Source organism: Natator depressus, chromosome 1 (assembly GCF_965152275.1).
Source record: "Natator depressus isolate rNatDep1 chromosome 1, rNatDep2.hap1, whole genome shotgun sequence".
Taxonomy (NCBI): domain Eukaryota; kingdom Metazoa; phylum Chordata; order Testudines; family Cheloniidae; genus Natator; species Natator depressus.
Window position 1 is genome coordinate 301,148,027 of NC_134234.1, and position 121,896 is coordinate 301,269,922.

The 121,896-nt window shown below is 42.5% G+C and overlaps 2 protein-coding genes across 5 annotated transcripts; both read left to right on the forward strand.

The window, feature by feature from the left end:
* Nucleotides 1–68,075: 68,075 nt before the first annotated feature.
* CAV2 (caveolin 2) lies at nt 68,076–76,765 on the forward strand. The gene is made up of 3 exons (XM_074942290.1): nt 68,076–68,313; nt 68,842–69,029; nt 73,843–76,765. The coding sequence occupies exons 1-3, from the start codon at nt 68,164–68,166 to the stop codon at nt 73,991–73,993; spliced, it is 489 nt and encodes a 162-aa protein (XP_074798391.1). The 5' UTR covers nt 68,076–68,163; the 3' UTR covers nt 73,994–76,765.
* Nucleotides 76,766–89,189: 12,424 nt separating this feature from the next.
* CAV1 (caveolin 1) lies at nt 89,190–118,044 on the forward strand. Of its 4 annotated transcripts, none has more exons than XM_074942291.1 (3): nt 89,190–89,435; nt 90,688–90,852; nt 115,905–118,044. In XM_074942291.1, the coding sequence occupies exons 1-3, from the start codon at nt 89,406–89,408 to the stop codon at nt 116,244–116,246; spliced, it is 537 nt and encodes a 178-aa protein (XP_074798392.1). In that variant the 5' UTR covers nt 89,190–89,405; the 3' UTR covers nt 116,247–118,044. The 4 variants fall into 4 exon arrangements, with proteins under 4 accessions (XP_074798392.1, XP_074798395.1, XP_074798394.1 ...); XM_074942294.1 differs by lacking the exon at nt 89,190–89,435 and adding an exon at nt 89,821–89,962; XM_074942293.1 differs by lacking the exon at nt 89,190–89,435 and adding an exon at nt 90,008–90,077.
* The last annotated feature ends 3,852 nt before the right edge of the window (nt 118,045–121,896 follow it).

Sequence of the window (121,896 nt, forward strand, 5' to 3'; positions counted from 1 at the left end):
CCAATGGAGGATGTATATGCTTTTCTTGCTGCCTAGTTCTTTTTGTTTATTTTATTCCATTTTTGTCCTGTCTCCTTTATCTTAGTTTCATCAGGTTCAGATAAGCTAAACTGGGAGATCATCCTAGATATAGCCTGCTGATGTAAGCATCTGGCAGCAATGCTAATACGGGAACTTGTAGGAGCACATTCTCTCAATTGATGGCGGGTTAAACTCTCTTTTCCCCCCAAGAGTGTTTTTCTCTTTTCTCTGTGTGTGGTTTGCGTGGGTGTGAGCAAGCCTGATGGGAGACACCTGCGGACGGATTTGATCATCTTTCCCAGGTGAGATGGGAATCTCTGGGAGGCAGGCTAAAAGCGTGAGGAATGTGACTGGCGAAGGGAGGTGTGGGAGAATTAGATGGCTCATTAAAGCTGGCCCTCTTTAGACATCATATGGGGTCTGATAGGGAAAATTTAGGGATGGAAGCTTTGTTATGCAGCTGAAAACTCTTTGAGAGCGAAGATGTACAGAGTCTGTCCGTTTCCCCTTTAGTTGCAGTGGATAGCTTTCTATTTTAAAGGGGATTCTGGCCCAGGAGTTCCATTTGATTCTACTTCTGGGGTGCTCTGCTGTGTGCATACTTCAGATTCTTATTCCCCCCACCAACAACAAATCATTGCTGATAATTTAATGCAATCTCTTGGAGGCTTGTCCCCTGTCCAGTTCTCATATGGGTAACCTGCCAGCACCACTTTGAAAAGCAGTATTATGTTTTTAATGCCTTCTGCACATACAACACCTAGCACACACAATTGGATAGTGTTGGCTGACAGGCCCTTGCTTTAGACTAGTCCCTCTTTTTTCCCCTTCCTCCTTTGGCAGTGAGAAAAAACCCAAAGAACAATCTTCTTCGCCCTTTTTTAAGATAGGACTACTCAGCATGTGCAGTGAACTTTTCCTCTTACTTAATGGTGTTCTGCCTCTAAGGATAACCAGCTGTAATTGCCTTCTCTCAGGCAAGAAAAGAGAATGAGATGAGGCAATTGGTGTTTGTACCAAGGAGAGAGAATATGATTAAGATTCTTACACCATGTTGGGGGTCTCTTTTTGGACAATCACTTGTCTTTAAAACCTTGTTACATTATCTTGGCTGTCTGACCTTTAAAACCCATTTAAGAATTAGATATAATTGTTACTTCAGTTTAACATAACCCAAACAAACACAGTTCTGAAGAGCTTATTATACTTTTGCTAGCATGGGTCTTCAGAAGCTTAAACCCCTATTTATAGTAGTCATGATTTTCCTAATGGTTCTCCTTAGCCATGCTTCAGGGGTCTGGGAGTCTCAGAGAGAGAGAGAATGGCTTCTTTCCCTTCTCCTTTGGAGCAGAGAGTTCCATTTTTATGCAGGAACTTACTCACAATCTATTTAAACAAGCCAGGGGAACAACTGTAGCAGCTAGGGAGGAATTCACCCAGCTATAAATGACAGCAAAAGCTAAAGATAGTAAAAATATCAGTGAGAATGACAAGGAATGTTGAAAATACATCAGGCCAGTCTGGCAATCAAGTGGTAGCAGAATGTGCTGCCATACTGGGGGATGGGAGGACCCAAGCTTGGATTCTGAGTTTGCTACCAAGCTTCCTAGGGTGGCAAGGAATGGGAATCCTGAGGAGGGACTATTATATCCTCAATGCTTGGGGAAAAGGAGCTCTTTGTGTTGTTCTCGAGCAACTGCTTCTAGCTGGTAGTGAAAGAAGTTGATTTAAGTGCTCAAACATGACAATAAATTGACACTATAAAAACCCCTAAACGTAAAGAAAGCACTTCACAGCCCCTTGCTCCCCCAAATGACCAGTAGAAAGCTACATGCTCGAACGATTTCCAGTACTTTTCAGCAAGTGAGTGATGTTGAAATCCCTGACTCTTGCAGGGATAGGACTAGTCTTCCATTTGTCTTCATTTAAACAGCAAATAGTTGACCAAAAATTGCTTATTCCCTACTCTGAACACTCCCAAAACTTTTGGAAAGCTTGGATCCAAGTCCAAGCTTCATGTTAGTCCCCATATTTATAATGGGCCAGGCACAGGCATTGACTTTTGTTTTTGTTGGTGGATACTCCTCTCTGCCTCGTTCCCCCTTGTGTGAGCGGCGGGCAGGGCCTCATGGGAAGAGGCCAAGTGGGGTTGGAACCTCGGGGCAGAGCAGCAGGCGGAGCAGGGGGCGGGGCCACAATCTGGGCACCGGGGCCCACCAGAGATTAATCCAGCCCTCTGGCTGCTGAGCACACCCGATTTTTTTCAGTAGGTGCTTCAGCCCTGAAGCACCCATGGAGTTGGCACCTATGGAGCCATGTCTTGAATCCTCATTGGGACCTTGGGAAAAGTTCAGTTCCAGATCCAAAAGTTGCAGCTCATGCTCTTCTCTAGTTCTTATATCATGATAACTCTTTTAATGGAATAGCTTTTGCTTACAGTGAGAAGTTAGTAAATGAGTACAGAACAGTGAACAAGGGGCAGTGGAGGAGACTGTGGACTTCACAATGATCAGTGTGAACTTTGCAGGCTGATATTGTAGATGACTCTAGATTTCTGCAATCGATATGGTACCTGAAGTAAAATCACTAATAAAGCCTCCAAAGTTGTCAATGTCCTTGTTACCCATATAATCACAAAGGAATATTGACAAAAAAAACCAACCCAACAACTCACGGATTCACATTCTGAATGAAATAACATTTGCCGAGTCTATAGGATTTTCTCAGGAGGTCTGTGTTTAATTGTATGCATGTGTTTAGAATGCATAATTCAAGGTCTTTATTCATGTGACATTACTAGTTACAGAAGTTTAGTATCCTCAAATCAGTATCTTTTTAATAAATTTCATGTTCTCATGTGACACAGTTGTTTGTAAAACATGATTAAAGATGAGTAATGAACGGAAAATGTAATACTCCACAGAAGTGCATCTGTTTCACATGCCGCATGTCCTTATGACATATCCTTTATGAGATGTCTTTAAAGGGAGTGATGTGAAGAAGTGTTTCAAAACTGTAATACAGTTTCCTAAACTATAGAACAGTGTTTGCTTCATGTAGTGTATGAACACGTACATGCATTGAACACATGAAGCAGCACTCCTCTAGAGTCTAGCTCTAATTTTTTCCATCCTTCCTAATTTCTGAGTACAAAAGTGGAAAATCTCTGATCCACACCATCTGTTTGCCTCATATTGCTGCACATTCCAATCTCTACGAAGCAGAGAGCTGGCGATGGCCCACCAATAAAACTGGGGATCATCTGAGGCTAAGGGATGCTTGCTGAAAAGATTAAGAGAATCTCTCAGATTTTCATTTAACCCCTTTTCCCCAAAAATAAATTCTCTGTGGCTACAACAAAGTTAAAAGGAAATACAAAACAAAGAAATCATTCATTTAATTGTGGCTCCTGCTGGCAGTGAGTGATGTTGAAATCCCTGACTCATTCAGGGATAGGACTAGTCTTCCATTTCATAGAATCATAGAATCATAGAATATCAGGGTTGAAAGGGACCTCAGAAGGTCATCTAGTCCAACCCCCTGCTCAAAGCAGGACCAACCCCAACTAAATCATCCCAGCCAGGGCTTTGTCAAGCCTGACCATAAAAACCACAAAGGAAGGAGATTCCACCACCTCCCTAGGTAACGCATTCCAGTGCTTCACCACCCTCCTAGTGAAAAAGTTTTTCCTAATATCCAACCTAAATCTCCCCCACTGCAACTTGAGACCATTACTCCTCGTTCTGTCATCGGCTACCACTGAGAACAGTCTAGATCCATCCTCTTTGGAACCCCGTTTCAGGTAGTTGAAAGCAGCTATCAAATCCCCCCTCATTCTTCTCTTCCGCAGACTAAACAGTCCCAGTTCCCTCAGCCTCTCCTCATAAGTCATGTGTTCCAGGCCCCTCATCATTTTTGTTGCTCTCCGCTGGACTCTTTCCAATTTTTACACATCCTTCTTGTAGTGTGGGGCCCAAAACTGGACACAGTACTCCAGATGAGGCCTCACCAATGTCGAATAGAGGGGAACGACCACGTCCCTTGATCCGTTGGCAATGCCCCTACTTATACAGCCCAAAATGGCGTTAGCCTTCTTGGCAACAAGGGCACACTGTTGACTCATATCCAGCTTCTCGTCCACTGTAACCCCTAGGTCCTTTTCTGCAGAACTGCTGTCTAGCCATTCGGTCCCTAGTCTATAGCAGTGCATGGGATCCTTCTGTCCTAAGTGCAGGACTCTGCACTTGTCCTTGTTGAAACTCATCAGATTTCTTTTGGCCCAATCCTCCAATTTGTCTAGGTCCCTCTGTATCCTATCCCTACCCTCCAGCATATCTACCTCTCCTCCCAGTTTAGTGTCATCTGCAAACTTGCTGAGGGTGCAGTCAATGCCATTCTCTACATCATTAAATGAAGATATTGAACAAAACCGGCCCCAGGACTGACCCTTGGGGCACTCCGCTTGATACCGGCTGCCAACTAGACATGGAGCCATTGATCACTACCCGTTGAGCCCGACGATCTAGCCAGCTTTCTATCCACCTTATTGTCCATTCATCCAGCCCATACTTCTTTAACTTGCTGGCAAGAATACTGTGGGAGACTGTGTCAAAAGCTTTGCTAAAGTCAAGGAACAACACGTCCACTGCTTTCCCCTCATCCACAGAGCCAGTTATCTCATCATAGAAGGCAATTAGATTAGTCAGGCATGACTTGCCCTTGGTGAATCCATGCTGACTGTTCCTGATCACTTTCCTCTCCTCTAAGTGCTTCAGAATTGATTCCTTGAGGACCTGCTCAATGATTTGCCTTCATCTGCCTTCATTTAAACAGCAAATGGTTGATCACAAACAGCTTATGATTTATGATGTTCCCCGAAGAACCTAGGTCACGAAAACATCCTCTTCAACGTAGCTGTCCCCCATGCCTAAAGTCACAGTAGCCATGTATTTCAGACAAGAAAATATAGTCTCTTGTTTACAATGCCTCTCCTGAAGCATCACTTTTAAAACCTGTTGTGCTTCATTCAGCAGTCTGCAGGACAGCCCTGGTGCCTTTCCAGTATCCCTCTGCAGAGCAGAGAATGGAAGATGTTAACCACCTGGCAAAATAAATGTATTGCTAAACGATAGGCAGGAACATTTCTTTCCTTTTTTTTTAATTCAGAAATATTTGGGAAATTGTCTTGGGAAATATATTTTTTTAAAAAATCTGTATGCAAAAGAATAGCTGCCCCTACCCCACATAGAAAATTTAAAATGAAAGCCTTCCTTGCATCCACGTTGATAAAAGGATTACACCCCCAAACTGACGGTTTCATCATTTTCCAAGCTGTCAGTGCACCACTGTGAAATATAGCCAGATCCTGTGGTACAATCAGGGAATGTCAATATCAGCTAGAACTTGAGCACATCAAGATAGGGCCATACGCCAAGCCACAGTGGCTTGTTTGGGTCAGACACATATAATCTACACCAGGATTACTCTGAACTGATGTTTTAGTCAGTGACAGCACTCAAGAGTGAATAACTTGAATGTCATTAAAAATGTCAGCAAACAAATATAATGCCGGAAAAGTTCTGCACATTTTTGTATCTATTTGGACTGCCAGCATCAAATAGACTGAAGATTTTCATGTATTTTTATTAATTTTTGCTCATCTTATTGTGGTATTTTTGGAGTCAAGCTACGATGGCGATTAGCACAGTGAGTACCTAAGAAAGACAGATCTTATTTGTGAAATGCTACTTGATATAATTTTTGAGACATATATTTTTATATATTTAAATGGTAATGAAAAGGCTAGTAATCCCAATCTCCCTTAGGGGAAAAGAAATCTTCCCATTTGCTCACATGGGAGTGTCTAAAAATGTGTGATTCAAGTTAAGACTCAATGTTCCAAGCTCAGCTCTCCCTGCTATGAAAGCTATGAAACCATGCTACTGTGACAGTGAATCATACCAGCCAAGGAGCAATTTAAAAGTACACATGTGTACTCACGCACATATGTCCTGCTGGAGCAAAGACACTAGTACTGGAACAAAGAGTACATTGTTAGAACAATTGTAAAGGCTTCTGAGAAACCCTTCCCTTTGAAGAAAAATACAGCTCAGATCTCACCAACTATTAAACCCAGGTGAGGAAACCCTGACCATACTTTCCAAGTGAGTGCAGCATGAAAGAAACTGTGCCCACAAAAGAAAATATAGGGGGATGTGTTTAAACTGCTCTCCATTCATTACTGGACTAAATAATATTGACATACTTTTTTTGACCAGTTGCACTGTTTGAAAATGTTCACTCCCCATGCTTGCATGCGGATTAAAACATGATATTTAATATTTAAAAATAACTTTGGGTTCCCTCCTCATTTGATTGAAATTTGTAGAGCTCAGCAGGAGACAAAATGCTCATCCATAACAGCTTTTTTACATTATTTTGAATTATATAACTATGTCATTTTACATTTGTAATGGACATGCCTGTAAAGTGGCATAAAAAGGCATAATCCCTGATTAGCATAGGTATAGACATGGATTAGGGTTCTTGTTGCAGGTTATGAACTTGATTCTGATCTAATTTACACCCATTTTAACTGCATTGGACCACATCCTCGGCTGGTGTAAATCAGCATATCTCCACTGAATTTGGCCCCTTGACTCTCCTGGAATTAGTCCTGATTTAGTAATAGTTAATAGTTACTGATTAACATAGACTCGGACTCTATACATTTATTTTATAGGGAAGGGGCCCTGCTTAACACACACCCATATTCTGCTTGCATCTCTGCCTGGGAGCTGGTCATGAAACCTGATGGCAGCTAGCCATTCTTCGGTTTTGGAATGTCTTCTCTTTTCTCAGCACTGATCTGCTGGGTTTCTTTGCCTGAAGTTCTTTTTGTTTGTTCTTTTTGTTTGAAGTTCATTGGTGATATGACACCTAAATAAAAACCTCCTAAGAAATCCATCCAGAGAGAGCCTGAAGTCCAGGCCTAACGAACAGCGGGAGGCAGCTGTAAGTAGCAAGACTCCCACAACAGCTGTGCATTTTCTTTGTGCTCTGAAATAACCTCAGAGGAGTCAGGTGCCTGTAGCATTTTCTGAAGAAGTCTCATTAAAAACAATTTTACTGGCCATAACTGCTATGGAAAAAAAGCTGAAGGCCAATTTTGATGCCTACAAGCAGCCAGGTTTTGAAACTGGAGACATCCACGCACTCAGTAGAGGAGAATTTCTAACCTGTGAGTAATTCACAAGAGGAATTAAAAGCTGAAATGGTTGCTTTCACACTGATTTAATCTACATTAACACACTGTTATCTAGGAAACTGGAGACTTCAGAGAATAGTTTACAATAAACTTCAGTAACTGGGCATTAAAGAAATAAATCCCGTACTAGAACCTATGGACAGTTGTGATGGGGTGTATAGACCCCCATGGATGAGGAAGTGCCAGACCCTTCCGGCCCTGTCAATCATGTATGATGAAGGAGGCCTTTAAAAGGGAGGAAGCTATAGTCGGTGCAGACGAGCAGGATTGTCCTAAGAAGCAGACTGCAGGAGTGACTCCTGAAGCTGTGGAGGGAACTCCCAGCCAGGACTTTCACCCCAATCCTGAGGAGAGTACAGCTGACTCCCAGGGTAAGAGGGACAGACAGAGCCTGACTCACTATGCTGACACTAGACTATTGGCATCCTGTAGACTCATCGCCTCCTCCCCTTTCAGGGGCCACAGGGAGGGAATGTTCTCAAACGCATTGGGGTTTGTGACTTTCATTTTAAATCCCAATCCAGAGAGATTTAAGAAGGCCCACAAAGTGCAGGGCCTCCTTGCAAGTAGTAAGGAAGTGGGGCCTGTGCTGGAACCCTCCAGTGTCAATAATTGGGCATGGTCAGGTTCTCCCACCCTTTGAGGGAGGAACCGCAGGGGACTCTGTTACCGCAGTATTTTCAAATTATTATTAGAAATCAAAGTTTGATTCACCTCTGCAGCTATACAGTATATCCTCCCTCCCCAGGACACTTTCACTGATGCTGTTGCAACTGCTTCTTGAGAGTGTTTTCCATGCTCTTAATTATGCTTCTCATGAACGTGCTGTTTCATGATGTCTACCAGAGAGTACTTCTGCTGGGAGTCAGAACAGGGTCCAGATTCAGTGGTGAATGTAATAACAATGGAAGAGCAGTCTGTGGAGAGAAATGGCAGGTAGAATGGTGCTGTTGGCCACAGTGATCAAGAAGGGAGGTGTGAGGAATGTTTGGAAGAAAGACTAAGAGCCATGTTTTAGCCACATTGAACTTGAACCCAACAGCTAAACATCCATAAGGAGATGTCAGAGAGACCGGCTGAGATTTTAGTTTGGGCAGAAGGAGACAGAGTAAGAAGAAGAGAAGAGGACCAGTGACACAAGTCTGTGGAATACCCACAAAAAGCTGGAGGGGGGAACAGAAGGATCCTCAGAAGGACACGCTAAAGGAGTGATTAGCGAGATAGGACAACCAGGGGAGGACAGAGTCACAGAAGGCAAGGTGAGGAAAAGATTTCAAGAAGAGGCGCATGGTCAGCTGTGACAAAGACAGTTAACAAGTAAAGGAGGATGAGGATGGATTACTTGTTCTGAGATTTGGGTAAGAAGTAGTCATTGGAGATTTTGGCAAGAGTGTTTTCAGATGAATGCAAGGGGCAGAAGTCAATAGAAGAGGGTCTAAGATGGAACTGGAGGAGAGGAACTCTAGACAGTGATTGTAAAAGTCATGTTCAATTAACTTAGACTCAGAGATTAAAGGGAAATTTATTGAATTGGAGAAGGAACTCATCATAAAAGTATTCCCCTGTCTGAATGGAAGAAAATGTTTTGGTTTTCAAATGCACTTCTAACTTAGGCTATGTCTACACTGGAGACCTTACAGTCGGAAAGAGCTCTCACATTGACATAATTAAACCACCCCCAACAAGCGGTAGTACCTATGTCGGTGGGAGATGCTCTCCTGAAGAGAAAGCACTGTGCACACTACCACTTATCCTGGAGAAACTTATGTCACCCAGGGGTGTGGTTTTTTCACATCCCTGGGAGACGTAAGTTTTTCAGACATAAGTGGTAGTGTAGACATGGCATTAGATACCCAAGTCACCAGAGAGGTGTCTGCAGTTGTACAAAATTTGAAGCCTCTTGACTATCACTCTAATATGGACCATTCTATGAAGTCAATAAGTTTAGAGAAAGCTAAATTGTTATTTAGTTCCTGTGAGGAATGCTTGTAATGCTGCCACTAAGCAATCAGCACCTACTGTATAATAAAAATGCCTTTCCAACCAGTTACTAGGCTAAATAACAGAAGTATTAGGAATAGACTTCAGTGTAAAAGGAACTAAACTTATAATTTGAACAAGTTATTTATCAGGACATTTTTGAAAGAAAAGGTTTTACTCATCTCTTTAATGAGGAGCATTTGCTCTGTCGGAAAGACTCAGGTGTTTCAGAGGTGTTAAGGCCAGACGGAACCACCAGGATAACCTAGCCTGACCTCCTGCATAACACAGGCCATAGAATTTCATCCATAATTCCCACACTGAATCCATCAATTTGTGGTTGAACTGGGCATATGTTTCAAAAAGACGAGTCTTGATTTAAAGACTTCCAAGTGATAAAAAAATTGACCACATCTCTGTGTAAATTGTGCCAATGGTTAATTAGCCCCACTGTTTTATTTCTGTGAATGGTTTTCCCCTAACTGTGGGCTTCCAGGTCTGTAGGTTGGCATTGCAGATGTATGCACAGTATATGGGATAAAAACTGGGCTGGGCAAATATTGGGAATATTCATATTTAAGAGGATGATTATTCTACTCTTGCCAGGAATCACAGCCTGCAGCAAAGCTAGTCTCATCAGTACAGCTGGCCTGCAACAGCTGCTTGATTAGCCACACAACCTGCTTGGCTGCTGAGGCAAGCAGGCTGGCTCTTAAGCCAGCAACAGCAGCAGCAAGTTGGCTTCTCAATGCTCATGCCCACCACTGTGCCTGCTCCTGCATTACCTTGTTCCTGCTGCTCCTGCCTTGCACCCAGTCGTGCCTCTGTCTGTTTCCTGCCTTGAGCTCCTCTTTCCCTGATATCCTGCTCACTCAAGTTCCTGACCTCTGGCTTTGACCTGTGGCTCTGGCTTTGGCTCCTGACTACAAACTCTGGCTCGACTGCCTGGCTCTAGTATCCAGTTCCTGACCTCCAGTTTTGACCCCTGGCTTTGGCAACTGACTACAGCTCTGACTCCGGCCATTAGGCCTGCTGCCCACTCCAGCCACTAGGCTAGATCGCCCTCATCCCGGTCGTCTGACAGCTATGGTGCTTGAGGATGTTACTTAGTTAAACAGGGATAATGGTCTCCAAGAACATTTTGTCAGAATTAAGGCAGAGGACAGATTATGGGGCAGATCCCCACCAAGTGTAAATCTGCATAGCTCCATTCATTTCTGTTCACCTACATCAGCTAACATTATGGCCCTATGCGTATAAATGTTTTTCATATTTTACAATACAAAATCAGGAATTGGAGCCTGTCTACAATGTCAGAAACAATAAATCAGGAACTTTTGAGTAGGCAAAACACGTTAACATTTTTCCTTCTGTTTTGTCAAATTGGCTAGATGGGTCTACTTATCAGGGTTCTAAATTCAATTATATGTTGCATTTCATTACCAGATAAACACACTATCTTGGAATATTGCTGGTTTTGAGTTTTCTTTCTGAAGTCTTATGCCATAGACTTAGTCCTGAAAACTTGGATGATGTGATTACACATAGTAACTCAACTATTAAAAATAAATTTAAATGTGGGCCCTCAGGAAAAGGAAATAGCCATCTGTTGTGTATTGATTTGGATCTATATGTTAAGATGATTTCAGATACCCTAATATACGTTATGAGCCAAAAATCCAAATAGTGGACTTATATATTTTTGTTAATGCTAAAGCTGAAAGAAGAAAGTTGTCCCACATTTTATCTCACTTAGAAGTGGCTCAAGTTCATAATAATTTTCTGGTCTGTGAGATTCTGATTACCACAACAAGAAAAGAGATGACCAAGTCTGAGGACAGTCAAGGACTTTTTTGGACTGATACAACTTCTTCTTCTTTTCCTTCTTCTCAAAGCATCTTTACAGACATGGGGAGAAATGCAGCATCACCATTTATTCCATGGCTTGTCCATGGGTTGTTCGTCCATTAAACCCAGCCTGGTCATGTTCCAGCATACACTGTCCCGCCATCCAGTTTGTGGTCAGCTTCTACGTCCGACTGACCTTCCTTCTGTTTGCATTATTTTCTTTGGCAACCTATCATCTGTCTTCTAGAGTGTCCCCACCATTGTAATATTTCGATTGCAGCCAATCCATACCCTGACTTTGCATACTACTCTCCTTCTAATTTCTTCATTTGTCTTAAAATCATTCTGCTTTACATCTGCTGTCTTCTGAAGAACTCTCATCTCTACTGCTTCCAGCCTTCTCATGTCAATTTCATTTGATACAGCTGTTTCCAGACCATAGAGTAATACTGTTAGTACACTGGTTTGATAAATTTTCACATTGGCACCAAACATAATGTTTTTAATCAGCCCATAATTTCATTCGACAATTGACCACATCCACTCAGTTCGGCAGCTCATGGAAAAATGCAAGGAATACAAAGTACTATTGTGTATTTCATTTGTTGACTACAAAAAAGGCATTCAACTTGGTGGAGATTAATGCTGTACTCCATGCACTCAACAAAATCAGAATTGACCCGAGGTACGCTGACCTGCTGGAAGAAATTAACTGCAATTGTTCAACAGAGATAACATTATTCAATGTCCTGTGCATTAATACTATACATAGAGGAGTCAGACAAGGCGGCACAATCTCACTGAAGCTGTTTGCAGCAGTACTGGAGTCACTGTTTTCAAGAAATTGAACTGGGAAGAGGGAATCAGAATTTGCGGAGAACAGTTAATGCATATTCTCTTCGCTGATGACTGTGTAATATTGGCAAAGGACATAGCAGAACTGGAGAACAAATTGCAGAAACTGCAAACACTTTTGCATAATATCGGGTTGGAAGTGAACATGTTGAAGACTAAGTGGATGCGGAATGAGCATTGTGCAGCAGAAATCATCACTGTAAATGTGAAAGTAATCAAGGAGGTTGACAAATATATTTATTTGGGTCAGCAGCTGAACAGAGACAACTTATTTGAAGGGGAATGCAGTAGGAGGAGAAAGGCAGGGTGGGCAAGTTTCAGCAAAATAAAGACATCTCTAATGGATGATGAACTGCCCATGAAGAAAAGGAAAGAACTTTTTAACTCCACTGTTCCGCCAGAAATGATATATGGAGTGGAAAGCTGGTCAACAATGAAAGTGGAAGAAGAAAAATTCACTGTCACCCAGAGAGCAATGGAAAGGTGAATGTGCAAGATATCACCCAGTGATCATATACTGAATGAGAATATCAGAAGGCATACAGAGGTGACAGATGTAGTGCAGGCAATGTACGACGCAGAGATGGGCAGGCCATCTAGTCCGCAGGCAAGAAAATAGGTGGACAACCCGCATCAGTGACTGGATCCCCAGAGACCACAAGCGACCGCTGGGCAGACCGAAAATGCAATGGGCTGATCCCATGACAAAACTCTTTGGACAGAAATGGAAAGAACATGCTTCCAACAAAACAGAATGGTGGGCATCAACTTGCGTTCATGGAGGGATGGACAAGGACAAGCCGGAAAAAGGTGATAATTTCAGTGCAACACTCGTAGCTAAAGTACAGCTCCTTTTAACCTTATCCTTGATGGAACCATCAATCTTCCTACGTACACATAAGATTTTACTTCTTCTACAAGTTCACCATTGTTGCATTTCAACACTTTATCTGTTGTCCCTTTTCAAAGATGCAACCACTTTGTCTTCTTGACATTTATTGTAAGTTCAAGTCGACTACACCAATTTTCCAAGATCATGAAGAGTACCATCATTAATTCAAACTTGTCTGCCAGTTGTACAATGCCATCTACATCAGCTAAAGAGCTTAACTTTAGATCACCCAATGTCACACTCTCCAACTCAATCTACCATTCTTAAAGTCCAATTTAAAAACATGATGAAAAGCTATGGTGATTCCATGCCCCTTTGTCTTACACCAGATTTTGACTTGAACCAGTTGCTTAATTTTCCACCAATTTTTACGGCACTCCAGGAGTCTTTTTAAATAAGTTTTATTATTGCAGTTATCTGGAACTCCATAGGATTTTATTACTTTCCATAATGCTTCCCTCCAAACTGAATCAAATGCCTTCATGAAGTTGATGAAAACAGCAAACATATTTAATCCCGATTCTTGCTTTTTTCTTTCAGCTGTTGGAGGTGAATATCTAACCAGTGCAACTTTGGCCTGGTCTGAAGCCGCACTTTCCCTCACCCACTACTTCCTCTAAATCTGTTGACAATTACTTTCATCATGATTTTTCCCCAGTACTGATAACACGCTATATCTCTATAATTATTCAGATTGGCAAAATCTCCTTTCTTCAGGATTGGTACAACTGTTGCCTTTAGCCAATCATCTTGTACCTCATCTTGACCCCATATCTTCTTATATATCTTTCCTAATGCTATGATAACACTTACCTTGCCAGCTTTTCGCAGCTCAGCTGTTATATATTGTCTGTTCCTGCAGCTTTCCCATTTTAACTGCTTCACCACTCTTTCTATTTCTTCTTCTGATGGTGGTTCAGCGCTGATACCTCATTCTGCCTTACAGGCTGCCCTGGCCATCTGCACATTTAGAGTGTTTGCATTTGGATAAACTACAGGTTCCAGCATTTTGTCAAAATGCTCTTTTCATACTTACAGCCCTTCTTTGGCATTTGTTGCTGGTTAATCTGTAGCCTTTCTTGCTGCTTACATTGTTATTCTGAATGTGCCATACAACTTAATCTTTTTGTGTTTTGTTTTAATATCTTGTTTTCTTGATGCCTCTTCTAGTTGTTCAACCTCTTCTATCCAGAACTTTTTCTTGGCCAATCTTTGTGATCTCTTCAGTGCTTTGTGCAATACTTTTACTTTTTCAGCTTTCCCAGCAGTCTTGGCTTGTTTACACTTTACAAGAAAAGTTCTTGTTTCTTTCTTTGTCCAGCTTTTCCTTGTTTGCTTATGCCTTCCAATAACTTTCTTCACTGTATTTTGTATTATTACTTTGAATATTTCTCAGCCAGTCTGTATTGAGATTTCTTCATCATTGCAAATTAATGGCCTGAAATGCCTGCCGAGAATCACTTTGTATTCCTCCATCACAGAGCTATCCTTTACCGAGATGAAATTGGGCTCCAGTTGCACCCATCTTTGTCATGGACCTTAACTTAATCTTAATCTTCCCGATTAGTAGTTCATGACCAATGCCACACACGGCACTTCTATAGACTTGAACATCCAACAGTGACCTTCTGTGCCTTTTACTGATAATAATATGGTGAATCTGGTCTTTGGTTTGACACACTGGTGAACTTCAAGTAACTTTATGCATATCTTTGTGAGGAAACCAAGTACCACCAATAATCAGATTGTACATCTCACAGCAAGTTCTTAACTTTACCTCATTGTCGTTTGCTGCCCCAGAACAGTGTGGTCCAGCTCTATTCATTTGCCTACCATATCCGCTACCCACCTTTGCATTCATATTTCCAATTATCAAAATCATATCATGATAAGGAACTCTGTCTACAATGCTATCCAGCTCTTGATAAAATTCATCCTTCTCTTCCTCTTTTGCTGCTTCTGTTGGTACATAATAGCAGATCACAGCTATGCATAATTTATTATAGGCAGTAGTAAATCTTGCTATGACAATCTGCTCAGACATTGGCTTCAAGCTCTTCATTGAAATAACTGTTCTTTTGTCCACAGCTAGAGCAACCCCATCTCTATGCCTCACTTGTCCATTTTAATATCTGGAATGAAGGAAAGTATAATTTTCAACTGTGAACTCTTCTATACTCAGCCAATGTGTCTCCTGTATAGCAGCAAAGGAAACTTGTAATTTCCTTAACTCCTCCGCTACTAGCTCAGTCTGACCTGGAGTAAATAGACTTTACACGTATTGCAGCTCGCAACACGTGTAATATGTTCAGCCGTTATCTGAAAAGCATGACCAATTCCATTTGCTAGGCTTGATAGGGCTAAATCCACATAAGTCAGTCTGGTTTGCTGTATTGTTTCTATATCAAGTTTTGGATATAATGACTCATTAGGCCAATCTACCCAATGCAGCTCATAACATACTAGGCTGCTAGGAACAGGTATCAGCAGTTCCACCCTAGTCCACTTGCCTTCTAAGACAAATGAGTTTGCACTGGTTGGACTTGAAATGAGTGTTTTCTTTCTCCTAAACAGACTTGCCTAAAGAGGCTAAGTGAGCCCTGTCTGCCCTGGCTTGAAATCTGAGTTTCCCTTCTAGATTCAGTTAGTTCATAGCATCTTATTCCATAATATTCAGTGCAACCCTTCTGGGATTCTTCAAGACAGAATACTCTCATCAACCACACAGGAGATTTGCCCCTACAGTGTTGTATCCCACTGATACATCTACTATTTTTTAATTGATCTAGGTTGTTGCAATCGTGAAGTGTGCACTCTCTAAGAGTCCTGAATGTTAAAACTGCCACTGACCAATGTGTTGACTACATTTTTCATTCTTTTGGACAAAATATTATTGATCATATCATAATTTAGCCACGGAATGGAGAGCGACAAAGTTCCAATAGTAACTTGTAGAACATTTAGTAAACAGCTGGTAAACAAAGCCCTGAAGCAGAATGTAGCTTCATGAGAAAGACCAATGCAAGATAATATAGAATCTAAAATGGGTGATCACAATAAAAAAGACTTCCAGCATCCTGATCTCTTGAAAGTTAGGCCAGAAATATTAAATACTTCAGGTCAAGTTAATTCCTGATGAAGCTCCACTGACTTCAGATTAAAGTTCTTTGTTATTCTAAGGGTCTGAATTTATCCTGTTGCTTCTTTGAGTACAACTTGAAAAAAATTAGTAGTTATAAATAGTTGAGAGCACAGCTTTCTAAGTCCAGCTCTTGGCAAAATCACAAAGATCAGAGTAAAGATAAAACTATGCAATCTGTAGGAGGAGCTTGAAGACTCTGTTACAAATAAGGGCACAAGCCTTTAAATGAGCCTTATTTGTTTTTCAAGGTCAAGCTGATTTCACAATCGTCATCTACAAAGCTAGGTTCTTGGCCACAAGTATTTGCTCGCTGTTCACTTCAGTTCAAAATAGAGTCCTGGCCAGAACTCTAGGATTACCTCTTTCTACAACTAGAGCATTACTCAGACAGGGAACAAATTAAAAATATCAGCTTTGTTTAGCCTTTGTTCATTAAGATATTGGATAATATGCCTGAAGATATGCTGTCAGTAAAACATTATCAAGAAAAACGTGTTATAGTTAAAACCTATAAATCGCTCATTATTCTGATTTGATCTTAGGCAAATTTGGGAAGAACCTTTTTTTTAACAGTGTCAGTATCTAGGTCAAATCATTACCAAAACGTTCAGATATTTTGACAGACAAGAGGATTAAGCTAGGATTGGAGCATCCTTTTCTGTCCCTTATTTTCTATTTTCTTCCATCTAGAGAAAGCAATGAGTCAAATTCTATGATGTTTCAATTCCACTGAAGTGAAGGGATTGCAGAGGGGTATAAAAAGTGCAGGTTGGTCTGTTAATTAAATGGCAGCAAGAGCAGAGCTCCTGTGGATTTCTTGCTGAATTTATTGGGGAGGCAGGAGGTTTGCACCCATTTTGTCTGATATTTAATGATCTATCTTAATTTTGCATCTATTACTGTAAATTGATATACAGTTATAACAAATGCAGGGGATGTTGCGAAGGCCAAAAGTATAACTGGGTTAAAAAAAGAATTAGAAAAGTTCATGGAGGATAGGTCCAGGATTGGCTATTAACCAAGATGGTCAAGGATGTAACCCCCATGCTCTGCGGGTCCCTAAGCCTCTGACTTCCAGAAGCTGAGACTGGACATCGGGGATGGATCACTCAATAATTGCCCTATTATGTTCATTCCTTCTGAAGCATCTGGCACCAGCCATTGTTGTAAGACAGGATGCTGGGCTAGATGGACCATTGGTCTGACCCAGTATGGCCATTCTTATGTTCTTATGATTACTTACGGTTATTTATGAAGTCAGTTAACAGGTACAACAACATTTGACCGAATGACTGAAAAGGTATCACAACTCCTGCTGCACAAACTTTTTACCTTCTTTTACTGCAGAGAAAACACTGCAATCTAAAGACTGGATTCAAATCCCACTGAAGTCTATGGAAGTCTTTCCCTTGACTTGAGTGGACTTTGGATTAGGCCCAAATATGGAAGAACAAATTCGACATACATTTATACTGCCAAATTTAGATATCTTTAGTCACAATGAAGACAATCCCATGGAGAGTTTTCTGAGTAGAGACTGAGTAAAAAAAGAAGACCTTATATTTTGGCCCATTGAGGCTTTCAAGTTGTTCTAAAATAGTTTAATAAAATGAGGTAGAAGCAAATGATGCGAAGTTGGGGTTCTCAGGTACACAATATTCCCAGTTGCCACTAAAGCCGCAGGCAGAGGTTTGGTTCTTTAAAACACTACTTTCCTGAATAGGCACTGAGATCTAATGCTTTATATTGACACACTGCAGTGCATGGATGGTATTTCTTGATGGAGTTTAATATTTGTACCTTTGCCTTAATGATGATAAAAAAAATAAAATCAGAAGACAAATTGGCTGGCAGCAGATGAAATTAAGAGAAAACCGATTATTATGAAGACTGGGTTGTTAAAAACTATTTTTTGCCTAATTTTTATATTTGAATGTCTCTCTCCAATTATTGTTACAGCCTGCATTGGTAATGGCAGTACTCAGCTTTGCTCAAGTTAATGTAATCGTTCTAGAATGACAGAAATATGGACAATGTGAGATACAGGGTCATAGTCCACTCCAAATTATTTCCTTTGCCTGGTGAATGTAAAAGTCTGCAAGCTGTTGCAAGGGACAAAAAAATGCATTAAAAATAAAAGTTCAGACTGTAAACAACCACCCGAGAGACTCAAGCCCAGAATACAGAAGGCAGTGGGTGGAGGCAAGTGGAGCAGTCTACTACCAAATATAGGCAAAGGGAGGGTACTGAGAAAGTCACAAAATGGCTTGAATTAGAGTGGTCCAAGTAAACCTGGACAGGGGGAGAACAATCAAATATCAGTATCCAGGCTGCAGCAGCTGTGAACCTATGGCCATGATTTGTGGACAGACTTTCTGCTAGTCCAGTGAGCAATGGTGCATCACAAGAATAGAGAAGAAGCCACAGTACAAATGCATTTTCATATAACTAGTCCCACAGTTACAGTTGAAGATGAAACCCAGGGAACACTGCCCTTCTGATTTAAGGTCCTTCTGATTTATTGCGAGCACCACACAGTAACTAGAAAGAGAAAGAGAGGGTGGCATTAAAAGTGATGTTAGATATAAAAGAAGGAAGGAACTTTGTAGGCAGATGTTGGTGTGGTGAGTTCACCCTCACTGATCATACACACAACAGAAAGCTGGAATACTTACACAAACCCAGACTGAAACCAGCATTCAGTTACAGACTCACGCACCACTGAACCCACAAAGAAACTGCAGAATCCCTAGTGTAACAGAGACCTGGACCAGCCATGTTGAAAGGACTCTCCACACAATCGAGGGTTAAGTGGATGAGAAGTGGTGGAATTTCATTTCAAAGATCGTATTTCCGCTTCTGTTTTTTTAGCATAAATAACCAAAGGTTCTCTTGATTAAGTCTCCACGCTCTAGTGAGACATCAGGTAGCCATATTTTAGATTTTAGCTAATGCATGCTCTCCTTCGTAAGTCGTAGAAAACTGGCCTAAGAGAGATTTAAAATAAGTTTAAGCATTGATTTTGATATTCTAAACTTGTCCCTTTGGGACCAATCCATTCAAGTAGCAGGGATAACACTCTTAAAAGTGCCTTAAGGGCAAGTGCATCCTTTCAAGTGTGATAAATATATTAGATACTAAAGAATTGAGTCTCTCAGTCTCTGCCTGTGGCACATAATAGTCTAGTCTCCTGCGGGCTGTAATACTTTAGTCTGATTTCAGTTGTTGGGTTTAGTGTGCAAGTGCTGAATGGTGTTGGAGGCGTGTGATATGGAGGAGGTCAGACCTGATGATCTGGTGGTTCCATTCTGGCCTTATCACTAAGGTTTTATGGCTCTCTGACCATGAAGCTTCCAGACACAGTCACTACACACATATGTGCATTCACTGATACAGCAGTAATGGGAACACGTACAAAACACCATGTGCGAGCAAGAGGAAAATACATTAGCCCTGCTACCATGCTGAGGAAGACAGGACAATAAAAAGTTGGGAAATACCTTCTCTTTCTACTTCCCCTGGTAAATGCAACTATGTGACACAGTCAATATGTACACAATCACTGCAGTCTTCTCCAGACGTAGAGAGGTTCAAAAACACCAGCTGCCAAGGCAGTGTGTGTTGTACAAGTGATCATCACAGAATGCCCAGCCAACTACCCAACTGTGGTGCATGCATAGAAATACCCATCTAATTACTACTACCAGATACAGTCCTATACAAATGCCGACCAGCAGGGTAGACACAACACCAGCCTATTTAGAAGGAACTGACCTCAGAGAAAAATCATTCAGTGAGCTGTGCTGCTCATCATCAGGCCCAAATAAATTTGCTGGCTCTTCATAGCCATCCAGAGGTTAGGGTGCCCTTAACAGCAATGCCTCCTGTAGTGGAATGTTGCATAGCACTGCAACATTTTGTGTAATTCCAACAGTGAGAGCACACAGTAGAACAATTAATAAGCATGGGGGGGGGAATCTAAAATTGAGGGAGGTGAGTTTGCCACAAGAAGAGAAGATTAATTGACTCAGTAAATAACATTGCCATGGGAAGGGATCCCATCTGTAAATAGTTTAGAAGGCACAGTGCCTGTGATAGAGCTTTGTTCATTTTTAAAGCACAATAAGATCAATAGAATTTTTCGCTAATGTCTATCAACATAAGAGCCTGGCCGTTCTTCAAATTCTTACTCTTCCCTGTCGTTCTGTGTGGCCTATTTTGCATCTTTGTTCTACAGTGCTTGTTATACAATCAGTGTCTGCCATTGATCCTCGTATTGTGTAACACATAGTTGCTGCAATCATCACGGTATTTCTGTTAAACCCCAGATAATATGTATTTTCAAATCATTCATGTCCATAGCAAAGCAATTTTATTCATTTAGCAGAGGGGATAGACCTTCACTTGAAAGCAGCTCTTAATGTGGGCTGAGAATGGGAAGGTTAATATTTATTTACACAGATTTTTTTCCCCATACTCTTTAAAGACATTGATGTTATTGCTAAGCTTTTCATTTAGAATGAGTCATGGCTGTGGCTTGATATTACAGAAGGGATTCCTATCTGGACTCCTTACAAAGCAAACATTTTTTATTTATATTTGAATCAGATGCAGGAAGAGCTTAGCAACTTCATTTCATTAACTGTAAACAACCCAGCTCCTCCCAACCTGAAATTTAGTACAGATTTACAAATAACATTCTGTGGTTTGTTCAAAAGAATAAGGTATCTATTCCTGAAAAACAAACTGTTGATTCAGCACAGGGGACTATTACTGCAAAAGTCAAGAGGAAATCCCAGAAATGAGAATGAAACTGTAATGACATGAAATAGGTCAAACAGGCAAAAGGTGCTGGGTGTGTTTAATTTTTCTTCTTTGGATACAAAGAAACAAATGTAAAGTCAACAGTACAGGCTTTGACTGGAATGAGCATCCCATTAAAAATAACATTTTGTAAAAATATTACCCTTTAAACTCTGTTCACTGCGGTCATACTTATAATAATCTGGAATAACACAGGTCAACAGAATGTTAATTGAATTTGCAGATGATACTAAACTGGGTGTGCTATGAGCACAGGGACCTAGAAAGGAAAGTGGGCAGGAAATGATTCAGTGTGGAATAATATAAACTAGTATAATGAGGGTGAAATTATCCAAGGGAGGAGAAATGTTTGGAAAGTAGAAGAGCTGAAAAAGACAAGGGGCTTGATCTTCTAATCTGGCTGAATGGCACTCGGCACAATACCTGGTTTTGGGAGCAAAGGTGGCTTTAAACCTCTTTTATGCTTATCTGATCATGGGACCAGCCGGTACCAATTTGATGTCCAGCATAATGTTGAGCAGCCTAACAGTCAACGACAGTTTTGGATGCCCAAGCCATGTAGAACAAGGCCCTTGTTAGGTGAGCCCCACTATTAAAAAGTGATCTTCTGAAACAGATGAGTGTTGTTGCTTGCATAGATGTTTTACTTAATGAAATGTTCACTTTAAATATGAACATCTAGTGTTGTACAGATATTAAAGTAAAATCACAGATGCTTTGATCCTTTTTCCCTCTTAGTAAATCTCACAAAATACTGTAGTTATTCAAGGCCTGATTTTGATCTCACTGACAATGATGTAAATCAGCAGTGACTCCACTAAAGTCAACACCAATGTAAAACTTCTATAAATAAGATTAGAATAAATCTGTTATAAGTTGTTCTCTGTAAAATATGTGTTTATCTGTGACAGCCAAGCAAGCATTGCTCATGAAACCAGTGAAGAGGAAAAAGAGGTCTTCCAAAACAATTTTATTTGAAAAGGCTCCAAGTTATACATTCCAACAGTTTAAACAAGGGTCCCTTAACCGGAATGGATTTATATGCCTCTGCATGATGGGCTCAACATTCAATTTCACTGAGTTTACCATTCAATCCTTCCTACTCCTTATGAACTTTTTTGTAAGCATCAATATTTACAATGCAGATATTGGGTTCATTTGATGTAGTGAAGGACTGGAACTAAAATAATGAAGGCCTTATTCAGCAAGTTGGGGAGGGTCATAGTGTGAAGACATTTGACAGGGATAATTCTCTAAATACACTTGGGGTTGAGGGCTGCCAGAAGGTCAAGTTTTCATTCTGGAGAATTTTAGATTATTTCCATCTTAGAAGAAAAAGGGGTAAGGAAGGACGAGCTATTAATTAAGGGACTGGACTGGGGTTAAGGAAATCAGGGTCCAGTTCCTTGTTCTTCTGGAGACTTGTGTGACATATGGCATGTCTCTTAATTTCTCTGTGCCTCCATTCTCCCTCTGGGATATTTCCCTGCCTCATAGGGGTGTTACGTTAAAGCTGGTGATGACCTCAGATACTGTGGTGAGGAAGATCAGAGAATTCCCAAATAGAAAATAACCTAAAATGTGTGCAGTATGTAGAAGTACCTCCAGTGGCCTTTGAGACTGTCTGAGGTCACTGGAAAAAATCATCCTTTGAAAAGTGTTGTTCCCGGAATCCCCTTCTGCCTCAGGGCTTTCCCTATCCCTATAGGCTTCCCCATCTCTTCCTCCTCATTACTGCTTCTGCTTCCTTCTCTCTCCCACTCAAAGCTGCTTCCCCTTCCTGTCCCCTTTTCTTCCTCCCATCAGGACTACTTCACTCCTTGCTTCTTCTCAGGGACTGACCTCTCTATCCCATGCAGCTCCCTATAACAGAGACACTCCAATTTCATTCTTCTAGCTGTGCACAGCTGCAAGGAGGCTGCAAGAGGCTGGAGCTGGCTGCTGCTTTGAAGAAAGAGGTGAGGCTTTAGAAGGCAAGGGAGGAAAGGACCGCTGGCAGGGTATGGAGCACCTCAGTTTTGAAAAGCTCTCTCTGATTTTCTTCTTTAAAATGTATTATTTCCTTGAAGGTGTTGGTTGGAACATTCAGAATTAAGTAGCAAACTTTAGTGTTACAAAGCAGAAAGCATTGAGTCCTCAGATCTTCAAGGAGTTCTTACTCCTCATGTCTGCAAGGTAGAGCCACATGTCAGAAGCTCAGACAGTTCCAACATCCCAGCGATTTTAGCTTCACATTGACCAAGTCCGTAGATCTGCACCTCCAGATGATACTGAAAGTGATTGCAGATGGGGTTATGTTGTTATCTCTAACCTTCAACATTTGCCCTGAGCTTCTCCAGCTGAACTGCCATTTTTTGCTCAGGCAATGGTTGAAACTTTAACTGAAGTGCTATGCTGCCTGGCTGCTTCATTTTTATAATTGGTACGGCCAATACTCTGAATATAATGTCTCAGAATATGGGAGGCATACAGACTATATACTCGGGAAACAAATAATGCTAATTTATACATTCACATATAAATCTCTTGTTTGCAGGAGGCATGTATCAACAGCCGAGAGAACTGGAAGTTCAAACATGATTGACTCAACTGCATTTTTTGTCTTTTTTAATTTAGGAGTGATCCTGCACTATTAAAGTCAAGGAGAGTTTTGCTATTGACCTCAATGAGAAGAGGTGTGAGCCCTTATCTCTCAGCTACAGTACCAATTTCTGTACACAAAGATCTTCCCTTTCATACTTACACCTTCTGTTTCTGACACTGATGTTTTGGTTATTCTTCACTGGAAATCACAAACCATAGTCTCAGATTTTAAGTGAGCAAGATTTGCCTTATTGTCTTTTTTACATGAATTTTGCTTTGGTTTCAGGAGGCTAATTTTTGTGCTACAATGAGGCGGTTTTAATTTTGTTTTTGCTCTGGATTCAAGTGAGTCTGGGAAGTCATTATAGCAGTTGCAGTATTGTGTTCTAAATAGCCATTGCCCATGACTACCATGCCCATCTGAAAAGGACATATTTATCTAACATTCATCATACTTGTTTACATACTTACTCTGATTTTACAGTACCAGTTCAGTGTTTTTACTGTAAATATTTGGGTTATTCTGTTTAAAGAATATTTTGCGAAGTTCTATGTGTTTTATAGGTACCTTTGCTGACGCCGGATTCTTCCCCACCTTGCTGTGCACCCTGTTGTTTCAGAATAGCCTATTTAAGGACACCCACATGAGTAGCAGAAATAGGTTTTAGATTCTGTTAATTATCTTGGTGTAAACATGGTGTTCTCTTGGGAGACGGCTAAACTTTTTCATGTTCAGATGGCTCAAAGAATGCCAGACCTCCATTCCACCTGTACCGTCCTTTCCCCGCCTCCTTCTGGGAGGCAGATTTTGTTTGTTTTTTATGGTTTTGTTCAACAAACAGAAAAAGGTTGATGGTAGAGTCCAGCCCAACTGGAACTTGAGCGGGAATAGATACTTGAAGACATCTCTGAAACAAAATGTTCAAAATTCTGCCATGCAAATGGAAGCTGACAAATCTGCCTACATTAATCGTATTCATCAATGAGTTGCTTGTGTGCACTATACTCATATTTGGAATATATAAGCTTCTCATTGCTATGTTTATACTAGAGACCTTACAGGAGCACAGCCGTTGTAAGATCTCCTGTGTGGCCGCTCTATGCCAACGGGAGAGAGCTCTCCTGCCAGCATAATTAAACCATCCCCAACAAGTGGCTGTAGCTATGTCAGTGAGAGAGCATCTCCTGCGACATAGCGCTGTCCACACCGGCCCTTCTGTCAGAGTAACTTATGTTGCTCAAGGGTGTGGGTTTTTTCACACCTCTGAGCAACATAAATTGTACAGACAAAAGTGCCAGTGTAGACATAGCCTAAAGCAAAATTCCGCTAATTAAACCAAATGCAGAAGATGTTCCTTGCTCTACTGGTTGAGGAGTAAAGGGGGCATCTCACACAACCAACTTCTCTTTGACTATTTTAAACATATAATTTATATTTTAGAAGCTATTACAAGAATGATTCATTATTGATAAATAATTGGCAAAATACAAGTATGACTGAAAAATAAGATCAAAATAAAGGTAACATATACATTTGGATAAATAATGTTGAGAGGGCTCAAAGGATGCCAGATCTCCATTCCATTTACTCCTTCCTCTTTTTCCCTCCCTTCTGGTCTCTTGCTTCCCTCCTCTCCCTATTCATGTATGTCTTCTCCTATTTTATTGCTGGTTTCAGAGTAGCAGCCATGTTAGTCTGTATCCGCAAAAAGAACAGGTGTACTTGTGGCACCTTAGAGACTAGCACATTTATTGAGCATAAGCTTTCGTGAGCTACAGCCCACTTCATCCGATGCATAAAATGGAACATATGGTAAGAAAATATATATACACATACAGAGAAGGTGGAAGTTGCCATACAAACTGTAAGAGGCTAATTAATTAAGATGAGCTATTATCAGCAGGAGAAAAAAACTTTTGTAGTGATAATCAAGATGGCCCATTTAGACAGTTGACAAGAAGGTGTGAGGATACTTAACTTAGGGAAATAGATTCAATATGTGTAATGACCCAGCCACTCCCAGTCTCTGTTCAGACCCAAGTTAATGGTAACTAGTTTGCATATTAATTCAAGCTCAGCAGTTTCCCATTGGAGTCTGTTTTTGAAGCTTTTCTGTTGCGAAATTTCCACCCTTAAATCTTTTACTGAGTGGCCAGAGAGGTTGAAGTGTTCTCCTACTGGTTTTTTAATGTTATGATTCCTTATGTCAGATTTGTGTCCATTTATTCTTTTGCGTAGAGACTGTCCAGTTTGGCCAGTGTACATGTCAGAGGGACATTGCTGCACATGATGGCATTTATCACATTGGTAGATGTGCAGGTGAATGAGCCCTTGATGGCGTGGCTGATGTGATTAGGTCCCATGATGGTGTCACTTGAATAAATATGTGGACAGAGTTGGCATTGGGCTTTATTGCAAGGATAGGTTCCTGGGTTACTGTTTTTGTTGTGTGGTGTGTGGTTGCTGGAGAGTATTTGCTTCAGGTTGGGGGGCTGTCTGTAAGTGAGGACTGGTCTATCTCCCAAGATCTGTGAGAGTGAGGGATCATTTTTCAGGATAGGTTGCAAATCTGTGATGATGCACTAATATGTTATGTCTGCGTAGCATTGGCTGGTCTTGTAACTTTGACAAGGTATAAAATTACCTAGTTGCATAGGAAACTGAAGTGTTTTAAGAATTCTACAAAAAATGTCAATAAAAAGGCAACTATGGGCATGATTTTGCAAATGTTTAATCATATGTTTAACCATGTCCATAGTATTCATCCCAGTGAATGAAATTTGAACTATTCACACGCATATAGTTAAGCATGTGCAGAATTAGGGCCTAAAAATGCATTCACACCACATTAACATATATTGTTTCATTGGTTAATAGGAGTAATACTGGAACCCATCCCCCATGAGTTTGTGCAGATTTTACTCTCGGTTCTGTCTTTTTATTTACTTATTAGTATCATTATTATTGTTGGGTTTTTTTCTATTATTTTCTATGGAATCTGGACCTTGACCTTGACCAAGAAATTTGACAAAAAATAATGATTATCCCTGTCCTGGATCTTTTCAATCCAGGAAGGCACCTTGGGACACAATCTCCCATCTCATGCACTAGTTTTAGGATGGTGTAACTTTTAAATTACACCTGTGTAAAACCAGTGCGAAGGAGTTAAGACTCAAGTGCTTTATTTACTGATAATCACTTAAATTCTGACCTCCCCATAGATTTTTTTTTATCTGACTAAAAGTAGGTGGGGAGTTTAGCATGGAGTTTAACCTGGAGTTTACCAACATTCTAGATTAAAGACTACTCTTAGTTGCATAAGAACAAAAAAGATCATCGGGCAAGACATTCAAAAGCTAATTGGCCTTTAATGGTTATTGCCTTTTTTTAAAAGTAGTATTAAATCTCATTTGATATTAAATTTACAAGGTCAGTGAAAATGAAATAATTATTACCAGTAGTTTCCGTTTCCAGTGTTTATAACCTAGAAGCATGCAAACTCTTCTAAAGATTGTTATCATAGAATCATAGAATATCAGGGTTGGAAGGGACCTCAGGGGGTCATCTAGTCCAACCCCCTGCTCAAAGCAGGACCAATCCCCAACTAAATCATGCCAGCCAGGGCTTTCTCAAGCCTGACCTTAAAAATATATATCTTATATCTTATTGCGCTGGGCTTTACAGATTGCCATATTTCATAACAAGCAAGTGATTAGACGTGTAGAGCACTGACTCACTGTTGCTGGTCCCCACTGTAATGTAATAAAACATGTCTTAATGTGTTAGGACAGGGAATTTCTGAGAGAATGTGCTAGAAGCAAAGGACTTAATCCTGCACCAATGAAGTTGTTCGGTGTTTTGCTACTGATTTCACTGAGAGCAGGACAGGGATCAAGTTGGGTACGTTGGAACCTACATCTGTGAAATCCATTTGTTCATGCTCTGAAGCCATATAGCTCCCAGTAAGACTTTTTGTCCTTTATCCTTACCATAAAGTTTTGTTTAAGTCAATGGCCTTTACTGATTTAGTGACGAGGCATGAATTGTGTACAGAACATTGAATTTTTAATAAATAAAACAGAATGAATTGTTCCCAATGAGTGATCTCTGATAAAATGTCTGCATGCTAGGGGCACTTTTATATTTGTGATTGGAAAGTATTCCTCTTTTCACAGCTGTTACCTTGCTAAAAAGCAATACATTAGCACAGCCAAGAAGTGGGAGTTGAAAGGAGCTATTAATTTCCTTCGTATGAGACAAGGTGTTTTCAGGATTATGGACTATAAAGTTTCCTGTTTTTCAGACAGTTCTCAAAAGCAGACCTTGGGTGACCAAATTCAGCTTTCAGTTACACTGAACTGGGAATAACTCCCAATGAAGTTACTCCTGATTTACACCAATGTGACTCAGAGTCCTTTGTATTTTATGGATATATCTTGTTTTATGGATATATCTTCCTTAAATCTGAGCAAAAATCACTCATCTGTACTTCATTCTCTCCATGTTCTATTAATTAAATTAAATTAGTAATTATTAGTAATTATTATTTATTTATACTTCAGTAGCAATTTGGAGCCCAGTCATGGCCAGGACCCCATTGTGTTAGGCACTGTCTGAACAATTAATCAACAGATGGTCCGTGCCCCAAAAAGTATATTGGGGCATGACACTGTATATTTCTTATTCCAGCACTCCGAATATTGAGAAAATGGAGACTCATTGGTTGCTGGAGTTGTTTATTTCATATAATAATCTAATCAAAACCTGCTGTTTTGGAAGGTAAATTTTAAATTTATATAGTGTGGGTTCTGCCCAAATATTCATTAGCTTCAGATCTTCCAAAATTCATTGGAACCACAAACAACAGCAGTGTCTTGCTACCATTTACTACCCCTTCCACACTTTCAAAATTGCAGTAAACAGTGAAGCAGGTTAAATTAAACAATAAAAGATTAATAATGGTAAGTCAGATTCTAGTCTCATCAAACCTGGATAAGTCTCTTTCCTGTGAGCCTTACCGGTAGCTTTGTTTGGTTGTTTTGTTTGGAACATTGACAGTTGCCTTTTGTCTAAAAACCATTCAAAACAGTTTGTCTATGAAATAGGTTAACATTTGCCCTGGAATGTAGATCAATTACGGCCAAATAGAGTGCTCTATTAGTAGGTAATATTTTTAAAGAGAGAATGCAAATTAAAGATGATCAGGAAAGAAGAATGGGGTTGCTATTTTTTATTCTGGAAACCAGAAAAAAATAATTATTTGTTTCTGTATTAGATATTCAGGTTTTATCTACCCTGGAAGACCCTATGGTGACTGGAGAACTAGTAAAATTATGAGATGGCAAAAATCCAAAGAATAAAAGTAGACCAATTGACAGAGGAATAGATTTATAATCAGTCTGTTTAAAATGCTTTGGTTTTTTTGCTTGTTTTTATTGATACCTGTTTAACTTCAATATTCAATGAACATTTTGGGCAAATGATGTCTCTGTGAAAGGTTCACTTCTCCTACCTCATCAATTTAAAGAGCGGAAGTACACAATACACATCTCTGAGAACCCAATTATCAGAAGCAATGGCAGCCCAAGCTACATTCATGGCATAATGTATTTCTATAAGGAAATCGAATTATTTTAATGGAATCAGGTCAACAGTTGTTTTATTTTCATATTACTATATCAAAGCTACAGTGAAAAATGACTCTACATTACATACACTGAGGAAATGATAGCACTTCCTGTTCTCTTACATCTGGAACATTAGCCATCTGAACCTCCAAAAAATGAAGCTAAATAATTTACCACACTGTTTATTTCAAAGAGCTCCTTCCAGAATCAAAGGAAATCTACGTGCTTGTTTCTAAAGGCATTGTTCCTTCAGCCTGTGATTTTCATCATTATGTTTTGCTGCTTTTGTAACCTAAATATAGTTCAGTGGTTCAGAATTCCATGGTTATCCCAGTTGATTCCTTTCCTGTTGTGTAAGGATGAACAATAGGAAGCAAAGAATAACTAATGAACATAAGGTGTTGGAAACAGGTACAAATTTCTACATTCATATTTGCTTCTCTTTTGGAATCCAGTAAATCCCTGTGATTAGATTGATTCTATATCTATAATGACTGGATATATATCATGCTTTTTACATTGATCACATCCACATTTTTCTTTGTCTTGCCAATCTGTTATAGGATACCCTGTTGAAAGAATGTAAGGGAAGAAATAACCAACCAAAAATGGCAACAGAAGATTGAATGCAAAGGAAACCCCAAAAGACCCTGTGCCAAAGAATAAATTGTAATATATCACCATAATCTATTGAAATTCAGTTAAACCTGAGAGAATTCTGCAGTACACTTAGAATTTCAGTGAAATAAGCATTTAACAGATTCCATTATATAAACACTCCCTGTCAAAGGTGTCCCAGTTCAGGGCAACTGCAACAGTATTCTCCCTCTGGGGTCCACCCACTCTAGGCTTCTGGCTCTTCGGTCATCATATGTCTCTCTCCCTCTTGACTGGGGTGTTTCCAAGCTCAGACTGCTCCATTCCCTTCCTATACTTTGAATTCCTCAGACTGCCTCAGCTGGCCTGCTTTGCCTTCTTAGAGGCTATAAACAACGTAACAAGTTACCACACAGCTCTTTCTAAGCCAGCAGATTTATTCTTAAGACAAAAGCATAACAGAAAAAACATATTAAAAACAATAAAAGAACATACACACATGCTAATAAACTTACCAGAGATCACCCCAATTCCAACAAGGGCTCTCGTAGGAGTCAGTCCTTCAAATCCCACCTATGCGTTCATAACAGCAGTTAGTTCCAAACAAACATCCCCATGAATGTTCAAGTCACTCCTTTATACAGTTTGGATCTCTGATCGTGTCCTCTTGTAACAGGTGACCAGCAGACAAAGCTTCAAAAAGCTGAGTCCTTGCATACCTTAAGGAGGTGCAATGGTTCAAATAGTCCTTTGAAGCTCAAAACACCAGAATTTACATAAGTCATGTTCTCCCCCTCCCTGAGACATTACATACAATCTCACAATAATACAAACACATTTGCATTTGTACTACAATGATATTTAAACTTAATTCAAATAAGGTTTAACTTAATTGAATGAGATTTGTCCAGGATATTGCAGGAAATTGCCATATCTGTCATAAAAGGTTTATATAGCTAAAATTTAAAGCCTAGGAAGGTCTGTCTACAGGGCTTCAAAGTTGCCTCGTAGTGACCACATGGAGCTCTGGTGAAGTAATTGGTGCTCTGTGAAAAATCACATGGATCACCAGTGAGAGCTTTGCTACCAAATTTAGTGGGACCAGGTTTTCACTCTATCAGCTATTTCTAAATATATGTAACCATTGGAATTGTTTTGCCCCCAAGGACCTCATCACCTCTGAAAATCAGATTTAGGAGATCTATAAGATCTTGACTTGTCACTGTTTTGTGCACCCTGAGAACTGCTGCCCAGAAGACAGTGTCTTTATCCAGAGACATGTCAGTGGAATCCACCTCAGAGACACATCACTCAATATTTGTCTCTAATGAGATTTTTTATTCCAATATCCCCACTCAAAATGATAGAAATGAAATGTAGTGGTCATTTGGTCTATAGTGCTCGAATAAGATGGAAATTCTGAGTTGCTGAATTATAACCTGCTCTTGATTACTGTCATGATAATAAAAAGAAAAGGAGTACTTGTGGCACCTTAGAGACTAACAAATTTATTTGAGCATAAGCTTTCGTGAGCTACGGCTCACTTCGTCGGATGCTTATGCTCAAATAAATTGGTTAGTCTCTAAGGTGCCACAAGTACTCCTTTTCTTTTTGCGAATACAGACTAACATGGCTGCTACTCTGAAACCTGTCATGATAATGAAAATGAGTATATGTGTATTAGCAGGGGAGGGTGAAGATATTTAGGGAAAGTTTGGAAGATAGACGGGCAATTCTGAATTAGATTTAGGGCTGGCCAGAAGGCCAATGAAAGTGACTGAGGATGAGAGTGGGAAGTTTCCATTTCCTTGAGTAGGAAAGTGATTTAGCCCGTGTACTTTGGACACTTAAAAGCTGAGAGAGTAGGGCTTTAGGGGGATCATAAAAGAGGGAATTGGAACAGTCAAGCTGGGATATGACCAAGTATGAATAATGTAAGGCTGGAAAGTGCTTAAATATAGCACTGGGAAATAAAGATTACATTGTAAGTATCAAAGTGTCATATCTTTTTGCTACTGACTGAATTGGGCCCAGGGAAGTGTGTTCAGAAATGCACAATTACTGAAAATGAAATATTTGTCTTAACTAGTGGATAATGTTTGAGTATGGTAATACTGCCTTATGCACCCCCTTGTGAATGCATAAGTGGTATAGGCAATCTTATGCAGCCATGCGTCAATATCAGATACTTTACATAATCATATTAATTTATGCAAACAGATTTTCCCACTGCACAGTAGAGCTGTTGCCTAGGTGATGCATAAAAACCATGAGACACCACAGGGTCTTAGCAACATCACTTGAGATCAAAGAAATACATCAAAATTTTGCTGGCAGGACAGCAATACAAAATATATATATGCCCAAGAGGAACTTTCTCAAGACTTTGTGCAATCCAAAACTTTGAGACACTTTTTGATTAGAGACTGAGCAATCTGTTGACCAACTGTCTTTCAAGGACATGCTGTTAGTAAATAAATCTGTACCAAAGGTACTGCAGATGTTCAGCAATGAAGCAAGTCAATTTCTGTCGCTCACTGAGGCAAAGGAGAAATTCCAGATGAAAGCAGAATTTAAGACTGGGCTTTCGAAAGAGCCTAAGGAAGTTAAACACCCAACTCCCACTGAATTTCCCAGCCTAAAACTATTTCTGACAAGCCATTACAAAAATTATCATAGATACATATTTATTAATAATGCTAAAATACTGTCAGCACTCAATAATTAATATTTTTCTAGTTAAAAGACTGAGATAAAGATATGATTGTAGGGGACATAAGTGAGGTGGTCCCTTCCACCATTCTCCAGAAGTCTGCAAAAACTTGTGTTTCACTCACCCACACAAAATTCAAAACACCAAATAAATCACTTCCATTTTATCACAGTAACTTCATTTGGTGCAGCTCATCATGCTCTGCTCTGGTGCCCATCAGTTCAATATTTCAACACCAAAGCCTGTCACTTAACTGTATATCTTGGTTCACTCAGGGCTCTTCCAGAAGGATTGTTGGTGGCTGTATTTAGCTATTTAGTCTTCTAAAGATCTGATACAATACTCTCTCTACCAGCAAGCTCCCCATTGTGAAAATGGAGAACATGCTCAGGAAAGATGATCTTTAAATGTATTAGATTAATGTGTCTGTGCATTGACCTGCCTGTACCAAACTCCATCTTGTGAGGACATCCTGGTCTTGGCTTTAACTTTAGCTTCACAAGTAGTATTACTTGACAGCAAATCTATCTTTCATAGAAACAGTCTCTTCCAGCTAACTCCTAAGTTCAACACTGGCACTTTCTTCTCTGCTAGCGGCAGATGGGGCAAGATCAGAGTTCATGTTTCTCCAGACCTGAATAGGGCTAGACTGTACCATTTAGGCATAGCAAGCGATGCAGAGACACCCCACCCAAGCAGCCACCTATGGTCTGCCTTTGCCTATTTTGAGGGGTCATGATGAGCGTCCAGTGAAATAGCTAGGGAGCAGTCCTTGTGCTCATCTGAGCGCGAGGAATGTAATTCAACCCAGCCATTATGCAGACTGCACAAGGTGGCAGGGGAGCCGCCTTAGTTTCTCTCCCAACTATACACACCCAATAAGGTCCAGGCTGCATCTGGCTCATAAGGAATATGGGACTGGGCTTTTCTGTTCTGCTCCTGCTGTCACTGACCTGAATGGCAAAACTCCCCATGACTTCAGTGGTGCAGGATCTGGACCACAGTGGCTGGAGAAAAAAGAAAACCTGGATCAAAACATACTTTGCCATAAATCATTAAACATTCTCACATCACGCTCATGTTTGTCTGAGTGAGAATTAAGGAGGGTCAAGTGACCTAAGCACAAATAACTATATGGTTGCTTGCTACATTCATGCATTGATTTTAACTGATAGGTGCATTTTGTTCAAAGGTGAAGTTGTTAGTTTAATACTGTACTGTTGACAGAACTCTTAACCTGAATAAACAGGAATTTATGTTTAGATGATACAGGGACTTGTTGCAGAGAATTCTTATATTTAGAACAGTAAACCAAATCCAGTCTTCTTGGAGCCCAGAAGCCAAAGAAAAGCAGGTTGCTATCTTATCCTAGAGGACACAGCGTGGTTTAAAAAGCACCAACATGCCAGTGGTATTATAAACAAAAAACAGGAGAATGAAACTAGTAACAATATTTAGCAAGTTTGAGACCTGGAAATATCCTTTTGTTTTTCCATGATGCTGTTTCAGATTAAGAACATTTAAAAGCAGGGCCAGATTCAGTTTTAAAAACTGTCCTGGTTATACCTTGGGACTACAAAATCCTATCCCAAAATTGCAGGCAAATTGGAAGGAAATGTGTACTGTTTCTTTATATCTGAAGCAGGAAATGAGGCAGGGAGGAGGCTGGGGAAAGTTCTAGGCAGAAGCTCTGCAGTGAAACAGAGAGTGCAATGTTAGGCACAATATCCATTTTTCTTATTCTAATAAAGTGTTAAAAGTGAGCAATTCCTCCTGTGATTATTTATCCTTCTCACATGACACATGCCAAGTGTACTGGCTACAGACCTATTATACCAGATAGTAGGGAGTTTTGCCTGAATATGAGCGGCATGACTGGGCCCCTGAATTTAGAAGTCACAGTATTGCCAATCCCAGGTTTCCCAAATTTGTGTCTCAGACCCCAGGAAATCATGAGATTGGCTCACAAATAACAAGATGTTTCAAAAATTAATAAATTAGGCATTCTTTTTATCTTGTTTTAGTTTCTGGTGTACTCAGATCATGCTTTCCAGTTTTTCTCTGCAACCATGAGTACTAGAAATCACCTTTTTTTTAAAAAAGAAAGTGAAGGCTGAGATTCTCATTTAATCACAAGATTTCAGGAGTTGGGGCTTTAAGAAGAACACCAAATATCACGAGACCATAGAACTGTGAGACCTGACAACACTGGTTGTAGCACACACTGCAAAAGACTATCTTCTCATGTACACAGTGTAAGTATGGTACATTGAATAAAGATATGTCAGTCATATAATAATGGAGGTATTAGATGTTGATAAGAATTCCTTGTAATATCCTGAAATAACGGAAGATTCTGAATTATCTCATAATAGCGATCAGCAATTAATTTTAAAGGAAAGCATAAAATATGGAATATATGAAAAATAAATGTACATACAGTCAGCATCATCTCTGCATATGCATAGTTAACCATCAGCAAAAACTGCAGGGCATTGATCAGTGTTCACGTCACGGTCCCCGCCACTACCCAGCCCAAGCCAGGGAAGCTAATGATCCAATCAGTGGACCAAATTTGGTGATGAATCCTGGTCACATGCCACCTGAGGCACGTTGCACATACGCTAAGAAGAAGATCAGAAAAAAATGGATTTCTTTTGCAATATTTTAAACTTTTTCCCCAGGAGAGCAGATTTATAAACCCAGGGGGTAATCTGATTCACATTAGGAATCCCATTGAGCTCAGTGGGACTATTCACGTGTATAAGGGTTACCCTGTGAGTCAGAGTTGTGGGACCGGGCCAATAGACATGTAAAGTGATTTTCAAAGGCACTGTACCGAGGTATACCCAATACCTTTATGAATAGCTGTGAATCACTGAATATTATGCATGTGTTATAACATTTCTTTGATTGATGATCTGTTACAGCATGTGTTATTCCTTCACCTAAACCACTTTTTCTGCTGTTTGTAGGTTTGGGAGGCTAATCTGAGATTGTGAATGCTCTAGAAAGGATGAATGTTTGCTGGGGAAAATGTAAAATAGAACAATAGAGCTGGTTGAAAAATAGGGGCAAAATGTTGGCAAAAGTGTTTGCAAAAAATGTAACTGCAGAGTAATTTTTAAATGAAAGTGTGTGAGAACATGGGAAATTAAGATAGAGCAGGCAAATGATTAAAGGCTACTACACAGACTTGTGATAAGTTTTACATAAATATAAGTGACTGCCCCTACCTTCCATTGCCTAAAAAGAAACTTCTGCCTCTCCACTCTCTGCTTCTGATTCTAAAAGGCAAACCAAGACAAAGAAACACCATCTGGTTTTATGCAAGCTCAGAGGAAGGCAAGAGCCCATGACAGAACTATTGGTACAGACGGTCATAAAGATACAGGTTACATTAAAGCACTACAGTCTTGAAGGCTAATCTGGTAGATGAGAAAGACGGCCAGATAGATTAAGAGCTAGCCCCTTCAAAATGCTCTGGAATTTTATTTGTGCTGGAGACAACTGATATATTTGTCCCAGGAAAGACAGAGGAAGATGAAGGAACAAGCCTAGCAAAGAATTTTCTCCAGCTCCTAAAGTTAGTGACAGCCCCTTTATTTACACAAGAATTTAGATTCATAGATTCATAAATATTAAGGTCAGAAGGGACCATTATGATCATCTAGTCTGACCTCCTGCACAATGCAGGCCACAGAATCTCACCCACCCACTCCTGGGATAAACCTCTCACCTATGTCTGAGCTATTCAAGTCCTCAAATCATAGTTTAAAGACTTCAAGATGCAGAGAATCCTCTAGCAAGTGACCCATGCCCCATGCTACAGAGGAAGGCGAAAAACCTCCAGGGCCTCTTCCAATCTACCCTGGAGGAAAATTCCTTCCCAACCCCAAATATGGCGATCAGCTGAACCCTGAGCATATGGGTAAGATTCACTAGCCAGATACCCAGGAAAGAATTCTCTGTAGTAACTCAGATCCCACCCCATCCAACATCCCATCACAGGCCATCGGGCCTATTTACCATGAATATTTAAAAATCAATTAATTGCCAAAATCATGTTATCCCATCATACCACCTCCTCCATAAACTTATAGAATTTAATCTTAAGCCAGATAGGTCTTTTGCCCCCACTGCTTCCCTTGGAAGGCTATTCCAGAACTTCATTTAGATATTATTATTTAGTAGTAGTAGTAGTAGTATTGATCCCAATCATTGATCAAGACCCCATTGTGCTAGGCGCTGTACAAACACAGAAAAAAGATGGACTCTGTCCCAAAGAGCTTACAATCTAAGCAGAAAGAAATTAAGACATGAAAAGTGTATTTGTCATAGGCGAGAGATGTAGATCTCTCTTAGCATGAATGGAGATGCTGTTTTTTGTCATTACATTAAACTTGTCCATCTGTTTCAGTACGTGATTATCCACCAGTGTTGCTGAAGCAGGCAGTATCATGGGAGTATTTTTTGTTTAATTTCATTTAAAAATATTATTTATTTAGGCCTGGGCCTATGAAGGGCCGAGCGATTAATATCTCCAGTGATTGAGGTGCTGCCCTTTTATTTGGAAGCTAGTAGATCTCACTGACAAGAAATGTTTTAACTATCTCAATAAGCTGCCACGTACTGTACAGTAGGTTATCCCTCTAAGTAGAAGTTATGTGTATGTGCTTGACTAACTTGTGCCTTGTTCATTAATTAAATCCCAATTGTGTCTATGACAGTGTTAATACCATCAATGCCATCAGTGTAATGGAAATCCAACAAATGGGTCATAAGGCAAGGATGAATTAGGCTTTTGTACTTGGTGTTCCAAATCTTGGACTGTGCTGGCAGCTGGGAAAAGGAATCCATCTCCACGAGCAGAGACGATTCCTACAGTTCCACACCTACATTCCAGCCTCAGTGCTGAAGTAGCCTTTGCAGCACTTGCTCCCCTTTCACTGAAGAACTGGTCAGTATAGCTGTCTGTCTAGGTTTTTATATTGAACCCATCACCAGGGAATCTATGGAGCAGCTGATCTACTGGCTCCATTCTTGTCCCTCCTCTGTCGCATCCCCAAATCCTTGCTGCATAGTGAGATGCAGAGAGGCCCCCCAGGGCTGAGTTCTCTGAATGCTGATCTCCATGTTAAATAGAACTGCACCAGTTCAACAGCCAGGACCCTCTCGGCCCACACAGTAGGTAGAATGATTTGTCACATGTGAATACTATGCCTTTTCTGTGCCCTTCCCACAACAAACCCCAATCCAATCATGATCATAGCTATTATTTCCAGTATCCTGTTTTAAAATTAATCTAATCTGAGGATTAATCTTCATGTTCTAACCATATGTCTGAGTCATTAAACATTACTCTAAAACTTTTAGAAACTCATTTCAACTAATCCTAAAACACCCTGCTCCCAAATCATCCATTTGTTGACTCCAATGAAGATACACCAGGGATGAATCCAGCCAAATGATGATGTTAAGCAGGATAACAATACAAACAAACAATTTCCAGAACAATCACATTTGGCTTGATTTAATTTTTATCATAACTTCCTTGAAAGATTAGGAATATCTGACTCTCTGGTAGACTCAGTGTGATGCTTTGCTTAACACATGGCAAATATACTTATGATGAAGGGATGAATGGCAAATAGGACATTCTGCTACTGATTTATACCCTCTAATCTTGGAAGTTTATTTATTTAGTGGAGAGGAAGTTGTACTTAAGATTGGATGAGTGACTTTTGGAGCAGAATTAGGCCAATGCTGAGTGCTTTGGAGAATCTCACCCTGACTGTGCGATTTGAGAGATTCCCTCCTTCATTCAATATTGAGATGTTGACTCCCTCCTCCAGTCAGCCCATGATGGAAGCCTCCATTGCCCACCTGTTAAATTTTCAAACAAGGACCTTTATGCTTTCTTCCAGGCTGCCCCTGACGGTTGGGAGGAGTTCCCAGTAAACAGCCACAAAGCTACCTCATTATCCACCTTCAAAACCCTCTATAAAATTCTCCTTTTCTATGATGCCTGTGAATAACTTGACAATGGCTATGCTGCTGGGGCACAGAGACCACTGTCTATACTGCTGACAAATATTGTCTCATTGTTTCCTTGTACACCCCATCTATCTGTCTCTATCCGTGTATCATCTCGTCTTAGACTGAAAGCGCGTTGGGGCAAGGATCATCTTTTTGTTGTGTGTTTGTACAGAGGCTAGCACAATGATGACTTGGGGCTTTTGGCGGTACGGTAAAACAAATAATAAATATTAATATTCATAGGTATTCCAATAGCCACTAAACATTGGCAAAAATGTTCGCAAACTACAGATGTTTCACAACTTTTAGCATGATGGAGTCTATGGGTTAAGTTTAGAGACAAGAGCAACAAGGGTGGTGTTGTGGTGGGGGTCTGCTATAGACCAACAGACCAGGAGGATGAGGTAGATGAGGCTTTCTTTGGACAGCTAAGATAAATTTCCAGATCACAGACCCTGGTTCTCATGGGGGACTTCAATCACCCTGACATCTGCTGGGAAAGCAATTCAGCAGTGCACAGACAATCCAGGAAGCTTTTGGAGAGTGTTGGGGACAACTTCCTGGTGCAAGTGCTGGAGGAACCAACTAGGGGCCATGCTCCTCTTGACCTGCTGCTTACAAACAGGGAAGAATTGGTAGGGAAAATAGAAGTGGGTGGCACCTGGACAGCAGTGATCACGAGATGGTCGAGTTCAGGATCCTGACAAAAGGAAGAAAGGAGAGAAGCGGAATACAGAACCTGGACTTCAGAAAAGCAGACTTTGACTCCCTCAGGGAGCTGATGGGCAGGATCCCCTGGGAGGCTAATATGAGGGGGAAAGGCATGCAGGAGAGTGGGCTGTATTTTAAAGAAGCCTTATTGAGGGCGCAGGAACAAACCATCCTGATGTGCAGAAAGAATAGCAAATATGGCAGAGGTGGCCAGCTTGTCCTAACAGAGAAATCTTCGTTGAGCTTAAACACATAAAGGAAGCTTACAAGAAGTGGAAACTTGGACAGATGACTAGGGAGGAGTATTAAAATATTGCTCGAGCATGCAGGGGTGTAATGCAGGAAGGCCAAAGCACAACTGGAGTTGCAACTAGCAAGGGATGTGAAGGGTAACATGAGGAGTTTCTACAGGTATGTTAGCAACAAGAAGGTCAGGGAAAGTGTGGGACCCTTACTGAGTGGGGGAAGCAACCTAGTGACAGAAGATGTGAAAAAAGCTGAAGTACTCAATGCTTTTTTTGCCTCGGTCTTCACAGACAAGGTCAGGTCCCAGACTGCTGCACTGGGCAGCACAGTATGGGGAGGAGGTGAGCAGCCCTCAGTGGTCAAATAACAGGTTAAGCACTATTTTAAAAGCTGGGCATGTTCTAATAGCCCATGAGGCCAGATGCAATGCATCTGCGTGTGCTGAGGGAATTGGCTGATGTGATTGCAGAGCCATTGGCCATTATCTTTGAAAACTCATGGTGATCAGGGGATGTCCCTGATGATTGGAAAAAGGCAAATATAGTGCCCATATTTTAAAAAAGGGAAAAAGGAGAAGCCAGGGAACTACAGACCGGTCAGCCTCACTTCAGTCCCCGGAAAAATCATGGAGCAGGTCCTCAAGGAATCCATTTTGAAGCACTTGGAGGAGAGGAAGGTGATCAGGAACAGCCAACATGGATTCACCAAGAGCAAGTCATGCCTGACTAACTTGATTACCTTCTATGATAAGATAACTGGCTCTGTAGATACAGGGAAAGCAGTGGACATGATATACCTTGACTTTAGCAAAGCTTTTGATATGGTCTCCCACAATATTCTTGCCAGCAAGTTTTAAAAGTATGGATTGGATGAATGGACTATAAGGTGGATAGAAAACTGGCTAGATCGTCGGGCTCAACCGGTAGTGATCAACGGCTCCATGTCTAGTTGGCAGCTGGTACCAGAAGGAGTGCCCCAGGGGTCAGTCCTGGGGCCAGTTTTGTTCAACATCTTCATTAATGATTTGGATGATGGGATGGATTGCACCCTCAGCAAATTTGTGGATGACACTAAGCTGGGAGGAGAGGTAGATATGCTGGAGGGTAGGGAAAGAGTCCAGAGTGACCTAGACAAATTGGAAGGTTGGGCCAAAAGAAATCTGATGAGGTTCAACAAGGACAAGTGTAGAGTCCTGCACTTAGGATGGAAGAATCCCATGCACCCCTACAGACTATGGACCGAATGGCTAGGCAGCAGTCCTGTAGAAAAGGACCTGGGGATTACAGTGGACAAGAAGCTGGCTACGAGTCAACAGTGTGTCCTTGTTGCCAAAAAGCCCAATGGCATATTGGGCTGCATTAGTAGGAGCATTGCCAGCAGATCGAGAGAAGTGATTATTCCCCTCTATTCGGCACTGGTGAAGCCACATCTGGAATACTGTGTCCAATTTTGGGCCCCCCACTACAGAAAGACAAATTGGAGAGAGTCCAGCGGAGGGCAACGAAAATGATTAGGGGGCTGGGGCACATGACTTGTGAGGAGAGGCTGAGGGAACTGGGTTTATTTGGTCTGCAGAATAAAAGAGTGAGGGGGGATTTGATAGCAGCCTTTAACTACCTGAACGGGGGTTTCAAAGAGGATGGAGCTAGGCTGTTCTCAGTGGTGGCAGATGAGAGAACAAGGAGGAATGGTCTCCAGTTGCAGTGGGGGAGGTCTAGGTTGGATATTAGGAAAAACTATTTCACTGGGAGGGTGGTAAAGCACTGGAATGTGTTACCTAGGGAGGTGGCGGAATCTCCATCCTTAGAGGTTTTTAAGGCCCGTCTTGACAAAGCCCTGGCTGGGATGATTCAGTTGGGGTTAGTCCTGCTTTGAGCATGGGGTTGGCCTAGATGTTCTCCAGAGGTCTCTTCCAACCCTAATCTTCTATGTTTCTATGATTCAGTCAGGGAAAAGAAACAGTACCATTTCTCTTTTATTGGCCAGGCATACAACAGTAAAGAGAAAGAGTGAAGAGTTGAATCAAATTTTCATGTAAAAAGGGCTCATCTCCAAGACAAGTATAAAGAATGTACATTTTTTCAAGTGAAAATGGCTCTGTGTAGAAAATGAAAGCAGCAGCCTTTTACACCCTGTTACAGGGTACTCCTAGGCTAGCGCCTTCTCCTGTCACTCTCGGGGTTAGCTCTCAAGGCCGATGCCCCCATCTGCGGTTTGCACACCATCACTCCGATTCTTTCTGGTCTGCAGCTCCTTTCACTCCAGGACTTCTTCATGATTTAGCCTTCGAGCTAGATCACTCAGCGTTCCCCCTTCAGGGGTAGAGTCTATCTTCCCATTCACTGCCTCAGTTCTATACTACGCCCTTGGTGGCTGGTAGGGGAACCCCGGGCCCATCCTCTTCTCCAGTTTCCAGGGACCCTCAGCTTAGCAGTTCTGGACTTTCTTCTCTCTGCCCTCACTGCTCCTTCCCACCACTCTGATTTCCCTTCTCTCTCTGGATGTACCAGCTCCAAGAACCCTCCTTCCCCTTCCCAGGAAGTGACTGCTGCCTGGCTTCCTGCAGCCTTTCCCAGCAGCCCAGTCTGTAGCCCGCTACCTGGCTTTATAGGTCCTGCCTGTTCCTGCACAGAGCCTCTCTCTAATTAGCAGCCTCCCGCCTAAATAGCTGATTGGGTCCAACTCAGCTCTTCCAGGGCTAGTGTGTGGAGCACATCCAATCACACACCCCAAAATGCACAAATTGTCCTTATTGTGCAAAAAGCCATTTTGTCAAAGCTTCACAGGAAGCAAAATTTGCAGTGGGGTCAATGTCACAAAATCCTGTGCGAAAAAAAGTTGTGAAGTTCTCATGAAATTCCATCAAACTAAAATGGTACTTTGTCCATTATGGAGCCTACCCCACTGGGGGAAGTTAGAATAGGTCCCTTACTACTCTAGCTTCCACCATGGCTGAGCAACTGAGGATCAGGGAGCTACAACTGGCTCCCTCTGGGTGCCACTTGTGCTTGGGGATGGTAGAGAATCAGGGTTTAAAGCCACTGAAACCAATAAAGTTAATGTTAAAGTTACAGAAGTGTTACAGAGCAAAACTTGGCCTACTTTAGTCAAACAGAATCTATAGGTTTTTCATCTGGTCATAAATGTAATACTTGCTATTTTCAGGCTTCAAAAGAATCTTGGTAAATAATGTATCTAAAAGTAATTATTAGTTTGGAATAACCACACACTGTGCATTGTTAAGGGCATAAAAGTGCTTCTATTATGTCATGGAATGTGTAGTGATACACAAAGTTGGTATTTGCAGACTGGCCTTTTTGGATTGTGAATCCAGAAGTCCCCAGAGTCTGGCACAATGAATGGAATTTAAATATTTAAACAGCCACCAGGCAGATATTAGTGTGATTGTCATCAAACAAAAACTGTTTCTGGAGCTCTTTGAAAACAATAAAAGGAGTACTTGTGGCACCTTAGAGACTAACAAATTTATTTGAGCATAAGCTTTCATGATGCATCCGATGAAGTGAGCTGCAGCTCACGAAAGCTTATGCTCAAATAAATTGGTTAGTCTCTAAGGTGCCACAAGTACTCCTTTTCTTTTTGCGAATACAGACTAACACGGCTGCTACTTTGAAAACAATGTCTATTCTTTTGAACAAGAAGAATTTCCTAAAGGTGAACTGGAGTTCAATAATTTATTAAATTACAAAGTTCAGTTGCTGGATCATTAACAGAATATGGGCAGACTTCAATAAATATACTGTAGAACAAAACAATTGAAAATCATTTCTCCCTTTATTTACCTGCCAAGACCTGAGTTCAGGGTTCAATATTTTCTTTGCAACAGTTGATAACATCACTAACACCTAAAGCACTTTAAGGAACTCAGCTCCCTACTCTGCTTTAGATACTGTATTACGTCCTGATGCTTCGAGGTCCTGAACACCCTCAGCTCAAGGGTAGTTGAGCATGTTGAGCACCTTGCAGGATCAGGCCGTTCTGATATTGTCAGTCATTACAAGTAAAATGCAGAACTTAGAGTTCAAAGCTTGGTAGGTAGGATGTTTGCTTTTAAATGTAAAAGCCTGAGGGAGTGAAAGAGTCTCACAATCTTCCTTCCTCCCTCTAGATTTCCTTCCCCTTCTCTCTCTTCTTCCTCTTCTATAAGAACAGACATCTGGTATGCTGAGCACTTGCTTAGGTACCATAGTGGGAACTTCAGAAACCGTAGACATGCATTTCTATTTAACATTATAGTCCCACTTTGGTTGGTTAGTGCCACCGGCATGGGGAGTAGCACAGAACTGCTTGAAGCATCTAGTGCACGTGATCAATATATTGATTCTACTACTACCATTGCTGGCCGCCCGCTACCCTCGTTTAAGTGAAAAGGAGGCCGAGTGCATACGTCCTCCCTGCTGGCACCTAGCCTTTCCACAGGCAAGACCCTTGCAGCGCCTCCTGAGTGGTACCAACCAGTAACTGAGTCCTTGCATGCCCAGGCAAATTCTGCAAGGGCTTGCAGAGCAGCATGGGCCCCAGAGGTAAAGTGAACAGGTCCACTGGTGTGTGGAAAAACACACTGACACTTACTATCCCATACCCCTAGCAGCCAGGTCGGTAGCGAAGACCTTAACAATTTCTATGGTGGGCATGAGTGTTACATTCTACAACAGCATGGCAAGCAAATGCAGGCATAGTAGCTGCCCAGAGGCGCCAACTTCCCCAATTCTGGAGGGGGGGCTCGACCCCTATGCCACCCCATGCCCTGCCCCCATTTCATCTCTTCCCCCAAACCCTCACCCCCACCCCACCTCTTCCTGGCTCCACCCTGCCTCTTCACACCCCTGCCCTACCCCATCCTGTCTCTTCCTGTCCCTGCTCTGCCCCACTCTGCCTCTTCCCACCCTGTTCTACCCCCTCCCCCAAACACATCCCACCCTTGCTCTGCCCCCTCCCCTCCGTGCCTCCTGAACACCGCTGAACAGCTGATTGCGGCGGGCAGGAGGCGCTGGGAGGGAGGGGAAGGAGCTGACTCGGGGGGGCCCTCTGGCGGGTGGAAGGACTGGAGGGGAGAGGGAGGAGCTGATCCAAGGGGCTGCCTGTAGATTGAGCACCCACTATTTTTTTCCATGGTTGCTCCAGCCCCGGAGCACCCACAGAGTCTGCACCTATGCAGCTGTCTACTAGTACCAGTATACAGGGTATACTAGTACACAGGGTGCATGGAGAGATTCCACATTGATGGCCACAGAATGTACCTTAACACCTGCCAGTCGTTTTGTTAACGCATGCCACTGGAGCACAGGTGAATGGGCGAGAGAGTGTGGATGGTGTGATGCAAACCATCATTGCTAAAACCAATCCAGGCATGGTGTTCTGATGATGGAGGAAAATTTTACAGAGAGGGGCGAGTGGGGAAATGATGGGTGTGGTGATGCTGGTGGTCATAATTGTAGATCTGCATGTAGGCGGCTCATGACATCAATTCCAGTAATTTAGTGGAATGTTAGAACTTTATGTGTCACCCCTACCACAAGCCAACCGGAGAGGCACAGCACTTGTTGCAAAAGCACTGGCCAGGTATAGGGTTGACATGGCCTCACACAGTGAAACCAGACTCACTGATGAAAGGCAGAGATTGGTGCAGGGTATGCATTCTACTGGCAAGGTCACCCATCCCCAGAGCCATGACAGTTGAGTGTTGGCTTTGACATGAGCAACTCCACTGCTTCCAAGCTTGAAAGTCTATCTAAAGGCACAAGTGAGCCTCTATGATTCTATGATTGCCATTGAAACATAAGCAATATGTTACCATCATCAGCGCTTATGCTCCTACCGTGACAAATGCTGACAACGAGAAAGAAAAGTTCTGTGGTGACTTAGACAAACTCATCATATCTATGTCAGAGTCAGATGAACTGGTTATCATGGGGGACTTTAATGCAAAGATTGGAAGTTATGTAGTAATCTGGTGGCCTGCCATTGGGAAGCATGGGAAAGAGAATAGTAATGGAACAAGGCTACCTAGTGAGTGTGTCAAGCAGCAATTAGCAATCTTGAATACCTTTTTCCACCTACCAGACAAAAAGAAGATGTCATGGATGCACCCAAGATCCAAACGACGGTATCTTATCAACAACAGCAGTGAGAGCTACAGTATGTAATCATGCACAGGGCAGACTGCTAGACAGACCATTGCATGATCCGCTCCAAACTGTTATTGGTAAATCAACCAGTGTGTCACAAGTCATCATCTAAACCAATCAGACAACTCAATGTAAAATGATTATGAGATGAAGCCATATGAACACAGTTCTGTAATAACATTACAGCAGCTTCGTCTGACCCTGCTGGCTTGTCTACTAGTGTTAATGTAAACAGTGGGTAGGTGACTTTTCGCAACATGGTATATCAAGCTGCTCTTGCCACCTTGGGTACAGAAAAATGATGTAATCAAGAGTAGTTTGACGAGAATGGCCCAGAAATTCAACAGCTACTCACTAAAAAACATGAGCGGCATTGTCAAATTCTTGTATCCCACATGCCTCTAGGCACAGTTATACTATACAGGAATCTGTGTCGTGACATCCAATTTAAGCTTAGAGACATGCGGGATCAATGGAGGAATGTCAGGCAGATGAAATCCAGGGCTATGCCGTCTGCCGTAAGACCAAAAACTTCTATGCTGCTTTGAAAGATGTACATGGTCCCACACATACTACTACAGTGCCTTTGAAAAGTGCAGACAGCCTAACACTGATCACCGATGAAGAAGAAATCTTTCAGAGGTGAGAGTATTTCAGTAATCTTTTGAACACACCATCCAGCATCACAGATGAGGCTTTAATAAGAGTAGATCAGCCAGATGTAATGACAACATGGACGCAGCCCCATCCCTTGACAAAGTCAGCATGGCAATCAGTGCCATGTAGAACGGCAGGGCTCCTGCATCTGACAGCATTCCTGCAGACATATTCAAGTACGGAGATGAGATCCTGCTGAGGTGACTGCATAGACTGCTTCTAAATAGATGGAGTGCTGAAGACTGCAGGACTTCAAAGACAAAACCATCACTGTAACCATACACAAGAGGAAAAGTGAAAAGTCCAACTGTGATAACTATCACAGTATCTCGATACTCTCCATTGCCGGAAAGGTTCTGACTAGAGTACTCTTTGATCAGCTGCTACACAACATCACTACTTGTGTGCTACTGGAGTTGCAATGCAGAATTAGGCCAACGCAGGGAATGGCAGACTTGATATTTGTAGCATGTCAGATGCAGGAGAAATGCAGAGAATAGCAACAGGACCTTTATACTGTCTCTACTGACCTCGCTAAAGCATTTGACACTGTCAGTAGACCTGGGCTTTGGCAATTATTATGTAAGTTTGGTTGTCCAGAAAAATTCACCAACATTCTGAGACTATTTCATGATGGACTGTTTGGACAAATCTGAGTAGATGGCCTTCTATCTGATCCATTTCCTATTACTAATGGTATTAAGCAAGGCTGAGTAATCGGTCCATTCTTGTTTAATCTTTTCTATGCAGCCATATCAATGATGCTACAAGAGACCTGAATGATGGTATCATGATATGTTTCCAATCTTCTGGAAAATTATTTAATCTGAACAAGCTGCAATATTCCATGAAGGTCTTTGAGGCATTTGTTCATGAGCAGCTGTATGACACTGACTCCTCTAGAAGCACACAGTCTAAAAGATATACAACTGATTTCAGACTGATTTGCAGAGTCTGCAGAAAGGGACAGGCTGACAAGCAGTCTGAAAAAGACAGAGGTCATGTACCACCTGCACCAGCAAAACCCTACACAAAACCAAAAGTCAACATTAGCAACACACAACTGAATGCTATTACAGACTTCTGCTATCTTGGTAGTACATTGTCAAATTATGTTACTATAGACAAGGAGCTGACAAGTCACATCAACAAGGCCAGTTCATCATTTGGCAGACTGTCAGGCAGAGTCAGCAGCAACATAGTATTAAGCTTCAAAAGCGGTCGCGCTGTCCAACTTGTTGTATAGCTGTTAGACCTGGACCTGTTACAGCATCACATTAAGCTTCTAGGTAAGTTCCATTTATGACATCTGCATGCCATACTCTTCATCAAATGCCAGGATATAGTTACCAGTAATGAGGTTCTGGAACGTAGCCACTCCATGGGGATTGAAGCCATGCTTATTGCATTACAATCATGTGGGGCTGTTCATGTGTTGAGGATGGACAACACCAGTATGGCAAACTGAACGTGGGGAACCGCATATGAGGCAGCCAGAAGAAACACTTTAAGGCACAGGTGCCAGCTTCTAATTTTCCCCAGGGGTGCTCAACTCCCCACTCCACCCCTTCCCACCACCACCCCACCTCTTCCCGCCCTTGCCGCTTCCCCTCCTCTTTCTGCCCCCTCCCCTGAGCACACCCTATCCCCGCTCCTCCCCCAGCTGATCTGCGGTGCGTGAGAGGCGCTGGGAGGGAGGGGGAGGAGTTGATCAGCAGAGGCTGCCCGTGGGCAGGAGTGGGGGGGTGAGAGGGGAGGTGGGCTGTTGGTGGGTGCTAAGCATCTGCTAATTTTTTTCTGTGGGTGCTCCAGCCCTGGAACACCCATGGAGTGGGCGCCTATGCTTCAAGACCACATTGAAGCATAACTTGAAATAGTTGTGACATTGACGTTGACACACGGGAGTTGTCAGCAATGGATAGATCATGCTGGCAAGCAGTAATCAATGATGGGGTTACCCAGTTCGAGATTAACCACCATAAAGATCTTGAGGCACAGAGGCTGAGTCGTAAGCAGCAGCGGACTCAGTAGGCACCCTTCCTCCGCACTGAGCTACTGTGCACTTCACGCAGAAAGGACTGCCACACATCCATTTGTCTTTTTAGCCACAACTATAAGATGTAAAACCGTTCTCAAGGTCATGTTCAGTCACTAAGGACAACAGTAATATTCCCACAGACAGCCTTGATTCATATCCTTCTACTTTGGTCAAGCAAATTCTTTGGTCATGAATATGGCAACAAAAATAATTTTCATTATACACTCCCAGGAATTGCTTAGTATGAGTTATAAATTACAACAGTCTTATTCCAATGGGAGTATTACAATATGAATTCCTAGTTTCCATTCCTTTCAGGCACCCATCACAGAAGAGCTCCAATTGCTATTGTTATTGCATAGCTCTTGTATTCTGCTGGAGCCACTAACTGCAAGGTTAATAGTCTGTCTGACATAGTATACAGTATAGGTAGGCGCTCTTGGCCTCTCAAACTCTACATGACTTTGAGGTGAATTAGTTGATACTTGGCAAACACTTAAGATGAAGGCCATTAATAACACAAATACACATTACACCCTCCACTCCACAGACTTTTTACATTTGGGGCAAGGTCCTCACCTGGGGTAAATTGCCTTAGCGCTGTTGAAGTCAACAGAACTCCACTGATTTACACCAGCGGAGATTCTGGCTCATAAAGTTTGGTATGAGAGTAAATAAGTTCTCAGTGCTGAATCCAACTTTGCTTTGTCTGGGCTTGAGTCGGCTTAAAATATTTGGCCAAGTTCTACAGGGACTTCAAAGGCCAACCCTCTCCTCTCTATGCCAGACATTCTTAGATAAAAACACAGATAAGATTTCTCATTCCATTAACTTGTATACTTGAAACAAAAACAAAACTTATGCACTATGCTCGCTTGCTTTGGGGACTTGCATGCTGGATTTGGTAGACACAGAACATAACATAGGGCAAAATTCACCTTTTCTGAGTCCTCCTACATGAAAGCACTTTATTCAGGCTACTAATGGAGATGAGAATAATTTCTAAAAGGACAAGTTAATTTTGCCATGCTATCTGTATCTTTGTCTTGTCCAGGACCTTTGTTTTTTACACTGCTGATGCAGAATCTTGCTAAGTAGCTCAGGAAGGATCAGCCCCACCCAAGTGTGATCCTGCAGTGGTATATAGCAGATATAAGGACACAAGTCCCCCACTCCCCTTGCTGTTGGTGTAGGTGGTGTCATTACTAAAGGGACATGTGGCTTGACATGAGCACACTAGGCTACGCTGATCCTGGGTTAGTGCTTTGTGGATGTTGCAGGCAGACGTCACTCAGAGCATGCCACACAGCACATGGTTGGAAGCATGAAGAGAAGCATCAGGCCTAGGGCAACATACCTGGGAGCCCTATGCCAGCTTTGCTCACTACCCAACTGAGTTCCCTTCTATGTATTTTGTGAGAGCCAGGGGACTTGGGCCATCACTTTGCTCTGAGGAATTCTTGATAACTAGAAAATATGCTTTCTGTTAAACATACAGACAAAAGCCCTGGCCCTGCTTTTCTAATTACATTTCTACTCTTTGTCCATGTCCAAAAGCATCCATCTCTGCTCTTTGTGAATTCTGAGTAAAATGTTCACATTGCCGGCCATGAGTTTTTCTCGACACTGGTTGATTTTTGAACAATTGGCTGAACAAACATGCCTTTACTGGATGGGAACAATGATGCAGTTATGAGATGGGATAGAGTTTATATGGTACCTTCCTTCAGAAATGATTGCCGCAAGCAATGATTTGTCAGAAACACTTATTTTAATGTTTCTGTAAAGACAAGTTGTATCATGCCACAACTGCCTGTGGATAATGTTTCCTAACCATAAAACAAAAACCCAACTGGTGTTCACTCCCAGGTCTCAGCCTTCATTAAAGCACTATGTATAAACCACTAAAAGGACAGACTGAAGCATGTCCTGTGTGACTGACTTCTCATTCCAAGGTGAGTCCTGACTATCTGAATTCTACCTCCCAGTCCTTTGACACCCATTATATGGGAGGTCGGATTGCTCAGCTCATGTTTTCTGTTGCAAGCACGGATTCGTTTCTTGAAAACTCAGATATCAATCTTTATTTAGAAGAACATTATCAGCAGAGCCGTTGGCAGTAGGAGTGCCCAAATTGTACGGGTCACAGCCGCGCACTCTGAAATGTATTTCTTTCTGCCTGCAGAATTCATTACACTGAGCTGCATATTTATAAAATAAACTATACGTTGGTTGGAATGCATTTCAGTGGGCACAGATATAAGGTGAGCCTGTGACTCTCCCTGTGCACTCACACATGGGAGCAAGGGAGCATGAAATGCCCCTTTACTTCCCTGCTGGCCTCCCTGCATTGGCTGGGCTCATCACAGGTTACAGCACTGAAGGGAAAACACCACTGCTCTTCCTTCCATGAGGATGGACTGGGAATGGGCAGACAAGGGAGTGGGTGGTATCTTCACTCTAACCTCACCTACATGCTGGCCAGCACAGCTGAGAATATGCAGAGGGAAAAGTAATGTGCACCACATAAAGAACTGGCACAGATTATACCCTCTCTGGAGCAAGGGTGGAGTCATGGATAAGACTCTGGTGGTGCCCCTTACTCAGGGCTAGTGGTAACTCCACAACTGAGCCCTTATGTGTATTTTCAAAGTTACTGTTGCGTATATTAACTTGCACTCTCCATTCATTTCCCCACATACAACATGTATCTTACTCTATTTGAAACAATTTTCACATTCCTGATGTGACCATTTCCAACACTCTGAACAGTACATTACCTTCATTACAACATATTTAAAGAATCACAGCATTGGGGTGTCATAATAGGGTGCAATTCAAGTGACTCTAATGGGATTTAATGTATTGTTGCTGGAGGCCAAGGTAGCTGTACAATGGCATAAGGGAGTGTACTGGAAGATTGAGACATAAGATAAAAGTGGATTGCCACAGTATTTTCATTTTCATGACACAGCCTGATAATTACAGTAACTATACAAACCAGGATGTATTATATACAGGATAGGTTACACAAAGAGCTGTTAAACCAAGCATGCACCAAACAGAGGCAGACGCAAAAGTACAAAAAAAATCCTAATTATGTATTGCAAGGAATGTTTGTTTAATAAAATACCATGTTTTGTTTTTCATTTAACGAATGGGGAAGCTGCAGCACAAATAGGTCAGGTGACTTGCCCAATGTACGGCAGAGGCAGGAATAAAATTCAGGTGTCATGAGTCCCTAGTTTAGTGCCCTGTGCACTGGCCCATTTGTGCATTACTCACGTTCATGTAATGGGGTCCTCAAAGCTTGCATGCCTTCTGCCTTTTGCCTCACTTTTACTAACAAATCTGAAGCAGAACAGAAAGCTCACAATGAAGAGAGCTTTAAAATAATCTCAAAAAACTGAGTTATGGTGCCCCAGCAAAATTAAAACTGCTCTATCTAGCCAGAGTTGCCGCTGAAATAGAAAATACCATAGGTGAGAACTCAAGACACACCTCAGGATTCCACTACCTTTTGGTATAAGATTGTATTATTAACTAATGCTCCTGTTTCAAAATGCTCATGGTCTCCAAGGTATTTTTTTTTAAAAGTCATCTACACCGGAAAGCAATGTGGAATGGGAACACTAGCGTATATGCCATCATGTGCCAGCAATGCCCCTCTGCCATGTACATTGGCCAAACTGGACAGTCTCTACGTAAAAGAATAAATGGACACAAATCAGACGTCAAGAATTATAACATTCAAAAACCAGTCGGAGAACACTTCAATCTCTTTGGTCACTTGATTACAGACCTAAAAGTGGCAATTCTTCAACAAAAAACTTCAAAAACAGACTCCAACGAGAGACTGCTGAATTGGAATAAATTTGCAAACTGGATACAATTAACTTAGGCTTGAATAAAGACTGGGAGTGGATGTGTCATTACACAAAGTAAAACTATTTCCCCTTGTTTATTTCCCCTCCTACTGTTCTTGTAAAGTGCTGAAAATGGCCCACCTTGATTATCACTACAAAAGGTTCCCCACCCCCCGCCCCGCTCTCCTGCTGGTAATAGCTCACCTTTCCTGATCACTCTTGTTACAGTCTTTATGGTAACACCCATTGTTTCATGTTCTCTGTGTATATAAAATCCCCCCACTATATTTTCCACTGTATGCATCCGATGAAGTGAGCTGTAGCTCACGAAAGCTCATGCTGTAATAAATTTGTTAGTCTCTAAGGTGCCACAAGTACTCCTTTTCTTTTTACGGATACAGACTAACACGGCTGCTGCTCTGAAACCTGGATGTAATTTGTATCTAGTGTGTCCAGTGTGTGTATCAGTGACACAGACAGAGTGGTACTGAGAACTCAACAGCCCTTCAGCCTTTGATCTTGCAACTCGTATACACTGTGCCGCACTCCAGCACAAAGGTGAGAGGAGGTACACGTGAGCACAAGCAAGGCTAAGCTATCTGCCTAGGCACTGTAAGTAATAGCCTCTTTGCACCACTCCCTTACTCCCAAGGGTTCAGTTAGAAAAGGGGCAAGGTGCGGTGGAGAAAAAGCTTAAATCAGGACTTAAATTTGATCCACAGCCTGCAAACAGGGGGAGCAGGAATGCCTCATGACTTGCTTTTTGAGGGGCTACCAGCAGGTTACTCACGGGAATAGAGCTGGGCCGAGATGCTGCTGTTTGTCAAAGAGTGCATCAAGAGAGCAAAGAAGGAGAATAATAAAGGTGGAAAGATGAGCAGCAGAAGGTGCAAACCTGCGCAGTAAAACAATACCAAAGAGCACGAATGCTGGATAATGAAGACAGAAGGAAGCTGACAAGGAACCAGAAAGAGACCAAAGACAGCCAGACAGGACAAAATGGGCCAGATCCTCAGCTGGGGTAAAATGGGTGAAGTTCCCCTGAAGCTAAGCATCTGGCCCAATATTTTTACTGAGATGTGGTGTGAGTTTGTTACCGTTTTTAACAGCTTTCTCAATAACACGGAGAATACTTGAAAGCAGTAATGCCAATGAGAGCCAAGGGTAATAATGGACAGGAAAATCAATACGTTGCTTGCAATGTGATATGGCCACAAAAGACACTAGTGTAGTTTGGGGCTGCATACACAAACACATTGTGTCAGAGTAAGGAGGGGACAGTCCTTCTTCACACGGCATTATGTGCATTTGTGGTCATCTGAATATCCAACTGATAAATGGGAGAAAGTCCAGTGGAAAGCAACAAAAATGGTCAGCGAGCTGGAGAGACTGATTTCTGAGGAGAAGTTAAAAGAGATAAATAGATTTTAAAAAGCTTGACTACTGACAATTAAAAGGGGATATTAATGATCATCTAATATTTGAAGGGTATAAGCACTGAAGCTGGAGAGGAATTTTTATGCATAGTGCAAAGAGAAATAACTCAGGGCAATCCCATGCAATTAAAAGGAGAATTTAGTCATCAAGAAAACCTTCCTGAAAGTGAGATCTATTAGTCAGTGAATAGTCTCCCAAGGGAAGTGGTGGATGGCCTATGTAACAGGCTAACATTGTTTGCCTGAAATACCCCTCCCAGGCCTTGTCTACACTACACTTTTCCCTAAAATTTCCCACATTTGCTACCACAGTTCAGTGTCCACTGGTAACAAAGCAAGAACGTTAGCACAGACAGGACTCAGGTGGCTGCTGGCATTTTAACCATTGGGTCTTCTAAATTTGCTTGGAACAGTGCTGGACAACAAGGCAACTTTTGACTTGTTTCCATGAGCATTTGCACTATCGCTACCACTGACAGAACTACCCAAGCAGTAGCAAATCTTAGGGGAAAAGGGTGGTGTGGACACAGCTCCTCTTAGCAGGTGTTGGTCCCACTGGGAAAATGTTAATTGGGTTCTGTGGATTCACTAAGGCAGGGGTTCGCATTACCCCACCTGGCTATACGGAAAGTAGAAGTGGCTTTGTAGAGAGAAAGGATCTAGATTGTGATCTGTGCAGTCTGGAGGGAGAAATCCAAGAAGCAACCACGCCTGCATTCAAACTGAATTTTATGTTACTGTGTTTATTTCTGTGCTAATAAAACTAAACCCCATTGAAGGGCTGAATTGGACTCTATCTCATGTGTGTCCTGTGTTTGAGGGTAGGTTGGAAAGACACCTGTTTACACCCCATTGCTTGAAACTTTTAAATGTAGACTGAACAAAAACATGCACAAATATATATGGCATGGAACGATCCTGCATAAGCAGGCAACAGTGGAGACCGGTTACATCTGATAGTGAGTAGGCAGAACTGACACACAAAAATGTGATCCAAGCCAATGTACAAGAGTGAGGAGAAATTAGGTGGTATATGAATCAAAACAGGGCACGCAAAACCTCGCCTGCCTATCCTGAAGAATATTCAAAGGGGGACTCAATGACCTAACAGGTTTTTTCCTTCTCTAATTCATTTGAATCCATATATTTCAGAATGGAGGGAACATTCAAGAGATCTCCAACCAATTCAGAACAATGACTACAGTTGAATTCTAACATATATACTATTCATATGCATCAACACAGCTTTGACTGGATTTTTTTCATTGCTGAGTATCATTTTCTTTTGACCATACCACTTGGCTTTTTGTACCCTGCTCCTTCATAATCTTGCAGGAGTTTTCAAACCTAGCAATTTGAGTTATATGCCCTTTAGATGATTTGCATTCTGCAATTCTACTATTTCCAAATAAAGTAGCATCCTGTTTTATCAACACAAGATTCTTTTACTGCTAACATTATTTGATGACTTGTTTATCCCAAGAACCCAAATGTCAACCAACGGCACCAGTTTTCCACATCTTCCACTCAAAAAACATAAACCAAAAATATGCATTAGTGAGTGTGATTGCTTTGAGAAGACACAGCTGTGCAAGTAACGGTTTGCAATTATTAGCACTATTATAAACCCTAAACGTATGGGCTATCCAATGTAGGATTCATACAAGGTTTATGCGGTTGGCAACATTCAGGGCACACCCAGAGTGTTGTGCTGGACTTGTGCACACACAGCTCCATCCAAGGGCATCAACCCTGGAATCTCGCCAAGATGACATGAACCGTGGGAAGCCTCCCAGGACTGGGCTCAAGGCCCGAGAGCAAGGAATGCGGTAGATAGAAATTGGTAAATAAGAATGTTAAACAAAGCCAGTGTATTCCTTTTATCTGTTGGAGAATGTAATGCGCGGGGGGAGAGAGAGAGAATAAAGGGGAAGGTGGAAAGCTGACAGGCGGAAGCCTGTTAGCAGAGACCAGCCTGCTTGCTTGCTAAAAGCTGTGTCTGTCTTGTCATTGAACCGCCACAATCCAATGCTATGAAAAGGAAAAACTGATTATTCTGTACATTGCTGCACAATGATTATTTCTGACTTTCTGGTTAAGTCAATGTAAAACTAGAATCCTGCAATACAAATGTGGATGTTCGAGAAATGTTTGTACATTTTAATGAAACATTTTGTTGTTTCTCCTGGGTTGGGATTACTAAACTCAGAATGTCCTCAGTTCTGGGGCAGATTTCTGACTCTTTAACACACTGCAAACATGCTCCAAATTTGCTGTTCAGATAAGCAAAGTTTATCAGATTGTTTAGTGTCTTTGGTGAGGCAGTAGATGTGCACAAGCGAATGACCTCATTCAGGCACAGCATGCTCAACATTTCCCTTTCACATCCAGAGTGCGGAAGGAGCAGCAAGGTGTGGAAAGCTCAGAGAAACAGACACAGTAAGTTATTAAATAGTAAATTGCAAGGATCCTTGGAAAACCTTTGTGACAATAAACCATAGAAGTGTGGTTACAAAATATGGGCTAAATCCATCTCACCTAAATCATGTGATTAGTTCCATTAAAGTCAGATTTCAGTGAGACAATGTGCATGAGTAGGGCAGACCAGGACTTGACCCAGTTGTTGAACAGAGTAGAAAACCCCAGCTAGTGAGTCAAAGAATGTGCTTGCAACTTGAGAGAGGAGCCAGAGCATCCATGTTTATTTAATTTACATAGCACCTATGGCTATGGCAGCTTCAGTTTTAATTACATTTTTAAAAGACTTTAATTCCATGTAAAGTAAATAACCCTCAAATGATAGCACTCACACTGGCACTCTTCTAACCATCACCTACCTGCCTCAGGACCCTAAGGCTAGTCCCAAAGAACCCAACATTATTGATCAAAAGAAACATAAAATAAGCACTGAGACAGTCATAACTAAACAAAAACATACAGCAACTGCTGAAAGAATCATCAACCCCCAGCAACCTGAGCTGAAGAACACACCCCTGCCCCACAGCAGAAAGCCCCCAGTATGCTTGAAAATCCACTGCCATGCTTACATTATGCACCACTGAGGGACGTATAGCTGCCAACCACAGTTACTCCTGCTTGTGATATTTCCCATCATAATTTATCATTTATTTCCAGGATAATCATGCACAATACCTTGGCTTTACCTGACCCTTCTCACCCACAGACCACACCCCCTACTAATGTTGTTGGCAAATGAACTGTGCAATAACATTTTTGTATTTTAATTAATGGGCCATATTCCAACTGGGAATTTTTGACCAGTGCTCAGGATTTGTAGTATATTAAACTATTACACTTTTCTTCACTCAACGGGATGACACTAAGGCTACATCTGCACTATGAGCTAGGGGTGTGTTTCCCTGGCTCGCGGACACATTCTGACATTTACAACACACACTTTGCTTCTCTACAAAAGAAAAAGGACACTAAACTTTCTAAACTACTACATGCCACAAGGGGCCACAGCAAAATGGTTCCCTCAACCCACCCAGCAATATTGTTAACCTATCCAACTATACTCTTAGCACAGCAGAAGCAGCTGTCCTATCTCGGGGCCTCTCCTTCTGCCCCTCCACCCCCACGAACATGATACAGTTCTGTGGTGACCTAGAATCCTCTTTTCAACGTCTCTGACTCAAGGAATATTTCCAACACACCTCTGAACAACATACTAATCCACAGAGACCTACCTACCAACACTACAAAAAGAAGGATTCTAGGTGGACTCCTCCTGAAGGTCGAGACAGCAGACTGGACTTCTACATAGAGTGCTTCCGCCGACGTGCACGGGCTGAAATTGTGGAAAAGCAGCATCACTTGCCCCACAACCTCAGCCGTGCAGAACACAATGCCATCCACAGCCTCAGAAACAACTCTGACATCATAATCAAAAAGGCTGACAAAGAAGGTGCTGTTGTCATCATGAATAGGTCAGAATATGAACAAGAGGCTGCTCGGCAGTTCTCCAACACCACTTTCTACAAGCCATTACCCTCTGATCCCACTGAGAGTTACCAAAAGAAACTACAGCATTTGCTCAAGAAACTCCCTGAAAAAGCACAAGATCAAATCCGCACAGACACACCCCTGGAACCCTGACCTGGGATATTCTATCTACTACCCAAGATCCATAAACCTGGAAATCCTGGGCGCCCCATCATCTCAGGCATTCGCACCCTGACAGCAGGATTGTCTGGCTATGTAGACTCCCTCCTCAGGCCCTACGCTACCAGCACTCCCAGCTACCTTCGAGACACCACTGACTTCCTGAGGAAACGACAATCCATTGGTAATCTTCCTGATAACACCATCCTGGCCACTATGGATGTAGAAGCCCTCTACACCAACATTCCACACAAAGATGGACTACAAGCCATCAAGAACACTATCCCCAATAATGTCATGGCTAACCTGGTGGCTGAACTTCGTGACTTTGTCCTTACCCATAACTATTTTACATTTGGGGACAATGTATACCTTCAAATCAGCGTCACTGCTATGGGTACCCGCATAGCCCCACAGTATGCCAACATTTTTATGACTGACTTAGAACAACGCTTCCTCAGCTCTTGTCCCCTAACGCCCCTGTCAAGGTTCCTCCCTCACTCTGAACTCTAGGGTACAGATGTGGGGACCTGCATGAAAAACCTCCTAAGCTTATCTTTACCAGCTTAGGTCAAAACTTCCCCAAGGTACAAAATATTCCACCCTTTTGTCCTTGGATTGGCCGCTACCACCACCAAACAAATACTGGTTACTGGGGGAAGAGCTGTTTGGACACGTCTTTCCCCCCAAAATACTTCCCAAAAACCTTGCACCCTACTTCCTGGACAAGGTTTGGTAAAAAGCCTCACCAATTTGCCTAGGTGACTACAGACCCAGACCCTTGGATCTTAAGAACAATGAACAATCCTCCCAACACTTGCACCCTCCCTTTCCTGGGAAATGTTGGATAAAAAGCCTCACCAATTTGCATAGGTGACCACAGACCCAAACCCCTGGATCTGAGAACAATGAAAAAGCATTCAGTTTTCTTACAAGAAGACTTTTAATAAAAATAGAATTAGAAATAAGAAATCCCCCCTGTAAAATCAGGATGGTAAATACCTTACAGGGTAATTAGATTCAAAACATAGAGAACCCCTCTAGGCAAAAACCTTAAGTTACAAAAAAGATACACAGACAGAAATAGTTATTCTATTCAGCACAATTCTTTTCTCAGCCATTTAAAGAAATCATAATCTAACACATACCTAGCTAGATTACTTACTAAAAGTTCTAAGGCTTCATTCCTGGTCTATCCCCGGCAAAGACAAAATGTAGACAGACACACAAACCCTTTGTTTCTCTCCCTCCTACCAGCTTTTGAAAATATCTTGTCTCCTCATTGGTCATTTTGGTCAGGTGCCAGCGAGGTTACCTTTAGCTTCTTAACCCTTTACAGGTGAGAGGAGATTTCCTCTGGCCAGGAGGGATTTTAAAGGGGTTTACCCTTCCCTTTCTATTTATGACAGCCCCTACTCTACTTGCGCTATATTGATGACATCTTCATCATCTGGACTCATGGAAAAGAAGCCCTTAAGGAATTCCACCATGATTTCAACAATTTCCATCCCACCATCAACCTCAGCCTGGTCCAGTCCACACAAGAGATCCACTTCCTGGACACTACAGTGCTAATAAACAATGGGCACATAAACACCACCCTATACCGGAAACCTACTGACCGCTATTCCTACCTACATGCCTCCAGCTTTCACCCTGACCACACCACACGATCCATTGTCTATAGCCAAGCTCTGCGATACAACCGCATTTGCTCCAACCCCTCAGACAGAGACAAACACCTACAAGATCTCTATCAAGCATTCTTACAACTACAATACCCACCTGCAGAAGTGAAGAAACAGATTGATAGAGCCAGAAGAGTTCCCAGAAGTCACCTACTGCAGGACAGGCCTAACAAAGAAAATAACAGAACGCCACTAGCTGTCACCTTCAGCCCCCAACTAAAACCCCTCCAACGCATTATCAAGGATCTACAACCTATCCTGAAGGATGACCCAACACTTTCACAAATCTTGGGAGACAGGCCAGCCCTTGCCTATAGACAGCCCCCCAACCTGAAGCGAATATTCACCAGCAACCACAAACCACACAACAGAACCACTAACCCAGGAACCTATCCTTGCAACAAAGCCCATTGCCAACTGTGCCCACATATCTATTCAGGGGACACCATCACAGGGCCTAATAACATCAGCCACACTATCAGAGGCTCGTTCACCTGCACATCTACCAATGTGATATATGCCATCATGTGCCAGCAATGCCCCTCTGTCATGTACATTGGTCAAACTGGACAGTCTCTACATAAAAGAATAAATGGACACAAATCAGATGTCAAGAATTATAACATTCATAAACCAGTCGCAGAACACTTCAATCTCTCTGGTCACACAATTACAGACATGAAAGTTGCGATATTACAACAGAAAAACTTCCAATCCAGATTCCAGCGAGAGACTGCTGAACTGGAATTCATTTGCAAATTGGATACAATTAACTTAGGCTTGAATAGAGACTGGGAGTGGCTAAGTCATTATGCAAGGTAACCTATTTCCCCTTGTTTTTTCCTACCCCCATCCCCTTCCTCAGACGTTCTTGTTAAACCCTGGATTTGTGCTGGAAATGGCCCACCTTGATTATCATACACATTGTAAGGAGAGTGATCACTTTAGATAAGCTATTATCAGCAGGAGAGTGGGGTGGGGGGAGAGAAAACCTTTTGTAGTGATAATCACCCATTTTTTCATGGTTTGTGTGTATAAAAACGTCTTCTGTACTTTCATGCATCCGATGAAGTGAGCTGTAGCTCACGAAAGCTTATGCTCAAATAAATTGGTTAGTCTCTAAGGTGCCACAAGTACTCCTTTTCTTTTTGCAAATACAGACTAACACGGCTGTTACTCTGAAACCTGATTCTGACATTAGCGCTCATCCAGGAGTGTGAGTATAAATAGCAGTGTAAATGAGGCATGGCTTAGCCATGTCAAATACATACTCCCCGATTTCAGGCAGGTCCTTACTCAGCACAGTTAAGCAGAGCCTGTGCTGCCAGTACGCATGCTACTGCAATTACACTGCTAGTTATATTCAATGAGAGCTAGCATGAGTATATGTACAAAAGCAGGGGAATCACACCTGTAACTTGTAGCCTAGATGTAGCCTTAGTTTCTTTTCTTATACTTTATAGTCTGCAGCCATCTAACTTGAACAGCATCTATCCATCCCAGCCATCCCACTTACACAGCATCTGTCCATCACAGGTTGTTATCCAGCTTCCATTACTATAGTGTCTGAGCACCCTGCAATCGTTATTCACCCTCCCAGGAAAATATGATTATCCCCATTTTACAGATGTGGAACTGAAGAGCAGATCACACATGAAGCTGTGGAGGAACAGAGAATTGTACCCCCACCTCCTAAATCCGAGGCTAGTACACTGGATCATCCTTCTTCTTGTGGGTCAAATCCAAGTCCCAATGAAGTCACTGGGAGTTTTACACCACTGAGCTATCATGCCAGGTTGATAGTAACTATGCCGATGCTACCTATGTACTGCAGTTCAACATACACAATAAAAGAACATAAATAGACAAATGTGGAAACATGTTGGAAACTTTTCCCAAATTTTTACTGAAAGAAAAAAAAATAACAACCTAAAAATACCTCAACCCAACCCCTTGGCTACTACCCAAGCTCTCCATGTGTTCAGTGGGAACTGGATTCCCAACGCTAGTATTTAACAGCAAACTCTCCCACCCCCACACTTGATAGATGACTTGAGTGTTGAACTGGTGGACCACCAAAATAGTAATTTAGGAGGCCCCCAGAGGATTCATTCTTTCTCCCTTTCTCATCTCCGAATTCAGAGACTAAACTGAAAGCTGCTACAAATAGCTCGATTATTTTTGCCACGGTTCTGTGGAAAGGGAGCCAGACACTCCTTAATTCTAATCCCAGCTCTGCCACTGATTTGAATCCTAGCCTTAGGCAGGTATTTAACCTCTCTGAGTCAAATTCAGCCTCCATAAATAAATGTAGTTTCCATAGAAGTCTCTCATTCAAATCCAACAATGCCACAAATAGTGATATAAATTACACATTGAGGGCAAGCTGGTCAGAAAAGGGGTGTAAATGGGAAAGTGGAGTTGCCAGCCTTTGCATTCAGTGATCAGGTACAATAGTGTAACTTAGGCCTGGTTTTCACTTAAAATTTAGATGGATATAGTTATGTTGCTCAGAGGAGTAAAATATTCACATGCCTGAGCACCATAGCTATGCTGACCTAACCCTGAGTGTAGATGCGACTAGAATGCTTCTGTCAGCCTAATTACTGCTGCTTGGGGAGGTAGATTATCTACAGTGATGAAAACCCTTCCCATCACTGTAGGAAGTGTCTACATTATGGTGATACGTCAACATAGCTACAGCGTTTGAGCTATGCCACTGTACTGCCCATAGTGTAGACGTGGCCTTACACTCAGAATGGCAGAAGGGAAGTTAGTGTAGCAGGAAAAAGCACCTGACAGGACTAGAGTGTCAGATAAAAGCAGGGCCAATCAGAGTGGGGGGCCAGGAGGGCCATTTAGCCTGGCCTCAAGCTCAAAGGGGGCCTCAAATTTACACACTTGTTAATTTTTTGGCATTTGATAAGTTTCGCAACTAGTTTTTATGCGCATCCCTATCAGACCAAAATGTGAGACACTCTTTGATCTTAGAGCTGCAATTAAGAGAAATATTCAGATTATGTCTCACTCTTTTTTGGGTGTCTTATTTTGTTTTCATGTGTCGTCATTTTTTATTTTTAATATGGCTAGGGATCTCAAAAGATGGAAGTGGCCTGGGCCTCTCTGGATCTCTGAAAGGGCCTGGATAAAAGAAAGACCCAACCCCTTCACACACACAAATAGAATGTGATTCTCCTTTTCCCTTACATTAATACAATCAGGAATCATTGGATCAATGGAGTTAAATTGGTGTAAAACAGGTGCACATGCTTTTTCCTATATCCTCTCATAAGTAGCTTTTCTTGCTACCACTGCAGCAAGTCACATTTGTTTATATGGATGTGGCTGAACCAAAACAATAGATCTGGGTTTGCAGCTCAAATCTGACTGTATATATAATGTGCCAAATCTGAACTCCAAATCTAGTCATCCTGAACACTGGGAAAGTTTAGATTCAGATTCAGAACTTGACTCTCCAAATTCAGGAGTGCTCAATTCTGGAGTGATTTCCTTTTTTTGTCTTAAAATGTTTTGTATATCCATTGAATGCCATGAGGGTGAAAGTTGCACTATTTTACACCCATTTACACTTGTTTCCTTTAGTTCAACTTACACCAAATTTGTAATTACACCATCAATCACATCAACTCTGGTATTCTGTGTCTCAGTATTCCATCTGTAAAAGGGAAATAATTAAACTTACCCAGCTACACAAAGTGGGAGTATGAGGCTTATTTCAGTAAGTGACCAAGAGTGACCTGGCCCCACTGAAATCAATGGGAGGTTTTCCCATTAACTTCCAGGAAGCAAGGATTTTACCTCAAGTGCATATCTGGTGCAATTCCAATGAAGGCAGTGGAGTTACACATAGAATTAATATGGCCCATTGTTTATTAAGCTGTTTGAAAATATAAAGTGCTATGCAAACAGTAAGTGTTATTATTTTAGATGTAGGATAAAAGGGGTTTTGTTTGTTTGTTTTCATTTTTAAATAATAGAAGGAAACCACTGAAAACTTTACCGAAACAGATAGATACTCACGTGGATAATAACCCCGGTCCCAATGCAGAGACTGAAGAGGTCTTTCTTCTCAAAACAAAGTTTAATTTAAAAAATTGTGCCAGCAGAGATCCAACTGGCATCCTTTTTATGTTCAGGAAAGATAGCTGCTATTTGTATATAAAGTATTACAACAATCAATGTGATGCTCAAAGATTAAACAGGAACATCCTTTACTTATAGAACAAAGGACAAACTGATTTACGTTGTTTAAAGTTGGAGTGGAACTGACCTGCCCATTCTTTGCCTCTAATGAATTCCAAAATTTAATCAAAAATAACTTTAATTTTAAAAGGTACAGTAACTAAAAGTATATTTACCTATTACACCATTCACAAACCTAAGAATTTAAAAGCAAGGAAAGGATTAATTAAGAACACTGTAAATCTTACATATCTGGCCCGGCATACTCCCTTTTAAGTCCCCTTTACACTGATAGAGTGGCACAGAGCAACTGTAGTGCAAATAGAAATTTGGCCCATCATTCTTATCAAGTACAAATAAATTCATAGTTTTTCATCACAATACAACCTGAGCTCTCATTTAAATGGAATATTTTTGTTCTCTTGATCTTAGTATCTAAATGCTTTCTTTTAAAGGATACTGTTAAATGGAAAATATTTTCAGTTAATGTACCTGTCAAGAGTGGAAATTTCGGTAAATGATGTATATCTAGTCAGTGTGATATGTCCCAGAGATAACTACATTTATCTATCTATTGTACATAAGTTAGGCCACATGTAAGAAAAACAAATGTCTCTGTGACAAGCAATACAGATCCAGTGGGCCCCCAACATAAGCTTTAGCAGTCCTGAATCTCTTGATACACCCCTTGCCCAGTTTCTCTAATAAAAGGAAGCAACATCAGCCTAAACATTAGGTCAGTAGGACTCCAGGGGAATCTAGCCACCAGAATATTTCCTCGTGTAGCTCTGGAGAGTTGAGAAAAGGACATCTGACCCTTTATGAGCTTGATTAAATAAAGGTGAGTGTGCTGCATTCCTAACAGAGGGACTTATAAAGAGAGGAAATTCTCCAGGGAGGGTAAGCTAAAGAAACCTGCTTCCATTTCCCTCAGGAAGCTTAGGGAATCTAGTTGTGTAGACTTGAGTATTAAGCCCTGGTTTGTTTATCTGTTGTCTATGCTTTGGTTTGTTTAAGCAGCCAGTCCAGAAGCACTGCACAGGACTTCTGAGGCTTACTGCCTTTTGTTTTTTATATTGTCTAAACCCAATAAATGAGGCCAGTCTGAGAATGGAGTTTTCTTTTGTTTAAGCACAAGAGCCTCCAGTGGTTTGTGATGGGGCTTGGGAACAGGGGCTTGGACATAGTGTGCATTAGAGGATTTTATTAAGAAACTTAGGGGGAAAGGACACCTTTTGCAAATGCTGTTTTACTCTTGATTGACTTCGTTTTTTGTTATATCTATTGGCACTAGTAATGCAAGAGAAGGGGTAAGCTAAGCTAAGAGTGGGAAGAAATATATTAGTAGATCATCAGCAAACATATAACTCATCTTTGATTTTTCAGGACAAAATCTTAAGCAGATCTTATTCATCATCAGAACGTCTACATACAAGTTTAGTGAACCACAGTACGTACTCGAGATATCATTAACCAACAGCTAATCTGGGCCACATCATTTTTTCTTGATACAAATTACAACATTATTGCAGCAATATATGCATAGATATTTTCCCCCCTACTTCTGAATACAGAGATCTGCCCTTCTCCAAAAGTCTGTTTACTGGAACTGGTAGATGCTTTTTCCTGTGCTGCCTCTCAAGCTGGGAAGGACAGCCCCATAAACATAAGCAAAGGTGCCTCCTCCTTATCCTTCTTACAGTCCATCCTTAAAACTCTCTTTTGCTATGATTCCTACAAAAAAACAGTGCACTGAGACCACTGACCAATGCTGACCAATTATGCTGACCAATTCATGCTGACCAATATTGCCTCATTCTTTCCTTATACGTCCCCATCCATCTATCTATAACCATCTATTTTCTCTTGGCTTGTATTTTGGGTTTGTACAGCACCTGTCTGAGAGGCATAAGGCATGGGCCTACCAAGTCAAAGATCAGGACAGGAGAGAAAGCAAGTTTCTATTTAGACTCTGCCATCAGCAACCACTTTGTTCATTCATGTTCAAATTCTTTCCAAAATGACTGCCAGGATTACTCAGAATGGCATTGTCAAATGGACACATGACCATTATATCTGAAAACATGCCCTGGCTTTCATTCATTTGTATGTTGGCTTTTGATGTCAAATATCTCTTAGAAGCAAAACAAAAGCTATAAGGGAATATGACTGCATTCTACAAACACCAGGGAGGGAACTGAGTTATTTAAGCAAAAGGACAATGTGGGCACAAGAACAAATGGGAATAAACTGGCCATGAATAAATTTAGTCTGGAAATCAGAAGATATCTAACTATCATAGGAGTGAGGTTCTGGAACAGGCTTTCAACAGGTGTAGTGGGGGCAAGAAACCTAACTGATTTTAAGACGGAGCTTGATAAGTTTATGACCACTATATGGTGGGGTTGCCTGTGATAGCAGGTCTGTGCACTCAAAGACACAGGAGGTCCCTTCCAGTCCTATGTTTATAGTTGAATCACCACTCTACTGCCTATCATCCTCAAAGAAAGAGATCATAAAAGGAAATGTGGGCAAGCTCTGCATTATACATATTGCTTCCTCAATAGACATCAGACGTTTGAAAAAAGCAAAATAAAACTAATCTGCAATTTGATATTAATGAAAGATATTACTGGAATTATGCCTAATTCAGAAGCAAATGAGTTATCAAATTGTGCTCTAACAATTTTTTTAAATTGACGGAGGTTAACATAAAAGATTATTAGAGTTTTTTGTTTACTTTATTTTATTGGACTACATTGTGACTTTGACTACATGTCTCTACATAGGCTATCCAGAATTTAGTTCTGGGTAGGTATGGCTACATACCCACTGTTCTTGAGGCAGAGTTGATTGGCAGGGAGAGCTGGAGAAATAGGCTTTACTCCCTCCTCTCTCACGTGCCAATGAACACACACATTTTGCTGGCTAATTCACCTGAGCCAAGCCAGCATGGAGGAAGGGAAGGAGTAGTTTAATGTTGGTACAGGCCAGCAACAAATCACAATTTCACACACTCAAGCAAGAGGAATCAGGAAGAGGAACTGTTGCTCAGAAGAGTGGCTTGAGGCACACTGTTTTCTCCAAACTCACAATCTAGCACACTGTAAACTTGTATTTGGGATCCAGTACTATATGGTAATTGATCAACAGCTAAATCACTGTATTGAAAGACATATACAAGAAAATCATCAACTTACAGTCTTTACTGCCATTATCTGAGGATGAACAGCAATCAAAATGATTTGCTTTACGTGTGAAGTTTCCATTAAATAACTTAGTAATGTCATACTATTCCATTATTATGTTCCATTCATTATTTCCTTTAAGACCAGAAAGGTAATATTTGACCCACAACAAAAATGAAAAATAAAAAAGCTCTATACATGGATTGGAAATCAGGGAATAAAGTGGAGGTTTTCTGCCCACCTAACCATACAACTAACATCAAACTAAAGTCATTGTTTTAGGCGACATTTTATCTAAACCCGATATTACTATGAATGTCAGAACTGTTCAAGGCTTCAAGCTATTGCTCATTCAATGCAGCTGGAAGGGGTCACCTCATCAAATTAATAGGCGGCGAGTTTAAAACAAACAAAGGGAAGTATTCATACAATACACAGCCAACCTGTGGAACTCACTGCCAGGGGATGTTGTGCAGGGCAAAACTATAACTGGGTTCAAAAAAGAATTAGATAAATTAATGGAGGATAGGTCCAGCAATAGTTATTAGTGACGACTGTCAGGAATGCATCCCCATGTTCTAGGGGTTCCAAAACCGCTGACTGTCAGATGCTGTGACCGGAAGGCAAGGGATGGATCACTCAACAGTTACCCTGTTCCTCTGGCATCAGCCTTTGTCAGAAGACAGGATACTGGCTAGATCAGTGGTGGGCAACCTGCAGCCCGCCAGGGTAATCCGCTGGCAGGCCGCCAGACAGTTTCTTTACATTTGCACAGCCCCCTACAGCCCGCGTGGCGGCGGTTCGCTGTTCCCGGCCAATGGGAGCTTCAGGAAGCGGCGGCTGGCGCCACTTCTCGCAGCTCCCATGGGCCAGGAACGGCGCACCGCGGCCACCGGCAGCTGCGGATGTAACCAAACTGTCTGGCGGCCCACTAGTGGCTTACCCTCCTGGGCCGCGGGCTGCCCCCCACTGGGCTAGACGGACTATTGGTCTGAGCCAGGCTGGCAATTCATGTTTATGTTCTTAAATGCTGAGGCTCCAATGACGGATCACATGGGGATGCACACTGTATCGGTGGCGGGACCATCTCCCCTTTCATGCGGCACCTGCCGAGGTCGGGCGCACAAGGAGACGGGCCGCCGATCTGGCTCTGGACCGAAGCGCAGGGCGCTCCTGCTGCCCCGGAAGCCTGTCCCGGCACCGAACACGTGCTGGGGCCCGGGCAGATAGCGCGGGAACCCAGCCCCGCCCTCTCGCCTCGCCTGCCGTTCCCCTCCTTCTCCCCCGGGCTCGGCCGGGCTCGCTGGCGGGGCGGAGCGTGCGCGGGAGCGAGAGGGCAGCCCCCGGCGGGCGCGGCGCGGTGCTGCGCTCTCCGGGGCGGGGCGCTACCCAAGCCCAGGCGGCGCGGAGCCCAGCCGGAGGCAGCCACCGGCGGGGCCCCGGAGGCAGCGCATCAGCGGAGCCGCCATGGGGCTGGAGAAGGAGACGGGAGACACGAAGATCTTCATGGCCGAGGACAGCTTCGGGCGCTCCGGCGGCCCCGCGCCAGCCGGCCCGGAGAAGCGGGCGGAGAACGGCCCGTGCAGAGACCCCCGCGGGCTGAACACCCACCTGAAGGTGAGGGGGGGTTAGGGCCCCATTGGCGGCCTCCTGCGCTCCGCTCTCTGCTCGCCTCCTGGCCGCTGGCTCCTTGCAAAGCAGGGGGCTGCGTTCCCCCTTAGCCGCCGCTCTGCAGCCCCCGTGGCCGGCCTCGGGCATCTCCCTCCCTGGCCCCCCCGCCCCCCCGCGAGCCCGGGCCGTTCTGGGCGCCTGACCGTATGTTTTAACACACGCGCTGTTGTTTGAAACTGGGCAATACAAAAATCGCGGGGTGTCTCTGCCCGATCCCGCGGCCTGCCCGGACACCTGTGCCAGTCAGGCTGAACTGAATTGTCACCATCCGAGCTTCCCTGGTGTTCTGCAGGGGCCTCTAGCCAAAAGTCACTCTGCGCTGTAAAGTCTGGGGACAGGGGTATTTAACAAATCCGAGTGCAACCCATCAGCAGCAAAAGCTCCAGTGTAGTTCCCTCTTCGTCCCCAGCGTTGTATCATTGCAATTGCCGTTGGAGACAGAAGCTGATTTGGGTGTTTTCTTTGTCATTCTAGCTGGGGTTTGAGGATGTCATAGCAGAGCCTGCATCATCTCACTCCTTTGACAAAGTTTGGATCTGCAGCCACGCTCTCTTTGAGCTCAGCAAATACGTGCTGTACAAGCTCCTGACTCTATTCCTTGCCATCCCACTGGCTCTGGTTGCAGGAATTGTCTTTGCAGTACTTAGCTGTCTGCATATCTGGTGAGTAAATTTATTGCCTTCCACTTCAGTTGTCTTCCTCCTGAAACATGAATATCCATATACAGTAAAGAAGTGCTGCTATAAATTCAGTCTCTGTGCACAAGGGAGAGTGAACAATTCTTACAGTGTTGCCATAGATCCTAACTAGCGATAGGCCCCTCTACAGCTAGTAAATTCAGGCCGATTTGAGTATTTGCTGTGTTTTTAAAGGGACGACAATGAGCTTTCTGTGCCTCGGTTCCTCATCTGTGAAATTTCTTCTACCCTGGATCTGTCTTGTTTATTTAGTTTGCAAGCTCCTTGGGACAGGGACTTTTTCTTACTTTGGATTTGTGCAGTGCTTAGCACAATGGGGCCCCGATCTTGGGTAGGGCCTCTAGATGCTACTGTGATATAAATAATAATGATGATGATTTAGTTTATTGGACTATGCAGATTGCTTAATCGTGTGTATTTAATATAAGGGCTTGGCAGATGTATAGTGCCAGCTGGCTAGGAGGGCCATGTTTCCCTCCCTCCCATTGCAACTTTTTCTCATCAGTTTGACACCCAGTCCCCTACCTACTCTGTCTTACTCAATTGAGCCAGCTACTCCTCCTTTCCCATGCCACATTTGCTATTGCCACTAAACCTGCTGCCTCTGCCTTTGAACGTGAGGCATGGTCATAACAACGTGCAATGCAATGTACCCTGGGCACCTCCAGGACAGGGACCCCCTGCTGAGCTCAGACTGATCCTGACCACATGCCAAGCTCCACAGGAGGACACAGTAGCTCTAGAAGCTCACAAGGAAGCTGATGTACTTTGTTACATTTTTGGCAATGGTTTGGAGAATCTTCAGAACAGAGAGGCAGCTAGATTGTGGAGATGAATGGGGGCTGGAGATGAAAGGGCTACATAAGGGGAAGCTGGGAATCCATCTGGCTGCCAAGGTAGGTAAAAGGAGTAGGATGACCACGTGCCCAGTACCATGCCCACAAACCAAGATTTTCTTTACGTACTAGTTTTAGACAAGATTTTCATTGTCAGAACTTGCTTTCAGGCATGGATAGCTGGAGTTTAACAGTCAGACCTTTCGAGCTCTTTAAACATCTAAAGATGTTGCAGTCTAATTTAATAAGCCCCAATTCATTAAGACTGTTCTAGGCTTCTGTGCCACAGAAGCACCTCTTGTATAGATTTCCATGCAATGGAATGCAGACATGAGTTTTACAGAATTAGGTCTCTGAAAATCAGTTACAGTGCCAAATCCGACTCATGTGAGTAATCCCCATTGACTTTAACAGGAGCTGCAGTGGCTCAGCACTTCTGAGTTAGAGGTGTCCAACCATAGGCACCCAATTTTGAGGATTTTGGCCTCAGTCTGTCTCTGGGCCTAATTATGTCCCCCACTAAAAAAGTACAGATCTCCTGTGATGCCCTGAGTGGGGTGTAAAAGAGTTAGCTACCTCTGGCTCCATCTCTACCCTAGTCAGGATGCAATTCTAGTAGGTGACAAAGACCAGCTAAATCCAGTTTTCCCACACTAGCTTCAATGCAAAGTTAGTGAAGCTTGAATCTTCTTGTTAACTTCTGTGCAGCACTGTCTGCCCATTCCACATTCCCTGGGACCATGGATTTGAACAGAGCTGTGCTTCTAGGATCTGGTAATGGGGCAAGAGACCCCAGAGCTGGCATGGAGTGAAGGCATAGGGTTTCCAAACAGATAGTACTGGCTTCTTTTGGAATCCCACTGGGCTTAGGAACATACCTGCTGCTTGTTTTTTGGGCGGGAGGAGGGGAATTCCAGGAAAACTCCACTAACAGGTTGTGAGTTCTCCCTCCCATGTAACTGGCTGCAGGAGGGGCTATCAGAGCCTCTATGCCTCAGTTTCTTTATCTATGAAACTGAGCCTATTATACCGAGGGGTCTGTTATGAGGCTAAATTCCATGCTGTTTGCAAAACACTTTGAAGTCCTCAGATAGAAAGTACTATAAACATGCGAAGTACTGTTGTTGTAACTATATTGGCATGCTAAAAATCCACATAGGCCTGGCCTGACCTGGCATTCCTCGCTCACCTAGAACTCCCCAGGATTTCAGCAGCAGTTGTGCACCCCAGATCTGAGAGCAGATTTTAGTTCTCAGTAGCTGGGATAACTTTAAAGAAAGACGCAGCATATTATATGTTATGTAGTGGGAGTGGGGAAGGAGAAAGAAAATTAAATGAGAAAAATACCAACATTGTGATTTGATTTACACTTACTTTTTAATAGGAAAATAAATGAAACCCATTCTGGACCCCCCCCCCCCCGCATCCTGGCTGCCTTAAGCCAGTCTCCATAGTTACACTATCTGGTAAGAATGAGACAATCTGAAACTGGTCCAATGCCAGCCAACAGTTTAGTGACCTGAGCTCCTTGGAGCAAGGTTACTTCTCTGCATTCCTTTGCCTGTAGTGATTTATTTCTCTCATGCTACAGACTGTAAATTGTGGAAAAACTTGTCACACCAACTGTTAGAAGCTCCCTGTGAATATCCTGAGTAAACTTTAAAAAATATCCTTAAACTAGTGCTGGAATTTTCTGTTGAAGTGGTTTGCTTTATGGTTAGGTTGTGCTGTTTCAATACCAGCGTTCCAAGTGATAAACTCAGAATTCTGACCCTTACTGTAGATCAGGGATGAAATATTTTCCAAGTTACATGTGTGCAACCACTTTGAAGTGTAACTCATGGCAGAATTTGGCCCTATGCTTTTTTTCTAAAAATGTTTGTTTTTCATTAAGGTCTTAACCCTGAGAAAAGCTGAGGACTTGTAACTCCTTTGGGGAACCTCCATGCTAGTGTAGCATGCATGGATTTCCTCTCCCAGGTTGCACAGCAAAGTTCCCCTCTGCCCATGTAGAGATTTCCAAGATCCAGCAAGCTTCATGCCTTGACCTCATTTGGAGCTGCAGGTGCTTGGCATTATTCTGTTTCACAGCCTCATGGCCTGAATTTCCATCCATTACTTGCTATGGTGTACAGTCAATGATCAAGATGCAAAGAAATGGACATCTGTCACCTTTAACATTTCTCTTTTATGGCTTATAGCTGTGGTACTCAACCCTGATAACCACAAAATCATGAGTGCTGAAAAGCCACATCCTCACTGAATGAATGGAATCAGAGCCACTGAACAACTGTCCTGACGTTGTGTTGTCTCAATGTGAGAGTTGTCTGTCCTCCCTCACCCCATCTACCCACTTCTTGGCTGCAGGGAACGAAAAGGAAGAGATGTTGTTGCTCTCTTTGTCTTCCCCACCCCACCAACCTGTTCGTAGGGAGTGGATCGTTGAGGTTCTAGTCTGTTGGTTCACATATTACATTCCCCATTGGGCAGCAGGGAGTATTCTTGTGACTCCCTACTGAGTCTTATCAACACCTCTGTTATGAGTCTTCACTATCACCTTGATTATATTCTAAGCTGATGGGTTTGATTTACTGCTGGGAGCCATGGCTGTGTGTTCCCACGAGGCATGTCTACACCGCATCTCGGAGCAAACCTCGCAGCCAACATCCACAAACTCTTACTTGTGGGGCTCATGCTAGCGCTGTAAAAATAGCTGGGTAGATGTTGCAGCTTTGGCTGGAGGGGGCTTGGGAGCCCGAGCTCCTCCCCCAGCCATAACATTGACGCACCATCTACACAGCAATTTTGAGAGCACAAGCGCAAGTCTGTGGACCCAGACTGGGAGACCTCCTCTCAGATGCAATGTGGACATATCCACTGCTCTGAGTGGAGTTTGAGGGGCTCAAACTACCTGCAGCCTACTCCACTGTAGAGCCTGGAGCAATCCTGTGTGCCCCAGAAAGTAGGAGGGGTCAGCCAAGAAGAGGATTCTTCCAGAATACCTGTGGGGGCAGTTGTAAGAAATCTCCCCGAAGGACAGATTCTGTTACTATTACTGCTGCCCTTGCCAGTGGTTCTTCCCAAGGATTGCAGCTTTGCCACTACCTGTCCATTAGGGGTGATTTCCTTCTGCCCTACCCCACTCCTGATGCAGCTTCCCCCATAGGGTTTGGGGTGGAGGTTTAAATTGCACTAGACTATTCAGCAAATAATGTCATCAGATAATAATGTAGAGAAAATCATTAGCTACTCACGGAAAATTAGTGAACAGAAGAGGAGGCACAGTGTATCTAGCAAATGACATGCAGCACACTACATGCTATAGTCATAATAAATTGTATACACAATTGAACTGTACGTAACCATAGCCCCACTTTTGAGTGTAGCATACCCTCTTATACTACATGCATATTATTCACAGTTCTATATGGTATGTACGTTACTTGCTGTTTCAGCAGAGACAAAGAAAGGGAAGGTTTTAGAAGAACTATTCTTGTTCAAATCCATCTGGGTTAGCTGAGAGTGCAACATAGACATATTAGTATACTGTTTGCATTGTTGGACTTGATTTGATAATGGCTGAGAACCCAAGCAGACAAACATTTAGTATTGCTCTATGGCACAGCCTTTTAGAAAACCACTTTAAAATCACAGGTCAACGTTACATAAATCATTTCTATGTTTGTTTTTTATCTACACTGAACACCCTTTTAAATGACTTCTAGCTTACTGAAATGCCTGGATAATCATCCCTTTTGCAGAGTGTACACCATATGTTGCTTCACAACATAGCCAAACTCCATTTTTCTGAAGGTTTTAAATGTCTCTGAAACCTTTTTGGTTAAATAAGATTCCGTTGTCGTTAATAAACGTAACCAAGGATTGACTGGCAAATCCATTGTTCTATAGTAGTAGTAATCCTCAAATCTTCTCCTTTCTAGGATTGTGATGCCTTTTGTAAAGACCTGCCTCATGGTCTTGCCTTCAGTGGAGACTGTATGGAAGAGTGTGACGGATGTTCTTATTGCACCATTATTTCAGAGCCTAGGTCGATGCTTTGCTACAGTCAATATACGCCTGGACCAAGAGTAAACATCAGGGATACAATTCTGCTGTAGTCTTAGATGGTGGTATACCTCTTTGCTAATGTAACGTAGATGCACTTATCATTCATTCCAAAACTATTAGGATTAAAATAGCTGGTTTAAAGTGGGGACACATTATTTAAAAAAAAAATCATTTACTTTCAGGGGATAAATTTAAGATAAACTAGACTATTTTCATATCTAACTATTTTAAACAATGTGGGGTATTTTGGCAACACTTTATTTTAATGGTACACTGATTACCAGAATGAAGAAAAATTCTTGTGGAGGTATATGTGACCACCACAATAGTATCATAGAAAATTGCTGGTGGCTGGTGTTTTTACTCTGAATACTAGTGAAATTAGCAGTGATGTGACACACTGGGTCAAACTCACTTCTAGAGTTTCAGAGATGGGTCTGGCCCACTATTCAGCATTATCCATGTATGCTCAATTCTCATTGTCAGCAGGAGTTGTGCATGCAACAGTATGGGGAGGGGAATTCTTTTCTACTGATGTGCATTGGTAATATTCACTCAGCTCCCATTACTGCTTTGTAAATCTTCCATATATCAATGGAGAAAAGTTCCCCAAAGTTTACCCTTTAAAATAAGATGTTAGCTAATGGTTTGAGACAATCAGCTAATCTATATATTTTATTTAATGAGATTTTAACTTTGCTGTATATTTTGTATTTATGTAAATGTTTATCAGTTTTCCTTGAAGCATTATTTCTACAGCATTTGTATACTTGCGGAATTATTATGCTGAAGAAGTTTGACACTGCAGAAAATTAAATGAGATTGGTGAGATTTTACTGACTAGATTACACAGATCTTTGGAAATGCTGCTGTGCAATTCAAGTATACCAAGTATATATTTTTTTTCATAATTGAATGTAAGAGCAGTGCACACAAATGTTTTCATACAAGATTATGCAAAAAAGTTTGAAATACGTTTATGAGAATTGTTCATTTTTTTAATTAAAAACAGGCTGTAATGAATGCAGCCTTGCCTATCTCTGTGTATTATCAGCAAATAATACACAGAGATAGGCAATTATTTTAAATATTGTGATATTTAAAATAATATACACTATTCTGGCACTTTGATTAAGTGGAAAGCATTCTCTCTTATTTCAAGCAAGTAGACATATTTAATATACTTGTCCAGTTCTCTCCACACATTTAATTGACTCTGGTAAATGCTTTATTTATTACTTTTAAAGTCTAACTGTAAAGGATAATTTTCCCTCCTGCACTTAATACAGCTTTATAAACCAGAATGGCGTGTATACAAAGGTACATGAAAATTATATTGATCTTTTGATGCGGTACATGCTACTGATTTATATAAATACAGATGAACAAGTTACAACTGTAAAATGTTTATAATGTGGTGCAATATTCTGAACCGATGTTATGCATTATTCAATTTTTGGTAGCCCAGTTTACTAAATCATCTTTTCTTGTCTTGGGTAGATAGATGACAAATATGTAAATCATTTTAAAAAAACTTTTTTTTTTAAATGAATGTAGGATACTTATGCAACTTTACAGTAACATATGGTAGGAAAAAGATGGTGTAAATGGACACAGCTCCACTGATCTTGGTGATGTTTCACCCATTTACAATAGTAGCGAATTTGTCTCCCTATGTAAGATTTAGAACCACTCGTAAGTTCAAACTTAGTAAGTAAGACAGAAAACTTTCATCTAAAATCATGTTAATATTCTCTAAAACAGATTCCCATTGAGGTACTTTAGCTACATGCCAAATGATTTTTGGGGAAAAAAATTAGGACACAAATTTCATAGCATATGAAACAGAGCTTTATTTTCTAATGAGCTGCAAAACATTCTCATTCACCACCCAGTAGTAAATGAACTAGTACACATTATGTAGTCTTTGTACTTCAAAAACGCACTTTTTTTCCATAGGTAGCAATTGGAGATGGGCTCAAACCAAAGTTCTAGAACTGCACACTTTCACATTCAAATCTGGATCTTAATACACAGAGCTGGTCCCTATTGCGCTAGTCAGAAATTCCCACCCTCTCCCAATTAACAATTTCAATGAAAATATGTTTTTCAAAAATTTTCAGATTTTTGTCAAACAGAAAGTTTTGGCTTTTTGACCATCAAAAACCAAAATATTTCACCTTTTGTTTTTTCAGTGACTACCTTCACATTTTTGACATGCATGTTTTCCCCCAAAAAAAGTTCATTTTGTAGAAAAAGCTATTTTGCATCAAAAAGGTTTTGACAGAAAATTGGTGACCAGCTGTCGCCCTTATCTCTGAAATGTGGTGAACGAGTACCCCATCAATGAATAGCACTAAGCTTTGAGGAGGTTCAGCTCTGGATCCAAACTTTATGATTGAGGCCTAGTGACAACTGATTTTCTCTTGGTCACATGCTAATGGATATGTGCATTTTTAAAAATAGCTTGCTGAAGTCAGCAGGGCTCTAAACTACCAAAGAGAATCTAGAAGACTGATCTGGGTTGTTCTTACTTAGATTTTGGCCAGTCTGTACTTTATTCATCACTAATTGATTTTTTCACCATTACTGTAACTATAACACAAGACAAAAGCAAGTTTGTAATGAAGAACATCTCATTAAGGAAAGTATATATAGTTATAAGCTGTCTTGTTTCTTTTATATTTTAGGACCAATAACTTCCTCTGAAGCAGGTATACCGCCGCTTATAAAAGCATTGCTTCCATCCTTAAGAAACCTGTTAATATTTTACATGACCAAAAAAAAAAACCCAAAGAGAAGTATTATGAAAAAGGAGGAAAGAATCATAGAAATGTAGGACCTAAGTTCCCTCTAAGGCACACACCTGTGCGGCCGCGCAGGAGGCCACCAAGGGCCATGCACCTAACTCCCCCAGCCCCAGGGCTACAGCGCAGCAAGGGGAGACGACTCTCCCTCCAAGCTCCGGGGCTGTGGTGGAGAGAGACGCCTCCCCCAGCCCAGGGGCTGTGGGGGGAGAGGTGCCTTTCCCCCAGCCCTGGAACCACAGTGGCAGGGAGAGGCGCCCCGGCCCCAGCCCTGGAGCTGCTGTGGTGGGGAAAGGTGCCTCTCTCCCAGCCCAGGTGCTGCTGCGGCATGGAGAGACATTCTCCCCCAGCCTAGGTGCTGCTGCACGGAAAGAGGGCTTGGGGGAGTCCTCTCTCTCCCCGCCGCAGCCCCAGGGCAGCCTGCACCCCCCAGCCAGAGCTCACCCCCCCACACACACACCCCAATCCTCTGCCCCAGCCCTGAGCCCCCTCCTGCACTCTGAAACCCTCATCCCTGGCCCTACCCCAGAGCTCGCACCCCCAGCCAGACCCCTCACCTCCTGCACCCCAACACTCTGCCCTAGCCCTGAACCCCCTCCCACACTCCAAACCCCTCATTCCCACCCCTGCCACACATCACCTCCATATCGGCGCACATAGCGAAATTCATTCCACACATGGATGGGAAAAATTAGAGGGAACATTGTGTAGAACTGGAAGGGACCTCAATAGGTCATGTAGCTCAGTTCCCAGCAGTGAGGCAGGACTAAGTATTATCTAGACTATCCCTGACAGGTGTTTGTCTAACCTGTTCTTAAAAATCTCCAATGACAGAGATTGCAGAGCCTCCCTAATTAATTTGTTCAAGTGCTTAACTACCCTTACAGTTAGGAAGTTTTTCCTAATGTCTAACATAAATCTCCCATGCTGCAATTTAAGCCCATTACTTCTTGTCCTGTCCTCAGTGGTTAATGAGAACAATTTGTCACCTTCTTTATAGCAACCTTTTACATACCTGAAAACTGTTATCGTGTCTCCTCACAGTCTTGTCTTCTCGAGACTAAACAAACACGCTTTTTTCAATCTTTCTTCATAGGTCATGTTTTCTAGAGCTTTAATCATTTTTGTTGCTCTCCTCTAGACTTTCTCCAATTTGTCCACGTCTTTCCGAAAGTGTGGCTCCCAGAACTGGACACAATACTTCAGCTGAGGGTTTATTGGTGCCGAGTAGAATGGAAGAATTACTTCTCATGCCTTGCTTACAACATTCCAACTAGTAGATCCCAAAATGATCTTTGCTTTGTTTGCAACAATATTACACTGTTGACTCATATTTAGTCTGTGATCCATTATAAACCCCAAATCCTTTTCTGCAATACGCCTCCTAGGCAGTCATTTCCCATTTTGTATTTGTGCAATTGATTATCTCTTCCTAAGTGTCGTGCTGTGCAGTTATCATTGAATTTCATCCTACTTATTTCATACATTTTTTCCAGTTTGTCAAGATCAAGTTCTAATCCTGTCCTGAATAAAATCAGGCCCAGGACTGATCACCGTGGGACCTCACTTGATATGCCCTTCCAAATTGATTGCAAACTATTGGTAACTGCGCTCTGAGTATGCTTTTCCAACCAGTTGTGCACGCACCTTATAGTAGGTTCACCCAGGCTATATTTCTCTAGTTTGTTTATGATAAGGTCATATGAGACCGTATCAAAAATTTTACTCAAGTTGAGATATATCTCATCTACTGCTTCCCCCCATTCATAAGGCTTCTTATCCTGTCAAAGAAGGATTTTAGGTCGGTTTGGCATGATTTGTTCTTGATAAATCTGTGTTGACTTTTACTTATCACCTTATTTTCTTCTAGATGCTTATACATTTATTTTTTGATTATTTGCTCAATTATCTTTCCAGATATGCAAGTTAAACTGACAATCTATAATTCCCTGCATTGTCCTTGTTTTCCTTTGTGTAGATAGGTACTATATTTTCCCTTTTTGCAGTCCTCTGGGATCTCTCCCATCCTCCACATGTTCTCAGTGATGATTGCGAATGACTCGGAATCTCTTCAGCCATTTCCTTACGTAGTCTAGGATGTATATCAGGCCCTGCAGACTTAAAGACATCCAACTTGTCTAAGTTGTTCGTTTCCTATTTTAGCCTCAGAGCCTACCCCATTTACATTGATGTTTGTTATGTTAGACGTCCAATTACTGCTAACTTTTTTAGTGAAAACTGAAACAATGAATGCCACTTTGGCCATTTCTGCATTTTTCTGTTACTGTCTTTCCTTCCTTGAGTAACGGGCCTACCCTGCCTTTGGTCTTCCTCTTGCTTCTCACTTATTTGTAAAATGTTTTCTTGTTACCATTTATGTCCCTAGCTAGTTTAATCTCTTTTTTTTTTTTCTTTGCCTTGGCCTTTCTAATTTTGCCTCAACATTGGGGGGTTTTTTTATATTCTTCCTTTGTAATTTGACCGAGTTTCCACTTTTTTGTAGGACACTTTTTTGGGTTTCAGGTCATTGAAGATCTGCTTAAGCCAAGGTGGTTTCGTACCATACTTCCTATCTTTCCTATGCATTGGAATAGTTTGCTCTTTTAAAAAAAAAACTGCCAACTCTCCTGAATTCTTTTTTCCCTTAGACTTGCTTCCCATGGATCTTACCTCCCATTTCCCTGAGTTCACTAACGTCTGCTTTCTTTAAATCCACTCTCTTTTATTCTGCTCTTTCCCCCCCATCGTTCCTTAGAATCATGAACTTTTATCATTTCATGATCATTTTCACCCCAGCTGCCTTCCACCTTCAAATTCTCAACCAGTTTCTCCCTGTTTGTCAGAATTAAATCTAAAAGAGCTTCTCCCCTAGTTGATTTCTCCACCTTCTGCAATAAAAAGTTGTCTCCAGTGCATTCCAAGAACTTGCTGGATAATCTGTGCCCAGATGTATTATTTTTCCAATAGACAGCTGGGTAGTTGAAGTCCCCCAGCACCACCAAATCCTGTGCTTTGGATGATTTTGTTCATTGTTTAAAAAAAGCCTCCTTCACTTCGTCTTCCTGGTTAGGCGGTCTATAGTAGACTCCTAACATGACATCACCCTTTTTACCCCTTTTGCCCTTACCCAGAGACTTTCAACAGTTCTGCCTCCCATTTCTATCTCCACCTCAGTGCAAGTGTACACATCGTGGATATACAAGGCAACACTTCTTCCCTTTTTTCCCTGCCTGTCCTTCCTGAACAAGCTGTATCCTTCTATACCAATATTCCAGTCATGTGAATTATCCCACCCAGTCTCTGTGATGCCAATTATGTAGTAATTGTGATTATTCACTACTATTTCTAGTTCTTCCTGTTTATTCCCCATACTTCTTGTATTAGTATTCAGACATCTAAGATCATCCCCCTCTATATTCCCACATGTGTCTCTCCTTTGTCCCTGCTATGATTGCCCATGTTCTCCCCAGATTACGACCCTTTGCCCAGATCTCCATGTTTTGGACTTACCTGTGGGCTTCTGTCTCTCCTGCCCCCATCGAACCTGGTTTAAATCCCCACCTCACTAGGTTAGCCAGTCTGCATCCAGAAATACTTTCCCCTTCCTTGATAGGTGGACCCCGTCTCTGCTCAGCAATCTTCAGAACAGCATCCCACGGCTGAGAAAGTCAAAGCCTTCCTGGTGACACCATCCATGTAGCCAACCCTGTAAACTGGTGAAAAGATACAGAGACCACTCAATACCTGGTTACTGATGTGAATCTACCCCAGGCCAGTTATTCTTCCATTAGGCCGTGCACATAGTAGGCCAAAATCTGCTCTCAGATACACAAGTATAAATTTAGAGAGATGTCATTGACTTCAGTGGAGTTGTTACAAATTTATAGCTATATACCTAAGAGGAAGGGTTGTCCAGTGATTAGAGAAGTAGCCTAGACCTAAGAAGACCTGGATTTAAGCCTTCACAGGCTTCCTGTTTTCAGCATGTCATACCAGATCCTCGGCTGTCAATTGTTATAGCTCTATTTGACAGATACGAAGCCAGGCAGCAGAAGTAAAAGGCTATGGATGCACATCTCGGAGAATCATCGAAGTGTTGGAAGGGACCGCAAGAAGTCATCTAGTCCAGTCCCCTGCACTCAAGGCAGGTTTCCTCAGCTAGCACAAGTATAAACAGCAGGGTAGCTGTGCTCGCATGGCTAGTGGCTGCTGGGGTACAGCTTAACAGTATCCATGGGGTTCAGGTGGGTTTGTACTCACACATGCCTGTGCTGCTGTGGCTGTACTCCTGTTTATATTTGTCTCGCTCATTGAGAGCTAGCACAAGTATGTGTATGCGAGCAGGGGTGTTGTGCCCCTTGCTCATAGTGTAGATGTAGCTTAAAGGGATGGATCCTCTGCCCCGTTGACTTCAACTGATTTGTGGCCATTTATATCCGCTGAGGGCTTCCACTTAGGTTTTCTGTGCCTCGCTTCCCATCTGTAGAATGGAGATAATAGTACTTCCCTTGCTCACAAGTCTGTTGTGAGGATAAAGACATTAAAGATTATTGAAATTACAAATAAGTACTTTAGATAGATTCATATTTATGAACTGTCAGTTTTAGCTCTGCTAGGGAAATCATTTCAAAACCATGTTTTACATGCGGAAGCTATTCTTATTTAAAAAGCATAACTAACCTTAGATTTGTCTTAGTCTATATTTGTCCTTTAATATACAGAGGGCTTTAACCAGCCTCCTCACATGAGTTGTTTAACACAGTCCTTTGCATCTGATTTATTGTAAAACAAATATTTTACTGTTGCATGTAGAAAGAGGTGGTTACATTTCTATCTTCCCTCTCACCCAATGTGTTCTTTAATAAAACTGAGTTTGAAAGAAATCCTAACAGGAATGTTCATTTATGACTAAATGAAAACCCCTTTCCCACCCACCTAAGGAGTATACTTAGGCATACACGGTTTTTTTCAGAGATAGCTGAAAAGTTCAGGACACTGCTGCAGTTCTGGCACATTGGACCACACACTTATCTCTGGTAGAAGCCAAAAAATGATAACGCCATTATTTGTACTGGGTGTGATCTTCCCCCACTTGCAGGGATAAACTGTTGCTGTAAAGTCACATGAACGCTCTTTTTTAAAATTACAAGTACACCAGAATATATTAGGAATAGTACAGATGATGTCATTCTAATTACACAGGCGTAAAATAGGTGTAAATGAGATCAGAATCAGTTCTCCTAGTGGGCAGTTATACACTTGTAGTTAACTGTTATATCTCTGTCTCAGACATTGCTGCGTGGAGAGTATTTTACAGCTCTGATACCTATTTGGTGGAGTAGGAAATCATGCTGGGTATTAATCTAGAAGCATATAACACAAGTGCCAAAAAACCTTCACCTTCTAAAAATGAGAAGTACTGACAGTGCTCAGAAAGTATTTTGTTCAATTCTACACTTAACTTTCAATCTTTTGAAAAGTTCCATAATGGTTATACATATATTGTTCCATCTGATGAACAATATAAACCATGCTGGTTGTTCTTTTGCTCAGTCATGTTCCATCTTTGGATCTACATTTGTGTTGGCTGGTTTGTTTGATTTATTGATTCTTATGAAGGTAATGGTCTTATTGGAAATGGACACATTCCTTTGACCCTACCCATCCCTACAGATATGCCTCATACTCAGAAGTTGATAGCATCAGTGTAATTTTCGCTTTGTGATTTATTCTCTCTTGGCATTTAACTTTAAGCAGTAACTTGTATTCTCACCAGATACCATAGTTCATTTCAACCCTATGAAATGTCTACATTACAAAATTAGGTCGAATTTATAGAAGTCAATTTTGTAGAAAGCGTTTTTATACAGTCAATTGTGTGTGTCCCCACACAAATGCTCTAAGTGCATTTAGTCAGCGGAGTGCATCCACGGTACCGAGGCAACCATCAACTTCCGGAGCATTGCACTGTGGGTAGCTATCCCACAGTTCGTGCAGTCTCCACCGCCCATTTGAATTCTGGATAGAAATCACAATGCCTGATGGGGCAAAAACGTTGTTGCGGGTGGTTCTGGGTACATATCAGGCACCCCCTTCCCTCCCTCCCTCCCTCCATGAAAGCAACAGCAGACAATCATTTCACGCCTTTTTTCCTGGGTTACCCGTGCAGTCACCATACCACGGCAAGCATGGAGCCCACTCAGCTCACCATCACCGTACGTCTCCTGGGTGCTGGCAGACACGGTACTGCATTGCTACACAGCAGCAGCTCATTGCCTTTTGGCAGCAGACAATGCAGTATGACTGGTAGCCATCGTCGCCGTATTCCAGGGTGCTCTTTTAGCCGACCTCGGTGAGGTTGGTCAGGGGCGCCTGGGCAAACATGGGCGTGACTCAGCCAGGTCATTTCCCTTTTAAGTTTCGTCCCATGGCGATTCAGTCCTGCCGGCAGTCCTACTGCACTGTCTTCTAATGAGCAGCCAGGAGACGACAATGGCAAGCAGCCAGGAGACAACGATGGCCACCAGCCATACTGCACCGTCTTCTGCCGAGCACCCAGGAGATGACAATGGCCAGCAGTCGTACTGCACCGTCTGCTGCCAGCAAGATGTATAAAGATAGATGAAGTGGATCAAAACAAGAAATAGACCAGATTTGTTTTTTATTCATTTTCTCCTCCCTCCCTCCCTCCATGAAATCAACGGCCTGCTAAACCCAGGGTTTTGAGTTCTATCCTTGAGGGGGCCATTCTGTTTCTCCTTGATGCAAAACCACCCCCTTTGTTGACTTTAATTCCCTGTAAGCCAACCCTGTAAGCCATGTTGTCAGTCTCCCCTCCCTCCATCAGAGCAATAGCAGACAATCGTTTCACGCCTTTTTTCACTGCAGACGCCATAGCACTGGGAACATGGAGCCCACTCAGGTCACCGCTGCAATTATGAGCACTATAAACACCGTGCGTGTTATCCAGCAGGATATGCAGAACCATAACTTGCAAGAAAAGTGAAACCAGGTGAGGAAGAGGCAACTGTAGTGCGGTGACGAGAGTGATGAGGACATGGACATAGACTTCTCACAAAGTACGGGCCCCTGCAATGTGCACATCATGGTGTCAGTTGGGCAGGTTCATGGCGTGGAAAGCCGATTCTGGGCCCAGGAAACAAGCACAGACTGGTGGGACCGCATAGTCTTGCAGGTCTGGGACGATTCCCAGTGGCTGCGAAACTTTCGCATGCGTAAGGGCACTTTCATGGAACTTCATGACTTGCTTTCCCCTGCCCTGAAGCACCAGAATACCAAGATGAGAGCAGCCCTCACAGTTGAGAAGCGAGTGGCGATAGCCCTGTGGAAGCTTGCAAAGCCAGACAGCTACCAGTCAGTCGGGAATCAATTTGGAGTGGGCAAATCTACTGTGGGGGCTGCTGTGATGCAAGTAGCCAATGTAATCAAAGATCTGCTGATATCAAGGGTAGTGACTCTGGGAAATGTGCAGGTCATAGTGGATAGCTTTGCTGCAATGGGATTCCCTAACTGTGTGGGGCCATAGACGGAAACCATATCCCTATCTTGGCACCGGAGCACCAAGCTGGCGAGTACATAAACCGCAAGGGGTACTTTTCAATGGTGCTGCAAGCACTGGTGGATCACAAGGGACGTTTCACCAACATCAACATAGGATGGCTGGGAAAGGTACATGACGCTCACATCTTCAGGAATTCTGGTTTGTTTCAACAGCTGCAGCAAGGGACTTACTTTCCAGACCAGAAAATAACCGTTGGGGATGTTGAAATGCCTATAGTTATCTTTGGGGACCCAACCTACCCCTTAATGCCATGGCTCATGAAGCCATACACAGGCACCCTGGACAGTAGTCAGGAGCTGTTCAACTACAGGCTGAGCAAATGTAGAGTGGTGGTAGAATGTGCATTTGGGTGTTTAAAAGCGTCCTGGTGCAGTTTACTGACTCGGTTAGACCTCAGCGAAATCAATATTCCCACTGTTATTACTGCTTGCTGTGCACTCCACAATATCTGTGAGAGTAAGGGCGAGACGTTTATGGTGGGGTGGGAAGTTGAGGCAAATCACCTGGCCACTGATTACATGCAGCCAGACACCAGGGCGGTTAGAAAAGTACAGGAGGGTGTGGTGCGCATCAGAGAAGCTTTGAAAACCAGTTTCAGGAATGGCCAGGCTATGATGTGAAAGTTCTGTTTGTTTCTCCTTGATGGAAACCCCCCTCCTCCCGGTTTCACTCTACTTTCCTGTAAGCTAAGCGCCCTCCCCTCCCCTCTTCAATCACTGCTTGCAGATGCAATAAAGTCATTGTTGCTTCGCATTCATGCATTCTTTATTTATTTATCACACAAATAGGGGGATAACTGCCAAGGTAGCCCGGGAGGGGTGGTGGAGAAGGGGAGCACCAGGTAGGGTGGTGGAGGAGGGAAGGACAAGGACACACAGCACTTTAAAACTTATTGAATGCCAGCCTTCTGTTGCTTTGGGCAATCCTCTGGGGTGGAGTGGCTGAGTGGCCGGAGAGAGGCCCCTCCACCGCGTTCTTGGGCGTCTGGGTGAGGAGGCTATGGAACTTGGGGAGAAGGGTGGTTGGTTACACAGGGGCTGTAGGGGTGCTCTGTGCTCCTGCTTCCTTTCCTGCAGCTCAGCCATATGCTGGAGCATATGAGTTTGATCCTCCAGCAGCCTGAGCATTGACTCCTGCCTTCTTTCAGCAAGCTGACGCCACCTACCATCTTCAGCCCGCCACCTCTCCTCGTGGTCATATTGTGTTTTCCTGCTCTCTGAGATTGTCTGCCTCCACGTATTTTGCTGTGCTCTGTCAGTGTGGGAGGACAGCATGAGGTCAGAGAACATTTCATCACGAGTGTGTTTTTTTCGCCTTCTAATCTTTGCTAGCCTCTGGGAAGGAGAAACGTGCAGCTAGTGGAGAGGGAAAAAATGGAGAGTGGTAGTTAAAAAGACACATTTTATAGAACAATGGGTAGACTCTTTCACGGTAAACCTTGCTGTTAACATTACATAGCACATGTGCTTTCATTACAAGGTTGCATTTTGCCTCTTATTGAGGGTATGCCGGTTTGGTGTGAGAGAACACGCACACAGGGCCGGGCAGCAGAATTCAGCTTGTAGGCAGCCATGGTAAGCCACAGTCTTTTGGCGTCTTTAACCTTCATAACATGTGGGAATGGTTTCAAACAGCAGCACCCTCATTTCCCATACGAAGTAGCTGTTGGGTTGGCCATTAAAAATGGGTTGACAATTTAAAAGGAGGGGCTGCGGTTTCCGGGTTCACGTGCAGCAAAAACCCAAATAACCCCCCTCCTCCCCCCACCCACACATCCAATTCTCTGGGATGATGGCTTCACCCCTCCCCCCACCACGTGGCTAACAGTGGGGAAGATTTCTGTTCAGCCACAGGCAAACAGCCCAGCAGGAACGGGCACCGCTGAATGTCCCCTTACTAAAACCACCCTATTTCAACCAGGTGACCATAAATGATACCACTCTCCTGAGGGTAACACAGAGAGATAAAGAACGGATATTGTCTGAATGCCAGCAAACACCGGGACCATACGCTGCAATGCTTTGTTCTGCAATGATTCCTGACTACGTGCTACTGGCCTGGTGTGGTAAAGTGTCCTACCATGGAGGATGAAATAAGGCTCCCCTCCCCAGAAAACTTTTGCAAAGGCTTTGGGAGTACATCCAGAAGAGCTTTATGGAGATGTCCCTGGAGGATTTCCACTCAATCCCCAGACACGTTAACAGACTTTTCCAGTAGCTGTACTGGCTGCGAATGCCAGGGCAAATTAATCATTAAACACGCTTGCTTTTAAACCATGCATAATATTTAAAAAGGTACTCTCACCAGAGGTCCCTTCTCTGCCTTCAGGGTCCAGGAGCCTGCCTTGGGTGGGTTCAGGGGGGTACTGGCTCCAGGTCCAGGGTGATAAACAGATCCTGGCTGTTGGGGAAACCAGTTTCTCCACTTCCTTGCTGTGAGCTATCTACAACCTCCTCATCATCATCATCTTCCTCGCCCTCAAAACCCACTTCCATGTTGTCTCCCACTCCTTGGACGGAGTTAAAGCACAGGGTTGGGGTAGTGGTGGCTGCACCCCCTAGAATGGCATGCAGCTCATCATAGAAGTGGCATGTCTGGGGCTGTGAACCGGAGCAGCCGTTTGCCTCTCTGGTTTTTTGGTAGGCTTGCCTGAGCTCCTTAATTTTCACGCGGCACTGCTGCATGTCCCTGTTATAGCCTCTGTCCTTCATGCCACTGGAGATTTTTTCAAATATTTTGGCATTTCATCTTTTCGAACAGAGTTCTGCCAGCACGGATTCATCTCCCCATACAGCGATGAGATCCCGTACCTCCCGTTTGGTCCATGCTGGAGCTCTTCGCCAATTCTGGGACTGCATGGTCTCCTGTGATGATGAGCTCTGCATGGTGACCTGTGCAGGTGAGCTTGCCACGCTGGCCAAACAGGAAATGAGATTCAAAAGTTCGCAGGCCTTTTCCTGTCTCCCTGGCCAGTGCATCTGAATTGAGAGCACTGTCCAGAACGGTCACAACTGAGCACTCTGGGATAGCTCCCGGAGGCCAATACCATCAAATTGCATCCACAGTACCCCAAATTCGACCCGGCAAGGCCGATTTCAGCACTAATCCCCTCGTCGGAGGTGGAGTAAAGAAATCGATTTTAAGAGCCCTTTAAGTCGAAAAAAAGGGCTCTGTCATGTGGATGGGTGCAGGGTTAATAACGCTGCTAAATTCGACCTAAACTCGTAGTGTAGACCAGGCCCAAGTTCCTTGATCTGGAATTCATCTTGCAATGTGTATAAACTCTGCCAACTTTGAAAATTCTTTGTACTGCAGTGGTGCTGCAGTCCTACCTGACTTCTTAGAAGCTTCCTAGAAACAGGTTCTTCTGCAGAATGTAAGAACTCTGGATCCATGTAGACTTTGGAGTTAACAAATGTATTTTTAATTTCGTCATCCTTAAGGCATGCAACAATGCTGCATAATGCTTCTAAATCTTCTGATGCACATGTGTGAAACTAACTAATTTAAACATTCCTAACTTTTAAAACAATGACATGTTCTTCAAATGCAGATTGGTTTTAAAAAAAAAGTTTAGGTCAAGTTTCTAGCCCAACCAATTTTACAAAAAAAAACAAAAAACAATTAACAAGATCCTATTTGAAATGAGAGCCAATGTGAAGCATGGAAAATATTCGCCCTGAAGGGAATTTGTTTGATAAAGTTCTGAGCACTTGAAAAAAAGGGGGGTGAAAGGAGGTATAATTTACCATTTTAACTGATGACCCCTCTCCCACTTACGACCATCACGATAATATGTTTGAACTCTCTTTTCATTTTTAGGTGATGAACTTTATGGGCTATTTTACTGCATTAGACCAAAGTTTACATCTAGTTTTCTTGGTGCAATACTCTGCTAACGGACATGTTTTGAAAAGGTCAGATTATCTCTGCAAACGTTTAACAACGGCCTCCAGGAAATAACTGATCTTTCCAACACGGCAAAATCTTAGATAGCAAAACAACGAATTAGTTCCTAGCAGTGCAGTGCCTTTGTAACCGTAAGCAAAGGCGCTTCAGACCCACAGAGTGCTAAGCATTGTTCTTATTTATTATTAATAAAACCGAATCCCTCTGAGTTACCGTGGGGTTTAGATGATAAAGAAACCCCATGCTGAAAACATTGCAGCGTTTACCTCAATACCTCGTCTTTAAAAATCCCGGAAGATAATATGCATGGCAAACATGCTACAACATGTTGGCATGGATCATTCTCCTCCCAGAAAAAAAAAATACGGTAAAAGCGCGGACTTGTTAAATATTTGCATAGCTGTGAAATGAATCACTGGAACAATCTCCCTCTTGCAATCTCCCTCCCTCCCCAAAAGGACCCCCATTTGCCACAGTTGTTCTTACAGGTAAACTATTGTCAAAGAAAAATACAAACTCCTCACTTTGGTTTGGATGCGAAATACAACTACTCTCAATGCTTTCCGCTCTGAAACATCAATGCCACCGCTTTAGTACACGCTATCTGGTGCTCTGCAAGAGGATTTATGAAGGAAACTGGAGGCTTCTGACTGCGACCAGAGAACACAGAGACAGCTCCGAAGAGCTTGTCATCTGAGGGCTAAAATTTGGTGCCTTTCCAGCACCACCGCCCTCGCAACATGCCGACGTGCTGCAAAGTGAATACATCGATTTTCCTTTTCGGAGCAAGCAGCAGCCTCCCTTGGATCGCTGTGTGGAGTGGTTGGCAAGGCAACCTCCCCCCCCAGGTTTCAAAATCTGCACAGGCAGAACAAGGTTGGGAAAGTCCAGTTGCAGGATTATTGTTTCCCCTTTCCACCCCCTGCTGCTCCCAGAGCTTTGGGGATGTGCCTAGACCCACCATTGCTGTCATCCCAGCCAAAAGCGAGCAGAACAACCTCTGGCCGGCGGCCAGCTGTCTCACTTATAGCTACCTCCCCCTCGCTTGCTTTTTACAATACAGGATCTTCCTTCTCAGCGCGTCTAAATTATAGCGCAGTGCAACCGCAGTCCGACTCTCCATCAAGCCCAGGACAGCATGTCTGGTAGCCAATACGTAGACTCAGAGGTAGGATTTGCCTTGGGAGCCTTTCAAAAGTCAGTTTCAGGTCAGGTACTTCTCGTTCCTGCTTCTTCCTGGCTCCAAGTACCTGCTTCAGCTATCGCTGGCTTGGCTTCTCTGGGCATTCTTGGCACTTTACTGATCTTGCTCTTGACCGTGACCCCTTCCGGGAAAGGAGATGGGGAGGGATGCTTAGAGATAAGGGGGGTTGTTTGTCCATGTTGCTGGCTCTCCAAGGAAATTCGATCTATTATTTGGCACCTTTGGGAAAGTTCCTCTCCCCATCCAGAGCCGGCCGCTTTCCCTTCGTCCGGCTCTTTAGCTTGGATTTGTAAACATCTCTGTAGGGAACCGCGTCGCTCCGCAAAGCGGCAGGGTCAGGTGAAGCGCTGACAGTTCATTTCGCGGGCTGTTCATGAAGCTGCAGGGTGTTTGCCAGCCAGCACTGGTGGCATGTTGCACAACGAGCAAAAGGCACCACCAGCCCCACCTGAGCAGGCTGTTCGGCCCGCTGCAGCCCTGTCGGGAAGGGGGTATGCTCTGCCCCGGCAGCGACTCTCCTTGGCAGCCCCGGGGAGGAGCATCTGACAAGGGCCCAGGGCGCCCCGTGCCAGGGGCTCTGGGCTGACGGCATGTGGGGGCTGAGGGGTGAGATCAGGGACTCGGAGCCGCAGCTGGCTGGGCTGGAGATGGGAGCCAAGTGAGGGACCCGGCGCAGAGATCGGGGGCCGGGCAGGCTACAGCCCGAGGCTGGAGAAGGATGGCTGAAATGAGGAGGCTGGAGATCGGCCTGAGACAGGGGGACAGACCTGAGATCCCCGGGGAGGGGGGTGGGAGACTGAGACAAGCCCCGGGGCCTGGACATGGCCCAGCTCGGAGATCTGGCGCTGCCGGGATGCGGGGGGGGCAGCGGGGTGCAGACCGGGACTGGGCGGCGGTGGCTGGGGCACGGAGCGGGCGCGGATTCAGCGGGGCTGGGCACATTCTCCTCGGGGGCGAGGGCGCGGCGGGGCGGGCTGGGCGCCGGGGACCCCTGGCGGCGGGAGTCGGTGCGCTGCCCGGGACGGCGCGCGCGAGGGGTGTGGTGTGGGCTGCTTTTATCCGGTTAAAAAGCCAGCCGGGGGGCAGGCTCGGCGCTGAAGGGTCCCCGGCTCCGCGCGCGCCGCAGCCCAGCCGCTGGATGAGCCGGTGACGCTCCCCGCCAGCGCCCAGCCCCGGGCAGTGCCTCATCTCTGCCCCGCTCCCGTCCCGTGCCCAGGGGCTCCTGTACACCGCGCCCGTCCGGGAGCACGGGAACATCTACAAACCCCACAACAAGAGCATGGCCGAGGAGCTGAACGAGAAGGCGATGCACGACGTGCACACCAAGGAGATCGACCTGGTCAACCGGGACCCCAACGGGCTCAACGACGACGTGGTCAAGGTAAGGATTAAAAGCCAGGAGACGCGGGAGATCCGGGGCTGATCTGGGGGGGTGGGGGGGGCAGAGAAGCTGGAGCCGTTTTGTTATTATGGGGGGATTTTTTTTTTCCCGACAGCAGCTCCAAGTACCGGCGGCACGGTGTTTGCAGAGGTGCCAGGGACGGAGTTGACAACATTTGTGACAGTCCATTGCTTCCCTCCACCACCTGCTGTCCCGGCAAACTATTTAAAAGGGGGGGGGCACTCTGCTGCATCGGCTTAAATAGCCTCCTGTGAGTCAATACATTAATGGTGACTAGCTGGGAAGCTGGAAACCCGTGGGACCGCAGAATGGGGGGGCCGGGGGGACACACACCCGCTAAGTGACTGAACCTGCGCTACGTGTTCCAGACCCATGGAAGCTGTTGCGGGAGCTCAGGGGAAACGGGGGATTGAGCCGCGTCCGCACAGCCTGCTCCTCTGAGACGTGTTTTCTGGGCATCTCTAACCGGTAACCAACTAGCTACTGTAGCTTTCACGCCAATAGTGCAAGCTGAACAAAATGCAGCTATAATTGTGCGAACTGTCCTTCTGTCGCAGTCCCGCTGGCTGCAAATGCTTGTTGGTGGGGTGAGACATGGAACGAACATTACCATATTTAACCCAGGAAGGGAGATTTTACTGGCCAGCAATGATTCCTAGAAATGCCTTATAAAGGAATGGCCAAAAAAAAAAAAAAGGCAAAAATCAGGTGGAACTCAGATTACACTGTTAAGGATATTGACCGTGATTTCTCTCAACTACTTTCCTGTGGAACAGCTTTTTCCTGATCCAGATGCACACAGCTCACTTTTCCTAAGCCAAATGTTTGCAAAACCATAGCTCCTGGTTATTTTTTCCCCGCCAGTAGTGAAATGATAAAAGCAGGCAATAAACGAGCAAAAACTCACTGTGACTAGATCTCTGGTCAGATTTTTAATTCCAATTTTGATCATTTCAGCAAATCTGGGTCAATGGACATTGTTGCCTGGGCCCATCTGGGTCAGAGAAACCCTGGAGTTGAGCCCTCATTAGCAGAGGAATTTTATTAAGATAATGTTGAAATAAGAAACGGTACAGAGTTCAAGCATAGAAGTTTCTGGTTGTCAGGGGATAAGGTACAGATTATCAAGGGGTGTGAAATTCGATTTAGGAGCTGGTGGAGTAAGGATTACATAATAATCTGCAATCTCCTCGATTGGGGGTAAAAGTTTAACCGGTCAGAGTACAGACATTGAGGTATGGGGGTAAGTTATCCACACAACGGCTATGTTCAGGTGCGGAGTATAGTGAGTGGATACAATGGTGGGGATGGGTCTACCCTCATTTTGTGGGATTTAGTGTTCAGTGGGTTTATGGTTCCAGTTCATACGGTCCAATGGGGAAAGACTCTCAGTCTCTTTCCCACAGTGGGTGCACAATGTTGTACCGGCTCACTCCTCCTGGTACTGTCGGTGGCCGGTGATGTGCTCGATGGGGCATGTGAAGGCCAAATACAATGTCCTTCAAGTTTGTTGGAATCTGGGGAAACAGCAGTTATGCACTCAATGCTAACCTGTTTCAGATCCAGCAGTCACTTAGTGCAATCCTAGTCCATCCTGCCTCTAGGATGGGAGGTAAAGCCTGTCTATTCAGGTACTTTCAAGGAAACATTTCATTCTCTCTGTATCAGAACAATTTCACTTTTGTTGATTTTTAAGGCAGGTTGGTGAAATGATTCAGACCTCTAGGGCCTAATCCAGAAAGGTACAGAGCAGTCTTAAATCTCATTGACTGCAACAAGATTTGAAGGCAGTCATCACAGCAGAGGCTCTCTGCCTTGCTGGATCAAGCCCTAAAAGTTTTTGCAGGCAGATGGAATGCTCATAGAGCTATTTCCATAACTTTGGCTTTACAATCTAGAAACAAAAGAAGTTAAATTCTGTACACACTGAAAAATGGTCTACAAAAGATACAGAATGGTGCAAATCTCAATTTACAAACCAACAACTTGTATTTATAAACCGAGAATTTTGTTTTCCTTTTGGTTGTGGAAGAGGAGATGTAGGGGGAGAGCTATGTGAGAGTTCAGAGAGGAGCATGCTAGTGCTCATGTAACCCACATATCTCCTGGGTGTGGTGTTCTATCCCATCGAGTGGCACCCAGCCCACTTAGAGAGAAAGATTAATGTGTCTACTCTACTGTGTCAGCTAAGGGCCAAATGGCTTTTAGCTTATTGTAGCAGAGGCTCATGCATTTAGCTCCAGAGGTCCCAGGTTCGATCCTGCCTACTAGTGACCTGGGACAGTTGGTGTTACACTCACTGTATGCTGCAGCAGTGGTAGTAGAAGTCCCCATTGCAACTAAAACTTCTGAGTATGAGTCATAGCTCCCAGGCAGGCTGGAATCTGGATATCCACAGAACAGAACTAAACAGAGAAAGAAAGATCCTACTCGGAAAAGAAGCAGATCGCAGATGGGGGGAAAAAACATAGCTGTCTTAAAGGAAACTGAAATTTACAAAGCACATCCCTTCCACCCGCCCACAGGGACAAGTCCTGCAGATGGTTGTTTGTTACTCCCAGTGACCCAAAAGAAAGTTAGAAAGTAAGAACTATAGGAATTTAAAAAAACCCAAAACCTTTGATCTCTCTCTGAAACAATCTGGATCCCTCTTATCCACAAATGTGCCACTTGCAAACACTCTAAAAATCCCCACCAACTAACCAGTCAGAAAACTGATATTGCTTCCAAGGTATGCCCATCCCAGTGAGTGAGTGACAGGGAATGTCAGTATCATATCAAGACAGTGTTCAGATCGCCACTTTCAGTAAAGCTTAGAGAGATAGGGTGGGTGAGGTAATATCTTTTATTGGACCAACTTCTGTTGGTAAGAAAGACAAGCTTTCACGCTACATAGGGTATCCAACTTTTGTTTTTTTACTAACAGCAACATTTGCAAAATTCGTAGGGAAATTGGAAAAACAACATTTTCCCGCCTAGTTACCAGACAGGCAACAATTTCTTTTGCTGTTTATACTTTATTTCACAGATAGTTCCAATTTGCAAACTTTAGATCCAAATTTCCGGGTTCTTTGGCTACTGCTTTTAAGTTCAGCTCTTTAAGGGGCAAACATAAAGTTCATATCCAGTTTCTGATCCAAATCAGAGCTTTCTGAAAGCTTCTGGAAAGGCAGTGTAGTCTAGTGGACAGGACTTGACTGGGTGTCAGGTAATCTGGGTTCTGCTCCTGTCTCAACCACTAGCTGGCTGTGTTCCTTGAGCAGGCAATTTTGCTTCTATTCCCCCCTGCCATTTGTCCATCTCATCTACTTAGACAGTAAGTTGTTCAGGGCAGAGAGTGTCTCAGGGCAGCGAATGTGTTTGTACAGTACCTAGCGCAATAGGGCCCCAGTCTCAGCTGGGGTCTCTAGGTGCTACCATACAAGTAATATTACAATACAAGTAATAAACAAATAGTACAAGTTCAGAGGTGTATGGAGTCAGAGTAGTGATTCAGCCCTATTTCTACTTTGTTTAAAATATTTGTGTTTCACCAGATTCAGAACTTTCAGCCTTTTACTCAGCATCCATGCATTTCTTGCCACTATGCTATGAGAGTCAGACGGTAACATGGGGGCAAGTAAATCAACCATGAAAAGTAAATGATTAGACAGAGAACAAGGAATCTGCTCTGTAAGCAGCTCTTTAAAAGGCCTTAGTGCTGCCTGCATTCAAAAAAATCTCATAACAAGTTTTAAAAATAACCCGAGATTGTGAGAAGCAGGGGATGTGTTCCCCTGATGTATATCACGCTGAGCCACACAGTTCACTGCATTTGCACAGTGTCCTCTGCACCAGATAAATAAGCTGTATGGAGCACAGCAGTAAAGTAAGGTGATGTCAGCTAGGTAGGAATCAAGAAAACGGCATACACCTGCTCCTGATCTGTACTGACACTGGGGGACTGGAGGAGCTTGACTCTAAAGCTAAAGATATTGGTGACCTAAGCTTCAGTTACAATGTGACTTTAAAAGATCTGTGAAATGGAAGCTAAGTGCCATACTAATTCCTGAAAAGCTGACTAAATGGCCTGATTTATTTTAGCATTGGGGTGTATATTACAACTCCCAGTACCTAAGGCCCTCTCCATTAAGGTGAAAAGGCAGCATGATGTGGGATTCTGCGTGGGAGGAAGAATGGTGTAGTGGTTGGGGTAGACCAGGCCAGGCCTTAGAAATTGTAGGGTCAATTCCCTATCCTGCCACAGTGCTTGCTCCTTGGCAAGTCACTTAGTCTTTCTGGGCCTCAGTTCCCCTTCTAATAGATAATAATAGTGCTTCCTTATCTCACAGGTATATGCCAAAGATAAATACTTTAAAGCCACAGTAGGCACCAAGTCCAAAATTTAGGCACAAGTGAGATCCTCAGAAGCCTTACTGAGCTGCCACCTAACCCTGAAGACTCCTAAAATCTCCTGACATCGACATTTTCACTGTAAAAGTCCCCAAGTTGCCCAAGTTTCTGCTGCTGGGCATATGCACAACACCTCACTCTAGGTGCCTGGGACCCAGATGACCCTCAAACTAGATGAAGATTGGCTTATGCCCTGCCTATCTCATCTGTGGGCCAGATCTGGTAGGCATTTTCAAAGCACACCCAACACCAAGCAAAACAGCTGGAGGAGCAGAGGAGGCATTGAAATGCCTCAGATTTGAGCTTCAGATCATACAGTGATGTCCCCCTTATAAGTACCTTCAATAGTTAGTTTTACCCCTGTCCAATCTCTGACTGTGGGTGGGAGTGGGGGGAGAAAGAATCTTTCAACATCTGGCATTTCCTCATGCTCACGAAAGGCCACGTTCTACAAGATGCCAAGTGCCCCTGACTGGGCAACATGGTGCAGGATGAGGTTCTAAATTAATTGATATGCTCAAATCTCTTCATGTGTGTACAACATTATGTATTCATGAGGCTGTGTGAGAGAAAAACAACTTGCTTTAAGCAGTGCCATGTGTTGGACTGTTTGGACTGAACTACCACAGGGTGAATACTGCAAAACTTTTCCAGGGGTATTCTCAGTGTTGTCAATGAATTAGCTTCAGCCACGTGCTCAGCTCTCATGTCAGCTTGCAGTGAACATTCATGTGATCAAATGTTATTGGCATGAATGTTCATGGGACATGAATTTCATAGTTACATGCATGAGTATTTTCCAAATTGAATTTGAAAACTGACACGCAGAAGTACTGGTGTGCTTCCACACTTGTCCAATCAGGGAAGAGAAACAATACCACATGTCTTATTTCATAGACTCATAGACTTTAAGGCTAGAAGGGCCTTTAAGGACTGTCCAATCCCCACCAACCAACAGAGCTCAACTAGTGTATACTCACACACAGCTGTTTGATGTCTATGGAGTGAAAAAAATTGCCATAAAATTAATAAAATATTTTTAAAGAACAAATAAATCTTTGTTTGTTTGGGGACATTTCATGAGCAGAAAAATATCTGCTACACTTATCAAATATATTTTTGTTCCAAACTTTTTACTCAGCTCCAAATTGAACATTGTTGTCTCGTATTAGTCTTTGAAGTAACAGTCCTTTATAAATAAAACAGTCAGCACCTCTGCAATTTTGTTTTTCTTATGCACTCAGATACTCTGGTGATGGAGGCCATATAAGTTTGTAAAGAGGGACAAAATAAAAGTAATTGTGTTTGCTTGCCACTGAGTGCCAGATTTTCCTGTTTTATTTGCTGTACGGTCTACATTACCAAAAATGACCACTAATTTTGTGTCCAGCCCCTGGGTACCCAACTTGAGACCTGCTGGGTCTAATTTATGAGTGCTGAGCACCTGCACCTCCTATTTGAAGTTGTGGGTTCTCAATGTCTCAGACGAACATGCCTTGATGTCTCAGGTTGGACACCAAAATTGAGGCACCAAAAACTGGTTCTTTTCAAAATGTAGGCCTTCAGTAGTATCTATATTAAGTTCTTCTTTCATCATGCAGATCTGTTACAATTTATTCTAAAGTTACAATTTTCCTGAGAGGATGTTTTTCATCCACTTAGAAAAAAATGGGGTAAAACGCTTAGTTACATGTGTGCAACCCCACTGAAGTCAATGGAGTCGCATACATGGAGGAGAACAGAATTTGGCTTGTCTTTGTTTATGCTTTCTTTTAAAAACTTAGCTCAATTTGCATAATGAATTTAAAAGTGAGTGTTGGTGCAACATTTTGATATAAAGAGAGAGGTATGAAGACATGCTGGAATCTCATGAGTATGTAAAGATTCTCTGCTTATCAGAATCTAGGTCATTTTCAGTTGAAGCCAGACTTTACATCTACAAGAAGGCACTTTCTGAGGGTTAAGGCCTATATTAATTTCTTCAATCAGAAATCATTTGGGGTAGAGGTATAGGAAGGAGGGGTAGAGTGTAACCTCAACTCCCTTGTGAGACCCACATAAGTCCAGGCAAATTTGTAGTACTAGCACTCAGCAGGAGGACAGAGAATGCTCCCTCTCTTTTTCCTCTGGGATGAGGGGGAGCGAGCTAGAAGATGGGGTAATGGCTCCATCTACCCGACAGTGGAATTGGCCAGCCAGCTGGAAGGTAGTAATGGGTTCTAGCAGCAGGTGTACTGCCTTTGCACCTGCGAGATCCTGGGGCCATTCTGTAGTACATAGAACAGCCTTACAGCTATATAGCTCATATACCACAATTGACTTTGAGCTGTACTCTGCACTTTCTATGCCACGTTCTTCACCTCTGTGAGAGGCGACACAACCGTTAGTGTCTTTATCACAATAATGACCTTTATCACAAATCTCTTATTGTTCTCATCTGCCTTTTATCATTCCCCAAGGGAGCCAATATTCACCTGTGGCTGGCTGAGGAGGAGGGGGTGCTTTCTTCACGAGGACTTTATCACTCTCTGCACTTCCTAAAATTGTGCCCCACAACACACTTTGATTTTTTTTCCATCGTGGGGCCAAATTATGGTCCTGAAACCCTCTGGAGTGTGGCCTGGGGAACACTTTGAGTGCTCCCGCAGTGGTGGAGGAAGACATTCTGCCTGCATAAGGCAGAACAACTTCACTGGTGCTGGGAAAAGCACAGCGAGGAGCAGGTTTCTTTGCACCTTAAAAATATGTAGCCTATCCTCCTCCAGCAATTCCTTGTTTCTTACACAAGCTGGGTGGGCTATGTCCAGCCTCCCAGCCCACTCAGCCGTGCCGCCTCCGTACCAGTATGCACTACCAGTGATGATACAGCTGCAGTATTTGGTTCCCACTCCTTGGTCATGAGCATAGCCAGCCAGATAATGACTGTCTCCTTCAAGGGTGTGTTAGATAGGAAATGTCCATTGCACCCTCTGGAAAACCCATGCAAGGCCATCCACAATTTGGTTCTTATTTTGTTTTTAAAAAGCAATGACCACCAACTACTGACTGCTTGAGAGACCCTTCTTTTGGCAGACATCTCCTGATTTACTACAGATACAAACTACAGCTACAAATTCAGGGGAGGGCTAGCTCTGTGGTTTGAGTTTTGGCCTGTTAAACCCAGGGTTGTGAGTTCAATCCTTGAGGGGGGCCATTTAGGGATCTGGGGCAAAATTTGGGGTTGGTCCTGCTTTGAGCAGGGGGTTGGACTAGATGAGGTCCTTTCCAACCCTGAGATTCTATGAAACAATAAGGAGTTTTTGCACCTAGTTTAATTTGCAAAAGCTTTTATCATTGTTGCTCAAGTACAATTAAGTATTCAGTCCTTCCACTTCAACAGTTTATTCAGCTTGATGCAGTTCAGCTCACTACAGGATCAAACATATTCCAGAAACTTTGATCAGATGTGAACAAACATCACATACACCATTTACACTGGTATTAGGGAGGGCACTACTATTCAGTCTGTCCAATGAGCCACGCTGGCTTGGCACGCCCCCTTTATGTATCTTAAAACAAGACTTAGCAGAATTTGATTTTTTTAATATAATTTTGATAGATAATATCAGTGTTTATTTGTAAGCATTTTTTCTATTTTTATTTATTTAAAATTTCATTGTTGTGGGAAATTATGCAGGGAGGGGTATCAGACAACAGGATGGGTCAGACAATAATCATTTAATGACCATAGACATTGATTTTTAAAAGTTAAAGCTTTATAACCATTAAAATAGAAATTGTCAACTTCACGTCAAAATATACAGAGTAAATATCCTTAAATCAAACTCTACTAAGTTCTAGCTCAGCATTTTTCTTACTTTGCCTATCTGTACATTTTCGTTATTATCAATGAAAATATTTTTCATCGGTTTGTGTGTATGTGGTGAAATTGACATTTTACCGACATTTACAGATAAAAATCTAATCCTTCCAAACCTACTTAAAAACATTTATGACTCCCATCAATGGCTAAAAAGAGAAAGTCAGTGCCAAAGTCAATATTAAATTAATCACCTCATCTAATACTTTGCACCTAGGCAGTCAGACACCTGTGTGTGGAGTGCAGCATAAATACAGAGATAGATGTCTAGCCAGACAGAGCATCTTCCATCTAATGAATGAAGGAATATCTTAGTTCACAAACCTTCTGTGAGGAAAGTCAGGTTTGTCATCCATGTTTTACAGATGGGAGTGCTAAGGCACAGAAAGATTGTGGCTTGTCCAGAGTCAGTGGCAGAGCCAGGAATAGAATCCAGGGGTCGAACTAGATGAAATAAGAGAAAATCCAGAGCTCAGCCAGGACTTTTCTTCCACCAGGAATGGATGAGATTTAATAAACAGTCCCTTTCCTTTGTTTCTGCACAGTGCTGATAGTTTCTTAATGTCAAATATTAACTTGCAAGTGTTTATTTGGCTCCTTAATTGTACATAGTCCCAGAAGTTTGGACAAACTTTGCCTACCCATACACTCTGGTGGCCTTGTTCAAATGACTCTGCCAGCTCTGGATTCAGGGGTTAGGGGATTGATTCACCATTGCAATACTCCAGTGTTATATCAGGGTACACTGGTTTGGAACGGGAGTAATGTAGATAGGGAATTGAGGCAGAGCACAGCTCTTTCAAAGCATCAGTCATACTTTACGTGGAAGGCAAGGAAGTATTGGGTACTCTTTTGCTGGACTTGGAAGATTAATCATTCTTAGGGATTACAGTGGTTAACCAGTAATTGTATTTATTCTGATCAAAGCCTCTTTTTAAAATATTTTGTTTATATTTAAGCTATCACCATAATTAAACCCTTATGCATTGGCTTCCTGTTTAACACCAATGAATATGATTCATAATGTTTATTTGTTTGCTATGGTGACATAATTAACTATTCAGTACTGATGCTTATTGTATTAGCATTTTTACACTGCCCCAAATTATACCAGGTGCTTCACAGAAGGCAAATGTTATAGCCAACATAATTTGACAGATTGCATGTAACACACAAACTTTAAAAAGACTTTGACAAGTTAGAATTATCAGTGGGTAAATGTCATTTTGAGGCAGAATTTCCTGTATGATGCATAGTGTTGAACTCTTTATCTCACAATTCTTCATTAACAAAACTGGGAGTTCTGTGACATGAACATGTAAGGAGTATGCAATAGAGAGCGCTGCACATCAGGTCCAAAAAGAGTATTTTACACTTTGACACTTTTCAAGCAATAAGAAGCAATACACCATACTAAACTGGCTTGGATGAAGCTATAGAACTAGGGGCACCTGCTAACTGAAGAGAAAATCCATGTCAGTTAAAAAGAAAAGGAGGACTTGTGGCACCTTAGAGACTAACAAATTTATTTGAGCATAAGCTTTTGTGAGCTACAGCTCATTAAATTTGTTAGTCTCTAAGGTGCCACAAGTCCTCCTTGTCTTTTTGCAGATACAGACTAACACGGCTGCTACTCTGAAACCTGTCCATTAAATTAATCTCAGTATTTCTCTGTACCCTCCAATGGCCAGCCCCTTAAAAACTTTAAATGGTAGCCCTTATTATAGGCAATTTCATCCATGGTGTAACTCTCTGACTTCAGGGGAATTGTATGTGGGATGAGTTTGGTCTGTAGTCTTATGCTTATCTGGCACACATGCTATGTTTTCAGACAAGTGGGAACTGATAAATTCAGCTTCTCAAATAGGAAGCGAGAAGATACCATCACAGCTTAAGGTGAAAGCATCACATTCCCTATTCAGACTGCTGCTGTGCTCAGTTTAAACTGGGATTTTCAAAAGACTCATAGACTTTAAGGTCAGAAGGGGCCATTATGATCATCTAGTCTGACCTCCTGCACAACGCAGGCCACAGAATCTCACCCACCCACTTCTGTAATAAACCCCTAACCTATGTCTGAGCTACTGAAGTCCTCAAATCATGGTTTAAAGACTTCAAGGTGCAGAGAATCTTCCAGCAAGTGATCCGTGCCCCACGCTGCAGAGGAGGGCGAAAAACCCCCAGGGCCTCTTCCAATCTGCCCTGGAGGAAAATCCCTTCCTGACCCCAAATATGGTGATCAGCTAAACCCTGAGCATCTGGGCAAGACTCACCAGCCAGACACCCAGGAAAGAATTCTCTGTAGTAACTCAGATCCCACCCCATCTAACATCCCATCACAGGCCATTGGGCATATTTACTGCTAATAGTCAAAGATCAATTAATTGCCAAAATTAGGCTATCCCATCATACCATCCCCTCCATAAACTTATCAAGCTTAGTCTTGAAGCCAGATATGTTTTTTTCCCCACTACTCCCCTGGGAAGGCTGTTCCAGCACTTCACTCCTCTGATGGTTAGAAACCTTCATCTAATTTCAAGACTAAACTTCCTGATGGCCAGTTTATAACCATTTGTTCTTGTGTCCACATTGGTACTGAACTGAAATAATTCCTCTCCCTCCCTGGTATATATCCCTCTGATATATTTATAGAGAGCAATCATATCTCCCCTCAGCCTTCTTTTGGTTAGGCTAAACAAGCCAAGCTCTTTGAGTCTCCTTTCATAGGACAGGTTTTCCATTCTTCGGATCATTCTGGCAGTCCTTCTCCGTACCTGTTCCAGTTTGAATTCATCCTTCTTAAACATGGGAGACCAGAACTGCACACAGTATTCCAGGTGAGGTCTCCCCAGTGCCTCGTATAACGGTACTAACACCTCCTTATCTCCACTGGAAATACCTCACCTGATGCATCCCAAGACCGCATTAGCTTTTTTCACGGCCATATTACATTGGCGGCTCATAGTCATCCTGTGATCAACCAATACTCCGAGTTCCTTCTCCTTCTCTGTTACTTCCAACTGATGCGTCCCCAGCTTATAACAAAAATTCTTGTTATTAATCCCTAAATGCATGACCTTGCACTTTTCACTATTAAATTTCATCCTATTACTATTACTCCAGTTTACAAGGTCATCCAGATCTTCCTGTATGATATCCCGGTCCTTCTCTGTATTGGCAATACCTCCCAGCTTCGTGTCATCCACAAACTTTATTAGCACAAGGGAGCATCAGTGGGGTTTGGACACCTACTTCCCACAGGCTCCTTCAAAATCCCTGCCGTCACTCCCAAAAATAACAAGAAGCACACTCCATTTGCACACTACACACAGTTACTATTTCCTATCGGCCCCATTTCTCTGCTCCCAATCCTTTTATGAGCTCCACACAGACAGATCTCTGTTCCTGTGCAGACTTCATTGCAGGAGCAAGGCCCTAGACTCACAGTGTCATCTATAGAAATTATAGCAATATTTAAAATTAAATAGTTTTAACACTGTTACTTGAGGATCCGTAATTTAAGGCCTTCCATAAAAAAATTCTAACAGAGGACATGCAGAGACAAATATTTTTAAAGGGCTCAGAAAAGTTAAATAGACTTTAAACAGCTTTATGCACCTTGTATTAATGCTACCTTCAGTTCTAGACATGGCAGGTAAAAAACGGGGTGGGCGGGAGGCACGTGAGGGGAAGAAGAGAGAGAAAATTGTTACATATCATTATGGCAATCAAAGGGAAAGTGTTTATTTCAGTTGATGTAGTGTGGCTACCCAGTGGAAATTATACTTCTTCTCATCTCAGTGATGTGTTGGTGCCGCTACACAAATTCGCATTAAATTTGTTTAATAAAATCTTTATTGATTACTTTGTTATTAAGGAGCTTGTGTTTGTAAGTGGGGAGGTTTAGGTGAATGAGAGAGAGGCTAGCGATACAGTATAAAGTGGTACTGGAGCACAAACATGTGAGCTAGAACCTGATCCAAAGGCCGTTATAGCTAATGGAAATATTAACAGCATCAGGGCCCTAAAAACAAGACATTTTGTTTTAAAGAGTAGTGGAGTCTTTTAAAAATCTGTTTACCAAAATCTTTATTTCTCATAAAGAAATCCTAGGGTGAAATCCTGATATCAATGGCAGATTTCTCCTTGACTTCAGAGTTGCCTGAATTTTACCTCGAAACTATATTTTTTCTGAGTAGGAAACATTTTCAGATATCCCTGGTGTAGGTGGTTGAATCAGATGTATCAAATTGTGGCTTGTGAAACAAAGTGATACAAAAAAGTTAAACGTAGTTGGGAAAAGTTTTAGTATGGGGAAAATGTAGTGACCTAACCTAGCTTTCAGAACACCAGTTTCCAGGGAGGGAAACAGCAACTTTGTTTCCTCTATGACAAATTTACTCTGGCAACATCAAAGTAATTTTCCTCGGGAATTGGCTGGTAGGAATACACCACCTGCACAGGACATATAGCAGTACTTCAGATAGATTCAGATGACTCCTTACATGGATAGTTCATCAAATCTCTCAAGCTATATTGAGGCAGACCAGGTGAGAACTTGGATAAAGGCCCTCTAAAGAATGCCTAGTTGTTGCAAGAAATTATGTTGGTAAAAGCAGGTGGAATTCTCTCTGAATTCACATGCATAACTTTGCTCTCACAATTAGTTACAGTGACTTCAGTGGGACCGCTCAACCGATCAAGTTAAGCATGTGCTAAGAAATGTATGCAGGCCTTGGTTGGTACTGAATCAATAACCCCACATAGTGTCAGGGAACAAGACGCTGTCTTCTTGGCAGGACATAAAACTGGAGCTGGGTGAATGAAAAGCAAATAATTTATCTGAAATGAGCACAAGCAAATCATGATTTTCTCAGATTTATTCATTATTCAAAATTATTTACTGAATGTATCTGTGGATTGTTTACAAGCAGCCCATTGGAATGATTTGATATTCAGAACTGAATATTTGAACCATATTGGTTAGTTTTGATTGAACACTTGCAATATTTCTCTTTGCTGATTGGAGGAGTGTCAGCCTTATAATCAGGATTCTTATTTATGAATTCAGCATTTGCTTTCTGTGAATATTTTCAAGTACTCGCCAAAGATTCGTTATTTCCATGAACATTCTTGCCAGGAAACGAATTTACTAGAATATTGTAGTGCAAGTGAACACAAAAAGGGAAGGAAACACAATCAAAGCAAAAAGAAAAGGAGTACTTGTGGCACCTTAGAGACTAACCAATTTATTTGAGCATAAGCTTTCGTGAGCTACAGCTCACTTCATCGGATGCATACTGTGGAAAGTATAGAAGATCTTATTATATACACACAAAAAGCATGAAAAAATACCTCCTCCCACCCCACTCTCCTGCTGGTAATAGCTTATCTAAAGTGATCACTCTCCTTACAATGTGTATGATAATCAAGGTGGGCCATTTCCAGCACAAATCCAGGTTTTCTCACACACACCCCTTCCCCACAAACACACACAAACTCACTCTCCCAATCAAAGCAAACTCACTTAAAAGTTTGAGCACATATTTGTGGGATATTTTTATTTATTTATTTGCAGCATTGAGCCAGTTCTATATAAAACCAAGGTTCTGATTATTTGTGGTCCTAGTGTTTCTTTTTTCTGACTATTTGTGGTCCTAGTGTTGTTTTGTTTTTGTTTTTTTTGTTGTTGTTGGTTTTTTTGGTGCTAAAAAAGTGTCATCCCTCGGGGACCTGGCAGGCTTCTATGAAGGCAGTGTGCTCTGATGGACTGATTTCAGGGCTGGAAGCCAAAGTCTAATCTTGACTTTTGTATTCATTGGTTGCGTGATCAAAGGCAAGTTACCTCTTTGTCTCATGTGCTGGAAGAGACTCTTGATACATTTCTTCCACCAGATTACAAGTCAAGGTGATTTCCCTGTTTCTGATCACAATTATACCATCTCTGGATACTGCTAGAGATTCCTAATCTCTAAACGTCCTTGTCAAATCATGAGGATCTGTACTTTTGAATAGTAAGAATTTTGCCTTTGTCAGGTACCAGATTTCACCAAATGGCCAGTATTTAAAAGGGTTATTAGTGGGAAGCAGGACACCTGGGCATGAGCATGCTGTGCATTTTCAGGGACAAAATATAAACGTCCCAGAAATGCAGGTGAATATGTTTGTTTGCCAGATGGTGCTGCCTCCGTCCTCGGTTCTGGTCTGAGAGCGAGTTTTTGTTTAAAATGGAAAACAAGTGAAGAAAATCCACCGTTCCTCCCCCGCCTCCACCCAGGCACGTGCAACCCAGGGCAGGGGGGTGTATTACAGGTCAAGGAGTGAAATATCTGTTGGAGTTTCTTGTAATATGGACAGCAGTTCACCATGCCTGTTTCCTTTTCATAAAGGCTTTGAAGCTCTGAAGTGCTATGTAATGTCAGTGCTCCAGTTTATCATAAAATCAAAATCAGTAAAATCACATGGTTGCTAGGAGCCCAGGCAAAAGAGGAAAGGAGCAGCTCAATGACACATAACCCTACTCCCTCTGCTTCAACCCCAAATCAACCCCATATCCCTCTCCTAGTCTTTTCCTCTCTGCACATTCTGCGGGGATGACCTAATGTGCTTTTCCAACTTCTCGGTTCCTATGATACATCAGAAGGACTGTCAGGAAGACAGTTGGTTCTGTGTGTGGAAGCATGTATTTTGCAAAGGAAGTGGGAATGTTTGAGTCAGGGAAGCATTTAAAAATTTGGATGCATTTTATCTGCAACTATTGGGCACTTCTTGCATAACTTTTACCTAGTTCCAACCACCTAACAATGTTCTCCAGATTTTGTAACTGCACATTTTCAATATCCAAAAAGTAAGTGGAAGCATAAATAGCTAAGAACAAAATCCTCCGGACCTCCCATTTTTTCATAACATATTCACCAGTCTTAACCACCTCTGGAAGAATTGCATCTGTCCTGGAGCTTCTCTCCCCTCCCAGATGTGACTCATAATGCAGTGTGGCTATGGTCATTTTGAGACTATAGGCATCTTTGCTTGAACTGAATTGTTTTTAAAGGAAGTTGAGTAAATGGAAAAATTTAAATGATAAGCTGAGCACAATAGGGAAAGATCTTATCTGCTTCCTGCTATATGCTTGTTACTAGTCTTGTAAGGACACAATATAATCTAGCAAAAATATTGGGTTTTATTTAATGTGAGGAAAAACTTGCCGTAAAACAGCACAGTGCCGGCATTAAAATCAGCCTCAACATTTCACATTAGACATGTTTTAAAAATATAAATAACCCCTTTTTATGGCTATATAGAAATATATTCATGCATGTACATTGCTCATTAAGCACCTGGCTTTTGATCAGGCCCCGCAGCCCAGGAGAGCATTTAAGCCCATGATTTCAGTGGGCCCATTCATGTGCTTGAAGTGAAGCACATACTTAGGTGCTTTGTTAGATCGGGGGCTTAAGGGTTCAATTCTGAAAGGGGCTGAGTGCTTCCATAAGGAGCTGAACACCCTCCCACTGACTTCAGTGGAAACAGAGGGCTTTTAGCACTTCATCGTGGCGCTCAGCACCTTGCTAGTTCACGCTGAAACTGAGCATCAGTGGCGTATGTAAATTGGATCGTTTGTGACCACCCGCAGTAGTGCTCCAAAAACATGGCAGTGGTTTTTTGGGCATGCATCGTCATACCTGCAGAAATGTTGGCTGGATTGAAACCTCTGTGAAAATGTGGCCTTTAGGTATCCTTCGTTATCTTCCCAGCCAACACAACATGGTAAAGTTTGCTTTGCAATAGGTGATGTCTCAAAGAACAAACTTTCAAAAGGGGCAGCAATGATAGCTGGAGGTTTGGGATTGGAATTTGTAGGAAACACCCCACAACTCCACAGCTTTTGATATATAACTCACTCTTGCACCCATCTCTCTTTTCTCATATAAAGAGTGCACATTTCTTCGTTGAGTAGGCTGCTCCTTTGGAACAATAACTCTTATCTCAGACACTGTAATTAATAGAGGTTTTCTTTAAACAAACCTTGAAAGAGTAGACAAGTTCTTCATATCATTTGCCTCCTTGCAAATAAATCTCTGTTCAAACGGACTTAACTCACGGATAAACTAGTTTAAAAAACACCTCCAGGGCAAATGAAACTGCAGTATTTTTCATAGCAAAACCTAACAAAAGCTACAAGCAATGCAAAAACTGGCTTTACCAAACTGAATAGTAGGAAACAAAGAACTGCTGAGGTCAGGAAATGTATTGTAGACATAGAACAGAAGTTGGTAATGTTTAAAAATCTTTGGCCTAAACAGAAGGTTATTTTGAGTTATTAGCATCCTTTAATTGGTCAAAGCCCATTTCCTTACCTTGTGTCCATAATTTAACATGCCTGTATTTTCATTAGCATTGCAGACGTGTCATGGCCATGTCAGGCTGTAGAATAACTAGTTCCCTGGTGTACATGTACTGCAGTGAGGGAGGCGTCTGCCTAAATCTGTGCCTGACTGCATGGAGCTGCAACAAGGTCTTTACAGGCCAACCTTCATTTGGTATATTTGACAAAAGTGGAACCCAAGTAAAGTTTATCTTATCCTCACAAGCCAGTGAGTTTCCCTACTAAAAGCTAATGGGAACCTTTGCTGTATCTCTCTGCCCTAATGTCCATATTTCTGGCCACTTCACTCCTATTTTTACACGGCTTGGTTCACTTTGGCTCTTGTTATCAGTCTGATGACACTCAGCATCACAGAGTGTTACTGGACTGATAACCAGAGGGGAAAGCTAAGAGACATGAACATGCTGTGGGAGAGGCAGGAAGAGTGATGTAGTCAGAAGAATGGAAATGACAATAGAACCTAGAAATGAGGATAACAAAATGCATAGGTTGCATAGTGCATATTCTGCTTGTACAGGGTTGATCCCTATGCTAGGGGCAGAATCTGCTCCTCACAGGAGGCATCAGGGTGATTGTTATGACTAAGGCTCCGTGTTAGTCTTGGCGGTCAGGTCACAGATTTTGAGACTTTCCATGACCACCTGAGCAGCTCGGGCAGCCCCCAGGCCAGGCGCACCAGCTTTTGCTGGGGCTGTCTCGGGCTCCCTGCGCTCCCCCTCCCCCGCCCACAGCAGGTGTTTGGGTGTGGGGGGGCGGGCTCAGGGCTGGGGATTGGGGTGCCGGGCGGTGCTTACCTGGGGCAGGGGGGCTCCCCAGAAGGACAACAGGAACTCCCCTCCCTCAGCTCCTAGCTCCAAGTGCTGGCTCCGCCCGCAGGCACTGCCCCCGCAGTTCCCATTGGCCACGGTTGCCAGCCAACGGGAGCTGCAGAACCCAGCACCCACAACGCCCCCCCCCGCCCCGGGTCATGCTCGTCCCCTCCCCAAGTACCCGTGGTACCCCCCAGGCTGTCCCCCACCCAGCACCCACAGTGCCCCCAGGGCCGCTCCCCTGAGCCGCCTCCCCCACCAAGTTTTAGTCAGGGGTATACAGTAAAAGTCCTGGACAGGTCACAGGCTGTGAATTTTTTTTTATTGCCCGTGATCTGTCCATGACTTTTATTAAAAATACCCATGACTGAAATGCAGCCTTAGTTATGATCCACTCCCTGATCCTTTGGGCTGATCTGTGCTGGCTGCACTGTGACGTAGAGCACCCTTGGGGCTGCTTTATCTTATGCCAGCTGGCATAACTCCTAAATGAACATATAGCAGCTGAGAATTGGTGGAGTCCAGCTATGCTCCCTTAATAATAATACTTCCTTTCTCCTACACTTTGCCTGTCTTGTCTATTTAGACCGTAACCTGCAAGAACTGTCTCATCCGATGTGATTGTACAGCACTTAACACACTAAAGCTCCAGTCTTAGCTGAGACCTTCTAATCACTTATGTAATTTCACTGTGTTTGTGCCATGAACAGACTGATCGCTACATTTATGAATACTGTACATGCCTGAAAGTCTCCTAATTTGCCATGCTGCTCATTGGTCTTTTCACTCTCAGGAGTCAGGTTAACATCACTACTTAATCACTGTGGAGCAGCTTGGGACTTGTGGCCAGTAGAAAAGTGAAAAGGGAAGATGTGGCAATGGGACATTGACTACAATTCATATGAGATGGTGTATTCAGTATTGTGCAGTATAATCTAAAATTGATATAAAAGTTCCCACGTTTGTTAAAGTTAGTCTAGAACAGTAATCCCTCCCTGATTGTTGGTGGCATGAACTAATAATTGTTTAGCCTCTCACGCACATAACGGTTCCTGTGTACTTTTAGGACATTTGTGTGTGACTTGAGCTGTGCCACCGTGGCATAGCAAGTACCATGATTCCATGACATCATCTTCATCTCTTACACTTGGAAAAGGAATGTCTGCCAAGAAAAGAAATATGGCCTGATTCTCCTCTCCTCAGGAGTCACTCCACAGAAGTCTGTACAGTTAGGCTAGTGTTGTAAGATGAGCAGTTACCGAGACTCAGGCCTAGAGAGAACATTCACTCGACTTTTCAGCCTGAAAAGCAATGCGATTGCTTTGGAGTCATATTTTTAAAATAAATATTTCACCATTGTAATGAATTATATATAAATACACCTGAGCACATGGGTGATTCTAATAATTTACTTTAACAGCTCTGTGAGTTCCATATAAACATATAGTTTCTTTTTTTGGGTGCCAAAAAGATAGTCTGTTGTTAACAAAAAGGTTATGCTTGACTACCGGTAAGTTAAAGATGCAGCCTCAGAAGGGCTAAAGGGCTTCAATGCAAAGTTAGTTTCCCAGTAAGATTTAATGTTTCTACTATGAGCCAGTTGAAAAAAATAAATTCTCCTGTAAAACAGCCAGCCTGTACAAACTCAATCCTGCGGTCCTTCTGGATGTGTGAAAAGACTTTTGGCCTAATCCTAAAAACCCTTTATGCACAGGATGACCACTGAACTAATTTGAGGAGCAATTTGACTCATTGCGGAAGCAAATAAATGTATGTTGCTGAATACATTTTATGTTTCACCAACGTTAGCATAATGTGATACAAAAGTGAATGTTGATGACAGTTTTCATGTGCTTAACTAGAAAAATCCTTGTATAGTTTGGGGAAAGAGTTACTATAACCTAAAGCTTGTTATCTTAACTATTGCAGAAATGTCTTTTTTTAACAACATGTTTTTATGTTCATGAATGAGGCAATATACACACTGCATAGATTCACACTCATATGTTCCACGCCCGGTTAGGAAGGTTGGCTCTAGAAATCAGTGTTGCAGGTCTTAGAATCATCTAAATTCCAGCACATGGCTCACTAAACTCCAAGCTTTCTACTGAAACTGAAATATAATATCCAGACCCTGTCCTAATGGAAATGAGGCTTTTTTTCACTTCTGCATGTATACATTTTTTTTGTAATGTATTTGACCGGATTCAACACCACCTGACAGTTCATGTTAGCTAAACAATGTCACAACACATCAAGCAAGGATTACTTTTCTTAACATATGTTACTAGATTTTGGTTAACTTGTACTTGCAAATTCACAGATTTATTTTATAGGCCAACGTGCTGCACAAAAGTATTCAGCATCATTTATTAAAGTCCAAAAGTATAAACCATTCAATCCTAACAAAGCTTTAATGGAAATACAGAGAAATTGGAGTATATTTATTTCTTTGAAGTCACTCACAAGATTGCCAGCATAGCAATATGTTTCATTCATTACAGTTAAAAAAATTTCCATTTTTCTATCTTTGCTCATTGATGGTATTGAACTTGGATGACTGTAGAACTTTACAGGAGAAAAGCCTCTAGTTTTCTAAAGTGATTTCACAGGGAGTTATTTTCTAATATGAGTTAAAACATTTTTAATGCATTTATATGAGCTACAAAACCATACACTGTTTCTAATTCTTATTTGAAGAAAAGACATTTGCCAATCCTAGCTTTTAAAGTTGATATTTTTATTATTACTATATTTTAAATTAGGTTGAGTTACATTTTACAAACTCCTTATACATTTCTGGCTCTGCACAGCTCCTACAAAAAATACAGAGTTGTGTCTCCATTGCACGTATAACACGTTTTCCTAACGGAAGACTGATTCCATGGATGAAACCTTGGCCTCTTTGAAGTCAGGAGGAGTTTTGCCATGGACATCAATGAGGCCAGACTGTCACCCTATATGCTGTTGTATTGGTTAGAAAACTTGCTTTCATTTGGTGAAATCATTCTTTTAGAGAAGTACCAAAAATCACTTTTGTGCTATTAGAGCCTTCTTCAGAGTGGCAGATGATCAAACAAGTATCATTATAGCTTGCTATTTGCAGAACCAGGGAGAAGAATTAGGCTGGGAATGGAAACTTGCAAGTAGCCCGGGCTGGGGAGAAGTCTTAGGCTTAGTAACACACCAAATTAAGCTAAAATGATATTATCCATCCTTAACTGACACTACACCAGGAAGTTGTATCCATTTAAACAAATTGATTTAGAAACTGATTTAAACTATTGGAATTTCAGAGTGAAACCCTGGCTCCACTCAAATGAATGGCAAAACTCACATTGATTTCAGTGGGGACAGGATTTCACCATCTGTGTGTAGACCAGCTGTTGGTTTGAGGATTAGACAGTGTTATTTTGGAATTTTTGAATAAAATGAGATCCTCCATGGTGGTGACATGGCAGCTAATGACTCTACAGCAAGTGTGTGGCTTGTATCTGGAGCTGGGTGGAGACTGCACAAATTTACAGGGATTTACATCCAGTGTCAGAAATCAGAGCTATGCAGTTTCAAGCCAAACACGTTCCCAATATTGCAATAAGAGGTGGTCTCCATGGAAATACAATTTTAGCTGCTTATCCATTTATGTACGTGATTTGTCATCTTTACAGGTATTACAGAAGAGGTTAATGATTACATTCCCTATCCCATAAGGTGTTAAAAATATCAGACTCCATAAACATAGGGTAGAGTAGGATGCTGCTGAGAATTGCATAATTAACAAATGTGCTGTGCCTTAGAAAAGCACATTAAAGAACCATTGCTGTGTGTGTGGCATATTGAGCCTGATCCAGTAAACCCATACTCTTGGCAGCAGTCTCATTTGTATCAGCTCCTATGAGTGTATTGTTCTTTCCACCAATATATATAATTGTTTTAATTTCTTGCCGTGGAATACTATTGTGATGTTCATTTTTCCTGTTGACCTACTCTGCTTGGTTATGTTGGCCACGCTAAATATCCTGTGCAGTGGATTATATCAAACACATGTTTAGCTTGTGTGACATGGGGCTGAACTATTATGTCTCAACATGTTTCTGTTAATATTGTAATGGAAATGTTATGACAATTAAGCTTCCTGGATATTTTGGCATTTCAACAGAGACCTGTAAAATATGCACCCTTTATTGTAGCACTTCCTTCAGGTGAGTTTTTGCACAGGTTGGCTATAATAGTCAAAACTATGAAATGTGTACGAAAGGGTATTTCTTCTAAATATTAATATATGAGCCTGGCCAGGTATCTTACCAACAGAGTGTCAACCCATGATCCGTATGGGCAAGAACCAGACTACAATGTAAAGATGTTCCTAATGATTAACTCAAACTGAGAACCCCCTGACACTTCCAGAATTAAAGAGATGCATCATCGGGTGCTGTTATAAATATGGCATATTAACAACTATTTATGTTTGGTTTTAAAGCACAAGTTTAAAGAACTGTCATCCCCACACACTGACTGTAAAAATTCAATAAGAGTTCTAAGGGTGGTATTAGAAAATTCAGTCAAGAGTGCTTGTCTTTAAGTTAGACGACTGCATGATGTGGCACGAATGGATGTAATCACTATAGATGGCTACATACTTATTTTTTTAGGAGAGCTCCCAGAAGGTTGTGCTGGGCACTCAACACATTGAAGATGCCATACTATGTCTCACAATTTTCCCCTCTCAGATACTTTGAATATGAGGGGGCTAAGATTGAAACCTGTGGCACTCCACACCAATAGGTCCTTGGGAGGAAGGAGCAGCTCTATGTCTCCTTTTCATCAGGCCCAGACAGACAGAATCATTTTCCTGCTATCCTAGGTTCTGATCCAGCTCCTACTGATTTCAGTAGGAGCTGGATCACTCCCTTAGAATCTGGTGGAGAGACAGGTAAATCTGAATGAAAGCCAGATAGATCTCTTAGGCTCACTTTGGGTAAGATAAATGTGATGCATGTTGGAGCGGGAAACATTTTGTAGAATTTGCATAGACCGTGGCTGCTATTTCTATTGAAGGCATCTGTCCACCTATTGTCACAATGCTTTTGCCATCTCAGGACCTTTAGTAGATTCCTCTACTCCCAGAAGGTCAGAAAAATCATTGTCTTCCTCAACTGACTGAGACACTTCATCCTTTCCCTTGAGTTGCAAACCTCACTATAATCGTCCATGTCTTTATCGTTATAAGATTGGACTGTTGTATTACACTTTATCAGGGAATAGTCAGAAGGCCCATTAGAAGCTTCTACTCCTCTAAAATGTGGTTTCCCATCTTCAGAGCAGAGCAGACTAGTGAGAGCATATTGCATCTGTGGTCCATCATATCCACTAGCTGCCAGTTTTCTGCTGGGTGAAATGTAAGGTGCTGGTTACTACCTATAAAGCCCTAAAAGTTCTAGAACCCTGTTATCACAAAGGCCAGCTGTCCCTCTGTTCCCCATCACAATGCCAACATTTAACAGAAATTCTTTCCCTGCCTATCAAGGGTGAATGGGCTCTGGAACTAAATGTTCCCAGCAGATGTTCCTCATTTCTAGAATTCACTCCTATCAGAAGTGAGCTGGAGCCTGGCCACTTTCAGAACATGATGTAAGCTGAATCTCATTAATCACGTCCTCCACAAATTGCAGGTTCTGGAATCCCAAGATATATGGTTTACCAGTTGGTCTTCCCCACCTTTCAAGAAGTTGGCTTGGTTACCAGAGGGGTGATTAGGTGTGTGCATCACATGACTGGAGAAATATTGTTTGCTCTTGATTTAAGCTACATAAAATGTATCTAGATCCTGAATACCTCAAATACATCTAATAAAATAATAATTTATATCTAGAGTTTCTGGTTTTCAATTTACATTGAGCTGTCAACATTTTACAAACTATTAAATTGCTGTCACCTTGGAATGTGAAAATGACTGCCTGATTCAAATGAACCAGAAGAAGTCCCTGTTGCACTGTTGAAGTCTGAAGTTTGGTTTCATGGTAACATATATGTCACAATGTGAAGTGGCTAGAATTTAAGGGTCCAGTCATTCAAGAGGCAGAACATGCAACATGATCCTGTTGATTACAGTAGGAATTGAAGACAATCAGCACCTTTCAGGTTAAACCCTTACATGATCAGGAGGTATGAAAATGTTGGGTTGATATTTAATGGCTTAAATTTGTTTTTCTCAATATTTGCTCCTCTATAATTGATTTTATAGGAAATAAATGAGGGAAAGATGCACTTTTATTTGAAAAGCTTTTATTGGGGTTTTTAACCTTATTCTATTAAATTAAAATAGATTTTCTGAATGCACTAAAATTGTCTAAATAAATGACTTGTAATAATTTCACATAACCACATAATACTCCACTCACAGTGCTTTAGGAAAGCAACTATTTTCTTACAAAAATTTAGACTTTTAAATTCATAGTATTCAATTTTTCATTCTAAGAAAATTTTCTTCTTTAACAACCAGATAAGCCCAGTGTCAAAAGAGCTGTTTCTCATTAGAATTCAAAGAAAATTACACAAAACGTATCATAACTCTTTAACATCAATACTTTGTCACTTTCATAAACCCAACAATAACTTGTTTCACTATTAAGAGGGGCCTCAAGAGACAGGACAGAAATTCACTGTCTAGTGTGAGTAAGTCTAAAATTATTTACATATTCTAAATGCTTTTGCAAAATGGGAGGGTTTGCATGTAAATCTTTACTACTGTTTATAAGCCATTCATTCTACCGTATTGCATATTGTGATTTTGCAATGCAGAACTGCTGCTCCTCTTTTTAATACTAGTTTTCTCTTCCAGAGCATTGCATATTTACGTTAGAATATATGGAGCCTAATCTTGATCTCACTTCCCTGATCATATAAATTAGGAGAAACCCCAGACACGGCTATGAAGTTTCACTGTTGTAAGTGGAAAGCAGATGCTTGTCTGCTGTATCTTCTTCTGTCCTTCAAGGATTGGTTCACAGTCAGATAGCAGCATTTCTCTACAGTGCAATTCTCCTTATATCCTTTGGAGGCCTGAGAATGGTGTCCCCATTTGTTCTTCTTTTTTGCTCCTTCCTTTGGGGTCCATGACCCAATAACCCTGTGTCCAGCATAGGAGGAAACTCCAGGCCAGGAATCTGAGCTTCCATTCCAGTTACATGAACAGATCTGCTAGCCACAATTAGCAGAGGCTCGTTTTATATTTTAGACACACTTACATGCAGATGCTTCACACAGTCCACAAGACTGTTCCATGCAATTCGGAGACTAAAGTCCTGATTCAGCAAATTACTTAAGCAGGTGCTTGACTTTAATGACATGAGTAACCCTATCTTTAGTCAGCAAAAACGTAAGTACATGCTTAATGTACATATGTGCTTAAGTGTCTAAATCTATGGGACTTGCATGCTCAAAATTAAACACATGCTTAAATGTTTTGTTGAATCGAGGCCATAATGAGTAGATCACTGTTAAGACAAAGGGTATTTGGAATCCACACATCTGTGTCAGTTTTGAATATCTGTCTAACCTGTTTTTGTGTCCTCTTTGCCTTCAGATTGATTTTGAAGGTGTCATTGCTGAACCTGATGGAACACACAGTTTTGATGGGATTTGGAAGGCCAGCTTCACCACCTTCACTGTGACAAAATACTGGTTTTATCGCTTACTGTCGGCAATCTTTGGCATTCCTCTGGCTCTCATCTGGGGTATTTACTTTGCCATTTTGTCATTCTTACACATCTGGGCAGTGGTGCCATGCATAAGAAGCTACTTGATTGAGATCCAATGCATCAGCCGGGTCTATTCTATCTGCATCCACACGTTCTGCGACCGATTATTCGAGGCCATCGGCAAAATGTTCAGCACTATCCGGGCAACAGTACGAAAAGAAATATAAGTGATGCTTCAAGGACAGCTCTCTGTCTGGAGAGTCTTTTTGTGTGCCAATTTCAAGGCTCCTAAATCAATCTGCAGTAACCGCTGGTGAATATACTGGCCCAAAACAAAGAATCATGTGTTCGGTTTTCATTACTAATATTTATCCCTACTGGATTTTTTTTTCACTCTGCATTTTTCAAACTGATCTTGAATTGCTACTCTCCCATTCCAGCCGCATATCATTTTGCTGACCATTTGATAAACATATTGATGTGCTTTTGTTGGGGGATTTTTTAGCCCTCCATTCATTCCTTGCAAGATACATTCACAATGATATAATAAAGAACTGCAAAAATGCTTTCCAACACTGTCATGCCATTCATTTTATTGTGGGCAAACAGTATAAAGCTATTGCAGCAGAATGAACCTGACAAGTTGGCAGGTTTTAAAAGAATGTTCTTTTTTCAATTGTATTGTCAGTTGACTACAGCCATTTACTGTAATGGTCAGATATGAAAAGACAGATATAAACAAATTACTTAACTAATATATGTTCTGAAAATCTAATGCCTTATCAGGTCAGAGACTTTGACACATAAAACGTTCCATGTCTGAATGCTGAATGTCCATAAAAAGCTACAGTTAATGCCTTCTTGTGTCATAGTAGCTATCCTGAAAGTTTGCTGCCAACTGTTTGTCAACCCTTCACTATAATTACAGAAGCAAACTGAAGATCAAAATTAAAAAATATTGTTTTTAAAATGTTTTTCTGGCAGTGACTTATGATATGTCTCTTAGCTAATATGTAGGTGTTCATCACACCAGTAAATATCACAAATGTGTCTGAGATGACACTGGCTTAAAAAATGAATAATCCAGGTGCGCCAAACTCATGCCGTATCATGCCAACTATGAGCTGTCTCTGAGAGAAGCCAGCTTTAAAAAACCTTCCTGTCAGCCGAGGTCAGCATGCTGTTAGCTCACAGATTAGTTTCAGGAGAATTCACGCTTTGCTGAGTCCAAACTAATCCATCACAAGAGATGCTTTAGAAACTCCACATTGTGTTCCACTTTTTTAGCTGAGCTGCAGCCATCAGGAAGTCTTAATGGAGGGTATTGTGTGAAACTGTCAAATGTTGCAAAGCACGAGCCCTTGAAAATAAAGCATTTGCAACATATTATGCTGTTACCCATGGGAGCCTTTGACCTTACAGTGATGTTACTGAGTTCAGAGGACGTCCTCATAAGGTTTGCATGAAGCATTTGAACCCTTAAAACCTGAAATGCACATAAAGTTGTCTGGTATCATCAAAGCTTTCTGCCTAATGCTTCATATGAATCAGGGATGCCTTCCATCTATTTCTGCCACAAGTGCATTTAAATCTGTTTGGAGGATGCAGCTGCTGCTTCTCTCTCTCTCTTTTTTATAGGCACATGCATTGCAAACCTATTAACTACTTTTGTTTTGCATTTAAAACAGACCCTGGTATGGGTAGAGTTTTATGGTTTTCCTATGTACAGAACTGAGAGTGTACTATTATAGAGATTTTGCAGTACTAAAAACAAGCAAGATTGTAAACAAGAAATATTTTATCTTGATATGACGAAAATCACTTTGAAAAGGCCTCCTTGTTTTATCATGTAAACTGTGTATCCTGAAAGATGTCTGTTCACTTAGACTTATTAGTCCCTAATCCAAATACATTGCTGATCCGAGACATTTACATTGCTATTATATGCTTACAGATTTAACTGCCACCTTTTTTTTATTTTGCATGTACTGCAAAGCCTACAATCTACGCAATAAAAAATGTTTAATGGTAGCTCCTGTCTGAATTTTTCTTTACCTAAAAAGCCATCTTCACAAATCTCACATCCGATGAAGTGAGCTGTAGCTCACGAAAGCTTATGCTCAAATAAATGTGTTAGTCTCTCAGGTGCCACAAGTACTCCTTTTCTTTTTGCGGATACAGACTAACACGGCTGCTACTCTGAAACCTGTCCGTAAGAAGCAAGACCAAACATCTCCTGAGTAAAAGTCAAATAAATCATGGAATGATTCTTGAGAAAGACCCTGTGAATAAACCTTGGGTGGTGACTCGGTGTTTGCTAGGAGTAGGTTTTCACAACAGTAAATTCTGTTTCCCTCACTGTTATACATTGACATTATTTAGCTAGTCAATAGTACACAGCACTGGGACTTGGGAGGTGTGGCTTCTAGTCCCAGCTCTGCTACTGGATGAGCTTAGGTAATTCACTTCACCTTCCCATTCCTCAGACATTGGGGTAATGATACCTGTAAAGTGCTTTGGAGCTGTTCTCATGAAAAGTGCTAGGTCAGAGCTAAGTATTATTGTATATTTCATTTGGCATAAAAGACATTGTGCCTGATCCTGCCACACTTGAGCTCCTTGGGAGTTCTGTCATTGACTTCAATGGGAACAATATTGGTCTTACCAATACCACTGTTTATCGTAACCATTTTTTGTATTGTAGATACTGTACTATGTACTGCATCTCTTATCCAGTCCTGAACTGACATAACATATGACAGGCTAATTCTTTCCTTCAGGTTTATTACTTGGTATCTGCCATCCTCTTACCATAATACAAACACGTGCTACAAATTAGGATATCACATTTTGAGCCCATAAATCTATTAGCTATGCTTTAAAGCACAAATTGCAAACATTAGCACAAGGTAAGTTCTCCTACATTCTGCACTCACAGGACAGTGTGTTCAATGATAATATAGTAAGCAATGCATTTAATTTCCCTGCAGTGTGAATGAAGAGAGCTTTTAAAACAGAGAACATTTTAAAATAAATTAAAGAATGAAATGTGGACCTGGAGCAGATGAATATATGGATGGTTTGTGCAGAAAACAGGATATCAATATTTAAAATGCCTGAAATGCTGTGTTATTTTTCCTTTGAAAGGGGCTTGATATACCTGGGACAAAAACATCCGTCCAACTTGTCCATCTGACAATGGCACATCAGCAAGAGGCTCCGGGGAACATGGGGATCTGACTTTCTCTTCCATCCTCTATAGCAACTCACTAGCTGGAGTTTATAGCAGGGAGGACTAGATGGGTATTACACTGCCGTGGCAGATTAGGCTCTTGCTGCAGAACAGGTTTCCAGCCATGCTGTTCAATAATGGCAGGGAACAGTCATGATAATGATTTAGCCTGGTTATAAAACGTGGTTATGGTCCACGCTAAACTACAAATTGGAACCATATTTATAACCATGGTGTCAGAAGATTGCCTGCCACAGCTATATTTGTAGCGTAGACAAGGCCTTACATTGCTAGGTTGGTACATTACTAAAGGGTCAGACTGCCCTATAGACTCAGATCCCAGATCCTCTGGTCCAAAAAGCTATGCTCAATGGGGATGAGAATAAAGGTGGCTTTAGGTCACCTTCATGTTCCCTGATCCCACAGCTTCTGGATGCAGGCCCAGTCCCCAGCATAAAACAAAGCAGACTGAAAGCTGCTCTATTTCATACAAGCTCCCAACTACCCTCAGGCCCTATTCTGGCAGCAGGGACCAGCGAGGTACAGGACTGCCACAGCCAGTAACTTTCTTTCTGGTCATATCCCTTAACCAGGAGTGGGGGCAGCCCTTCACCAGCTCTGTTCAAGAAGAACCCTTCTCTGGACAGTTAAATCAGGTGTAAGGCCGCTGTACATGCAAGGAGCAGCACAACGCAGCCTGAATGAACCAAAAGGTGGTGTGGGGGGGGGGGGGGCGTGTAAAACTTTCTGGCAATTGGCAGAATACAGACTATCTCCCCCACTTCCAGCAACCAGAGCTCCAGGTGCACACATTGCCAGAATTCCTGCTGGCAGGAAACCACAGATGAAAACAAGGTTCAGCAACTAAACGTAAAAAGAGTTAGCCCAGAAAATCAAAACCAAATGGTACGTTGCACAGGACGGACGTATTCTAAAGAGAGACTGAAGAATCAGTATGTAACTTAAAGGAAAGTCATAAACCGCAATAGAATTATACTGGGGGGGAAACGGTTCAAAACTTGTCAAGCCAACCACAAACCAAAGCATGCAAAAGCTGAATATAATGTGGGACAGTCCGAACAGCAGCTAGCCAGCCAAAGAAAGAGGCTGCAAACATAAAGACTGGTCCATTTGAGGGAGTAGACAACAACCAATAGTCCAGGAGTCAGGGGTGTGCACAAGGGAGGGGCAAGCAGGCAACCCCAATAATGGTCAGGGGCACAGAACTTCTCCAGCCCCAAGGCCGCAGAGGCAGGGAAGAGCAAGCTCCTGCCAGGACCAGTGCAGGGGAGAGGGTAGAGCGAGCTCCTGCCGGGGCCGGATGGGGAGGCAGGAGAGCAAGCTCCTTGTGGGGGCACAGCATGTGCCCCTCCAAAAGGGGTCAAATTTAAATTCCTCTGCAAACCCCTGCCAGGAGTCAAATTTGGGTCCAATGCAATGTTACTCAATTCAAGCACTGTATACAGCCGCAGCCCCACCCCTTGTCTCCAAATAGCTGGATTGTCACAGGACAGCACTGACTATTTCAGAAGAAAGAGACCAGTGCACCTGTGACTGGTTAGCTGCCTCCCAACTGAGGTTAAGGGAAGGGACCTGGGCCACATAAATGGGGAGAGACTGAGACAGTGGGATCAACCAGGAAAAGGGGCAGGTGAGAGCTGCCTGACAACAGCTGAAGAGAGTCAGAAGATGGACAGGTGAGTGCTTCCTGAGACCAGGAGAGTCAGGAAGGAGCAGTGGAGAATTACCTGAGGGAAAGAGTTGGAAGGAGGGCAGAAACCATGAGCAGCTGGTGCGGAGTTTGGAAGAAAGCTGTTGGTGACAACTGTCCAGTGCTGGGGACCTCCGATGAGCAGAAGGCTAGTGCAGTCGAGCTTGGTCATGCAAAGCTGAGCAGCAAGCAATAGGGTTGTTGTAGGAGGGTGGATCTCTGAGCAGGGGCAGCATCCCAAGAGGGGGAGTAGAACATTGCTGGAAGGGGAGCTCTTGTACTGCAGACCTGAGTGGAGGGTTGTAGGAAGACTGGTCTCTCTCTGGCAGGGAGGTCTGGAGAGTGGGGCCCTGCCTCTGGGGAAAAAGGGAGGGGCTTACACTGAGTGGAGGAAAGGGGAAACTAAGTTAGGTGCACCTGTTGTGCTGTGGTCTGCTGCAGGAGGTGGCCCCAGCCAGGAGCCAACTTGTGACATGGATAAATGTACTCAAATGATCAGCTGCAAAACAGGTCACAATGATGACATTTAAATTATTATAATTAAACTTCAGAATCAACATCCCACTGAAACGATTGCTGTCTCACACCTCTCCTGCTGCTGGCATTTCAGTCAGTCCCAGCATTGTTGAGACAGGATTACATCCAGTCAACATTTGGAAGGGTTTTTTTGCTAGCGTAACACCATATAGAAAGTGCACTTTGCAGAAACTGATGGGACCCCCAGAGAAGCTCCCAGTATGTCATCTCTACCATACACTCTTAGAAGTTTCCCTTTCTGTTGGAAACAATAATGGACAATTCACTGAAATTTCCAAGCAAAGATCCTTCCCAACCACTGGTACTGATCATGGATATAGCTAAAACAATAGATAAAAATATCAGTACCAACATGTTGCACAGAATCTTCCAACTCTCACTGTATCAGGTTATTGCA

Excerpts from the sequence above, each read along its gene's own strand:
- CAV2 (XM_074942290.1), top strand. The coding sequence starts at position 68,164 with ATGGGGCTGGAGAAGGAGACGGGAGACACGAAGATCTTCATGGCCGAG. Across the intron at positions 68,314-68,841 it reads GGCTGAACACCCACCTGAAG|CTGGGGTTTGAGGATGTCAT; the intron begins GTGAGGGGGGGT and ends TTGTCATTCTAG. Across the intron at positions 69,030-73,842 it reads CTTAGCTGTCTGCATATCTG|GATTGTGATGCCTTTTGTAA; the intron begins GTGAGTAAATTT and ends TCTCCTTTCTAG.
- CAV1 (XM_074942291.1), top strand. The coding sequence starts at position 89,406 with ATGTCTGGTAGCCAATACGTAGACTCAGAG. Across the intron at positions 89,436-90,687 it reads GCCAATACGTAGACTCAGAG|GGGCTCCTGTACACCGCGCC; the intron begins GTAGGATTTGCC and ends TCCCGTGCCCAG. Across the intron at positions 90,853-115,904 it reads TCAACGACGACGTGGTCAAG|ATTGATTTTGAAGGTGTCAT; the intron begins GTAAGGATTAAA and ends CTTTGCCTTCAG.